Source organism: Strix aluco, chromosome 1 (assembly GCF_031877795.1).
Source record: "Strix aluco isolate bStrAlu1 chromosome 1, bStrAlu1.hap1, whole genome shotgun sequence".
Lineage (NCBI taxonomy): Eukaryota > Metazoa > Chordata > Aves > Strigiformes > Strigidae > Strix > Strix aluco.
In genome coordinates this window covers 104,112,617-104,234,512 of record NC_133931.1, presented here as the reverse complement: position 1 = coordinate 104,234,512, position 121,896 = coordinate 104,112,617, and the positions used below count along the sequence as shown (strand labels likewise).

At 45.3% G+C, this 121,896-nt stretch overlaps 1 protein-coding gene across 4 annotated transcripts; it reads right to left on the bottom strand.

The window, feature by feature from the left end:
- Nucleotides 1-1,846: 1,846 nt before the first annotated feature.
- NFATC1 (nuclear factor of activated T cells 1) lies at nt 1,847-117,558 on the bottom strand. Of its 4 annotated transcripts, none has more exons than XM_074829735.1 (10): nt 117,420-117,558; nt 106,967-108,065; nt 97,623-97,782; nt 71,808-72,010; nt 68,492-68,664; nt 65,932-66,072; nt 50,123-50,178; nt 48,692-48,824; nt 34,571-35,257; nt 1,847-4,433 (listed from the first exon to the last, which is right to left on the bottom strand). In XM_074829735.1, the coding sequence occupies exons 1-10, from the start codon at nt 117,556-117,558 to the stop codon at nt 4,384-4,386; spliced, it is 2,841 nt and encodes a 946-aa protein (XP_074685836.1). In that variant the 3' UTR covers nt 1,847-4,383. The 4 variants fall into 4 exon arrangements, with proteins under 4 accessions (XP_074685836.1, XP_074685846.1, XP_074685863.1 ...); XM_074829745.1 differs by lacking the exon at nt 117,420-117,558 and adding an exon at nt 113,040-113,118; XM_074829762.1 differs by lacking the exon at nt 117,420-117,558 and adding an exon at nt 113,040-113,118 and having other exon boundaries at nt 34,878-35,257.
- Nucleotides 117,559-121,896: the final 4,338 nt, after the last annotated feature.

The window sequence follows — 121,896 nt, the reverse complement described above, 5'->3', positions numbered from 1 at the left end:
AAATGCAGCCATTTGAATTGTTAAAGCTCCACGAGTTTGCACAGTCCAAAAATACAGTCTCTTTGGCCAAAAAAAAGCTGGTTTTGGAATCAAGAACAGCTTGTAATTAAAGCCAACAGTATGAGAATCTGTAACTGATCTGCTCTGAACAAATTATTTGGCTACCTGAAAAGAAGAGAATCAAAACCTTTTTATTTTTTTGGAAAGAGGCTCAAAGAAGAAAAACATTAACTTGCTGAGAAAGAGGAAACAATACGGGCAAATTAAAACAGGTAAACGCTTGACCTCTGTATTGGGCAAGCGTGTGCAAAGGTGAAGATGGGACTCGGTTTACTTTGATGAACAATCCAATCACTGCTTATGACATAAAATTAGACTATTTGTTTAAAAAAGAGCTACAGAAACCAAGAAGATCTTATGCCATTGACCTTAACACTCCTCTGTAATATACTTGATGAGAGGGATTTTGTTTTATTTTTACTGAGACAAATTCAATAGATTTACAGTGATGAATGCAATAAAATTACACACATGGTGAAGCAAAGACTAGCTTCAAGGCAGTACAGCTCTGTCCAAGAAACTTAACTCCTTGAAATTTGCCATTTTCAGCTGGAAAGGAAAAATCTCAAAGGCATGACTCCAGCAAGGTTATTTAGTCAAACAGTACCAGATGGATGTGTGGGATTCACCTTCTGCTTTGGTTATGAATGAAAGTAGTCAGCTAGGAGTTTGCTAAAGGCTATTTTGCCTAAAGAAGTCTGGTCAAGATGTGGTTAATGTAGCTGTGCTTGGGACTGCTGTGCTGTGAGGAGGGGCTGTGTGGAAATGAGAGGGAAAGGAAGCTTGAGGAAGCCAGGTAGCACCATGACCAAAGTATGTTGTTTGGATGAATTAAGTTTGTGACCAGATTTTGCTTTGGTACAAAATGATGCCATGGTCTCCGGGAGACATAGGGAATTTGTGACTGGGTTTTCGGTATTTTCCTTTTTCCAGGAACCTCACCAACAATATAGCTCACGCTGTCCACATGAGGAGTAAATATCAGTATTTCCACCCTTCAGACAGGGAAGCAGAGAAAGAACATTTTGACTGACCTTTAAAGAGGTGGGCCGTATCTGAGTTTTAATGGGCTTGGAGCATCTGCCTCTCCTTAAATTGCAATGGATTCAGTAGCAGCCCCAGGGAAGCCAGGTGGGACAGAGTGAGCAGGGTGTGTCACCCTGTGCTCACAGGAAGACAAACCCAAGGCAGAGAAAGGTCTTCATTCAACAATGGCTTAAATGCGTATTTGTGTCTCCTTGAGGAATTTCTGAAACATGTTTAAATGCTTACCTAAATCTGGACCGCTGTGGTAGGCATGCTGTTGTGCTTATACACTTCCTAACTTGCCTTTGGTTAGAAAAATTGAGGCCATCTCCTTCTGCCAGTCTGTGGGCAGCCCTCCCCTTGCCGGGCTATGAAAGCCTCCAGACTAGCAAAAATGTCTCTTGTATCTATCGCACTGAAGACCACCAACCTACAGCCTACCCTTACAACCCACGCATTTCAGAAATAGTGCCAGGGAGAGCAAAAGAAACTGTTGTCCAAGCAATATATACAGATGCAAGTACTTTGCTGCATGATTAATAAGGTAGTTTGTTTCACCACTTAAAATTCATCCAGAGGGCTTTTTTAAATAGTCATAATCACGCCTGGCAAAAGTCTTTTTGAACATACCTATAAGGACTGCGCTCTAAATTCAGAGCGTCGCAGCTTTTTGGTTTTGCTTTGTTTTCAAAAAGGTTTGATGAAAACCATTTTCATAAACTGACAGCAACAACCATAACACACATACAAAAACAAGATCGCAGTCTCATACGGGAAATATTTCTGCTTTCATTTTTATTTTATGAATACATATACAAGAGATGCATAATCTTCCATTATCCAGGCTTAAAAGTAACAGGATGTTTGTTTGTTTGTTTTTTCCAAAATAGCTTAAAGAGGAAAATAAAAATAAGGATGAAGGAGGTGCAACATATCCAAACCATACAGTTGAAACCCTTGCGAAAATTACTGCTGAAATGTGAACATGTGGAGGATGTATCTGTGCGTGTGTGTGTATCGTCCTGTATCGTAAAAGCCTCACCCAAGGTATTTATGTATATGAATTAAAAAATGCTTTGGCATAACCAGAGAGTCCTCCATGCACACTTTGTTGACATTTCTGAAATACTGAGAGAATAAAATCTGAGAATTATATCATATATCATTTTCTCTCCTTGGCAGCAATGTCTTTAAATGCAGGGGGGAAATGAAGAAGAGTCTGTTGACAAGAGACTTTACTTCCATACTAAGATGGTTATATTAGCAAGATGCAGCAGGATGCAAACAGTTTCAAATAGAAGAGATGGAGATATATATTTATATATATGTATATAATGTAAAAATGCTTATTTTATATGAGAAAGGAAGATTTGTCAAGATAACATAAAATGAACCACTCTAAGACTAGCTTCCAGCAAAACATTTTGCTTTATTGGATCTATTTTCTAGCTACAAGTCAAGCTGACATCTGTCAAGCTTTTTAACTTTTCATATGGCAGTCTATAAGAAATGTTTCATGCAACGTCTACAATGCTAAATACAGGGTAAATAACTGGGATTAAACAGGTGAGGAATAACAGACTATATTATAAGGACCAATAACAGCATATTATGTACATATAGCCATATTATATTCTCATGTCTTCACAGTAATGTGCAAATGTGACAAATATGGCTTTCATTTTTTTTCTAAAGAAAGTAAGACATAATTATACAGAATAATGTTTTAAAACGCTTAGGAGGATTTCACCTTTTTGTGAAACCTGTTCAATCGTCATTGCATTAGGGTTAAGGAGCCACCCCAACACGGAGGTGTAGTTCAGGTGTATTTCCAGAAGGGGGCACAGATTCCTAAGGCACAATATTAATGTTAAACATTTTTAATTTAAGTCATGCTATTTTATTCTAGTTTTGTTTTTATTTTTTGGTTATATGAAATAATAGGTTGTTGCTAGTTATATAATAAGCAGTTGATTGTAAAAAATACAATGTTAAAGGCTACACTACATGCCTACCTGTAGCTCCAGAAACATTAGCTAATCTGAAAACACACTATACAGCGCTGCATATTAAACCTTTGTGGTTTTTTGGTAATATTCTTTTTCATACATGTAGCAGAGAGTTATAAGGCTTCTGCGGAATAATAACATTATAACTGAACAAATATTTTACACTCTTCCATATTGGTATTTACAGTTACTATAACTCATATTTCGTCATTTGGTAAATAACATGTATCTTGTATGCATCCTTCTTGCCTATCTAAAGTGCTTGCTTAACTGCATGAGGAAAGAAAATGCATACCTGCTTTAGGTGCAACAAACCCTCAAAAGAAGTAGCTGAAATATTTGTTGTGGATCTGAAATGCATTCTCAGAAGTTGAAATTATTGCTAAATTCAGTGCCCTCACTAGGCAATCATCTATATTATTTGTCATATATAAATATATGCATATATACTAGTATGTATGTACATGCATACACATTCATCTATCATGTAAAAGATAGATTTCAATTTTTTGTCCATCAACCTTTTTTATTTTGTGCTATTCAACTCACTTGTGCTATGACTGAAGCCAGATTAAAATCAAAATCTTAACATGCTACTACTAACAACCCTATGATTCATTAGCACGTAATAAAGACAATATGCAAAAGAAAGCTGAGATGATGACAAATCAGGAGGCTTTTGAAATGCACTGAGAATAAGGCAATAGGCTGTACATTACAGCAGAGGAAAAGCTGAAGAAATTCTGGAATTCATAAACACATCTTACTGGAGTAGGGGTTGCTCTCCCTACTTTGCTGCAGAGTCCTACGCTTTTTTCCAATATCACTCTCCAGAATGCAAGCTCTATAGTTTCTGCACCTACCAACACTTTTAATGGTAGCAAATTCAAAGCTTATTAAAAATGCCCTGATGCCACAACCTGGTAAAATAAGGCACTTCCAGGGCTGTATTCCAGCGGTGCCATGCCAAAAAGATCAGCACTGGGAAGAAGCACTCAGATTTTGCTGAGTTTCCTAGTTTTGTCCCATGAAATGCGCCGTCTCGGAGTGTACTCCCTCCTCTTTCTTTTGAGATGATTTTCTTTAAAGAAGCTGTTTCATCAGTTGAAGTTGAGGAGCTACTTCTTTGTAAGCAAGAGGTAAATCTTCAGTTCCTGACATTCAGTAAGGTGGAAGATCAGACTGGTACCAGGCAACGTCTTCAGTTTATTCGGATCTCTCTACTCGAGCTGACACCCCAGCTAAGTCAAAAGTGTGTGTGGATTTCATAGTAGGCCCGTATTGAAAGCTATGAATGGACATTGGTACTGGAAAGGTCATTCCTTATAATTTCATTTACTGCAAAGAAAGAAGACAAGAGAAAAGGAATCGATTAGCATCCCACTCCTGCAGGTGGGTCTCTTCAGTACACAGCCCCCCCCAACTTGCATCCGCTCCTTGACAGCTTCGGTACAGCTCTGAACAGTAAGTGTAACATCACGAGATAGCTTGTACAGGCTGATCACAGTGCAAAAGAGCAGGATTAACCAAGGTTATTAACATGCTAAATACCATGTAAAAACAGGCATCACAAGAATAGTAGCATCCTGGATCCTTGATCGCATCAAACATATTTAACATTTCAAATCAGTTACAGATAAAACATTTCATTTGGTCTAGAACTGGCTTGGAAATGTAAAGCAAAGAGAATCACAGGAAATCTTAGAATAATCTACCGCTTCCATAAAAAGAGATGTTTGGAAAGTATGTTAGCCATGGTAGTTACTGATGGCAGAAAGCTGCCAGCCACTGAACCTGGGTACTTGCAGCTGCAATGCCTAGATAGAATACGACTTCACGTGCTGATTTTTTCCACTGTGGGAAGATATTAGGAAAAAAAGAAAGAAGAAACTGCCGCATGCTTGCCCATTCCCTGGAGCTGGTAACACATGTAAATACATACTCTCCTTTTGTGGTGACCAACACACATGGACATGCAGGCTTTGCTCCTATCCGCACAGACAGATGGGAGGGATGAGCAAGTTAAAACCCTTGGCAAGAGTCAGAGGAAAGAATAAACAAGGTCCGCTATCTCAGCATCAGCCAGTCAGGCTGCATCTCCACTGATAAAGTGTTGTTTTCTTTATTCACAAGCCTTCTTTCATTCTTTTCCCCCTCCCCTGCAGATCATCAAGCAATAGTTTCCCACACTCCAATTATGTCCATTTATCAGCTTGTGATTTTTGGCAGATGGACAGGAAATGACTGAACCTGGCAAAGGCCATCTACAGTGGACTACACAACATCCCTTTTATTTCCACCCCACCTCCCTGCAGCGACTGCCACCACCTGATTTACATGAAGATAGACAAAATGCCATCAGTAGGGCTATCACCACTTCTGAGTTTCCCTAACATTGCTGGGAGTGGGAAACACGTGCCCATGTCATGGAAGCACCACGGAAAAGCCCGTGTTTTCCTTTCCTTGTGGGCTGCTGTTCACAGCCATCCAGATAACTTCACATGTTTACTGGAAAAGACCAAGCCTGTCTAAAACCAACTTCCTGAAGCAAGTAGGGTTTTTGGGTTTTGGGTGTTTTTTTTTTCTGCAGACCTATTGCCCATTTAGTAATTGCAGCACATGAATCAGTCAGGATTTGTGTCACAGGTCCTGGCCACCGAAACCACTTCTACCAATGGATACACACACCATAGTTCAGAAAGGAAATATCAGTTGCATTTGTAACTACCTATTTATGGCAGCAAACTAAGAGCGGTATGGAAATGAGATGTGAAGACAAAGCAGTTCTTTCTCGAGAGTGCCACGGAGTACATCTTTAATATTGTCAAACAGCGGAAACAAATTCAAGCAGCAAGCCCTGGTCTGTGGCAAAAGACTGCCCTGCATGCATCCAAACACAGCAAGAAGTGCTACCCCACTTAGATGCTGCAAGACCCGGCACAGCTTTTGAGACCGAGTCTCTGTCTTGAATGCAAACAGCACACTTCTTCTGTGGTATGATTCTTCATGATGCTTTTGTAAAGATAGTTTCTTTGATAAACTTCTCAAAGCAACACTGGGTATGAAGCAAAAACACACAGTGATATCTTGGAGTAGAGTGTGACAATGAAAACAAATCCTCATATGGGCCAGACAGTGTCACAGTTTTGCTAACTTTCCCTCAAAATTGCTGTTACATCAAACAAAATTAAGATACTACTCAAGGCAGTCCTCGGTCTTTGTAGTTAGCTAGTGCTTAAAAACATTAAATAATGAATCTTCACACCGCTTCTGTAAAATGGTGAACATAAGCATCACTGGTGCTTCACAGATTTTGACAGGGAAGTGGAAAAGCAAAAGAGCTCCCCATCTCAGTCAGGATTAGCACTCAGGTATCGCGAATCTCAGACTACTGCTACAGCACACACTGAGGTAGTCTTGATTGATTCATTCAGTAAAACTTTCAGAAGTAACATCCTCCAGCCCACCAGCCAATGCTTTCCCCTATTAAAGCATTTAGTAAAACTATTTCAGAAGCAACTTGATGATATGAGGGTCTAAGAGCCAAAGGTCCATCTCCAAAACTGGCTTAGGCACGCAGAGGCTGCCCTTTCCAGCCATGCTAGGTACCCTCAGCTGAATCCTCTGTCAAGTGCTGTAGGACACATGGCTTACCCTAGAGATTACGTGACTTTTCCTTTCAGCTTGGAGTCCACTTGCCTTGGCTCCGCCCAAGAGACCACCACGTTCCTTCAGTCACACTCTCTCCAGCTCTCAGCAGCCAAACCAATCTGCCCCCAGCTGGAATCACTCATAATTTTGTTAGTGACTCCAACAGGATACCGATTAGACCTTTGGCTTTATTGCTCATTTTTATTATATGTTACTTTCTTAACAGAGGTAGACTTTGATGAGTAGCAGTCAAGTCTGGTATCCTCATGTAGCAACATCTGACACCTGTTCAACAACAGCCACTAGACAATGTCAGTGTGGACTCAGGAGTCAACCGAACCTCAACCAAGGTGCACCCACTGCCACTGGATCTCACAATCAAATGGGGCCAAAGGGGACGGTCAACAACTCTCTCATCCATGGTGGCCCACAGACAGCGCAGCTCAGACACAGATCTCTTTATTTCACTGTTGCTTGTTCCGTTTTAGCCACCGCAGTATCAAAAATGCAAAAATTCCCAATAACGCAGTGGAAAAAACCTACAGAGAGGGACAAGAGAGCATGCAGAAGGCCCAGGTGGGGCAATACATGATCTGGCAAAGCAGCCGATCTTGTAGAGGCAGATTGCTAGCAAAAAGCACTAAACACGAGAGCTGAAAGGGGAAGTGTGCTGAGAGCGGGCTTTCCCACACTGCCCGCCGAGGCACCTGAGGCTGGAAGGAAAACCCTCTGGCGGGTGCGAACGGGGGGAAACCAGGTGGCAAGCGCATGAGAAGTGCACTGGGTGATGCTTGCTGGGTTCGGTTAGAAGGATGCTCCCCGTCACCTCCAGCTGCATGGTCTAGCACTACCATGAAGACAATCCTCTTTCCCTCCAGGTCCAAGAAGCTTAGGGAAAACTTGTTGTGGGGAAATGCAGTTTTAGGTCAGCCAAAATAACATGAAAATACAGATTACATTTCTCCAATAGTTTTAAATGTCTTTAGCATCAACATTTTTTATTTCAAATTTCTGGAAAATTTGCTTCTTTTAATACTCCAAAATATATTCACATTTTTGTTGCATGTTAGGAAATGTTTTATTTTGGATCAAACGGAATGTTTTGGAATGTTTTGTTTGGCCCAGAACTGATTTTTTATTTATTTTGGCAAGAAAACATCAAATATTCTTGTTGTAGGCTGACCCAAGATTGACCTTCCCAACAGCAAATCAAAAATTCTGTTACTTAAGTATGGGCCTGCTGAAGCCTCCTATATGTCCATCCGTACCAGTGTCGCATCTACCATGATGGACAGTAGCCAATTCTTTGGGAAAGAGCATAGGAACCAAGCACACCTCCAGTGATGTTTTCTCTAGTACACCTTTACTCTGATGGATGGCTTCATGAGCAAGAGGAGGTCTGCATCCTTGTTTCTAGTGAACTTTGATGAACTTTCTTCCACGACATTTTCTAATAACCTTCTGAACCTGTTTTGGCCTTCATGGTTTCCTGCAGCAACTGGTTCCACAGTTTAAGGATGTGCTGGTGAAAAAAGTACTTCCTTTCTGTTTTAAATTTGTTTCTCGATAATGTCATTCATGTGTTGTGTGAACGAGCTGATTGTTCCCTGTTCACCATCTTCTTTACCATCCACCACACTCCTTCCCCTTAGTATCCTCAGGGCTCCACTCGGTCCTGTAGGACCATTGCAGAACTCTCCAGAGAGGTAGGATATATTGCTTGTGCAGAGAAAATTGGTATTTTTCTCTTAGTTCCCACCTTTCTAACAAAATATTTATTATATACTTGAGGAGAGTCAGCTGGTTCCTGTCTTGAATGCTCAAGTTTTGGCTTACAAATCTATTACTACAAGAAGATTGTGTGTGCTCCACAGAACAGCAGTATTCAGCGCAAGCAGTATTTTGGCCTGCGTTTGAGTTTCGTTCCTAAAGCAAATGCTCGTCTTTGATTCCACTGCTGCTTGGATACGTGTCCATTCACGTCTGTAGTACCATTCCAGGAGCAGTTGTGTTTTGAATGAGAACAACATTTTTCAAAGAAAGGTTGCAAAGGCTTTACACTAATTTTTAAAACAAAATAACCTGAGTACTCAAAAAGATCCATTTCATAGACAGAACAGATGAGACCCAAAGCATCACCTGGCTTGCTGGAGGCCCTACATACAGTTTAGCAGCAGATCTGGAATGGCATGCAAGATGTTTAATTTTCAATGCCTAGATTAGCACAATACTTCCCTTAAAGCAACAGGTTGATCCCTATCAGATCAAACAGCTGAGTACAATGATTTACGGCACCTTTGTCATCAGATTTTTTTCACTTTCTGCTGGCTTTGAGGTGGGGGGCCACTGTATAGCTAACACCTACAGTTCCCCACAATGCCTTCCCTCAACTGGTATTTTCCATTGTCACGTTCAGCTTTTCCACTGACAGAAAGTAAAAAAAATAATAGTGCTGAGAAATGCAGGTAACACGTGACCTCTCTACCTGTCAAGGCGTCTGAAAGAGGAACCTTTCCTTTGCTAAACAGCAGATGCCACGGTAGCAGGATGTGGTAAACTGTTACACCACATTTTAGTTTAATAAGGAGTTTTTTCTTCTTGTATTTAATTTTGCTTTAAAATGCCCTTGCAATGGAAATTTTTGCTTTACTAATTAGCAAAATCAGTGTCTTACCGATGCAACAGTTTGGGTTCCTCTACAGAACAGGACAACCAGATATATCTGAACAAATGCGGGTTCCATATATAGATGTGAACTTCATAGGAAATGGAATATTTTTAACATTTGGTGGCTGTACATGGATTCCATCAACTGGCAAAACTTTAAATTTCTGCAGATTTCTGCCTTCCTTGGATCTGACTACTAATATGAATAACATTGCGGCCTTTTGTTTTAATAAAATACCTGTTCTTCTAAGACAAAGTTCTGCCTTCCAGCTTAGATATTGATCCCACTCAGATCAAAGAAGTTACAAGGTCAGTGGTGCAGGGGAGAAGGCACATGCAGGGCATTTCCACAACTGGGGAGCATTTTGGGGCTACAAATATGAGAGACTGGAAGACTTCATACTCCTAAAGACACATGTTTCCAAGAGTCTGAAAAAATAGAAGGTGAACTGAGAGCCATGGTCAAACCCACAATCATAAAGAGCTGAGTGTAGACTTTGGGAGTGTTAGTTTTGGGAGGGATTGATGGCACTCTGAAAACATCTCTGTTCACTTTGTTAGTGGTAACATAAAGGTTCCAGTTTCTGGCTGTGTTATGCCGCTGTCTCTCCACACATCGAACACCGAAGGCTGTGGAAGTCAACAACCGCCTTTCCACTGACTCTAATTCACTTCAGCAGTGGCCCAGAAAGGCTTGTACAAGGAAACCGAGTAGCAGAGCCACAGGTTGTACTTATTGTTGCACCCTTTTCCAGCTGCACGCTTCTCTTCCACAAATGAGCTTCGCAGCTCTCTGCCCTACCCTTTTATAAGAGGTGTGATAGAATTGAAGAAAAAGAGCACTGAGAGCTTTTGCACTGAGCTGATGCCTTGCGATTCACTGGATGTGTAAGTGTCCCTGCTCCTGCGTAAACAGTGACAGCATCAGCTTGGTTCCTTCAGGACAGTTTTTGGTTTCATTATCAATAGGAAGAGTTGCATGGCATGTCCCAAGACATCTAGGCCTTCAGGGTCACATCAAGCTTTTTTCCACAGCTGACTAACCAACCTTTGCTTGTTACTTCATGTCCACCTGTGACCGCTGGGGACCATCATCTCTACCATGGAGCAGAATTGAAGCAGGAGGTTCAGATGCCGTAATGCTCTCTTGCCGAAAAGGAACAAAAGCAACTGGTGCATGTGTCATGGAAAATACAAGTAATACCAGCTGCATCTTTTGAGCTACATGTGTGAAAAGCCTGTGTGAAACTGCGCCCGGATTCTGCCATGTCTGGACAGTAATGCTTCATGCAGTGCCATGTTTGGATACCACATTTGGACCATGTTTGACACTGGTCAAACTGCATAGCTACGTGTCACATTTGAGCAATCTCCATAAAAGAGTAGCAGTCCTGAAAGCAAAACTGTGTCAGTTTGGCTTATCATTTTTGCCTTCCAGCAGAATTCACGAGCTCAGGTCAAGCTTTACGTCAGTATGAGTACATCGACACCCTGGTCAGGGATCTCTCCACATACCTCATTACACAGCGTGGACGTACCCCTAAGTGCTCTGAATGTCCACTGTTGGCAACAGCTCACTGCTCACGGGCATTGTGGAGAGGAGACTGTGTTTTCCTCTCCACTGGGTACAGCTCTGACCACGCTGACACTATTCAGCATATGAAGAGGGACAGGGAAACGTAACGCTGGAGTGAGTCTACGAGTTTGACACTCACACCATGCTACCTGTAGTAATGCTTCGTGGTATTACGTTCACTTTGCTGCCTGTAATTACTGCCCTCGGATTTTTCCACCAGTGATGCCACATCTTGCTCCATCAGGCTCCTGTGCTCTCATATGCCCTTCAGTTTAGATGAAATGCCACATATTAGCATCACTGAAGAGGAATTCAAAGTTGCAAATGAATGCAGAGGAAGCAGAAATACAGGAGGAAAAAATATTCTCCCTTATCTCCCTGTACAGGTTTTATTTAAAAAAAAAGGCTAAATATAGACAGTGACTAAAGAAATGAAGCTCCTGGTATTATCTCCATTACATGAGTAAAATCCTACAGGTTTTATCAGGGTACCTACTTCCTCAGTACTAATAAGCAGCACTCCTTTCTGACATTATGAAAACTGCATCAAACAGCATAGAATTATTACTTAAATCACTGAAAAAAATAGGGCTGTCTTAAAGAAATTATTTTTTCAAAACTAGTAAGTATTGTCCTGTGAATAAGAAAAAAAAAATCAGAAAATAGTGATACAAATTCCTGAGGTGCCAGCCTGTAATGTGAAACTATAGATCACATTAAAGCTTACTGAATTAAAAACCAAACAAAACAAGTCTTGTGAAGCAATGGAAAATATAACTTCATATGTTCCATAAAGAAGTCAGATCTTGTATTACCTCAGGTGTCCTGGATGTGTTTAAACCTTAAACTTATTTTTATCTGTTTAATCATAATAAACTATCACCACAGGGCACACTATTTTTGGAGACAGCGAATAGGACAGTGGAGCAAGTGAGTGACAACAAGTAGCAGGTTTTAATAAAACATGATCCTCCCATACGAACGTCGGCTTGGCATGATGTATGGTATTGTTGTGCATGACAGACATTAACATGGAGTCATTTTCCTACCTGCTCTACCCTCTGCCTTGTTCAGCTCAACAACTCCAAATAATGTGAAATCTCCCACAGCGGCTGTGGAGGGCTAATGGGAAAGGTTCCTCACTGTAGTGTGATGACAGCCCTGTGTGGCAGTAATTTAACTGGGGTTCTTGACTAGGTGCCCAGACTAAATGAGTCCCATCCAATCGCACCAAAACTCCTGGTTTTGGATTTTTTTCATCCCTCCCATATGCAATCCTGGGAACACCCTGCATCCCTTGCTCTGCAAATGCTCAGGGATGAATTACCCATCTGCTGGGAATTAGCTCAGGAATCAGCAGAGCCGCAGTGATTCCCAACACACTGGGGTCTAAACTTTAGCTCACTTATACTCTCAGTCTGAGGGTGGCTGCACTCAACCTGGTTTAGTTTTTATACCAAAGAATCAGAGAAGTCAACGGGAATTTTCAGTAGCTCTCACTGAGGCCAACCTTGCCTGGAGCAGCTGGAGTTTGGGGTGCAGGATCTGCCCCAGTTCAATGCAAGCCACGTTTGACACACGCATACACACACACACACACACGTGAGGGTAGGGCTGGGCAATGGACAAATAAACCACATTTTAACCAAAATTATGTGTTTACGTTCCTAAGAGCATCTGTAAGGGAAACAAAACGGACATATTTTATGTTTTAGACAAAATTTCCACATGACAGAAGAACTACGCAAATGCTACCTAAGGCAGCCAAAACCCGAGGTCGGTACTGCTGAAAGCTTTGTGGGTACCAGTCAGGAAGGAATAAGGAAGAGCATTGCACTGCTTTGCTAGAGACAACAGAAATTTGTCCCCACCATAAGAAATACAGCAATACAAACCGATCCTGGTGATCAGTTTTACTTTCCAGTTTAGCACTAAAGAGTAAAATAGTGCTGTCAGACCCTGGCATTCAAAACTCATGAATCATGCCCTGAAGCATGATGACAGTGGATTCAAAATCGAAACAAATTTAAAGCAATTCTGCATTTGCCTGTTTTTCAGCCTCCAGACATCTCTGATGGTATTTATTAACCCCCAAATGTAACAGGAATGAAACTTCCTTTCTTCCTTTTGACTCTCATATTTCTGATCCCATCCCACAAGGTTTGCTGTACCTCACAACTAGCAGTCAACTGCAGCGTGGGCAACACTTGAGGCACGAGGCTCTCGAAGCATCCCACTGCTAGAAGAGGAAGGTTAAAGCCCACCTGATGGCCCCAAGGGCTGGCAGCTCCCAAAGCTTAGAGGCAGTGAATGGGAGAGGGGGAGTGGGTCTGGACCACGCTGCAAAGCTCTGAGCCTGATGCTGGAGGCTGCTACTTGGGGACCTCCTGCCCTGCCAGAGGAGCATCCCACGTGCACGCATCCAGCCCTGCACCAGGGATTTCTGCTGGCAGCTGGCACCATCAGCCTTTGGACCTCACATGGCAATCCCTATCAGGCCAGACCTTTCCATGTAACACAAGAAGGGATTTCTTCACATGCTGGAAAAGTGACAGATTAGCCTCAGAAAAAAATATCTGTGGGGGTACAGGAGGAAAAAGGGGAGCAAGAGAGGATCCATACTCTCTATGACTTACTGATTTCAGAGTTTAAAAAAAGCCAATAAGACTAAATTTCTCTATCGATTATACAATTATTAATCTTTTTAGAAGCTTTTCCAACACTACACATAATGAGCAATTTATCAAAGCATATTAGGTGCCACAGAAGTTGCATTCAATATAAAGGGGTCATTAAGTTTCTTGTAATTGCACATTACTGAAGCTTTTGTTAGTTCTAAATCAAATCAATGGGATGTGCACGTATGCTCTTTAATTGACTTTATGTAATAACAGTGTGGCCCCTAGTGATCATCTGGAATCTTCCAAAATGAGCCACTTTGCACTGCTGTTTGTGAGAAAAAAACGGCTCATGTGCAGCTGCGCATATCAAATAAAGCAAAGAAATAATGAATGGAAGAAAGAAAGAAGCACCTTGGGTCACACAGGAGTATTTGCTGAGTGCCCTTTTCTTTCCACAGCAGAGAACGGCCAAGAGGTCAGCTCTTCTTCCACTCAACCAGCCTCAAAGTCTGATGGACTTCAGTATGAGTAACGTTGGGCCTCAACACTAAAAGTGTCCTGGAAATCGGTTAAAACAGGGTTTATCTGATTTTTTTCTACTCAAAGAGGGTTTTTTGTTTTTTTAAATGGACCCTACTTGCCCTATTAACATCACCATCATCATCACCTCTTTATAGCCCTTTTCATCAGCAAACCTCAAGGTGTGTGCTAAACAGAAAAGATCAATGCTATTATTCACATCATCTGGCACTAAGGCAAGGACATCTGGCACTGAGGGCACTGAGGCAGGGACAACACTCGCATGCTGCTGTGTATATAATACATGATGTGTTCACGTGCTGCTTTGGGGGGTGACCACTGTTTGGGCCACACTCCCATCTAGGCTGTGGTGAAGGCTCAGCTTTGTTTGCTAACCCCTAATGTACAGGGGTTTTGCTCAGGCACATAAAATGGCCATGAGATGACTCAGTGAGTGGCCACATGCTGCTCAATGGAAGAGAAGGCTGGGCAGGGTTAATAAAATTTTTAATGCGTTTGATAAGGGAAAAGAAATCCACCTATGAGCCTTTTCGGGGCTAGCCTAGGAAAGGTCATGCTAGCTGGGGGAAATCCCTAGGTGATGGAACACGGCTGCTAATCTACAGCAGCGAGCACAGAAGCAGGGCTAGCTCTGGCAATCTGCACTGGTAGCTTCAAACAGCCTGCAAAAAAAATGATGCAGGCAAATCGTCATGCAATAAATTTGCTTGTGACATGATGACCTGGCCACCACCATAACATGAGCTGTACGTAATGCCACAGGATTTTATTTTAACCACGGCAGAATCTGTTACCAAGGAACCCTGCAGTTCAAAGAGGAATGCACGTCCTCTCTGTCTCTGCTCCTTGGAGAAGAGCACCGGCAGTGGTTAATGATACTCTTGTGTTGGTTTTGCACCACACTAACTACACTAGGTAAAGACCTTTTCATGACAAAACTCCCATCCAGTTTGGCTGGAAAGGTTTGATCCAAAGGCTGATTCAGTGGAGCCACACTGGAGACATATCAATGCAAGCTGGGCCACGGTGGGGAAACTACCAGCTGGGTGTTATTAGGTGTGCTCTTCCCGGCACAGAAGACGTAGCTGTGAAAACCACCCTGTCCAGACAGTTCTTGGACTCCAGTACTCCTCGGATGCTAAAACTGCCTATAGCAAGCATCTCAGATTAGAGCAGCTGGAAGAATACTCTTATTTGTACATGGTCCCAGTGTGACAGAGCTGCAAACACGGCAAAATGTCTTTTCCTCTTTTCTCCTCTCCCACATGCTGTGTTAAGCTGCAGAATGGCTCCTTAGGCTGGACTGACAGAGCAATGTCAACAAAAACCCCACCAGATATGGCTGCAAAAATTCAGTAAGAATCACAGCTGGGCTCCCAGGGAAGAAGAAACCTTCCCCCTTGCAGCTCAGTGCTTGACACAAGAACCGTGCTGAAGATCAGTGCTCTCTACTAGAGAGTAAATTTGTTCTCCCCCAAGAATGAAGCACAGCAAACCTGTGCCCAGCACTAGAGAACTAGGAAAAAGGCACTTGAGAAACACAAGCATACAGCACTCATCTCTCAAACACACTTAAGGACCTGAAATTTTATTCAAAATGTTTGCATTACACTTTCCAACAACCAGTTGCAATATGCAACAGACATCTTTTCTGCCTCCTTTTGAGTACTTGGACTCCAAAACCCTTGCTTCTCGATAACTGAGAAGCGACAGGGTGCTACCATGGCCCGGGCTGTGATCTGGCAGCACATCCAAACTCCAGTAGGAATTTGGCCTGCACTTTCAGAGGTACTCCAGGCACCAAAATGAGTGGAAGAACTTTAACAGTAATTGAAGAGTAGCTTTAAAAAATTTATTAATGCTACAATGAAGAAAACTGGCTGCCTACGTGAGATTCAATCAGGTCAAGTCAGCCAATTCGGATTCAGGAGGTGAACGCATGGAGCCTAACACAGCAGCTTTGGAAAATCCACACAACTACACACGCAGGCCCTGGGACCTAGCTGTGGGCATGCAGATGTGCAACATCTGGCTCAATCTTCAAGAAGCATCCTTGTGACAGGAGCAACTCAACAACAGTCAGCTCTTGCTGAAGACTCTGGGAAAGCAACACTTTTTAGGCTGGGGCCTTAGGGACATAAAGGACATTTTACTGATGTGATGAAAGAAAAAAAAATTTAAGTGCAACAAAGGCTTTGGTGAAAGGCTGCACAAGCTGATTGTTGTCTGCTCCACACAACAGCCTTTCTCGTGTACCACACCTTTTGTAAAACAGTTACATGAAACAAATTATTATCTCCAGTAGCTGCCGTCTACACACATTTCTGAAATACTTTCATTCCAAACTGTTTTGAGAGGAAACATTATAAAGAATGGAAACCTGGCAATTAATCGGATGGAAACCTCTGTTTCCATTTTACAGAATAGGAAAAAAAAGAGAATTAAAAAAAGAATACCCAACACTAACTGCTAAGTAGGGAGATGAAAGATAAGCAGAGGCCAGCAACTGGGAGCATTCATGTGCTGCATGCATTTACCTGCATTTGGACATGGCTCTGAAGGGTGGGTCAGACCCGTATTTGCTGTTCTTGTTCAAAACCACATAAACACCTAGTTAGGAACCGGGTTTTGGCAGATGAAAATTCTATTTTCTTAAAAACTCACAAAATAAATACCTTGAAATTTTTTTTCAAAGCATGGACGAAAGGCTCTTCTGGTCAAGACACAGAGCAAATATTTACAGGTGCTGGGGAGACACCATTTCCTCCCTTTAGGCTTCAACCTAGTGTCTGCCACATAATTTTATCCATTCAATGAATTTTTTTTTCCAGACATCTGCCAAGAGGAAATAACTTTGCTGTATTGGGAGTCTGGGAATCCTAGAAAACAATCTTAAATCCATAAAATAATTGAAGTGCAGTTTTACTGAGCTGTTCAGTTCGATTCTGATTTTTATTACAATGTCAACAAGAGTTTAATTTGTTTTAAAGTTTAGGTTCTTAAATCTGAGTGATATACGGTAGTTTACAGCTTGCTGGCAACAGCTACTGTGGAAAAAAAAATGGAAAGTGCATATAAAGGCGGTTCTAAGTTTGACATTGTGAAAGCAGGGAGCAGTGCCAAGAGCAGCAAACAGCATGGCTTTCCCAATCCTGGCTGGCTTTAGGGACTGCTTGCTATTGACATCAGTCGCTATGGGATACATTTCCCTGCTCTAACAAATCTCATCTGGAGCCTGTAATTAAAAAAGAAATGTCTCAAAGTGTAATTTCTTTCCCTAAAACATTTACAGATGTTAACTAGATTGCTAATGGTGTGAGATGTCTGTGGGCGGACATCTTCCTCCTTATCTGCTGTGTCAAAGAGGAAGATTTCTTTATTAAAACCAGTTCTAAAGGTAGTATCTTTTCTGTGTATGTCTTTGTGTATGGGGGTGGTGGTGTCTTTTTTTCTAAACCGCTTGCCGAACTGAAAGGTTTGGAGGTGTTTTTCTTTATCATTTCTTCTTTTTTTCTTTTCTTTTAGAAGTCATCTCCAGAGTGAGCCTGATTTAAAAGGCATTCAAAGTGGCTAAAAATGTCTTTGCTTAGCAGATTAAGAAGTATCCTGTCTAAGCTGTAAAATGATAATAATAATAATAGCAGTAATAATAATAATAATAATAATAATAGTAGTAGTGATGTAAGTTTCTTGCTCTAGTGACTTTCGACCAGTGCCTTTGGCTGGCGCCCTTTGCTAAGTGCTGCTAAAAGCATTTATGGGAGCCGGACGGCTGGTCGACTGGGTAAGCTGATCTGCTTTAGGCGCACACTGGACACGAGAAGGGAGAGTGTAAGAAAGGGGTGGATGAGCTTTGAGAAATGCATGTCCCCGGGGAGGCGGGAGGGGGTTTTCTCGGCTGGCGAGGGAGGGTGCCCGCCGCAGGGCCTGCTGGCGTGGGGCTGCCCACATGCCGGCCCCAGCTCTGCCGTGCCGGCCGCATGGAACGCTGCTCCCAGCCAAGCGCTCCTCGGCTCGCACGGCCGTGCCGAGCATCTCCCCAGTACCCGGCAGGAGGGGATGGCTGAAACTCTCCTTCCTGACACACGCAGCCCAGACACAGTTGTCTGCTTGGGCCTTTTCCCCTGCCAACAGCCCCCCTCTCACTTTTTTTTTTTTTGCAACTGGCTTTGATTGGAGCCAGAGCCTGGGGTAAATCAGAGGAATTTCTAGATTTTTCTGAGCACTGTGAGCTCTCACTGTTTTCCGGTACCTACTTCCTGCCATATCTAAAATAACAGCAGCTGCAGGGGCCTGATAGCGAAGAGCTCCAGGGGACAAATTCTCACAAATGGGGTGGGAAAGAAGAAAAAAAAAAAAAAAAAAGACAGTTATTAGGGAGCCGATAACACACAGAGCCAGCATCAGATTCATTGTTGGAGTTGATAGCACGGTAGGCTGTGGATGTTGTTGTCAGAAGAAAACAAATCCTGTAAAATGGTCATGGGAATGATAACTCTCCATGTTCACTGGGATAACAGAGGTAGCTTTACAGGACTTGTCCTATTGTATGGAGTATCGTGCCTCGATTAGCTAATGTCTCCGAGGCCAGATAAGCGAGGATGAATGTTCTGCCCTAGAAGCTTTCATGCTTTCTCTTTGTCATGGATACCTATGGAGAGCTGCAACAGAAAGCTTTGCACACATAAAGAAGGCCCCCCACTTCAGTGAAAAACTTTGCAGAAAATGGAAGATTGTTGAAATGATTCAATTTGCCATGGAGATGCATGGTGCAGTGTTGTCATTGTCTTGTTACAGACCACAAGAAAGAGTACAGCAACTCAAGAGACCTGCAAAATGGCACAAAGAGACCTTACCTACCTGTACAACAACTACTCCAGGAGAGAAATTTCTCTTTTGTACTGACATAAAGGGGGACAGAAACAGTCACAGTGCATTCACCCAGAATATACTTATTCACTATTCAAGGTGCAAGAAGGTAGGGCTCCTTCAGATCCCTTTGGCCAAAGCCTTGTAACCAACACAAACTTTGCTTTAAACATCAGCAAACCCGACCAACCAAAGTAAGGATTCTTAAAACCCTGCAAGTCAGTCACACTACATGTAGAATACAGACCGTATTTCAGTTTATTATATGTGCTGTTAACCTTTACATATTAATGTAATATAATCTTTTACAGTTACTTTGGGAACTATAACTTGTGTCTGCATCAACTTTTGGGCCCTTAAATTTTCACCCAGTATTAGAGATTTTCAGGCTTTCTTTTTTTTAACATAGGACTTCTTTTAAGAGCATTAAGTGATAGGTTCTATTGATTGTAAGTTGGAGCCTGATCCAAAGAGCACAGAAGACAACAGAAGAATTCCTATTCACTTCAATGGTCTTTGCATCAACTCCTTATTAAACACAGGCAGATAGGTAAAGGTGGTCTACAAATGCACAAAGTACACCTGCTGGCATGGTAGGAAAGAAATCAGTCACCACATTGTAAATACCCTATTCTGCTCACTATTCCCTAAAGATTATTTGAAATATTTTAATATTGATATGCAAAAAAGGCAAGTAAATCTGTTCTCTTATTTTGCCTGAATTTTGAAGCATATACAACTTCTCTGATGTCCACAGACTTACTTCTGATTTCTACCACTCAAAGAGGACAACCACATTTCTGTGTTGGCTTTAATGCACATGTGTGCGGGTACAGTTTGATCCTAGAGCCCTACCCTCTTTCTAGGGAACAGCAGAAAACCATAGACAGGGTTTTAGTAGCATGGGGTTTTTCTTTTCTAGATTCTAAACAATTTCTCTAGGGCAAAAAATCCTTGGTTTGTTTGAGTACACAGCTGCCAATTTTTAATTGTTAAAACAAGATGATGTTAAGCTACTTGGTTCTTCCCATCCCTGAAAGAGGCTCCTTAAAACACGTATCATCTTTGGTTCACGTTCAGGTAATAACAACTAGAATTACACAAAGTGGCCAAGTTTAGACAGACTAGACAATATTCTAGCCTGAACTCATAAAACCTAAACTAGTTAAAGTAATTATTTTTTACAAAAAAAATCACCCTCAACATTATAAAAAAAGTTAATTTGTATTTCTGTAAAAGTAGAAGTAGTTAGAAAATATGAGGTATTGCCTAATCCTGTTTTAAGCACTGTTATGGCTGTGCTGTATTACATATGCTTATAGAGCAGTACATTTATGGTAAACTGGTTAAGGAATTTGGGAGTAGGATTAATGAACTTTCCTTTCACACTAGACTAGATCAGATCACAGAAGGAGATCAAACTGTCACAATTCTCAGGTTTTGCTCAAGAAAGGCGAGCACAGTGAAGGTCAGAGACAGACTAAAGAGCAGCACTGCAATTATTTACTGACATGAGACTGGAAAGAATATCACATAGCTACATGGAGCACAACTTGGACTTCAGACATATAGGAAAGAATGGTTCATTTTATGCCACTAATCATAGCCAAGGATTAAGATATTTTGGAAAAGCCCTATTATTTCTCATTCTGCAAACCAGGATTTCATTACTGGTAAATCATTAGATTTATGAAGTCCATTCATACAAATTAATTTCCTTTCCTGATTTCCATTGGCATGTGAGACACAGATACATAATATAAATACAAGTCTGTAAAGGAAAAGAAAAAGATACACAGAAATGTCTGTACTTAAAAGTGGGGTAATCTCAAGTAAGGAGGTAGCTAGAAGAATCATCCCTGCAACTTGTACACTCATTCTTAAATAAATGGGTTTGGGAACGGGTAGAAATCAGTGCATCTGCACTACATCTAGATGGATCTATGCTGATTTTCTCTAGTTGCCTCTATCAAGAATAACCAAAGGTAAGTTCTCCCACAAGATTATCATTTTGCAGCAGAAATGTAAAATCTATATGTCTTTTCCATGTTGTGAGAAATATTTCTACTTAGACATCTTAAAGAAGAATTCTTGTAATCATTTTAATGTGTCAAGGGGTGGGGTTTTCCCCCTGTAGTGGTGCTTCCCCTCAATGAAAGTTTTTCATATGAAATTTAAATCTGTCTTCAGACAACTTTCTGAACACCGACATTTTTCAGAAAAACAGGCACAGGGAGGCAGTGGTCTGCATTGCTCAGGGGACCATGCACAACAGAAAGCATGATACAGCCTCATCTGGCGTCACAGGCATCTGCCAGCTCCTCTCTGAAACAAGGTCTTAACTGACAGCAGAGAAATTACGTTGGTTGTTGCAGAAATCTAGATTTCATCATCACAGAAGCCATAAATATAGCCACTGAAACATCAGGTATACGGCTGGCTGATCTCTAGCTGGCTGACCAAACGTTTTTAGGGTCACAACTCACACGATCAGACATAGGCAGTCCTGTCTCCTACTACCTTCCTGACTAAAATAAAAAAAGACAGTAAGTTTGCTTCAAAGTTCAAAAGCAGATTTTTCTTCTGAATATTCACCTAACAATGAAAGAAATGGTCCATCCATTTGCAGATTTCTTGGAAGGAAATCTGGCATCTCTACCAAAAGTCTGCTCACTTTTCATACTCTCCTCTGTGCTGAGTGCTTGAATCCAAAATATTCTTTATAATAATAAAGTCTACCCCTCTGTTAGCTAATTGTACTCTTATACAAGGGTCGGCCCTGTTCCAGCAAACTAGTTCACTGGGGCAGGAGGTGCAGCTTGTGTGCAGCAGCCAGCAGGGCACAGACTCTGGTACTAGATCTTTTATCAACAAAAAACTGGATCATACAGAAACATTTGCATTTTGTTGCTTCTCTGGTTTAAGATGGTGATATTCCCCATACCAAAATTCAGCAGTAGGGAACGGTTTAGAGACGAGTTTTCTCTTTTAGTTGAGCAGATGATTTTTTTTTAAAGTATCTGAGTGATTTTGGTCTGGAAACACTTACAAATTTTTGATGAGACACCATTCAGTCCAGGTGCTTTTCCCAAGTTAATATTAAATATAGCTTTGGAAACTTCAGCAGATGTTCTAATTTTTTCTAGTTCAAATTTTTTTTTGCTACTACTCTGCCTTTATTTAAATAGCTGACTCTAATTGATTCTTTAATACAGTGATTCATAAAGTGTTGTGAATCTTCTGTTAATTTACTTGCGACTCTGTTATTATTTCCCCTGATTTAACACATCCTGTTTTAGAACATCCATCGAAGTTGATGGAAAAATTTTTCATGACATTTGGATCATATCCTAAATTAATTTGAATGCCATCTTTCAAAAGTTGCAAAGTAAAGGGATTTCCTGTTTTATTCTTCAATCGTATAACCTTGAAAACGAGCTTTTACAAATCCTCCTCTGCCTTGTCAAAGGCTGATCACTCCTACTCCTTCTAGCAGTATTTTTTCTGGGTAATTTCTAATTGGGGAAGAGCCAATGGATCATGTTTTCTGATTTCTCTCGTTTTTATTGAATGCCTTGTTACACTGCAAGAGGTCTTAAAACTGATATGAAAATTTCTCACTAAGTTCAGGCGATGTGACTGCATCTACTCAAAGTGCACTTCCCACCCCCTTCTTTTCCACCATATTTCCAAGGTTTTTTTGGGCTCCCTACAGGAGCTCTCTCCACCCAGTGGTAGCACGGAAGCCTTTCCTTGCTCAGAAAACCTGGCAATAGAACATGGAAATAACTCCCAGGGTTATTTGAGGGTCCTGCCTCGGTGGAGCTGGGCCACCGAAACCTCCTACCTCCACGCAGTGCAGCCACCTCAGATCAGCACAGACAGACAGGCTCCTCTGACTTGAGCTTACTGCTCAGATACACTCTCTCCACAGATATATCTAAGTTTAATGAGCACATTGCTCATTTCATCATCTCCTCTCATTTTTCTCTATACTTAAATTATTTTGGGGCAAAGTGAGGTATTCTTTAGGTACACTTTTCCATGGCAGTCAAATCCTGGGCTATTACTACTCATTTGTACCATTTCAGTTTTAGACAAACTCCTCTCTCTCACACCCACACTCACCCTTTCCCCTTTTTTTACAAAATTCATCTCTGCTCATCTTTTTTTTTATGGGCTGTTATATTTAACCTTCCTCTCATTTCTCTTTTTCTCAAGTCTTCTTTCACTCTAATTACACCACCAGGTAGTTTCACAGCCATACTCTAAGTGTGAAACTTTAAAATGCTTGCTAACTGTCCTACAGCATTATGAGAAAGCTTCTATTTTTTTAGTATGTTTCTCAAATAGAGTAAAAGTGTATACATACATGCACTTGCTTGCACTTGTCACAAAGGGCTCTGATCCCCCAATTGTGCTGAATCCTTGCCAGGAAGCAGCCCCATGCAGAGCCCCAGCTCCGACTCAGGGTCCTGGAGTGCCGTCACACAGATCTGACTCTGCCAGCAAGTATGCATCAACTCAGCTAAAGGGTGCAGCTACCTCTGGACTTGTAAAGTAGCTACTAAAGTAGCGCCAGAAGATGCTTTCACGTTAGCATATTCTTCCTGCAAACATTTCCTTGACTTCAGCACTGCTGGTTCCTCTTTAGGACTTTTGTTTACCACTGAAATAGTGTGAAATATTTGGGATATTGCATTTCAAAAAGGTAAATCTAAACCCTCTGCAAAGGAGACGGTCGCCTTTATCTCTACAATTCTGGCTATATGCGGAATAGGGCACAAACCAGCAGTTTGTCTGGCAACAATGGAGGTTTGCAGGTTCTTACCGAGTGGTGATCTGACACAGTACGTCCAATTGTGAGTCTACAGTTTAAACAGACTGTAGTGGTCATTTGTGTGGCCTGCAGAAGTCCAGCCTGGGTTTCTGAAAACAGTGGGAGAATTCCTGGAAAGTTCTCTGAAGCAGCCATTACTGCCATGTTTGTCCACTGATGCAAAAAGTGTAGTCTTCCTGTGGTTGATGGCATTTTCTGCCCTGGAATCAGTTTTGCTTCCTTTTCTTTTGCAATAAGATCTTTCCTCACCCTAACATACTCTCTATGTGGAAGAAATATAAGCAAAAATCCCTGAGAACTCTTCCAAAGTTACCTAGGAACTGCAGTAGAGCAGCCATCTCGATTGCTGGCGGCCCTTCCAGGGCCACCTTTCAAAGAGAGCTTGTGCAGTGCCTGCGTGAGGTACATCTAGCCAGAGCTTGGACTCATTATATCTTTCTGCAAAACCTGAATTTGCATTGCATCAATTCTAGCAACTTCAGGAAGTTCTAGCCTTTGACTGCTAGGGCCCAAGGGACAGCTCTGTATTGTCTTGCACAACGGTTAACAGTTAATGAGTCAGGGAAACTTCTCAGAAGAAAGAAAACAAACAAGACTGTGCACAATTGAAAAAATCAGGCCCAGTTTCTCTACTAACCTCTTTCTATATGACAATTTCACACATAGTCATTTTAGACTGAGAAGAACATTTGAACCTCCCAGTACTACTGACCCAGAGACATATTACTATAAGATGCCTGGAGAAGTTGTTAATGGTTCATGCAGATGCTCTGACATGAAAGCCCTCGAGTGAATAGTTGAGTCCAAGTGCAGTGTGGACCATGGTGGAACGTAGAGTTATCACAGGGGAACAAAAGTCAACTAATAGTGAAGAGATCACCTTTACCAGTTGCTTCAGTCTTCCAAAAGAATAGCTGGATAGCAAAAGCTCCGATGCCTGAGAAACATTCAGCAGCAGTGACAACTGCAGCTCTGAGACATGCAGCAGCATGGAGCCAGATTTCAGAGCTGCAATGGGCATTTCAGAAAGTCCACAGGATGGGCTTCTCCACCTGACCTCATGTTTCTAAAAGGTTTTACTCAACAGGCACCTGCAGGATTTTCAGAGAAGTCAGTCATGAGTAGAAGAGACTTACATCACTCTCAGCCACCACAACTTCAAAGAAGCAAAAGAATTAGTATACCAAGTCTTACAGCTCATTAAATATATGTCTGCTTATGTGCACACACATATATATGCACACACATACTTTATGTGTGTATGAATTTGCATATACAGGATAGAAATAAAAGCTAAAACAAATATTCTTCAGTTTTGTATTTTTGGAAGCTTCTCTTGTGACCCAAAATAGGATTTTTTCTACTTCTTAAGTAATTCGAAGAAGATTTTGATTATGAGGTGGCAATGAAACAGATTTTTTTCCCTGAAGCACTAGAAAAAGAACGGACTGCTGCTCCCAGGGTATCAAAATTGATTAGTAATATTTACTGCAATACCTATTCTGCAACCCCAAAGATATCACAAGAGTTATGAAATGGAACAAATCTTCAGCCCTAGCTCCCACAGAAATTTTACATGAAGAGCATCTGGACAGCACAGACATGAAGAGTCAAATCTTGTCTTTTGCACTGTCATATGGCTGCAGAAGAGCCAAAATGAAGTAGAAAAGTCATGCTTTAGTTGTGCCAAGGCAAGGCAAGTGAGGAATGTTCTTGTGCATACATGATGGTTGGATAACATTACCTATAACTACGTAAGGACCAGAGAATTTTATACACAAATTATGGACTTTGATAGCCCGTAGCATTGCTTTTCAAGACTGTCCAAGTGCTCATATTGCCATTCATGTGCTCAGGGACAATACAGTTTGGGAATTTCAACACACTTGCAGCACCATCTCACTTTGCTTTCCAATATTTGTCTTGCAGTAGTCTTCAAAATGTGCAATATGTAGAAGACCTACCGACAAAACAAAGCCCTCAGAGCAGGCAGAGGGCTGGTCCAGCTCCCTGGTTTGCAGACAAGCCCAGCCAGGCCAGCCAATGAGGAACAGGACCATGGTTTTCCTACTGCATTTCTTACTCACCAGTTGTTTCCAGGTATTTTCAATGTCCAGGCTTTGCAGGCTTCCTCAGTGACAAAGGAGGAGGGGAACTTTCTGAGGGTCTGCTTTTTTTCATAAGCTTCCTCCCAGCCTGGAGATAAGCCTGTTCTGGAAAGCCTATGCCCCCTTTGGTTGCAATCAGCATTAGCTCCTTGGAGAGGAGGAAAGACCAGGAGCCAGGTTATCAAGCAGCCCGCTCTCGACAGCGATGGTCAAGCCGCTATCAGGCCCATGACCGAGTGCCGCAGTGGTCCGGCAGATAGAGATGAAACAATTAACTCTGCCGCACAGAAATCGGCTAGAAAAGACTCCCTCTCTGCCTGTCTATCAGCGACCAGATTTCAATGAATGCAGCTATTATGCGTTTTAACTACCAGCCATACGCTTGGTCCTGTTCCCAATGAACCCAAAGGGAACTGTGTTATTGACTTAAGTGGGAGCAGAGGCAGGCCCTTCGCTGCTCTGCGATCTAGCAACACTACAGCTTGCTAGCGCTTAGCCAAGAGCGCTGTACGTGAAGTCAGAGAGTTTACTCATGAGAGTGCTTCCTCTGACACGTATGTGTTCCCTGGGCTGAGCTGACAGCTTGCCTCAGCCCAGCTCTGCTAAGATACATAAGGGGTCTGTGGGATACTCTGCTCCCTGGAGAAGAGGGGTCTTCTACACCAACTTCCCTAGAAGCGTTTTGCCAGGACGGGTTCAGGACACGACGGCACGGAGGCTGTACATGAGCCACGAGCCCACACCTGACCAGCTAACGCTGCACAGCTCAGCAGAAATGTTTCAAACAAACAACATATTCCTAAAATGAATTGCATCGGAACAAAGCTTTCTCATGAAGCTTGTGCTTCTGCAAGCCACATATTTTCCTTGGCATTCCTCCAGGCTTAAAAGCAGATGTAAATGTTACCAAGGCTCAGATACAGCGACTTCTTCTTCCCTGATTTCCAAAGAAAATTTACAGAAAATAACCCACAAAACCTTTACCATTTGAAACTGCAATGCCAACAGCCATTACAATGGAAATAGGAGAATGAATCAGGCATGGGAGTGAGAAGCGGCTTCTTCCCCAGCTAACTGCACAGTCACTAGCAGAGCTGCAGCATGAAGCTGGCTCTTAGCTGAAAAAGGGGGGGGGGTGTGTGTGCAATGTGGCTTCAGCTGAATACTTAATGACTCAAAATGTTTAATGCGAAGGTGCGCATGCAGATGCACATCAAGCGAATGCTAGGTTTTCAACAATGAAAATATTTTTGAGTACCAAGACATTGCAAAGCACTGCCTGCTGATTTCTGCAGCTTTCCCATCACTTGGCCAGCCTCCTGCTCCCTTTGCCAGTGTCTGCCAACACTGAATGAGGATGGAGGCTCTCAGGAGTTCTCTGAAGGGACCTGACATTTCCTTGAAAGCCTAAGACTCAAAGACCTCCCTGGAAATCTAAGCGCTGATATTAGAAGAAAACAAAGTTCACTGCTAGATTTCACAGCATATTCCAGCTAAGGGGTAGGCAGGTCTGCTCTGTGGGCAACCGCACACTTGGGACTGGAGAAAACCAGAAGTGACACCTAGTCTGGTCAGCTGCTCTTCTGGAGGCTTTCTTCTGGTGGCCCTCCAGGGAGACCAAATTCAGCAAACCTGCTAGAAACAGCAAAACCTGATCCCGCGGGTGTGCGGTTTCGTGTAACAGGATACCCCTCAAACCCAGACGTGCAAGTCCACCGAAGGTCTGACTCGAACGCATTACTTCAGTCCTCCCTTACTCATCATGTACAACCCAAGCCCCAAATGTTAACGACTCAGCATGTTTTATCACGGTAGCATGTACACTTTCAATCATCATTAGAGACGAGGAGGGTCTAGGCTCAGGCACCTTGCCAGATTAAGTAAAACTTTCCATGAGGAAAGCTATTTGTTTTCTCCTAGAGCTGTGAGACTTGGCCAAGAGGGAGGGAGTGAAAAGCTCGCCCAAGCCAGACCAAAGTGTAGACAGTGTTACTGGACTTTGCAGACTACCTGCGTGTTGTTCTAATGACATCTGGACTACTGGAAATCACCGAGTGCACTCAGGAGTTTTCAAAGGCATAATTGTGGCAGCAGCAGACTAAACTTAATGCCTCGAGAGCCAATCGCTTTAATCATGAAGCTGAGATGTATGAAAAAGGATACATTTCAGCAAAAGAATAATTCTGTCTGCTATGGTTCCTGTTCAAATAAACTATATCACCAAACCACGTGTATTTGAAGAATATAGAGGAGTGAAAAAAGAACATATGTTTTAGAGGCAAAAAACTTTCATATATATACTGTATAGGAGATATATGGACTTGTCAGACATCTAACAGTTCAACACTGTAAGCAATTCATGGGAATGACATTAGCAATAGCTCATATTACATCCAGGAGTTACAGCTTTTACTGCAAAAGTTATTTTTAAAAGAGCCATGTTTAAAATGAAATGGCTGGCAAGGCTGTAGCTTTCAGTAACACTTTACCTGTGGTTTTGCCACTTTTACATACTTATTGGGGGCTTAATGCTCCCAATTTACCTTTTCAGAGTAAAATAAAAGTCGCAATGAGTGCATTCATTGGCACAGTGCTATAAAACTCACAGCTGTGCAAAGACAATCACAAGAACAAAAGCCTCCTTGTTTAAAAAAAGATGATGATGTGGTTCTGATACTTTCTGTTAGCCACGTATCTAAACATCAGATACCTTCATTTATGGCCTATGTATTTTCATCTTACTACACAAAGATTTATATATCTGAACAAGTCAAGATCAGGATAGAGACCTTTATGAAAGTATATGCATGGAGAGGAGGAAACTGAATGAATACACAAAACTTCAGACAAGAGATCTGTCTTTCAGGTATTGTTATTCCATTTCTGGCTCCTACACAGGACTTGGGGCATTCTGGAAAACAGTTTTTTCAATGACGGGTGGAACCCTGGCCCCACTGCTGGCAATGGGAGCGTGCTGCTGATTTCAACATGACTGGGACTTCATTCCAAAAGTTCAGATTAGAACCCAGGTAAAGCTCAAAGAAGCCAAGATCTTCAGCTTCAGTACTCAACCATACCTTGATTAAGAATCCTCCAGGATGGTGCTTCACTTTCAATTAAAAAGTGCTTTTGTAAATTTCTGCACATTAATATAACAAATGGGATCACAGTGTGTACAATACACCTTGAAATCTGCTGAGAACATGTCATACATTTTTTCCTGTTGAAACCAATGTGTTGCCCTCTTGCTTTTTCAAAATAGCTTCATTTTAAGCTGTAATGAAAACTACTTTCTTTGATGCTTCTAATGGCAGGAAATAATTTCACAACTGAGTGTCATTCTGCTGCAGGTAAAAAACGTAATAGCTTGTGGGAGTGCCAGTTACAACCTGAAAAATGTTTCTTGGCATTAGTATGCCTAATTGAACTCTCTCCATCCTGGTGAAATAAAAGATTTGGAGCTCAGTTCTGTGTTCCACCCCAGCTACACTAGGTCCAGGAAAGGGAAATGGGGATAAGGAAGGTGATTTCAAGTCACCTTTAGCATCTCCTGTTGTGAGCCTGGCCAGTTCCCAGCTGCCTGAACATCCTGAAAGCTGTGTGAACTTACACTCCACCGCCTCTGGCTTGGGGTTTCTTCTACCACTAAGAAAAGCAGTTAAAATTTGGAAAAATTATTTGAGCTGCCCTGGTCAACAGAAAAGAAGAAGGATTAGTTCAAGAGCAGACTAGCACAGCTTTTGACCCAAGTACTAGTTAGAGGGCTGGAGAGAGGAGCACGTTCAAAAGTGAGATATAAATTAGGTGAATGTTCTCATCCCCTTGTGAGAACAACTGGTTCAAGGGACCAGGAAGAGTTCTCATCAGCTTGTAGCTTCCCCAGACTGGTCACCTCTTCAGGTAATGCCAATTCCACTTCATGCCTCAAAGGGCTGTACAGCACATTAGACTCACCATAACATGAAATGTTTTCTCTTAAAACATTAGTGCATGGACTTATAATGAAGAGGTCCATCAAGACTGTCTAAGGATTTTCCATGAGCTCCACCACCCTAGCACCCCACACCACTCCCAGGTTAGATCTGAAACGGGAATGTCATGTAACCTTCGCTGCCTAGGGCAGGGGTGGCACATGCCCAGGGAGCCACTGCTAGCCCTGGCGTCCTCTGCCAGGGTGTTCCAGCACCCTGCAGGTTGTTGCAAGAGCTTCTGTTGGTGAGGACAGGAGGCACCCCATCTCCTGCTGCAAAGGAGCATGGGCTCCCGTAGAGGACCAAAACCAGGCATAAATGTCGCATTTCAACTGCTTTAAATCAAATCTTGCTGTGAAAGCAGCAAAGGGAGTCAGTCATGATCTTTGTTAGGAGGTTGAACTCAGAATTATTTGAAATGAGTGCTGGTACACAAGCCAGATACCTTTCAATATCAAAAGCATAGCCATAATATATCAGGTATCACTTTACGGGGTGAATTTTAAATACGTTCTATATGTTGAATCATATATTCACATACTGAACTGGACAGCACATTTAATGAGTAGCCCAGGTGGCTACTGTAGATTTTGATTTAAAACAAGATTGCCAAGACCAAAACTTATTTGTCACATTGAAGTCTCTTTGGGTGCTCCCTTTATATCACTTCAGCTGCCCACCATTACCGAAGCAGAAAAATGTTATATACAGGATATATATTTATATAAACTCACTGACTGTTTTTTTCCATCTATACTCTGCAGTATAGATGGTCTATATTTGGAGATACTCCAAACCAAAAGGAATGAATATTGCTTTGATCCCATAAGCTGAAACCAAAAAATTTCTGTTTATACCTGGTCCAAGATTGCTCTACATATATTAGATACATAACTCAAACCTCCTCAAAGTGGTAAACAAGCAACCAGAATTTTACCAAATATTATCTGGCATAACAAGTTAGGTATTTTATTTGTCTGGTAGTCCCATAAGTATGCTAGATGTCTATACCTCACACTTCATAAGTACTTCCAGGTAAAACTTATATTATTAAATAGCTACAAAACACTGTGAAGATACACTTTTTTAACGGAGTGATGCTTTGTGAATTTAATTTTTAATGTCATTAAAATATTTAATTACTCTAAAATTACTTTAGGGATGAGGGAAAGATTTGGTATACTTAAAGAGTAGCAGTCAAGGAAGGAAGTCAAGTACATCCAATTTCTCTGGCTTTCATATTGTTCACAGGTGCAAAGATTGAAAAAATACTGAAAAGAAGTTTAAATCAGGCTGTATGAAGGGATCTGAACTGAATCAGTGAGACAACAAATTATAAAGAGGTAGAGCAGCAATCTATTTAAAAAAAAAAGAGTAACTGTCCTTACTCATGTGTATGATTTAATATTCTGGTTTTGAGAATATGGTCATAAAGCACAGATATCCCACCCACTCCTCCAACAAGGAAAACACTTAAAGATGGATATGATATTAACAAGAAACAATGGCAATGGCGTAGAAGCTCCTATTCCCCAAAAAATCAAGCACATGAAAAATGACTTGCTTCTGTTTGGTATGAGCCACTCTGCAAAACCCATTCTCCCTTATTCCACAGTTATGGCCAAGGGTCTGAATGAAACGGCACCAGGCACAAAGGCACTGTATATGTGGGGTGCTTTGCCTTTTCAGTGCAGATCTCAGTGAACAGCACCTACTGGGGCACCAGGAGTAATTACTGGTGGTTTCCAGGCAGTCACCATAGTGGCCAAACTGCCCTTTGAGACTGTGCGAGGCAGCCCAGATGTCATCCTTCCATAACTAATAGGTGAGCACGAGAAGGGGATTTTTTGCTGAGACAGGATGAGTTCATTAGATAGTTGCTGGGGAGGGTAAGTTGACATCAGATGTGGCTTCAAGTCCTTACTCTGGCCTATGGGTGGGCTGCTGCCGCTCAGAGCGGTCCCGCTGCACTCCTTGACCTGCAGCAACAGACTTTCTGCCCCTCTTGTGGGCTGGGCCGAGCTATTGGATGTGGTTCCATGAGCTGGCCCAGCGGAAAACTATGTGGGTTTTGCTATTTTTGGCAGGTTTATTTTCAATCAGCCTGCTCTGCTGTTCCATAATCAATTGATATGACACAAAGGAAGGAGCAAGAACGTGTGGCTAAGGGCAAGACAGATCAAGGCCACCCTTTCTATGGGAGCCTGCTGTTACATCAAACTAAACGTAATGTGAAACCAATGTCTGCACTGGTGGTGGTAAAGTTGCCTCCATGAAATGCATTTAGCATAGACCTAAATGGGCTTCCGGCCTGACTCACAGCTTTGTGCTCCTGTGTTGTGTGTCTGAGGCATGCTGGGGCTCTGCGTGGTCTGAACAAGGGTCTTGGCCAACACAAGTCCCACAAGACACGCTTCCTGCCTTTAGCACCTCTGCCTCATATTTCTCTCTCACCTGTCCAAATATTGAAACAAGTAAGAAGACAGTAGTAGTCTACTCCTGATTTCTACAAGGGCTTCATTTTGTCAACACAAACCATAGAGTGGATGACCTTTTCTTCAGGTGGTGAGATAAGGCATAGACAGGAAAGGGCAGCTCATGTGGGTTATACTCCACCAGTGTGACCCCTGAGACAAACCTAAATATCAGTTTAGACATAGAAAAGGGATTTCCTCTGGTTACCATTTCTGATTACCACCCTTGGAGTGAACTGGTGGTGTTTAATTTTTGGAACTACGAGTGTTAATTTTTTTCTATTATATATTGTTATCATGACTGTTATATCTATGAATTCTTTCTTGGTCTGTAATTCTTGTGGTCAGACACAGAATGATTTTGATAGCCTGATGGATGCCAAAGGGAAGTATATCTGGATTTGGCTATCTGAAGAGATCTTCAAAGTCAACTTTAAGTATCAGTGCAGATGTACATGAAGGCTTCTACAATTACTTCTGATTATCCATGAGAGGACTGGTGTGTGTGTGTGTCCAGAAGAGGAGATGGAAGAGAGATGGGGGTAAACACTAAACCATTTATGCTTTGTCAGAGAGAATGAGATTGACTGAAAAAAACTAAAATCTCTCTCTCAGACCATATGGTAGCAAGGTTCCTCTGTTCCTCCAGTAGAAACCTGAAGTAGACGTGGCACCCTTTGTCCCTGAGCCACAGTCCCATCTCTCCAGCAGAGATCAGCCGAAGAAAGCTTTCACAGTGCTGTCAGAGGAGCGGTTGATGGATTTTGGAGAGGTAAGGCAGAAAGACTGCCCATTTCTTGTGCTTTTCTAGAAAGATAGCTATGGACTAGGGTTTAGATTTATCTGTATTCTCTTCCTTCCATAGATAACTTCTGGTTTCTCTCAAAACCAAAATTTGGGCATGGCTTTTTGTTTCTGTTTGTGTAATTTCTTGTTTGGTTTGTTGAAATCTTGCTTCTTACAGCATAGGTATGTGGTAAAAAATGTATGCTATATGAAGAAAACCTCATCACAAAAGATGTCTTGTGCAAAACTTCAGTGAACTGAACTCCTAATGAGGAAAAATTCCTTAGACCTGTCTATCATGTAACCAATAATAACTTCTGTTAAGAAAAATCATTTTCTTAGAGTTGAAAAGCAAAAGGCTGCTACTCAAGCTCCAAAACATTCATTTGTAATCCTAATTCAGTGGAGTATCATGCTGTTTAAAATAGAATGACTAAATGTCCTTTTCTTAAAAACAGTGCAGTGAATTGTCTTTAAATTCTCCATGAAAGACAATCACATTCAGATGTTCCTTGGCACCAATTAGTTTCAATGCAGCCATTTCAAAGGCATTTCTTCTTCAAATAGCGTGGTATATTATATAAAGTTATGTGGCTATTGGAAGGGAACTCACGTACTGCATTAAGGTGAGGGTCCAGAATACTACTGGGATACTTAGCAGCAAGTGCTAAATCACAGTTCAGTCAGGTCACATAATCAAATTCCAGATTATCCCTTTTATTATGTTCGACTAATAAATCTTTGGAAACTAGAGTCTGACAAGTTCATCACAGCATTTTAACTTTTCAGTGGTGCGTGTAGAATACATATACATATAGAAACTCACAAAAGAAGAAAAAAAAAAAGCAGCACCAAGTCCACAATAAGAATGGAAAAAAATGTAGTCTTATGTCAGATGCCACCAGACTGAAAAGTTACACTGAAAGACGTGCCTCCATTTTTAATTTGAACCTTCTCAACTGAAGTAGAGCAGTTTATCATTTAGTTCCAGTGAACGGATTTGCACATCAGACGTTTCACTGCATTATGGATGGGACAATGTTAAATATGTTTTCACTGCAGTTCCACAGGTCACTGGCATGGGCGTAAGCCAAGACCATATGGTTAAGATTATTACAACATAGCTATCGGTCATGCAGCTAGCTCTATGGCAACTAACAGCATTTAATGCTTAGATAATATGGTTTCATTATTGCAAACGAAATTAAAGAGCCCTTTCCCATATAGAGACAATCCAAGCAAAAGTCCGCACCAATCCACCAGGCTGTTAATTGAACTTTTTTCCACCAGGATTCAAGAGAAGGAGGAGGTTAAGGGAACTCACTGATATAGCAACATGGTTGAACACAAACCTATGCTGCAGAAGACTTACCATCATCCAGGTACATCTGGTCCAATTCCTCAGGTTCTCGCTTGATCGTTACAGGAATAGGGGCCAAATTATGATTACTTTCCTCATGCAACTCTGGCAATGACAGTGGTTGGGTTGTTGGAGACTCATTTCTGTGAACCTTCGGCAGTTGCTGCTGCTGTTGACCCATTATGGATGAATGAGTTGGACTGCAGGACTGCAAATAGGTTGGCTCTTGGGTAACAGATGGAACTGGAGAAGAGGGACTGTTGGGATAGAGTGTTTGTTGATAACCAAGGGGACAGCTACTGCTCAGATGTTGACTCACCTGCGGCTGTAGCATGATGTGAGATGATTGCTCGGGGGAGCTTGGGTGCACAACTATAGACCTTGGCACTTCCTGTATGGTGGGGACACCTCCAGCAGGCTGCTGAAGTCCGAGGTGACTGTGGCCCGGGTTGGGGATGCACTTGTAAGGAGAGGACGAAAGGTCGTGCAGCTTGGGGCTTGCGTTGGGAGAGGGTGACATCACGGTGTTTCTCTGCTGACAGGAGGCAAAGCCAGCCACGAGGCATGAACCAGGATCAGGGGGCATCATGATCTGCTGGCTGTAGTATGGTTTAGAGAGAGGGCTTAAGCCTTGGTTCATTGGTCCACAGGTTTGAGCAGGCTCATAGTCATCTGTGGGTTCTGTTTTTATAATTGGAACTGTTAAAAGAAAAAAGTTTTAAATAAACATAAGTTGCGTATTGGTATGATCAAGTTGGCTTGTGGCTAGGATACCCTTTGCAAAACAAACAACGTCTTGAATAAGACTCTGTGTGTCTTTTGCCTAGTTCTCCCACCCTATAAAAAAAAATGAATGAGTCATCAGCACAAGAAAGTCACAGCTGGTTCTAATATTGAAAAGGACTATTTTCTTTGGACTCTCCTCCAGCACTAATGTGCTATAAAAATCTATTTGCAAATAGCTGTGCTTCAGTGGAAGCTTTGGACCCAAGGGCTCCATGGATTTGTAGTAATCAAAGCAAGAATTTTAACTTGGATATACTACTGCATTTCTACGGCTACTGATGGCCCATTTGATAAATGTCTGCACATTCGGTAAACTGGTGCATAATAAGGTAGAGATGGGGCTTTCAGAGTTCAGCAAAAGTAAAATTGCAAAGATACATGACAAACTAGTATGTACAAGAAGTTTTCAATTATGAGAGTATTTTTTAAAGAGTAGGATTTGATTTATTTAGTTTTTACATGATTGTGTTTAATCTTACTGACCAGCCAATGGGTATAAAATATTCAATAAGTTGCATCCAACTCAGTCATTCTGAGTTGGACCCAAACTGCTAATGCCAGCTCCTAACAAATGTTAACTCAGTCTCTGGCTACTAAGAAAAGCTGACTCCTATTCTACACCTCTGCTTGCTCTACCCATTGTCCCAGAACAGTCTCTATTTGAGGTGTCAAGTCATGTCTCTAAATACCACCAGCACATGGACAGAATGTGTCTGTGAGCATCAACCTAGTCATGACAAATGTAGAGCTGCCTTCTCAAATCAGAGAAGAGATGCTTCCTCAAATCAAAGTGTCTTTCTCACATCGGTTTTCTCTCTCAAATCAAAGAGAGGTGCCTTTGCTGCTTCTCCTACAACATATGCAGTGCATAGGTAAAAGACACCCACCTTCTCTATCAGGAAAATTATAAATAATAGGGCCAAGCTAGTCTGTAGATGTAATTTTTCTAGCCAGATGCAACTCTAATGCATACAACAATTGAGTATGGATGCACAGTGGTATTTATCTTCTTTCCCAAAAAGAGATCCACAGGAACAGCCTCGCTTAAAGGTACTGTTGGAAATTTACGGTGACACCAGACAATATCTGTCAGAATATTAGAACAACCAACCTGTTGTGACACAAAGTTATTAATGAAACATCTTTGCACAACTCAGCTCAGAGCACATATGTGTCGCATGAGTGTCTCTGACTGTATTTTTATTTGCATGTGTTTTACAAATACCCTTATACATTCCCCAGTCATTTAGTATGTTCTCGTACAAGTCTTTTGAACCCCTAAAAATGCACGTGTGTGCATGTGTACATATAAAACCTCTTTTAACACTCACAAATTTTGCTGCTGGTGAATGCACTTCACTACCCTTGTTTTACAGCCCCCTAGCCTCTTGTTAACTTCACTCCTTTTATGTTCTTTTACATATAGATGCCTGCATCACTTGATTCAAGATTTCTAGCACCCCTGGTAAAAACATGTCTATATATGTAACAGATGCACAGGTGCTGCTCAAGACGAATGTGGTAAGGATAATGGACTGTCATTGGATTCCTCATAATCTTATTTTCACCTGCTTGTATGCTGCACACTGGCTAGCAGGGCTACTAATGCACTTGGTTGCAGAGAAGCAGATTCCAAGTTCAGTGACAGCTTTATAAAACCAATATCACACCCTTTATGAAAGTGCAAGACCAAAGAAACACACCTAGATAAACACAGCAGCTCAGATATTGTAAGAAAATACCTTTAACAAGTTCCTGAGCTAGCAAATATTCTCACATGTTTTATATTAGGTTCACTGTACTAGCACTAACCACAGCACAGCTGGAAATATGATGGTTGTTGAACACTGAATTTTCCCAATATATCACTGTTATAGAAACACCTGTGCTAAATAATTCCAAGATCAACCACTGGCAATTCAACTCCAATAAACCCTGGAGTTGTCTGACTTCTTATAACCTAGGAAAGGCTTATAGACCTGGTGGCAGGCAGGCTGGAGGCTTTAAAGAAGGCAGGTTCCTGATCTCAGGCTGATTTTTCATTGTAGCTCTTCCACGGCACATCTTTGCTACTTGATTTACCACGCACTTTTCTGTCACTTCACTTTTAATTTTTTCTTTATAAAAGCAATTGCCATGGGGTCTATTTGCAGGTGTGATTAGTGGCCATGAACAACAGAAATCTGTTTTCATATGTTGCTACACTGAAATACACTTGCCGCAACCAACAGAGGATAACCAGTAAGTCCTACTCTGCACTGGGCAGAAGACTGATGGGTGGAAGGGACTCTATTCCAGACCTGTTAGTCCAAAAACTCTCTTGAAGATGGTGACAGCAACCAAGGACACTCCTGGCTGCCCATAGATTTGGAGTTCAGAGGGTTTTAATTACAGGACCAGTCAGGGTAAGTCACAGTAGCTTGTTTGCTCATGTCAGGTTGGTAGCCAGAGAGGAAAACAAGAAGGAGTGATATGAGATTTAGTGGGACCTCCATTTTATTTGACATATGTTTACATTGTCCCCTTGTATTGCTCTGAACTGATATTGTCACCATTACCTTTTTTAATGTGTTTTTTCAACACAGTAAAAAAGTCTCCCCTTGCTAAGTATCATGTATTTTGTTTGTATGCTAATCTCATCACCAGAATATGTATCACACTGAAAGACAGAAAAAGTATTAATGCTGAAATGGTGATGGGATTTGTATCTGACTTTTCAGTGCTTTGCCATTTGTACAGCCATTTAACACTGTGCAGAGTGAATGTACAGATCCTACCAAGCTGGGATGGCAGCCACTCACTCCCCTTTAAAAAAGCGTAAATGTCTTCACAGCATACCAGTTTGGAGAAGGAAGCTCTGTAGGATTTTTTTTTTCCTGGAGAACCCATTACTAATGATCCAGATGATCTGGAATCGGACCTGCAAAGCTGAGCATGTCAGCAGAAACATAAGACATTAACACTTCCCTTTCTGCCTTGACCTCAACTTTTGTATTTAACATGTATATTAATTGACTTGTGGACGACAGATATACCATGAATTGCTACATTACAACAGTTAACAGTGTATTTATGACACTCTATCTTATATCTGCTTCTCCCCAGTCTACATAACTTCACCGAGTGGAATTAATAAAGGCCAAAAATCTTTGCCAATGTTTGTATTTCCAAACTCAACTCAAATGGGTCTGGGTCTGACCTCCTGGTCATTCTGACAATACACTGAATGTGTCAAAAATTGGTGTAAATCACCTTAGATTCTTTCTTTAAAAGGGCAATAGTTTACTTCCACTTTGCAAATGACTGCAGAGGGCCCAAGGAAGGAGCTGTATTTCAAGGCACACCTTCCAAAACCAATCCAGGAACAGCCTGTACCTGTACTCACTGGCTACCCACTTACCATCACAGTGTCTATGGCATTACACAAACAATACTTGCATGTAATAAGGCTACCAGTTCCTAACACACCCTATCCACTGTCTCACTGACTTTTGCGGGGCCGAGACCCTTGGCTGGGGTGAGCAGCTGCAGCTGACTTAGCGCAGCTGAGGACATAAACCCTACGTGCCCACCTTCACCATTTTCTCCTAGGCAGGAACCCAGTGGGTTCCTCCAGAGCAGCCAGGGCTGATCACCAGCAAGCCGTGGACTAGCATTACCGCTTACCTATTGACTCATGTTTGATTAACTGCAAATCTTTACAGACCCGAGCTAGAAAAAGGGGTTTCATGGGGTTTCATTCTCAAATACATCCCTGTGGAGGCATGGTAAGCTACCTGCCCTAGCACATATCCATTCCCACCATCACTTACTTGCACAAGTGAGTATTTCACACAGGGAGATGCGACATGATACAGACGGTACACTTAATATTCTCAGGATTAATATTTAACAGAGAACAGTATTAGCCTGACTAACTTCTAGCTCAAATATTTAAAATCTTAAATGATTTGGTAAAAACCTGCCAGCCAAAAGAGACACTCCTAGTCAAACAGCAGGCCTGGACTGGCAATTAACTGGAAAGCCCTACAGCTGTTCAGAATCTGCAAGCACTTTTAGCAGAATCAGGACTACTTCTTAAATTCAGCAGAGCCATATCAAATGGCAACAAGCATTCTATCTCAAAGCTGCTCAGTGGTACTGAGATAACACCCAGTCTTGCAGACTCTCAGCTGGCTAGAATGAAAAATTGTGACTGAATGCGCCATACATTGAGATTTGCCAATAATAAATTGCAGCAATGAAGCTAGAATTTGTGAAATTGTAAACAGAAAAGATGATGCAGTTTTTATGTAACACTCAGATTCAAAAGTAATGTTACTCATTTAAGAGACCCTTACCCTGCTGAAGGATCAGGCCCTTGTCATAAAAAGGAAAAAATGAATGCAAGTTCGGTTTGTATGGTGAATTTTTAAATGCTTGTTACCTCACAAAGCATAAGGTTGTCCAACAGATGTTTTTAAATAGTCCCCGATTCTGAATATTAAAATGTGACACAGCTCACAGTTCTCAATTAGTCTGATAAGCAACTTAATCTGTGCTAATTGCTTTTCAGTGGTTCGACGATGCCTTCTTAGACTCTGGACTCATGTCATTATGTCATCTAATTTAATACGAAGTTCTGAGAACCGTGCGTTGGCAGCAGCCCTGGCTATAAATCAAAGCTTCTTACTCAGAGAGACCAGGGTTATGACATCATACCGAAGCACTGAGTGGAAGACAATGGTCCTTCTGTGTGGGTCTGAATCTGGGAGAAATATTTCAGTCAGTTCTACAAGCCCACATTTAAATGAAAGGCCTTTCTAGCAGGTAAAAAGTTAATATATCAAACCTTGAAGAAAAATAATAAATCATGCACATTCAGTAAAGGGAGTCAGAAAGTGCTTAAATATAAATTATGTGTATTTTTTGACAATTCTAAAAAGTCTGTTTGCTTTTACACTTTAGCAATCCAGATGGGTTTTTAAACTTTTTTTTGGGGGGTGCTATTAAAATATGTGAACTGAGAAAATATAATCATATAAATTAAACAGATGTTTATCCTGATTAAGATTAAACTAACAAATTCCCATTTCCACGTAGTATTATCAATGCAGACATTTATGGCACTATAATATATTTATTTTACCCTTAAGTTTGATTGAACCTATCAAACAAAATAGCCACCTTTCACGGTGCAGACTATGATGTAGTTCCCTGGCACCGGCACACAGATTTTGCTTAGCATATGAAAATCAAAACACTACTTTCTTCATCATGTGCGCACACACATTTCTTCAACTTCTGGACTAAACGGTAAGAATTTGGGATGAGACTTTCAAAGAGTCTGAGGAGTTAGGTGGCTAAATCACCATTACTGAGCTGAGCTGTGAAATGCTGTTTGTGCCTTCAAAATCCTCCCCCGTCAGTCAGTTCTGAGCCAGGCAGCACACCCTCTTCACCATGAACCAGACGTTCCTTCAGAAGACGCTGCACAGGTCATCCCAGCTGTTGCCACTGCTCCACTGCTGGCTGACTGGAGACACAGTGAGGGATGTGGACACATCCCCACGTACAGCTTAGTTGCTTTGGATTCATGCAAAGACAAAATCCTGGCTGCTGCGGCTTGAATCCAGCAGGCCTGAGCAGAGCGAGGACCTCACCCCTTGTTCCGAATCTGAAGCAGTCTGGTGCTGGGGAGAGGCAATGGGCTGGCTGCCCTCAGAATCTATAATCCCCATGTTTTATAACACCAGAGCAGCAGTGGATGAGCAAAACTTTTTGAAACACCCTGCCAATGTATCTGCAGCAGTGGCAATCTCAGTGACAAGGGACAGGCACTCAACCCCAGGGATCTCCTGAGACAGTCACTACAGGGACCTTTGCAGATGCTGTCCATGAACTGGATACTTTTTCCTAGGCACCAGTTCAACCAAAACATATTTTAAAGGTCAAGCTACTATCAAGCCTTTGCTTTTTAGTTCATAAAACCAGAGCACAGTGACTCAGAAATAAATGGAGCCTCATGTTATGAAGAAGCTGTAGGCAGCACACGTGTGCTATCGCAGCTTTTATCTACGCAAGTATCTGAACTCACTCACCCTCTCTCGGTAGTACATTGCTACTGGTACTGCTCATTGGGAGGGCTACCTCTCACTCATGCCTGCCTGCCCTCTTTCAGTTTATGTGTATATATTTTTATGGGATCAGATGCATATGTACAGTTTTATACAAGAATAGCCTCCAGGTAGATGGAAGCCTTGTGCATACATCTCAGCCTATAATCTCAGACAGCGCCATTATCTGATTAGAAAGTGCTTTCCAGCTAACTCATTTACTAAATGCTTTTCAACAGCTGTTAAAATATTAGGTTATTCAATGCATATTTATGAGACAGAAGATTATATATGGTAGCTTGGTGCATACACTGTTAAACTGGGTAGGGAGGAGTGGAAGGTAGGTGGAGGGCATTTGGGTTGCATTAGTTTTCTTTCAAAAGAAAATGGGAAAATTCTTAAAAGGCACAATTCATTTTCCATCCTAACACCTTACTGAATCCTACAATGTTGAAAAGGATAAATCAAGTCCTGTGGTATGCCCGTTTGGGCTGCTTTACTGCTGCTCCCATGGCACAGCATCCGGCTCTGCCACTGCCATGAGCTGGAGGTTTAACTGTGCACAACACCCAGGCTGCACTGGCCAAGGCCTTCTATGTCATTTCTGACAGACACGGTAAAATTCGCTGGGGTGAGGTCTTTTTCGACACTGCAGCACAACATTACACCCCTCGTGCTGACATTACTCCTGTTCTCCTGAGGAGGGGAGGAGAATGGGAAAGCGGGGGCTGTGGGCAGGGGTCCTGCAAGGCAGCAGCACGGGGGCAGCCCGATGCTTCTCATCCCTGGCAGTCCTGTGGAAAGCTCTCTCCCCTCCACTCTCTCTAGAGAGGGGTTTGGACCCAGCTGACCTCAGCCATCTCGGCTCTGACATGGTCTTCATCTTCAGAGATGGATGCAGTCCCTCCCACAGCCAGCAAAACACATCCTCACCGGTGCCTTTCACCTCCAGCAGCCACCACCACCACATCCACTCTAGGATCAATCACTGGACTAGATTAATTATGGTGATCAGCCACTCGAGGAGAACAAAAATAAGCATTTCCTGTAATCCAGCCCATGTAATTCTAAACCCCGTTTTCCTTCACACAAGTTTTACCTTTTGGCTTTTAAGCTAATTGGAAGATCCTAAATCCCCACACTTGCTAACATATGCATGTGAAATCACGGGGAAATAAGGGAGGGAGTCCTGAAGACCTCATGCAAAGGGGTTTGGTGACTGAAACTACAGGCTCAGTACTGTCATCTGAAGGGGAATATTTGAAAAGGGAGGTACTGCCAAAAGACAACTTTATGCACTGGGAGTTAACTATTATGAGTGATCACTGCTGCTGCGACAGAGCCTGATGGTCAGATACAGTCAGGGACTTCTATATAGTGCCGCTCCACCCCTGCCTGTCGCAGGGACATCACACAGGTAATGCTTCTTCTTGGCCTTCCAGATGAAGATGGAGCACTGCGCAGTGAGGCAGAGTTTTGTCTCTAAAGATCAAGACGGCTGCATCTGCAGGTTGGATGTGGCTGGCTAGGCTCAGGCCAACAGCCAAAAAGGGACGTCACCTGGATGAAGCATGGGCAGCTCCAGTGGGGACCCAGCAACTGGGAGCAAAAGCACCCGAGGGCGTAATGCTGGTGAGTGTAATGTGTGTCTCTTCTGCTCTGTCACAGACCTTGCTGGCTACTGGAGGGGAGCAGAGGAGCTGATGCACCCGGCGAGGATGAATTCTGTGATCCTCTTAAATGGAAACAGGACTCCACAAAATCTTGCCTTTTTTTGTTACTCTGTTAAATGTCAAAAGTAACAATCATCTACCTAGAAGCCAAAATGTAATAAACTGCAACAGCGCATAGTGTAAAAATGAGCAACCATGATTCATATTTTCACCTAAGATAAAATCCCCTGGGGCCAACCGTTCCGCACCCTCCCCAGTCCCTCCTGTTGCCCTGCCCTGACCTGTGCAGGCTCTGTGGCAGCCCGGCTGCTCCCTGGGCTGGACGGACACACTTGCAGCAGCTCCGAGGCTTCGGGCCTGGCTCGGCCGCGCTCTGTCACCTCGCACACAGCTCTGGGAGGGTGGCACTGACCGAAGGTGGGCCTAGGTGTAACGCACTCCTACTGACCTCCACGGCCCTTCCTCCGGCTCCCCAGGCCAGCTGCAAGGCACTGCCGAGGCGCTGCCTGCCATGACACTTGCCGCGGCCATGTTGCATGTGCCACTGGTGAGGATCCTTTCACAACCCAGGCACTGAATTTGGCCCCACTTCTCCAACCGCCCCCAAATTACCACCATTTTGCAGACATAATTTTGCCAGCCTCGAGCATGAAAATTCAACGAATACTCAAGAGGTGAGAGGTGGCAGGAGAAGATCAGCAAAAGTCGTGCTCTGTCTCCCCTTAGAGTGGCAACTCATTTCATCCTCATTTTATTGTTTGCTGCTAAGGTGGCCGATGTCGCCTTTTAACTTAGAAAGTGAGCTGTGGGCGGAAGAGCTGAGGTGAAACAGAGGCACGGCTGCTCAATGCAATCACTAGAAAACTGCTGATTGTTCTCATCTGTAGGGCAGGCAGGAGATAATTTTAGAGCAGAGGCAGGAAGTCAGGAGGATGCTGACAGCAATGCGCAGTGGGCACCGCTCACCCTTTTCAGAAGCACACCAAGAGCTTCACTTTCATGCTGCCAGGTTGTAAACAATACTAAGGCACATCTAGTCACCACAGGCAGGCTCTCAGCTCAGTTCCATACCCGCACATTCAAAGGACCTCCATCCCCACCAAGTCACTTGTCTGCATGGTCAGCTTTTCAGAGGAGCTCAGCACCCTGGGGGCTTCTGCAGGTGCCTGCAGGGAGGCAAAGAAACTGCAGAAAAGCTGGCTGAGTGAAGGCTTGGAAAATTTGGCCCTATGGATGCCAAAATGTGTCTCAAAATAAAAGTTGCCCAGCATATCCACACCATTTTAATAAATACTAGAAGTAGTGAAACGATTTTTTAATAATGCTTTGACAATTAAGAAGCCTGACAGAAACAGAAACCGGAAATACTTTATCATCAACTCTTGCAAAAGCGTATTTTTCATTCCAGTAAAAGAAACACATCAACTTTCCTTTTTCCAGCTTAGTAAATATTTCCTAGACAAACTGGCCTGTCTTTGCTATCACTACTTGTCTAAATAAAATTCAAAGAAAAGCTTTTATATGTTCACTGTTCTTGATATCAATATTCATTAGATGACAGAAATCATAGAGAGCATTCACTACTATCTGCGAAAAATAAGTTCTTGAATACATTTCCTCTATTTTGATGTACCTACTTAAAAGAAATCTGAATAAATGGAGATCTAACCCTTATCATTCAGTGTGTTGTTTAAAGTCTTCTGAGCTGGAGAACTCCTTCAGCTTTCTTAGCAGATGAAAGCACAAGATTTGGAACCACAGCATACATGTCTGGTTGCTTGTGTGCTTCTTCAGCCTCTCCAGATTAGTTTATACCTTAAATGCTTCTGCTTACACCTAGTGATTTCAGAAGACGACTACTCCTGTTTGAAATGCATATATGGGCCAATGGTGTAATAAATTCATAGAAGCAAAATGATACGCAGTCATAAACAGAAATGAAAACAAAGCGTTTTTCTAGAGGGTAGGGTTCACAAACGCAAGGTTCACCAATGGTTTTCCGAAATGTTCTGCTGTACATAATGGAGCCGCAGAGCACGTCTGCACAGAGCTGCAGTAGTGGAGGAACTTTAAAAGCCGAATATCCAAGTGTCTGCTCATTGTGCTTTGCTCAGACTCCTGACTGCAGCGTCCAGTCCCACGCCTTCCTCCTCACATTCTGATGGGATGTGGCAATGCAAAACATATTAGTACTTACCATATGAGCTGCAGGAATTCACCTGTGCCAGAATGGTAGGGAAACTACCTATATTTCTGTGCCAGGCATGTCTGGGGAGGAGTCTCAAGAGCCTACACTCTGCAGGCTCCAGGGCAAAACTGATATGCAACTGCTCAGCGATGTGTAATATTGAAGCAATACTAAAAAAAATGACATTACAGTCATTTCTGTACAATATAGGCTAATACAGGATTCGGGGATTGCTCAAATTCAGCAGAACAGTAAATCAAAATTTCAATTAAAAGAGGATTATGAGTACTTATGTTTACGGTCTGTCCCAAGCCAAAGACTTAAGCAAGCCCTTGTTCCAGACCTTGGCTCTCATTTGTGAAGTCTCTACTTTCTGTTTTGTTTTGTTATTTAAACTTTTCATTTACAGAGCAATAAGATTTTAATTTTTACAGCATTTTTTTTTTCTTTCTGAGGCAGGAACTCATCTTCACCAAGTAAGTCCCTGCCCTACAAAACACTTTGAGCTAACACAGAGGAAAAGTACAATCCTGCCATATCTCTGCAACATGGGAGCAGCTTTATGGTGGTGAAACTGTAACACTCTGCTGGAGAGGGCAGCTTGTGCTGGCTGCGTGTCACAGAGCTGTACTCCATGGAGACGCTATAGGACCATCCACAGGAGGTGGGATGAATGAGGCCACGTGTCCCTGGATCCACTGGCTGTTTTCCCCTAGGGAATGAGGAGAAACAGGAGCTACAGGAAAAAAACCCCTATTGCTCTGCAGTCCGGGTGGGAGCCGCACAGTGAGCCCATGGCTCTCCCGCTGGTTGCATTGTCTGCATGTGCCCACACCCACCCCAGGAGCACAACCAGCGGGCTCACAGAATATTTAGGCTTTAGTCCATACATGGTATTTTGCTTTGGTACAGTCCAATTGATCTCTAAAATGTATGTCTAATATGTGTCATGCAGCTTTTAAAAGATCCCTCACACAGAAATACCTGCAAAATCATGGTGGGCACTGAAATGTTAGTAGTGGACTAGTTCTAAAGCACAGAGGAGAAGCAGCAGCTTATCATCTGATTTGTGTAAAACCACATCTTACACTTGATGATCACTCTGACATTTGCTTGTCAAAAACCTACACACCTCCTATGTTCGTGGGATTTGTTTAAAAAAGAGACAAAGTGTTACCTGGACCAAAACAGTGCTTCTCTCCTTTACATTTTTTTATGCTGTTCACACAGTGGTTGTTGACTCAAATATTTTTTCCTTCATGAGCTAAACTTTGGTTTTCTACAACGTCTTGAAACATTAAAAGAATGTTGTGACTGAAATCAAATAAAGCAGAACACCCTAAAATGACTCCTAGAAATACAGCAGCGTAAATTACTTGTTTCAGTCATTGTGTATGGTTTCTGAATACCTAGTAAAGGTGATCATATCTATCTTTGAAAGGCACGATGGAAAAAACCACCAGCAACATAAGGGCAAAATCTTACAGCTACAACACAGACGTAAGAAAAACATACTATACTACTAATTCTGATGATTGCAGAAGCATGTTCCCTCTTACCACTGTTATGAGAGAGTTTGCAAAGAACGTAAGACATTTTTCAATTACCTATATGCACATATATATATATACATAAAGACAATGTGAATAGAGAACCAAACAGGAATGGGGAGAAGGCATATTCACTATGAATACCTGCTACCCTTTACCCTACTCTGGTGTTAAATTTTTTCTTTCAGGATTCCCTACACTGAAACAAAAAGATTTCACATGAATTTAGATCAGTACAGAAGACTAAACAAGATTATCAATGTTTTCAACAATTACCATAATTAAAGATGTCTTTGCAGAATAAAGCCTATGCTGGTTCTCTGTTGCCTGCCACTAGGTAGACATTCCGATCTCTTCACATCAAATAAAACGTCGAATGTTTCAAACTCAGAATGGTGGTAGCATAAACCAACTTTGCAGCAGTGAATACTATTCTCATGGTTTGGAATAAAATGGTAAAAAATGGCCTATCTAAATGCTGGAGAGGAAAGATGCTGCTTAATAAACAGAAGTTAACAACAGGCATGTATCTGAAATACTTTTGAGGGTAACTTGGGTGGCAAGGCAATACCTGTTGACCTCCACAACAGATTTTTGTTGCTGAAAAGTGTTGTGCAAGAGAATAACAACTCTTTTACTTTCCAATTTAAGAAATGAACAGTCTTTAAATATACACAGACATACCCACTGGGGATAAAGTTTGCATAGGCAGGCTGATGCAGTGAAGCATAGCTACGCAGTACATACACAATAAGCAGTCAGTTGCCCATGTCAGGTTTCCTGTACTTTTATTTTAAATTAAAGTCCTGATAAAAGTCTGAAGTGCATGCAAGCTAACTGGGTGAAATTCCAAATGTGTATTTTATGGGATTTCACCTGCAAAAAGTTGGCAGGTCTCTTCAAGCCATGTGACATGACTCAAGTAGTGCTTTGTGGGAATTTCCCTCAGAAGGACTATTTTCACTTGGAAAGTCTACAAAAAAGCATGAACCTAATCATCCTTCTAACTCTTCTTCTTTCCAAAAAAACAACAACAAAACAACCACCCTTTTTTCCTGCTTTGCCCAAAAAAGTGTTCTCAGAAATAGAGCCATTTAAAAAAAAAAAAAAAATCTAAATTTACTTGCTATTAAAATCTTCATACAAGTCTGCTTGGAATTCAGCTAGCATGAGTGACTTTATTGTCACTTCACAGTCACCAATATAAGCTTCCAAAAAAACCTGACACACGTGTTCCTGAACATTTCCTATACATGAAGCATTTTGTATGAAGCACTCTGATCTTCATCCACATTGTGCTCTTCATGGCTACCCAAGAGTGGCATCAGCCTGGAGTGCTATTTTGACCCCACACAAGACAGCAAAGTACAGGATGAGTGGAAGGAGAATCCCCACACCACCTCCAGCTCAGAGCCCAGCATGCTTACAATGCTGTGGTGCGAATTCAGAAGTATTATTCAAATACAGTGTACCCTCTGGGGCCACAAAGTCAGACCGAGGGTTGACAGAAACTGAGCAGAGAGCTCAGCACATTCACAGTTTGTGGCTACACATGTGAGCTTGTGCTGGGGCTCTTCAGCTCTCAAAAGCAGAAAAAGTCCTTGTTCCAACAGGCCTCTGCCACCAATACAGAAGAAAATAATCTGCAGAGAAGGTCTCTTGTGTGGGCAGCAGAGAGAAAGGCAGCTCTCAAGGTTTGATTCTCACTCTCATTTTATTAGCAGCAGGTATACCTCCGAATTACTCAGGTTACTAAAGAATTACCAGAGCCATATATCTTTCTAAGTAATCATCATTATCTCTCATTTTTACTAGCAGAGATAAGGAATATATTTTGTTACCATTAGCAGGAAGATAGGTGAAAAGCTGGTACTGGCTTCTCTTTCTTTTTCCGTTGCAGACATAGAAGTTGACCTGAACAGGGCTGGTAATTCTCTGATTGCGGAAAGGTGGTATCTCAACCACCAACGAATTCTGCAAAAGCAAGAAATCAGAAAGTCAAGGCACAACTAAGGCAGTCGAGCTGTAAAATAGTATTAAGACGTTAACCCTAAGAAGGATGTGCCTGGGCTCACAAGGAGGAACACGTTCTCTGCAGGGGAACTGGTGGGCTTCATGGGCAGGGATGGGCTCCTGTCACCCACAGTGTCTGTGCTAAGAACTCCAGATGCAGGAAAATAAGACTTTAGCATGGCTCAGGTCTTTACAAAATCACTAGCCTTTCACCTCTTCCCTTTGGACAGCAAATACGATGCTGTGTATGGACAAGGCTCTATCCCTCCTTCCTCTGACAAGAAGCTGGGACCACAATCAAATTGTGGTCTTTAACTCAGCAGGAGAAAGCACAACTGCTTGGCTGGAAGGTCATCCCCAGTATATCTCAACCTAACACAACTTCCTTTCAAAGGAGAATTAGGACAGGCATATGATTATTCAAACATTTCAATTTTCCACAGTGAAATGTTTTTTCATATAACAACTCGGGAAGTTTTAAGCATGCTATTTTCTGTGGATGGGAGATCTTGCAAGAACATCTAGTGCTACAGGAATAAGGGCTGGAGAGCGTATAGATAATCTTCCACTGTCAGAAACCAAATGCTGCAACACGGGTCTAAGGAATGACTTAACTGCTAGGGCATCAGCTTACAGAAATGCACAGTGAAATCTGCTATGACCATCAAAACCTCCCTTGGCACTTTTTGAACGAATAAAAGGGAACGCTCGTCTTAGCATTTGGCCTGCATTCAGCTGAGGTCTTTAAATTGTTTGCCTGCATGTCTCCAGCAGGTTTGCAGCTTACAAACTGTTGCATATTCCTGCAGAGATGGAATAGTGGCCGTATTTCCCACTAACAGTCATGGCTGAGGAAGCCACACTTCTCCAACGAGGGGGCTGATCTCCTGTGAGGGGAGTCACATTTCTTCTGCCGAGGGTAGACGAAAGCCAAGGAAAATGATCAGAAATTGCTTTGGGAGCAGAGGGAAGAACTGACCCAGCAAGACAGAAGATGAGCAGACAGGGCTGGCCCATCCTGGACAATGAAAAAATATTTTCCAAATGGTCTCCCCTACTTTTGGGACAACTTCCAACAAAGGCTTTTTACCCCACGCTCCCATTAAAGAAAGATTTCCAGGAGGGGAGGCCCAAGTAGTTGTTCTGTTTCAGTGGGGAGACACAGTGCCAAAGCCTTGGAAATCCCTCTTTAGTAACAGTGCTAGAGAAGGCAATATATATTTTTCATCTTGATGTTAAAATATTTAAGGCAGACTTACTGGCTTGCACATTTCTTTGTCGGTTTTGGCTTCCATTTCCCACACATGGTGACCATCTAAAAGACAAAAGAAAGAGCTATCTAGTTCCGTCCTTTTTTCCTCTCCCAAGCCTACAAAAGAATCACTTTTGCAAAAAAATCTCTTTGAACGGGCACTGCATATATGAAAACCAGCTCTCAAAACCCATTGCCCCAGTGCTGCCCAACCAGGAGACCACCTGGGTAACCTGCAACAGGAGTCCACTTAAGCTTTTTTGAAGAGGGGAACCACAAACAAGAGCGCATGATACTGAGACAGGGGAAAGCCACCAGGAGTTTATTCTGCCACTAGTTTGGACAAAATATGCAACTGTTCTACAGCTTAGTTTCCCAAACTTTCAGACAGATATACTGCTACCTATAAGGCCTTTTGATCACTACCTATGCAGTAAGTCATATTCAACATTAATATTAAACAAAACAAAAAGTAATATTAAAGAAGCTCCTCAACCATGCAGCAGTTCATTTTAATATGCTCCTAGTCTGGTTTGTCATAATTCTGATGCTTGGATCAAAAGGCAAGGCCATAGGCTGGGAAACATACTTTTGACTCCATTTTAAAGTTGGTTTAGCTCAGCTACAGTGGTTCCACCTACAGTTTTCTAGAGCTACTTCTAGTGGTGTGTTGGATCTTCCTAATGTACTGTATTTCAGTTTTCAAGCAAACATAGGTTTAAGCCACAGCTATCATTTTTTCTGGGGACCCGTCTTTTGGAAGAAACTGGTTTTGTCTGGTCATTTTTCCTGCACCTCACTGATACAGAAGTCACTGGTCAATAACAGGGTTTTTCTTCTTCCTTGTGGCTTCAAAACTCAACAGCAAAGAAATTAGAAAAATAATGCAAAACGTAAGGTTTCCATTCTGCAGGCCTAGAAAAACACAAATGTGTACGAAAGGCCACAGGCAGACTGCTGTCTAAGTTGGGCAGTGGGGACACATGCAGCTTCATGACTCCCACCATTGTCAGATGTCACCAGAATGAAAGGGAAAATGAGACTTTATGTCATCTCTTTTGTATATTTATTGCAGCATTGGGACATGCAAATGCAAATATTAGTTATTTTGAACTTCATCACATAGACATGGGCCTGCCTTAGAAAAACAGCTCTCGGCAAGGTAAAAGAGTGAATGCACTTTTTCTTCTCTCTTTGCTTTCATGGCCAGGATGGAGGTGACGCATTTAGAACGGCCTGATTTATTACAAATGTCTGTAAATAGTATTTTTGTGTACAGCTGTCCTACTGTGAAAGGAATGCTGCTGAGGGACTAGCCCTGGCGATTGTTTTAACGTCCATAACGTATGGAAAGAAGCGTAACGTGAAAGCTGCTGCACAAATAGCACAGTGGATTTGGCAGGTCTTTCTGTAGGAAACAATTAGCAGATCTACCCTTAGCTTCTTCCTACATTTTAAACTATGACACTGGAAGAGGAATCCCTTTAATTGGTACTGCCACGTTCGGCTGGGGGTAGAGAAGGAGCAGCCAGACCGTGCTCTAGTCTCTTCAGCGATGCCTTTTGAGAGTGCCAGAATTGAAGCAGGCTTCTCAGGACGACTGGCGATCGCTTCACAATTTATCCAACAGATGCTTCCCCCAAGCCGTCAGTAGAAAAAAACCTGACCGAAATTCGGCAAGCCGGGACACATCCCTTGTCTGGGAGCAGCCAACTTTATCTCCCGCCCCCTCCCCATAGAGCCTCTGTAGCCCTCCCTTCCCTGCCTGCCCCCCCCCCCCATTAATTCATTCAGTTGTAAAAGTAACACAACTGACGCTATCACATATTTTGCAAAGTCTAGGAACTTCTGCTCTGTAAGAGGCTTGTTGGTGGGTTTTTTTAAAAATCTACAGACATCCAGACTAGTAGTTAACATGTGTTCAATTTGCCTTTGTAAACGGATTACCAGAAGTTCAGGTTTTTTGCTATGTTTAATTTCTGCTTTGCAAGACGAATGATCTGATTCAGGTTTCTGTTTTTTATTTCCTGCCGATACTTCAGTAAAATTCAAAACGACTCCATCTCTAGCTAATCTTTCAATTACTTCACGCAGCACTGCCTTTATGCACTTTTGAAATTTTTGTGATGACAAAGAGAGTTTGTTCAGAAATATTTTAAATGCTGTAATCTAAACTATTAGGAAAATAAAAATCCAGAGCTGTAGCTCGTCTTTGGAAGCTAATAAGAACAATACGGGTTTCGCTCCAAGAAATTCCCTTGAGACTGTCCAGACCATTACTGCTCCGCGACTGAGGAGAAGGGGAAGAGAGGGAAGAAGTAGGGAACAGACAACTCATTAACAGCTAGTGACATTTCTTTTAACAAAAACACAGGGAGGAAAAGTTGTTATGAAGCAAGAGACAAAAAAAAGAAAAAAAAAAAAGACAATTCCTCATATTACGTCTGGTGAACCAAGAGGGAAATCTCAACGCCCACGGACTGGGACCAGCTCCAGGAGGGAAACCTTAGACCACTACGTCAACCTCTTACAGTAAACATGTTTTGCAGGTTTATACAGTTCAGTTGAAATTAAAAAAAAAAAAAAAGAGAAAGGAATAATGGCTCTGGAATGGTTTGTGGGAGCCCAAAGCATCAAGACAATCTGCCTACGCTGGAGAAAACGGTTTTGCCCCCAGTGCCCATACGCCAGGGACCCTGGTGAGCAGGCGGGATGCCGCCTCCCATCAGCGTGTGCTGGAGGAGCGAGGGCTGCTCGACCACAAAAGTTTCCATTGTACGCCTGCCACATCTGCAGCAGCCCGCCTGGTTCGGGGCCCAAGGCAACTCCCTCCTGGCTGCCAGCCAACCAAAGTACACCAGAGCAATTTATACCTTTCCAAAATGCAAATAATTCAAATTACAGACATAACACAAAGCTGAAGCAGACACATTTCAGGCATTCCCGTTAAAGTTTACTCTCTGGAATTACCGTACCCAAATGGGCAGTTGTTATACTGGGAGGGGGGGAGACAGAGGCAGGAGAGGAAGGAGAGGAGGAGGCAGAGAGGAAAAGGGAGAAGGGAGAAAATGGCTTTTCCAAAGGTCTTATTTCATTCCTTCTCATTTTGCTATTTACTTTTACCAAGTCATAAGTGTCTTCTCCAAACCAAATGCCTGGCTTTGTCTTGGCGTTTTTAAGATTTATACTGCAATATTTTGAACAGAAAGACATCTCTTTATATAGCTAAAAAGTTGTCTTAAGGTGTTATACTGGGTTTATTTTGTGTTTTTTTTTTACAAAAGTGAAATAAAATCAAAACATCCACACACAGAACCGCAGGGCAAAAGCCCTGTGGAGTCCCTGGAGGAGTACCCCGCTCCCCTAGTGCCAGCGGCAGCAGCAGTTGACCCAACAAAGCTAAGGCTTCACCTGGGGACCCGTGCCAAGGGCTGGAGGAGCGACCCTCAAATCCCTCTGAAGAGGCAGTGCAGGAGTGCAGCAGCGCTGGGGGAGTGAGGAACCCTCTGTTCCGCACAGGCTCCCCAACTGCGCCTGGGCTGGGCGCTGCACTGACAGGTGGCCATCAGCGCTGCCACCAGCTGAAGACACCGGGTTTTGTCAGGAAGCCTGATATTTACAGATGGATCGCTGTTATTTATATCCATCCCTGCTTTGGGTGCACTTCACCACCAGCAGCTTCAGCCTTTTTTTTTTTTTTTTTTCCGGCGCTGTGACACTCGGAGCACCTGGGATTGCTAATGACGAAAATACCGCGAACCTACCATGTTACGTGGGGTAGGATTTTCAGCTTTGCAAAGCATAAACACCCTGTTTTAACATGCAGCGGCTCAATGCTGAATGGGTCTTTGTAGTCTGCTCTTATCAGCCACTGCTCCAGCGTTAAAGGAAACTGCGCACAAGTCCAGAAGTAAAAATACTCTAATTCATCAGGGAATTCCCTGCAGTATGAGTCACTAAGCGGCTTCCCCACCACACCCAGCTACAAGATTTCCACATAAAAAGGCACTGTAGAGGCCTGTTTTAACACAGAAGCAGCGCTAAAAAGAAGTTGTGTAAATCCAGCGGCATCAGTTATTCACACATAAAGCCTAGTAGACCACAACATATGGATTTTCTTCATGGAAGAGCAACACAAAGACCTGTAATGACTTTCCAAAGAAATTTTTCTACTGTCTTCCCCTCCTTGCTGCCCATCAGGGCAGATCCCCCAGGGCTTCCAGGGCTGGGTTTACCTTTGTACCCCAGGGAACTGCAAGCATAGTGCCAGGGGTTCACAGGCTCACAACAGTCAAACCACCAACATAACTTTCATTACAGACCGATGGATGCCAGAAAGGGGAAAGAATATACAGTACCAAAAAAACCCCCAAGCCTTGAAACTCAGGAGGGTATAACATCTGGCAACCACTTAAACCTTGCCTCTATGAAATGGGCATAATGGGAGCATTCAGATATATTTAAGTGATTTCACTCCACTGTAGGAGGTTAAAACAGTCTATATTCTTTAGTAGTCCTGTGTTCACTTGTGATATGAGAAGAATAGACATTATCTAGGATTTCACTGCCTGTACACAGCATACGTTTTATACTCTTGCAGCCTGCGGCTCAACAGTTTGCACTGGCTGGACTGTAAATCTGTATTTACATTCATATATTGCAAGTAAGATGGTGAAACTAGCTCTACCCTCCCAAAGGAACCCACTACTTGATTAATGTGTTGTGAGATTACCCTGAACAATAATGCCTGTATTACATCCCAGATTCATTTAACATGTGCACAACAGGCAGGGCACAGATGCAATGCAGAATGATCATACAGTGTAATTTTCAGGTACTCTGCAAAGGTTGTCTACCTTCCTATTCTGCCTTGTTAATGTATATTCAAATCCCTCAGGAGTGAAGGATTTACAAGTTTTCAATTTGCACCCTAACCCCTTTTCCCTGGGAAGTACACTCACGGTGCTGAGAGGACTGATCTGTGAACACGTCTGGAAGGAAAGGATGGATTTCCAGCGAGAGAAGAGATGAAGACTAAGGCAAAGTCTTGTCACTCAGACTTAAGAGTCATCCAGTTTTGGGCAGAGATGCTATCAGCTTCCAGGCAAAGGGCAGATCAGGCCAGGTCTACACCTTGGCTGGCAATGAAAGAGGTGAAGAGGCAGCTCTGTTGCTTGGAGGAGAGCACTCCCCATGCCAGTCCTGGGCACGATCCACTGGCGGTGTCTCACCTGCCGGTGGATATGCACTGGCACGGGTGTACTAGTGATGGATTTCACTTCAGAGCCTTTCAGATCTGGGGATGCCACAAGGAGCTGGGGCACTTTTCTAGGCTGGTCTTGCAGGTGTCTTGCTGTGAATCACTTTTCCTCAGCTGGACACCAGCGAGCCCAATAATCTGTGCGTGGGAGTCTATGCCCATGTTTACACACCGGTGCACATTTTAAAAACATTTACAAGGGCCAGGCTATAAGGATGAACCAACACCAGCCAAGCAGTCTGCCATGGGATGTACAGGGAAGATGGGGCAGGAAGAGAGCAAGAAAACATTCAGAAATGGAGAGGCAGTGGAAAGTAAGTATTTGCAGGACCTTTCTTTCTAATCAGCTCAGCCGTACTTCACTCTCCTGAGATCTGCCTTCTCTCAGGGCTCTGTGAGGAGCAAGATGCCTCCTGGGCGTGTGTGTGCCCAGAGCCACCTGCAGAGGAGCTCCACCTCCTGCTGCTGCTCCTGCTGGTGCCATGACCTGCCTGCTGCCCAGCACCTTGTCCGGATCTGCCTCCCCAGTCACCTTCATCTCCCCTTTGGTCTTCCACTACTTTTGCTATGAGACCACACGGCTGGTCTGATTTTAACCTACTTTATTCCCCTCTTCCTTGGCAGGAAGACCCCCAGCCGTTCTTCCCTGCTCTCCTCACAGCCTACTGTCCTGCTACAGAGACTTCCTCCATAGCTTTATTCCCCACCCCTGGCATGTGTTCTGGCATGCACCAGTCCATGTGCAGCAGGGTTCATGCATAACTGACCTATTTGTATTTCCACATCAAAGCTGCTATATTTGTTTGTGTCTTCTCATAAGCATTTTTGCAGCATATGGAATTTGTCCATTCCTTCAGCTATACATTTTTGCAGTATTGAGCTGAATATTAGGTCTGTCTGTCATGCATATGATCCTCTCAAGTTACTTTTTCTCTCTTTTTTACCTTAAATTAGCAATTAAAAAGTCATGCAACAACCAGGTGATAAAAATCCAGTACTGTATCTTACAGTACTGTGGCACCTGTGTCAGACATGCTCTTCCTCTTCGGTTGCTGAGCTGGGCAAGCCAAAAGCTGAGGGACTCACTTTGTCTAAATGGTGAGCCTTTTTAGCTGCTTTTACCACAGTATGTCTAACAGACTTAATTATTCTGAGTTCAAGTGTTTGCAAATGAACTGTAATTTTAGTCCAGGTAATTAAAAGGAGGCACTGTGCTGACAACTGACTGATCAGGGTTCATTTTGAGCCAAAACCATTAGAATGACCTGCCAGATCCTATTTGCAGCAGAATGGAAGCTGGTTATGCAATTTGTGCTCTCTGGCACCTCCCTCTATTCAAATCACCGTTGGTCTGAGGGTTTTATTTAATAACTCTCAGTAATGCCAGGTCTAAGACACTCAAGTTCCAAGTAAAACTGCAGCTTGACATCCCTGTAAAATCTCTCTAGAGTAGGCAGGTTGAACCAAGCACACCCAGCATAGTCACCCAACAGCACTCATGACAATACTTCACTCTGTCTTTCATTACATTCGTGTCATCTCCTTGTCTTCACAATTTTACTTTCCTCTGGGAACCTCTAGTAGGCTGAACTTGTGACTTCGCAGCTGAAACTGAGTAAAATATTCCTGGTCCAGCTTCTTCAGTCTAATCTGTCTCATATTTTCTCAGAGACTACTGGAGTAACAAACCTCACAGCCAGTTTAAACCAAGTTCCAAATTTTCCTTCCATGAACAATTCTTTTCCTCTACTTCTTCTGTGCTTGATGTCGCCACCACCACCACCTGTACTATAGCTACTCCTACTTTCTCGTCTTAAGATGTAAGTTTGATCCAAATGCTTTCAATTTTTCCTTCTTGATTATTTTTTAAGACACAAACTCTTCATTTTATCTATATGGCCACAACTTCTCATCTTCCAGAGACATCCCATTATGGCAATCCCTCATGACTTTTTAGCAGAGACTAAACAGTAAGCTTTTGAACTGCTTTTTTTTTTTTACCATATCATTGTGCCCTTCATGTCCCTTTTCTTGTTTCTCTTGTACAGGAACGTCAGGCTCAGTCTTAAAAGGTCCCTCCCTTCCCTGCAACAAGACATATCTTGGAAATGTCTTATCCCTCTATTCCTCTCTTAAATGCTATTGTACTTTCTTCCACGTTGAAGGTGTATTCTTACTCCCTCAACAGTCCTAAAAGGAACATGATCCTCTTCCCTCAGCTCTCCCCATTTCTCCTGTGATGCCCACCTAAGACATGAACCAACTCTTAATGATGTCAGGGAAGTAATAGGAGACAATGAGTTGTGCTTTTCCAAATTATGTAGATGATCCCTCCAAAAACTTAAGTACTTTGGAGGCATCCCCTTGTGTAGGCTTATGTGGCAAGGTTTTGGTAGTGGTGTGGTTGCAGGGGTGGCTTCTGTGAGAAGATACTGGAAGCTGCCCCCATGTCTGACAGAGACAGCTCCAGCCAGCTCCAAGATGGACTCGCTGCTGGCCAAACCTGAGCCCATCAGCGAAGCTGGTGACACCTCTCTGACAACGTATTTAAGAAGGGGTAAAAAATGCTGTGCAGCAGCTGTGAGAGAGAGGATTGAGAATATGTGAAAGAGAAATGCTGCAGACACTAAGGTCAGTGAAGAAGGAGAGGGAGAAGGTGCTCCAGGTGCAGAAGCAGATTCCCCTGCAGCTCATGGAGAAGACCATGGTGAAGAAGGTTGTCCCCCCTGCAGCCCATGGAGACAACCACACTGGAGAAGATATCCACCCTGCAGCCCATGCAGAACTCACACTCCTGGAGCAGACTCCTGGCAGGAGCTGTGGCCTGTGAAGAGGAGCCCACATAGAAGTAGGTTTTCTGGCAGAAACTGTGGTCATGGGGGATTCACGCTGGAACAGTCTTGTTCCTGAAGGACTGAACCTTGTGGAGAGGACCCACACAGAAGCAGTTCATGAAGGACTGTCTCCTGGGGGAGCAACCCATGTTGGAGCAGGGGAATAGTGTGGGGAGGCAGGAGCGGCAGAGAGGAGCTGCTAAGGACCGACTGCAGCTCCCATTCCCCGTCCCCCTGTGAAACTCCAGGGGAGGAGGTAGAAGTCAGGAATGAAGGAGTGAAGTTGAGCTTGGGAAGGGAGGAGGGGGTAAAGGTGGTTTTTAGTTTTGCTTTTGTTTCTCACTATCCTACTCTATTTTTAATTGGCAATAAATTATTTTCCCCAAGCAGAGTCTGGTTTGCCTGCAACAGTAACTGGTAAGATATCTCCCTGTCTTTATCTTGACCCATGAGCTTTTTCATCTTATTTCTTCCCCCTTGTCCTGTTGAGGAGGGAGAGTGAGAGAACGGCTGGGTGTGTACCTGGCAGCCAGCCGAGGTCAACCCACCACACTCTGTTCATCTACTGTCTTTAGGCACTGATTGCTTCATTACACTCTCAGATTTCTGGTAAGGGCTGTGAATTCCTGTGTGTTTGGACAGAGGGTCCTACTGGAACACTAACAGTAAAAAGTATCTGAAAGCTTGTGCTAGTTATAAAAGTCCAGAGACAAAGCTTTGATTGCACAGATACAGCTGCTTAAAGCCACTTAGTTTGGAAAAGACATGAAAGAATAATCTTCAAGCATTCAGTCATAGTTTCTATAGTAATTAAAAATTTACAGGATTACTCATACAAGTGACTTTTAGCTAGAGATCATATGGGTATTCCTTATTCCTCTGTTGTCCACAGTAAGTATCCGTGATTGATTGATCTCATTCTTCACTGTGAGAGCAACACCCTGGATGAGGTTTGCTGCTGCTGATACCATCTCATGTGTATGGCTGCTGTCCCGCTCTGTCTTTGCCATTCCCTAGACTAAACAGCCAGGAAAAACTGAAACGTGCTGACATTTCCTACAAGCTACATCACTGCTCCTGCGTGCGCATGAAAGGGTTCCACCATCAAATGACTCCACCATTTGATGACACTATTTGCCCAAGGAGATCTGTTTCTGGGCAGTGGCCAAAACCCCCTTCAGCTATCAATACATCTCTAGGAAATAGGTTCAAGTGACCTTCACATGAACTCTGTGCTCCCAACTTGTATGCCTTTGAAGTTTCCAGTTTATCTAGTTTCCAGAATTTTTAACCTCACTGCGCATGAGTCAGTGTGCAACCACTCACTGCCAACTGGAACGTGTGTCCTGAACTTGGATAAACAGACAGATAAAGACAAAATTATGTAGTATCTGTCCATCCGACTAGAGGGGGAAAGGGAGTTTTGCCACTTGCTTATTTATTATGTGAGCTACAGTATGATTACCCGTGTGAAACATGACCCCTTTTTGGCCAGTTGCCCCCCAAACTGTGACTGCTACTGGCAATGGAAAGAGCAATGGAAAGATCTCCGAGAATGTAAGATCTTTTACCAAATGGAGCTCTGCCAAGACTCAGGTCACCCGTCTCCCCAACACATCACATCACATCACGTCAAAACAGACTCCAAACCCTGAGCTCCCAAGTGTACCTGAGTCAAACCAAAAAGCCCACATGCTTCCCCAACACATACGTTTCATCCACATGCCACTCAAATGTTTTTATAAGTTCTCCTGAAGCTAAAATACTGCACTTGAGTTACCTGACATACAACAAGGTAACTTTTGCTCATACAACATATGGGAAACAGAACTGATTTTCTCAGACTGACATCTGTAGCAACTAATTGAGTCTAATCTTTGCCAGAGACAGTGAAATTTGAGAGGAACAAAAAACCTGTGAAATGCTTGAGTGGACACTTAAATTCATCCAGCTTCCTTCTTTTCCATATTGCATTTACTTTGTGCAAACATTCAGCTGACCAAGTTTGACCACACGTCTAACAGGAGGCAAACTGTAAGTTTTCCCATCTGAAATACTTACAGAAAAGCGTGATTTCCTTTGGCATATACACCAAAAAATTCGGTGATTTCACCCAGCTATCTTTCATCTGCTCTAGTATAACTATTACCATGCCACGTCAGCACCTTCATCTTCTAAGAGCAAAACCTGTTCCAGCAGGGAAGAGGAACAGTTTTGACAGAAAAATCCATTTAACAAAATGAAAACAACAGCAGAATGAACACTTTGAAGCAGTAACTAAATCTGAAAAACTCTTTAATTGTTTGAAACTATTCAAAAAAAGAAAAATCCCCGGAGGAAATGATGCTTAGGTCCTGTTTATTTCTCTGTCTTTGGGGAACTTGAGTTTCAGAGGTTTGGGGCACAATAGCTGAGCATATTATGCAATTAGGTTACAGAGTGTGTAGGTGCTAGGTTCACTGTTGATGTGAAGGCTGAGTAATTAACAACACGTTCAAAACCACTGAAGTCCCTAAGCCTGGAGTTACTCAGAGATACAGCATTACAAACTCTGAGCTCTATTAACGTCCATCAAAGAGAGTGATGCATCTTCAGGGAGGGGCATTTGCCACAAGGAAGCTCAAATTCAGGCCTTTGACTGGGACAAAATGGCCCTCAACATTAACAGCCCAGAATCAGAATTTCAAAGTCAGTGTTATTTGAGAAACTAATCCTGTAGTGAAGTTGGGTGTTACATTTCTGCCTTTTCGCTCTTTAACTCTTGCCTTGAGCTCTGGTCACTAAGCACAAAATCAAAGAAATGGGTTTAGAGCGCTAACTAGTAGAAACTCAACTGAACGATAATTAATAATAATACACCAAAGATCTACTTCTTCCTATAGATCGCAACTTGCTAATAATGATTTCAGTCAGTTTAACCTGATCTCTTAGGTATGTCTAGACTTGGCCAAATCCATGAAGTCCATAAATACTTGAGCTAGTTCCAGTGCCAAAACCATTCTAGCTACGGGAGCATGGAGCAATTTTTGAGCAAGGAGCGATTTTTGGGACAGATTAACTCTTTCAGATCTTAGTGCAAGACACTTTCTAAATCCCAAAATATCTTGGGGAACTCTACAACATCCTAGAGCATGCCAGGAAAACGTACCTATAACTTTCCTGTGCTTTGGTGCTTGGGATATTGGCTTTGTGTCTCATCAGTGAGCTTTTACTCATCAGTTACCGGAATCATTTTATGAACGGAGTGAAGAGAAACTAGGAGTTTTTCCACTGCATTCAGTTTTATAGATCACTAATCATAATCTGATATACTAGGAGCCAGCAGTCTGGTCGTTTCTGCTAGGCTTTTGTGCCGCTTTGTGTTCAGTAACTCAGATTACCCTCCAAAAACTAGCATTGAAAACAAATACACAGTATTTGTAGAAGCTGTTACCCAAAAAGGTAGCTGACAGATACACAGACCTTAAAACATACTCTCCAAACACCTCTGCATTTTCTGAACCTCCCTCAAGATTTTTGTTGCCTGGTACATTTATGATCTAGAAATGAAATAACAAGTTTTAAAAAGATAAGTAATTAAAGCAGTGTCTTTTATTATAATTCCAGATCACTATCTGTGCTCTTGCATATGAGTGTGTTAGACAGGAAATATTTTGTGCCTCCTAGCCAAACACCTCCTCCCATAGCTAACAAACATCAACTTAATTTCATCGACATTTGTAACTAAATCACACACCTTGCCTCCACAGTGCATACCAGCATACAGACACTAAGGGCCCTTGCCGGCATGAAGTTGCAGACTTTTTTGTATTTTAGAAAGTACTAATTCTTCTGATGAAAAGCAGATTGGTATTGGACGTCCTAAACCTAGCACCCAACAACCACGACACACAGACTCACCAGACCCTTTTGAAACTCAGGGAGAAAAAAGCATGACTACAAAGAGAGACAGAAAGTGAAAGAAGGTAAGAAAAAAAATTATTAGTGTAATTTGTAAGAGACAAAGTCATCATGGGACTCCACAGTCTAAGGAAATCCTAAATTTAAAAGAGTGAACCTCTCAAAGCAAAGTCAGCATTCACATTTTTACTACCTCTAGGTTTCTTGGACGGTCATTTTATACCATCGTTCATCACTGGAAAATATGGTCTGATGTGCAAGCAATAAAACATTGACCAAAATCCCATAAAATAAGGACTCATTTCAACATATGAGAACCTTTTTATAGTACTGTAAAAGGCTTGAGCAAATTTTAGTCCACTTCTGAACAGACTCATTATTTATCCAAAGGGGTGCCTTCTGCCTGAGCACTGGACCACACCATGAGGGGTTCTCCTTTCAGAGGAGGTCCTCACAGCGCTCCTCCCATGCTCCTTTCAGTGCGCCTTGTCTTCATTCCTCAGCTGCCTCGTTCCTCCTCTGTGAGACACAGAGTTACAGGGCTGCAAAGCATGTTTTGCTGGTTCATACGCTTCTCAGCTGAAAAGCAGCCACTAAAGGGTTAAGCTGAAAGCACCAAGCTGCTGCCTCCTTGGCTGAAGGATTGATTTGATCATTCTTCAGGGATTCCCTCTTGTATGAGTCACTGCTCAGGCAGACTCCCCACGCAAGGAGGCCAGGATAATGCCATTCCTCCAGAGACTACAACAGCTGAGGGTTAGCCCTGAAGACGGAGAGCTTGGGACTCATGCTTGGAAAAACATTCAGCGGACCACAATGCACTCGGCAGACTTAAAGAAATTATTCAGACAGAAGGGAAGAAAAAACAAAAAGCAAACAAAAAGTGTTCTCAAACTCTTTGCATTAACCAATTAAGTATGCAGACTAGCATGAATTAGACGAGCTTCTGGAGACTGCCTCCTGGCTTGGGGACTCTGCCTGAGTGAGGACTGAAGACATGAGCTCATGTAGTATAATATTTAAATTTTATATAAAAGATACGTTCTCTTTATGAGTGCAATGATTCCTGTGACCTATTACTTTGTAATAGCTGTGTTTGGCTGCTACCCACTAGAAACGTGATTAACATTTCTAATTCAAAAACAAAAGCAGCAAACTAATGAGTGTCTCCAGCTAATCACAGAAGTTCATAACCAGCTTTCTAAGAGAAAGAGAAACTATGCTGGTGTTCCCTCTCTTGACCTACTTCCACAGACATGCAAGAGCCGAAAGGGAAAGAAACACCGTGTGCTGATTTAACGAACTGAAGGCTGGTAATGTTTGTTCATTTGACATTACATACAGTGACTCTGCTCAAAAATTGAGCCAGAGCAGTCTGCCACTGAGACAACGATGCATCGTGCTTCTTGCTTCCAATGGATGGAGCTGTGTTAGGCAATGGAGCACACAACTCATCACAGATACCCTAGAAATTGCTCAGCCCAGATCAGCTGGCAGCTTTGCTTTTTGTGTGCTATTCCTACTGACATAATTGCAGCTCTTGCAGATGCTGAACACTCTTAGTTTTAAAGGCTCAGCCCCTGCAGTGTACCTCCATGAGGCAGGACTGCCCTGCAACTGCCACAAATCTACTGTGAGACTACTAAAACCAGGCAGGACAGTTTCAGATCAGATCTTTCAATACTGACTTAATGATCTTGGTTACTCTTCAATCATAGCAGCTCACTGACTCCTGCAGTGTTGCCCCTGACTCCATGCCAGGGCAAAGAGTGTAGGGAGATCTCTGGTGGTGTTTTCACTTAGAAGAGACACTCCTGCACTGGTCCATCCTGCCAACCCATGCACTCAAGGAGTTCACCTCAGGAGTTTTTCAGGGTGACAGGCAAGGACTTTTGATCATTTTCTTTCTCATCAGCACACCCAGTGTGCAGAAGTACACTCCTTCATCTCTCACAATGTTTAGAAAATGTCACTTACATAAATTATTTTCTATCTATATGCTGTCTTTGTGCAGCCTCAAATTCCTTTTGCTCGAGGCAGGTATCTATCTGGTTAAGAAGTACAAGGGTGGCCCCATTTTGCATTTTTGTAATTTAAGGCTATACAGTGACCATCCTACTTTTGGTGCATTTAATGCTAAGGGAGACAGTGTTCAACTTCACACTGTGGTACCTGCTGGTGGGTGAGTAGCATCACCATCATAATCCTTTGGGACATGATACTATAAGATTTGTCCAACTCAATAAAGGAAGAGGAGAGAAAATAAGTATAAAGGAAAGCACCCTTTAACATGGTTTCCTTCCTGTAATGAGACAGATCGAGGACTTTGCTCCTGACATGTCACACTAACTCACTTCTGTGCAGCAAAGGAAGTTTAAATATAAAGTAGACAGTCACATTCTTCCCTCCCCTCATGCTACACAAAGAGCAGAGTTCAGGTTTTTTTTAATTGCAATACCACCTTTTCTTCCTTCTCTTTTTAACTTTCTTAAGAAACAAAAAGGGTGTTCTGCTCATCTCACAGCCACAGCCCAACTGTGCGCAGCGGGGTGCTTGGGGGTCACAGGAACAGTGCTGACTAGCTCTCACTGAGGAGTCGGGGCGTTACCTCTGTCCCACGCGCACTTTTGGTGACTTAAACCTCACCAACCCAGGACTCTGACGGGGAACTTCAGGGAAGTCTTCTGCTCTTTCCCTGAGCCCTCTGAGCCCGAAGATGCGGATGTGTTTGTCTCCAGAGCCTCCCCTGCTCGCCCTGCCACCCCTTCTTGCGGCCCGGCTTTCTGCACCATTGGCAGGGGTCACGGGCAGGAGAACAGTGCGGGAACCTCACGGACATGGAGAGTTAAACAGGAACAGTGTCAAAGCCAGCGCTGGCGGCCTGAGGAGCGCCCAAGACTGTTTAAAGTTCAGGGGGGGGGGTTCAGCCGGCAGCTGAGGAATCTGTGGCTTGTGCCAGCGCCACGGAAACCCTTTCCAAAACAAGACTCAAAACTACCCTTAACGATCTCGTTTCAGAGCCTGACTTTGACTCACAGCTCTGCTCCCACTGCCTTTTCCCGTGGGGGCATTCACGCGTGTTATGCATTGCCACCTTGTGACCCACCGCTCCTGCAATCACCCCACCATTCCTGCAGACACTCCACCACTCCTGCAGACACCTCCTGCTCCAGCCCCAGCTCCCGCCCCATGCTGCTTGCCCTGCATCAGCCCGGCCCGGGATCCCTTCCCAGGAGGACCAGTCCCACCACCAATGCACCACAGGAGAAGTACTGGGTGAGGGGGCAGCCGTGTTCAGTCCTCCCCCAGTCCTCAAGGCAAACCAGAAACATGTCCTTCAAATGAACGTGTGTGTGCTGCAAGTCCTTCTGAGCCAGCAGCTTGTAAATGCCACCAGTCTTGACTGCCACAGAAGAAGACACAGATGCGCACACATACCACCAGCAGCACCACTCCCTCTTCCGCAAATCACAGAAAGGTTTAACACAATGCATCATCTTGCAGGTATTACGGGGACATGCCACCAGAGGCTTTGAACACCCTTCACAGGTCCTACCCAGTACAGTCATGGTTTGCTACAAAAACAAATGCCAAACGTTTACTTTCAATGTCGCTATTGTCTACCTGTAACTACACCTGCCATAGCGTGAAACCTCAGCATTAAGCACGGCTCAGATCACTTTCACAGCTTTGCCCAGTGACATGGAAAACATATTACGTACAGAAGAAAATGTCATTACTGTATTTACGCTTTCATCATTTGGCAGAGATTTTAAAATGAGGGAAAAAAGGCAGACCGGAGTCTAGATTGAAAAGACATACCTGGTGCTTTCTCCACAAAGATGACTTTGGAGTCTTGCAGAAAGTTATGGCCAGTCAGTATCATTTTTTTCCCTCCAATAACAGGAAAGCTGTCAGTACTTTGCTTCTCCACCAGAGGCAGTTCTTGGGCAGATCTCTGAGCTGAAGAGTTATAAAGAAGACAAAAAAAAAAAAAAGGCAACCACAAACACACACACACACACACACACACACACAAATAAGTAAGTACTGCATTAGTAAGTAACTTAATGCTTACCCTCGTAAGATAAGCTGAGTTTGATATAGAAACAAAGAAAGGTCAGAAGGTTTGCAGGAAACATGGTTGGTTTTCAAGTGCCTTGATTGTAAACAATAGGGTTATCAAACATAGCAGTACAGGCTCACAAAGAACAAGCTGTTTTAAAACTCAACTTCATCTGTACTATATCAAAAAGTATATTTTTATTGAAATGATTTTAAATAATTTTCTCTTATGTTATCTATAACACATATGCTGTTTATAACGCACATGTGACAAGATGACCATCCATGTCCAAAATGTGCCACTATAGTCACTACAACTATGTGCTAGTCACTATAACTGTATTGTCAATTCTGCAAACTGTCTTGCAGCAGCAGCAGCAGCCAGGGGCCTCATGATCCAGCAGAAGCTCACAGTTTAGAGAGCGTATTTCCACCAGAACTTGAGTGCCAAAGCACACGTGGATCCATGCAAACAGAATCCGGTATTCTCGTGGCACATATTTTATTCCCCCCAGCTGGGACACAGAGCAAGCGTGGCTGTGCTTCAAGGATGACGTGACATTTTATCCAGATTACATGGTTCCTCCTGGTGTCACATGCACTAAGAGATGCATGAAATTTTTGGCACCAGCTTATTCCACATTCTGCACTGAAAATAACGCTAGCACTTATTTTTTCTCCTGTTTTCCGCTCCTTTCAGGAGGCACGTACTACGCTTTTGCTCATTACACAACCATCAAAAGTGCAGTTCGCTGATATAAATCCAATCAGCTTCATATTTAGTGGCTTCCTCATCTTGGCACCTTTGCACAGAGCAGTTCAGGATGTATTCAAATTGTGCTTTAGCCTGCTATATAGCAACTGAAAAGCTCTCATCAACTTCAACAGGAGCAGGACGAAACCATGACTCCTCACACTTTTTGTTTTGCCTGTCAGTCTAGAACTTGCCCTTGAATAAGAAACAGGGGAAATTACTCATCTCATACATATCCTGGATAGAAGACAGGGCTTTATGCCAGTCTACCTGCTATAGGTAAGAAGGCTCTGCTATGCTTCATAAATAACATAGGCTTATTTTAATGTAACTCCCTTCCAAATGCAATGCTCATTTGTTTATTTAAATGAATGACAGTGAAGGAGAGAAGCTATCACTGCTGGTCTAACAGCACTACCCTTTCCTACAACTTCTGCCTCTCCTGCAGACTCAGACTACCAGAGAGGTAGTGGTGCTACCCTAGGCGAAAGGATGGTGTCACTGCTCTGAAAGTCTGTCACCAATGCCACTGCTTTTGCAAGAGGAAAGCAGGGATGCTCTTTCCTGCAGTCTCTTTATTGACAATCCCTGAAAAAGCACCATGCCTCCAAAAGATCAAATGCTGACACACTCCAGGACCTGCCAGACACATTGTGTGGGACTTCAGTTTGGCAATGACACAGGGACAAGCACAGACACAACCCTCCAGCATGCATGGAGCTAGGGATGGTCAAGCCTGCCTCCCCATCCCCTTTGCTCCATGCCCCCAGCACTTACCCCGCCCCCACACCCTCCAGTTGTTAAGTTACTCGCTCTCCTCTCAGGATCAGAGAGAGTCACTTTGTGGAATCCAACAAAACCTTAAAAAACTGTTTCAGTCCATCCAGCCGACCAAATTAGTATTGGGAGTTAGACTGAAATTCAGTTTCTACCACTTATGCTGGAGTGTTAAAGCTACCCAAAGCAAATAGGTTTTGTTTTGTGTGTGGGAGGCTGACAAGGCTTACGAAGCAAGAGGGTGCCCCAGTGTATCTGATAAAAAGCAGTGTGTTCAATCAAAGAGACCCCAGTGCGGAAAGCTGGTTTCTGGAGGTTTTCTGAAGCCACAGGCATCTTCTGCAAGTGTGTCAGCTCTAGCATACTGCTAGCTCCTCATCAAAGGGGCTGGGGTTTTGTTTGCAGGTTTTTGCTTTATGATGGGGAGACAAGAGCGTGAAGAGGACATGATAGCTGCTTTCCAAAACTCCTACAGCAGTTACCTGTATGATAGGGAGTCACCAAAAGAAACAGGCTTGTCACTCCCAGGTCTACTATTAGTTTAAGTGCACCCTACTTTTGTTTTGAGTGCGTTCTTTCCTATAGAAATCAATGTACAAAGCTACACATTTTTTTCTAAGACATGGGTATTTTGTCTTCAGTATAAATCACATGCTTTTAGAAAGCAGATTAAGGTTCACCAACTAGACAGGTAAAGCAACACCAATGTATAGCACGTCGCTGGACAAAGAGCGCCTGTGGGGTGGCACAATACCCAGCAAAAGAAGGATGTTTGTTGCTACTTACAGCACTCAATGGGGTTGGAGGCTACTTGCAAGGAAAGGGTCCTGCCATTGGCCTGCGGGATATGAACCCTGAAGACCAGTCGCACACGCGTGTTCTTCCGACCGATGTCCGTCTCTCCCTTGCGGAGCTCGATGTCAGAGTTTCGGAGCTTTAATATCCCAGCACAGTCAATGCTATCCAAAAGGAAACAGAGCAATTCAATTCATTTCAAGCACACTTCAGGAAGACTCATGAGCTTGCATATTTTCCCTCTCTCCTGTACATCCTTCTTAAAAACCTGAGTCAGACACAACCCAATGATCAGGCTGAACACAGGAGACTTTGTTAAGCCTAGTACTTGCATTCACATGTAGCTAAGTTGGGGCTATCTGTAGTAACAGGTAGTAGCTGCTGTGGAGCACACAAATTTAGGATGTTACTTCATTTCCCAGAGGAAGAAAATCTAAAAGATCCTTCCTCCACAACACATCCTGTAAGGATGGCACTTACAGATTAACCAAAGCCCAAAGAAACAGCTAGACTAGAAAACTCAATGGGATGAGAGGGTAGCACATGAAGCGCTACTAACCTAGAACATGGGGTTACTTACAATTTCACTTGTTACAGCTAATTTGGAGAAAAGTCTGACATGATTTTTATTCTAGGGCAAAGTCCTGAAAATGCTTATTAATGAGCACAGCTCTCCCTGAGATCAGTTCTACTGTCAATGTGTTTGTATTTGAATGAGTTGTAAATACTCCCAAGCTGAGCGCTGAGCTGAAGCTCTGCATGAAAAAACCTAACCTCAGAGTCCTCCCTCCATGTTAGGGAAAAACATGCTTTTTTTCAGATAGATCTATTACTATGTCTGACCTCTCTCTACTTTTTTTTTTAAGTTCGGTTTTCTCCTGGATGAGTTTACAAGTCAGGATTTTTGTCAAAGCAAATTTCAATAGAGGAAGTTCCCAGAACAAAAGATATATAAACATACACACTCAAAAATCCACTGCAAAAATACCTCTGCTTTGGCCATGACTACAAAGCCTACATGGCAATTTTTTCTGGGTACTGGTCTCTGGCATGCATTTTATTACACTGAAAATGTGTAGTTTAATTCTATTTTGTATTCAAAGAGTTTAATTCCCCCTCCAGATCTTTGAAGCTCTGTTCTGAAGCAAACTGCAAACAAGAACTATGGCAGCAAGGTTTTGATCTGCATTTTTTCTAAAGTATGGATTTCAGAATAACAAAAAGGACCTTGCTGATACGATCCAAGAAACTAATGAAAGTATTAAAGCTTCTCAACAGCACTTGTTAGCAGGTGAAGCCATAAGAATCATGAAATATTTGTACCCATGTCAAAATTCTACGTGAAGATCCGTAAGATACAAAGAAAGTTCTCAATATTGTCTCTCTTATAGCAACACTTGTAAAATAAATAAAGAAGTACTTAATGACTATTAATTCAGAGCCAATAAAGTTCAGAGGAGAAAAAGCATTTAAATTCAGGCTTGTAAAGTCACGGACGTTAAAATCTGGAGTCAATAGGAGTAGCTAAACGTGCAAAAGTTTAAACGTGCAGATGAGCTTCAATGTTTCATTGAATCAAGGCCTGAATACACAAAGTATGTGTGAGAAAAGTCCTTGGCTCCAAATTTCAATTCATTGTTAGTGCTACATGAGGTTTTAGACGACTGACGTGTAAGGCTCATATATGCCAAAGCATTGTTTGTGGTTCTTGAGAGAGCTCTACTACAATCTGGCACACATGTCACAAAAATATTCAGCTTGGCTCCTAAACTGTGTAACTACCTTTATTCTAGGGAGAAAGATGATTGAAATGGTAATAGTGTTCCTAGGTGGCCAAAAATGTGATTCAAACTGGATGAATAAAGGGCTAAATAAATATTGTGTGGGTACAAATTGGTGAAATTTCAATAACCTCAATGGAGTCATGCCAGCTTATGATGACAGCAAATGGAGCCAATAATTTTGCAGGCTTGTCATGACTTTTAACACAATGCACTGACAAGAGGTCCTCAGGTCTTGAGTGATCACCCTAAGCCCAGCTGGCAATGCAGCTAAACACATTCTAGCTCTTCTATTTACATGAGGCACTCCGGGGCATGTTGTACATGACACTGCAAAACAACTTCTAATAACCACCACATGCAGAAGGACTTCACCTGTCTGATACCATTTTTCACTTCATTAAGGCACGGAAAACTGTATGAATAAAAAGGAGTGAAATTGCAATTTTAGTAAGCTCCCCAGGGTTTTCCCATGGTATTTGGTTTAGTGGGGCCAGGATTTCTTGCTTGCTTTCTGTCTATCTACCTACTTATCTATCTCCCTATACATACACACAAAGGTGCACTCATCTATATATAAATATGAATACATTCAAATTTATAGACACACCGAGAGTTGTACATGTATGCAAGCACGAACAAATTCCTCTCAAGGCAGACACCTCAGATAAGGGTTAGGATCATTTGAACGAGGCAGGAGACAACTCAGATAAGGGCTAGGATCACTTGAACAAGAAGGGCAGAGAGGACAAAATTAAATAATGTGGAGGGTCTCACATATGTCACATACACAGAGGGATATTTGAACCTTTATATACAATCCTATTATGAAATTCACCTGTGTGTAATGGACCTACAGGGCATTTAATTATCACTTAGACTTCTACTAATTCAAAGATCCTAAGACATCCATGCCTGCATTTCTGCACAGGACTAAACCCCAGTTTAATAACTCCAATTTGTAAATTGTATCACCTTTACTCCTCTTAGTTCTAGAAGCTTTGCTTCTAAACAAATGCCATGAAAAATGCAGATTTTTATTATGTAAGAAATAAGAGTGGTTTTATTCGTCTCAAAGAAACACTAGGGTACTTGGAAATGCTCTCTAAGAGTTTCCTTTGACATCCAAAGATAAATTTTAATAGGCCCTGTTCCTTGTGCTAGTGCGTATAGGAGCAAGAGGTGTCATATTTAGAAACTAAATGCAGGAGCTGAGGTAGGAGATATTTACAGCTTGGTAACTGAGTACTTATTTTAAATGGCAAATAAGCACATTGGCTGAAACTCTAGAATGAAAGCAATCAGTTGTCATAAATATTTGTGAAGTCCATTTTGTTGTTAAGCTGATTAGGGGCAATTTGTCCTGGTAAAATTGTGAAAACCTACTATAACAGAGGACTTAAAAAAAAAAAAAAAGATATGAAAAGGAAAATTGTGTACAAAACCCCGCAAAAAACACAGAAGAAATCAAGGAAAGCAACCAAGAGGGAACTGCTAAGAAGTCAGATACAGTGCCTGGGTCTTACATTGCTCTCATGTTGTTCTCTGGAAGAAGTGGAATTTCCAGGACTTTGGTGTTGGAAAGTATTGTTTCGTGGCTGGTGGTGGAAACGGTCTTCCCAGTGATTCGATGAACCTGGTAGAAAGCATGGGGTCGCAGCAGGCGGTCGTCTGCAGTCCCAATGAACAGCTGTAGCGTGAGCGGCTCGCTTTCTAAGTAACCATGTAGCTGGCAAGAGAACAGAAAACACCCACTGAGCACCATGCACATAAACTGCTAGGAATCAATTAAATTTTTATAAGCAGGAGAGCCTAATTCAAGGAGAGAACTTGTGACAGGTGCTATGCGTTAAGTTCCCCCCTTCCATTTTTCCTGTAACGTAATATTGGTACAATAAAAAGGTGCACTCAGAAAATGTCTCATTATCGTTAAGGACCTGAGGCACTTTAGATGGGGTGAGCTTTTGAGACTCCTGCTATGCTCACAGAAAACTTTGCATAAATTCTGCTGTGGCTTTCAGCAAAAAAACCTCAATGAAGTCAATGTTCCCTCCCAGTACTGAGGATGGCAAAATCGACAGAGTTTGCAAGTGGAAAGGACAGAGCTCATCCATCCCTGAGCTCCCCAGGTCATCCCTCATGCAGCAGCAGGCTGCTGCTTGTGACACGTCCCCTCATTAACTGATTTTTATGCTGGTAAATACCTCCTGGGACAGCGTGGAGACAGATCACATATACACAACTAGTAGCTCACCATGTCTGTCAAATTCTTGTTATAATCGCATAAAAATCTCATTGAAACTACTGGGTCTGACTTGAACCTCATCCACATTACAGTGACTGCTCTGATAACAACAAGAGTTATTTCTGCCACGGGCTGGGAATGGAGCAGGAGCAAAGTCTGCCCTCATACCCACTACCTCCTGAAGAAACTACTCCAGGTTCACCCTGGTGCAAAGGAGACCATGGGTAGAGCTGTACCGAGACAGCTCCAACCTCCGCTAAATGCAGGAAATAAGTCTCACAAAAATAGTTATCTTGCAGTAATTAGCTGTGAAGCCTTGTCCCAAGGGAAGGGAGGATGCAGCAAGTATAGGAGAGAAGGGTGGGCAAGGTGAGCTGTCCCAGGAGATGTACCATCACAGAGCAAACCTGCTCGCTTTGTTGCGGGTTTAGCTTCCTCTGTGAATGGCGTGTTTGGGCACGAGTTATCCACTGTCACTGCATCTGATAGATCAAAATTGGGCCACTGATCACAATTTGGTGAGGAGCAACATTTTTAATATATGGTGCATGTAAGTTCAAAACTAAATAAAGCTGAAAGCAAGTGGTGAAACCTGTATCAGATGTTGTTGACATTTGTGTTCTGCTTGCTTTCACTCACCTTAAATCTTAAAAGTAATTTGTGGCTCAATGATAACATAAGACCTATCTCTCCAGGGAATTTTACCATCTGACAGCAGGAATGCTATTAAGGACAAAAATCTTAAGTCACTTTTGCTCCTAGAGCACTGAAAAATTCTGGTGACTGCAAACACAGGCACAAAGTTATCAAACACACTGATGGCAACAGGAATGGATAATGGCAGTGTTTCAGGTATCATGGTGGCCAGTGCATGAGCAAGGAAGAATGTTGTGCCTAGGCATGTCTTCCATCACTAATCTGTCATAGTGCAGATTTTTCACCCCACACCTTGGTCAGAAGAGCCAAGAGGAAAACAGAAGCACTTTAATTTGTTTTATTTGGTGTAGCAATTTTTACATCCTTACCTAAACCACATGGATGCTGGATGCAGGGACAGGAGGAGGAGGCTCATTTCCAGCACTACAGTATTTTATCAGCTCTGCATTGCTGAGACACCACATGAAGGCAGGTCAGAGCCAGGGGGCTGTGATATGATGGGGGGGGGTGTTCTATATCAGTGTTGTCAAATGGAAAACACATTAGCGGTAGTTTGAAAATCTGCGGTATCGGTAAAACGACGGAGAGAGAAAAGCAGAGCCAAGCCTGCATGCTGCCCTCCGTTCAGCCCCACACGAACACCCGCCTCCCACCACCCTTGACACCCACACTTATGCTATGCTGCAAAAAGAGGCCTTTCTGGCTTTAACCCCCGTGGGTGGACACACAGCCTGAGCTGCCAGCAGGGATCACAGGCGAACTCCCGGCATAGCCGGCGGCCACAGGGAAGCCGCTGTCCTACTCATCACTACCCCATCCCCGCCATCTCGCAGCCCGGGCTGTTCACTGCTGCCACCGGCACGTGTGAGCGGGGCTGGCAGAGTGACCTGGATTCGGCCTGGGCTGATCTCACCCTGCCTCGGCATCTCCAGAGCTTCAGCGGCAAAGCTGAGGTGACGGAGAAGACACAAGGCATCACAGGGTATTTTTAATTGAGAGCGGCACGCAGGTTTGCAGGGGGGAAAAGTAAGACAGTGTGACACACCAGCTGATTAAATTTCTATGCATTACCAGCGGTCACTTCTCCAACTCGTCATGGACGGTGCTTTTTATGGAGAGTGTAAAATTAAAACAAACACATATTGAATTACAAGGCCGCTTAAAAGGTAAAAATAGACTAGTGAGTAACTCAAACCTCAATTCAGCAAAAGCAAAATCACACACCAAGGTACCCATATGTTTTACTGAATCTGGGCAAAGAGGTCAAAAAATGTTGGTCTTGCACTGGGTTCTGCTATTTCAGGCTTTATCTTTAAATCTGAACTTGGCTGCTGCCATATCTCATAACCTACTGCTGTGTCTCAGCTTGTGCTTTTCCCACAGGTTTCCTACCAGGAGGCAATCGAACACCCTAAGCCCTCAGCTTTGCTCACCTTCCCTCCCCTGAGAAGTGTTCACTTGCTGAAAAATAAATAATAAGATCTCAGATGCATGTTTCGCATTATTTTTTAAGGTTTGTGAACTTGAAACTAAATTTATATTTGTGGGTTTTTAAAGGCTCTGTCATACAGCTGTCCTGGGCTTTGCTCTGGATCCATTACCCACAGTCACTTACTCCCCAACAGCTACTTCTGTGCCTGAAGACAAGTAGTGGCTACAGCACTGAACAAACATGAGTTTTCAAGAGCTGGGAAGTGTCAAAAACATCCAGAAAACCTAATGTAATCACTACATGGTTGATTTTGCCGCACTCAAGCAGGCAAAATCTGTACTCACGTCACTGTAAGTTTTACGTCATATTCTGCAGTAGAAGGCATCTGACCTCTGATACATATTTCCCTTTGAGTTTTAACCATTGCATCACATTATTTACTTTTATATTATGTCACATAACTGTGTATGCCAACAGAAGCAATAAAAGAAAACGATGCAAGGATTAACATTTAAAGGGGCACATACTGTGGATGACTAATTTTAGACTATGCACCCGGTGCACGATTTCTGTGACAGACAGTGTTGTGCTTTGGGAGTTTCTGGTGTGCTGCAGATGTCTGGGGAATGGGCAAGATTTTGCTTACGCTCAGCTGGGTGCAGTGAGAATATTCTGTAGCTCCCTCAAAATACAGGAGAGTGATATTACTGTCACATCGTTCAGCAAATGACAAGAGGAGCGGTAGCAGTAAAGGCAGAGCTGCAGTACTCTAGGTTGTTAAGATTTGTCAAGAGGTAAAGGGAATGTGGAACAGGACAGATCTAAAATGGGACGGGGGAAAAGGGGGACTGAGTATTTTTCTTAGTGAGGAAAGATCTCGCGTGTTCACATCCATGCATATTTTCCACGCATGCTCTGGAATACTGTACTTGGTGGTATAATGATTCTGTTTCCTGGCGTGCGACATGGGATGCATGCGTCAGACACCCTATTTTTATCTTTTTCTCTGTGTAACACAGTCTGAAGCTCTTCTCTTAATAACTCAGCAGCTGAGTACGGGTGGCAAAGGCTGCTCTCGGCTGCAGCATTCATAATAAAGGATGTGCCTTTCCTACCAAGCATGCTTTGCTTGGCAATACGTATATGCAAGTGGAAAGAGCTGTACTTTCCCCTGCTGTGAAAGTGTAAAGGGACTTAGCTGCAAATAAGGATCAGGTGCACAATGTTTTTGAATGAGTTTTCCTTCCCAAATAAAGGTGAGGATATAGCAGTTGCCTGGTTTAGAACAAAGGAAAGATGCAGGCAAAACTTAAGTATGCAGGTAAGACCTCTGTGGTCAGTGTTTTTGGTTTTGAAATGAAAGTATGTCAAATTATCTTGTTCTGACCGACCACTGACTACTCTGCTCTTTTCCTTTTTGAGCAACACTGTTAAAAATATTTGAACTGGTCTCAAATGATATTTGCATTTATATCGTCTGAAGCTGCCAAGATCAAAATCAGACTTAATTGTGGACTTGTTTTACACTCCTCTAATTCTATCAAAAGCAATGCAGTCACTGGTAATTAACACCAGAACAGGACTGATCACAGTTAAGCTCTTTGTCACCTTACATCATCTTACGCAAGACGCACAGAGAAACGCTGCACCGGCTGGGCGACTGCTCCAGTGCACCAAGCTTTCCCTGGGATTCCTACACCTCTCCGTCACCGCTTTCACAATGCCCTCTCCCACCAACACGTCTTCATTCTCACCCATAGATTGCTGCTCATCTTGGTGTGGGTGCCAAAGCAAACCCCAGCCTTTCCTGGGAGACACGCTGTGCACCATGCATCAGGGCCAAATGTTTTCACATGTCCAGGCGCTGCGATGCTGAACACTGGGCGTCTTCCTCCGTCAGCCAGCAAATTGCGAGGGAAACAGTGTTGTTTCACCCCTTGCAGACAACATCTGACTGCAAGGTACTCTCTGATTCAGTCCTACAGCAATGATAACCTGAGGTTTATCACAGACATGAGCGTACCCAGACTGCCTGGATTCTAACTGTGTGCCTGGTGCATATCCATGAAATGTGGCGATCATAATTAAACAGACTTGAAAAATAATGCGCAGAAGGAGGTGAGGTGCTTTTAATACGAGCATTAGGAAAAAAAGCAAAACCTTCCCAAACCTCGCTACAGTTACCAAATGTTGAGGAACTTTTGCAAACGTTGTGTCTAATAACTGAAACACTATTTCAGCATTGGTGGTTATTCTAGAGTCTGTGAGGAAAACTTCTATTATTTAAGCCACAACATCTATTTTAAGAAACAAGGCTGAAATATTCTGTGTGCTCCCTTCCAAGCGCTTTGTGCTTTTGACATGCTGAAGCATCTGTTGAAATGCTCAGAAAGCTACCTGTCATAACAAGAAGCCCTCTGTGCCTGGAGAGGCTCCTGGAGACCACTGAAATAATGGTCTCATTCTGATGGGACACACCAGCCAGGTACACCATCCGCACCCACCCACACCATCAGGAAAAAAGGGACCTACATTACATAATAGTTTTTAAGTGTACTTATTGAGAGTTCCGGGAAAAGACTGCAAAAGTGGTGCATTCCTCCAGGCTCTGACTCCAGAAATACATTAAATGACCATAGTGGCTGATTTAGGGCTTAGCCCATCCCAATGCATTCAGGGCAGAGCTCCCACTAATAACAAAGTGAGGCATGACCAGGGACTTAGCATTCACCCTCTAAACTAGTCAGCAGCTTGCACTTGAGACTCTCCAGGCTACTAGGGGCTGCATCCTTAATGATAATGATGTGTCTGTGCCAAAAACAATCCATAGGTAACATCAGCAATGCATCTACATGTGTGCTTGTTCTTTCTAAGTTTGGCACATAATAAAGACAACAAGTAAATACACCCATTTATGCCTCTAAAAATAGTAAGAACAGTATCTACATTTTCTTATCCGACCATGTAACTGATGGGCATGCTGCTTGCAGCAGGTACCACAGTGCTTACACTGAGCAATGTCTTACATGTCTGTCTGTCCCACCTGCATTTCTAGAACTGTTCAAGGAATAACCTGAGTCAGCCTGGAGAGAATCATTAGTGAGACTAAATGCCCAGTCTGAGGAAAGGGGACTTCTTTCCCTTTTTCTCCCATCAATGTTTTGGAATGTAATTCCAATGCTTTAAAAAAGGTCAAACAGGACAAAATCTATAAAATAGTTACATTTTTAAAGTAAGTGCTGCTTGTCTCTTCAAGGCAGAGCTTCAGGAGCTACACACCAAACAGCTTTAGTGCTAACTTTCTCAAGCAGTAGGTCTTTTTTTTTGTTACAGTAACTGCACATGATGAATGATAAAATGAAACAAATAGTCATGTTTTAAAAATGTATATACAACCTCAAATAAATAACAACAGCAAGTGCTCAGTGTCCTGATTTTTTAAAACCAAACTGAAGATCAAAGTGTTTAAACTACAAAGAAAGTGCACAAACATTTTGGGTATTGATTTCAGCTGTGAGCACCAAGCATGCATAAAAATAGGGTCATCAATCTGACTTTTAAGAAAAATAATTTACTTTTAGCTACCACGTAGAAGCACTAGAAGACGTAAACTGTTGCATCACGGGATTAAACGGGAAGAAGGAAAAGTTGGACTGGCAGGCAATGACCGTCATGTGAAGCGAAGGCACCGAGGGTGAGGTCAGGAGACCCGGGCATCTGTTCTCATCTGCAGAAATCCGGCCTGACCTTTGCCCAACCAGTCACAGAACTGCCCTGCCTCCATGCCCCTGGGTTGAGAACACTCAGGGACCTGCTGCTAAAGGGTGAGGGAGCCAGCAACTTATGTCTCTGGGGAAAAAAAGACACAAAAAGACTGCCCTCCTCAGCCCAAAATCCCCTCTGCCTATACTGATCCATTTTGGCATCAAATTTCTTTGCTAGGGGAGGCCTGAGGAAAAAACACACCTCAGGTGCCCTGAGGCAGGAGATGGTAGAGGCTCTCCACTGAGCCTCCTCTCCCAAACCAAAGAGCTTGACACCACGTGCCATGGGAGATGGCTTATTGACTAAGCAGGACTCAAACCACCCCGGACTCCTCTGCTTGGGAGGGAAGCCGGGCAGCCCTCTGACAGATGAGGGGGTACACCGCGCACCCCAGGGCAGAGGCAGGGAACAGGCAGGCAGCTGTACTCTGTGCTACAAAGCGAGCTCCAGGCAGGGGCTGGCAGCTCCCAGCTGAGAGATGCGGGACCCCACGGGGCGAGGAGCGACCCTGGCAATGCCGATACGGCCAGAGGCGCAGCAGCCACAGGGCACCAACAAACTCCTGCAGCACCTGTCTTGCTGGAGGGTCTCGCAGCACCCCTGTCTCTTGCCAGCTGTTTTCCTCCACCTTCAGTATCATGCTCTGCAGGTGTACATGCGTCAGCCACTGCCGTACCACCCGCACACCCTTTGTGCTTTTTAGGTCTGTGGTCCAAAACGACGCAGGCTGCTGCAGCCCACAGTGTACCCAGGACTGAGAGAGGCACATCGTCCTGACTGGGTACCTCTTCCCTTCACCAGCAACCAGGCATGCAGTAGGGGTGCCAGTTTTCAGATGAGGTGCAAAGCACAGCTCCAGACCACTTGTCAGTGTGGATTCAAAATGGAGGTGCTAAACTTGGGCCACTCAGATGCTCCTGTACACTCTGTTCTCTGGTGAGAGCACAAGCCAAAAAAAAAGAGGAGCGTCTTATTCAAAACAGCAGAGCAGACAGACTTCAGAATAAAAAAAAGGAAAAAAAAGAAAATAAAACACCTCCTTAGAAGCTGAGGTGACTCTCCGGCTGTGATAGCTTCTGCTGAATTTTGTCTGACAGTTAACCAAAAAAAGTGTGTAATTTATGCCCTGTGCAACTTAACATACATGCCACTAACCTTTAGTCCTTCACTTATTTCAAATAAAAACGTAACAGGAATTCCTACAGTTTTTTGTGCTACTTTCAAGATTTATTTTTCCTTTCTAAAACTAATTTTCCTTGGATTCACTCAAACTCTGTTTTAAGATCCAAATGTATTCAGAGCTGGTCCACAAATAAAAATAAGATGGCTTGCTCTTGCAAAGGACTCTGCCTGGGCAGAGGGCGAGAGCTGGACAGGAGAAGGAGTGAATGGAAAACAGCAGGAGTGTGTTTTATGTGGCACTTTCTAGTGCTGCCACTTGGACTTGTAATTCAACAGTGCAGCAAAAGAGCAGCTGTTCACATCATGATGAATAAAGATCTATATAAAACTTCCAGCTGCAAATACGCTGTGAGGAATTATTAATCTTAATGTAATAGAGATGCTGTACACTCAGTCACTGGCTCACAAGTAATTTCCGTCTCTATCCAGGGAAAAACAGCCTTCGTGGCTGCTGGCTCTCAGCACAGCCATGAAATCTCCTTGTCTAAACAGCCGCAAGATGCTGCTCCCTATTTCTAGGAAGGATTTTCCTCCTCAAAAATACACGTACCTAGAAATCAATCAACTCACACTCCTCCTAAAACTGTTAGACTCACATGAGGGATGCCCATCAGAAAAGGAGTTACTAACAGAATGAATTTATAGCTTCTGGGTACCTTATTCATTGGGACACCGGGAAATCATTACTGCTCTTCTGCCATCTTCTACCATGAGTCCAAGGAGACGTCCTTCCCCTAATCCTTGTTGTCTCACCACACTCCCCAGTGCCACTTCCAGGTGACTGGAGGCAGTCAGCCCTCTCCACACCATGGCCCATCTCTAAGGGTGCAGCAGGACAGGGTCAGGAAGAGTCATTCTCCCGTGGAGGGATGGAGGTGGCACTCATGCTAGGCAGTCCACTTGAATGAAGAAGTTTTCCTCTCTGTGAACAGTCCCACACTTACCCGAGGCGGAGCGCTGCTATCCCTTGGATAGCTTGTCCTGTGGCACGGCCACCACCTGTGACCTTCTGGGGCTCTCCACCCTAGCAGCCTGCATGCGTTCGCATTTGGGTGGGATCCTTAGCAGTACGAAGCTGAAGTGCAGGAATCTTTCAAACTGCAATTAAGTAAATGCATGCTGACAACAGAGAGAGGGGCTCTGGAAACCGCAAATTAAAAATCTGGGTCTGGGGGAAAGTCCAATGCAATGGACTACATTTCAGGGAGTGCTCTCCTTGAAACTACCCAACCCCTCAGTCTACTCAGTTTCCACTCAAACATTTGTCCTCAGCATCCATAACAGCTTTTCAGTTTGGACAGTCATACCCATGGCCATGTAAGAGTTAAAAAAAAAATAAATTCACAGGAGCACTGCAACAGGAATTTATTACCTATTCTTAGGCAGATACCCTGGGCAAGCTTATACCTGTGAACCTGCCTTTCGTCATGCCGCTGACGCATCACTCGCATCCAGCAAGATCCCATTTGTGGGTAAGCACAGGCTGGCCCGGGATCCTCGGGCATGTGTCAGGTGCCATCAGCACAAGTGGGATGGGTGTGATGCCATCACCAATGCCCATCCCAGTCACTGCACAGCACCACTGCCAATATCCATCGACGACTTCTCCAAATCCAAGACACCCCACGCTCCCCGAATGCCACGTTATCACTCAATGGCTCACTAGTGCGGCAGTAACTGCATGACTTTGAATTCCCACCCCTGCAAATTCAAGGGCAACGGGGTGCCCAGCAACCCCCAGGGGTTATCCGCTTACGGGTCAATGCTTTTGAGGTGCTTTTCCAGCACATCAAGATGAACACTGGCTCACACAGGATAGGGACAACACAGTTCCAGGCAAAATAGGCACCGGTGAGACAGTATTAGACCAGAAATGGTTGCTTTCCCCCTAAATTTTAACTCCTATCCCAATGACATTTATTTAAACTGCTACTGAAGACAGAAAGCTGGGGCTATGTTTAAAGGCTTTATCTCAGTAAATATTTGGAGAGCTATAAATACCAAGCCATATTCATAATATGAATATTGGACTTACTGTTCTGTTGCCATGAAAATTACTATAAATACACTTCCAATTCTTAATTTCTCTGATTTGCCAAGAACTCCTTTAAAAAGACAAAAAAATTCTTATGTAAGACGTCTTGAGATTTAATTAGCCATTGGAGTCAAAGGCCACAGCACAGAGCAGGAACTGAAAATTCAATGATAGAGGCAGACAAAGCACGTAGTGCACTAGCACGCTATATAGCTGTACGTCCCAAGTGGGACTTATTATAATCAGACAGTCCATGAGTCAAGCCCTGACTGCTTTCTGGTTTTGGGGAAAGGAGGGAGCGGGAAGGGAGGCTGTCTGAAAGTCTGAAATAAACCTCCTTGCTTCTTCTGCAAGTCACATGAATATCGATGGCTTCCAAATTTCACAGTACCTCTGTCCATTATTTTTTTTAATGTAGAAATGAATTAAAAGAAGGAAAGCATTTCACGGCATTTTATAAAAGCGCAGAGCGAGTAGCAAGCTGGGCATAGGGTGATCGAGCTCCCATCTCCAGCTCTGCCAGATAGTTTTTGCTTCATCACAGATACATGACTTGATTAGAGCAGAGAAAATTTCATAACAAGTTTTTACATATTTCCAGCCTGCTCTATGTTTAATCAATTTGTGCTTCAGCCTTCTTATAAAATAAAAGCCAGTAACCATGCCATGTGGCTGGGTAACCCTTTCTTCACTATGGAAAATGTAACGCTTCCCAGACCTCTGGTTCCAATCCTTGTGCAATTTACACCTGCATTCCTTGGGGAATAAAGCACATTAATACAACCCTCTTGCTCTTCAGAGTCATAAAAGTGCTGTCTGCACGTGTATGTTCCTCAAGACAGGTTCTGCTTCCATTGTTTCAACCCTCAAAAAGTGCTATCACATGCACAAGATTCATAAACATGTTATTTGTGACTCCTGTCCCAGAGCAGAAAAGGGCAGTGTGTTTTGCCAGGTCACTACACACTTCTGGTGCTACCCTCCTTCCACAAACTACCTTTGATCCACCTGGTCCTACAGCTCTGATTATGCTGCAGTTTTCTCTGCGAGTGCGCCTTCCATGGAAAGCATCTTAATGCAGCAACAAAAATAGGTCAGGTATATCTTATAGCTCAGCTTCAAGGTTTTGATCTCCAAGACAGTCTGATTAAACTGTGAAAAAAACAGAGAGATTGGATTCCACACAGTGAGTTTTTTGAGAGCAACAATGATGCCATTGGTTGATGTCACTTGTTTTACCAAAAAAAAAAAAAAAAGGATACAACAGACCAGACTCTCTGACCAACAAGCATAACATGAGTGGCTCTGCCCAACAGGCCACAAGGGCTAAAATGAACTGAAAGGCCTGTGATCTCCAACAGCAAGTAAATAAAATAAGCACGAAAGACTCTTAGATAAACTTTCTCAACATATATGGACTATTTTCAATCAATCATTCTAAATATTGTCACATTGAGTAACATTATTTAGCAACAGCTGTTGCACTAGAATTTCATCCAAATACTGACAAGCTAATACCACAACCCCATTTAAAGCTAGTAAGGCAGCCAAATAAAATGTTGCAAATATTAATGGCAGAACTTGCCAATAAAAGCTTTACAGAGTAGCTTATCTGCTGCTGCAAATGGATGACACCTTGCTGTCATCAGTGTAGCAGGATGTCAGTGCATGACTGGGATTTGAGGAGGACGCTGAGGGTACCACTTTCTCCTTTGAAGGGAGGTACAGTAGGTACTGGTGATCAGGACCTGTGTTTTTACACCCAAGTCACGACAACATCTATATCAACCTGTTGACTTCAAACACGAAGCTCTGGCATGGATCAAGTCCCAGGTCAGAGATAGAAACGCCAGAGTCTTAAAAGGCACCTCTCCTCCTCACCATACTCAAGCCTTACTTGGGAATCTAACCTAAGAAGTAAACCTCACTCCTGGCGAACTATAAGACATTAAAGCCTGCTGGCCCCAGTTACACATAATTATACACAACACAGCAAGTCAAAAAGAAACAGGGAAAAACCAGGTGAGTCATGTCACCTAACTTTAACACATATGGGCTGGACAACAACAGGGTCTAGTCACTTTGGCTGCTTCACTGCCAGCAAAATGAGACACGCACTCTGAAGGTGTGACTTACCTGAGCTGCTTCAGATGTTCACATCAGAATAAAATTAATAGCTCCCTAAACTCTATACCGACAAGCCTTCTTGTGATTACAGAGAGAAACTATGACAATTAGCTCAGTTGCAGACATCTACGGTTAGCTAAATAAACCCAAAACGTAGACTTGCCCCTGTAACCAAGCCCGGGCCACAGTTCAAAGCATGAGCATCCCACAAACCCAGGGCAGTGCTGCAAGAAAGGCACACTGCACTTAGCCCAAAGAGACGCAGAGCAGAGCTGCTGTGAGAAGACCCCTGCAGTGGCAGCGCCTGCTACAGACACAATGCTTTGCACTACACCATCACGCGTTTTGGGCAGTTGCCCACAGCCTTTCACAGCCGGGGTACAAGACCATGAACTTGAACGGTGGTGCTTTGCAGCCTTTTTCTTTCCCAGAGGGAAAGGTCAAAGTCAGCTCCACCACAGCTTAACTTCAGCGCATCGCCTTCTCCACCCTGATTTTGGGGACCTGCTGCACCCTGGACCTAGAGGCAGCCACAACCCAAGGTGGGCAGCAGGTGGTCATGGCTGACAGATAGACACTTAGCCAGCTCCACTCCAGCCTCCCTCCCTGTGCCTGAGATGGAACCAATAACCCTTCCCTCTCTCAGAGAAGAGGTGCTGCAAGGATTGAGTCATTTGCGTGAAAAGGCTGCAGCAACCTCCCCAGTCCCAGCAGCGCTCACCATCTCAGCTCTGGAGCACAAGGGAAACTCTTGAGCAGCATCAGGTACGTTTTGGATGGCCTTGCTGTTGCTGTTGTTTCAAAACTGAAGTGCACGTTAAAGTTGTAATAAAAAGGCAGTACTCTTGCTAATGTTCATTTTTATACTAAATTCAAACTTACTTACATTACATACCTTTCTATTAGAAAAAGTGAAAAGAGCATTCATTAATAACTGGAGAATCCAGACGCTAGAAGACAATGGTTTTTTTTATTTCTGTTACTTTACTCAAGACTGGAGGAACAAAAGAATGCTTTTACTCATTAGATGATTTTCCTAAAAACATCTTGCTATTACAGCTAGGCTTCTAGGTTAACGCTGCCCTGTGAACTACCCATGTAAATTCTATTTGGATTGAGAGTTTCAGGGGCTTCATTTACACTACCAAAGCTGCAGAGGCATAGCCCAGCGCCAGCATTGCCACTGCACTGTCTTGCTCTTTGCAAAACCTCTCTAACCTGCCTCCACTTCACACAGGGCTCTTGCAGCCAGCAGTGGGGCTATGTCAGTTCACATATTTTAAGGTTTTCCTCACAACCGGGAGGGATTAGAAAATGAGGCTTTGATGTGTTCAGGACATGTGCTTGAGATTACTTGTGTACCTAGATGCTAGCACATGTGCCTGCAAGTTGTGGTCTAAATTTGTTTGTCCCTGGCAGCTCATGTTTGCAGCCATGGGTGGAGTTTGTGTAAAATTCTATTACTGTATGACATTTTGTAGTCAGTAATATTCTATAACCTATATTCAGTAACAATATTTGAGTCTATATTGAGGAATATTATATTATTGCCGAATAAGAGCTACGACACGTAAGGTCCACGTAATGAAAACAACATCATTGCTAGAGAAGTGGTTGAAAATTAATTTGAAAGCCATTTGGAACATTATTGCAGGATTATTAAGGATTATTGATGAATAAATGCCATCTATATATTTTTTTTAAAAAGATGCACTTTCCAAGCCATTTTATGAATTCCTGTATACATGGGGAGAGATTTATATCTTTTATGTTGCTTTTTTTTATTCTGACAGGCACTAGCTAAATATTGTTATACTGTTCCAACGCTGTATTGTATTTCAACCAGATCAAATACTCTCTGCAACACAAGAGGTGTTACAAGATCTTAATACAGAGTTCTGCAAAGAGCAGCAGGATTTCTATGTTTTTTGCCTTTTTTTCAACAAGTGTTATCTTCTATGAACTTCTCCAAGCTGAAAAACCAAACCCATACCAGTACACTTCTTCAGCGCCTCACAACTTTTAGACGTGCTATTTCTCTTCAAGTCAATGAGAGTTTTACAGCTAACTCTAACCCTGCATGCTTTGCCAATTTTCTCTGGTGTTTTTCTCCTAGAAATGCAGGCACTTGGTACATATATAGCAGTGAGACTGTATTAAAAGCCACAGCAGGTGGAAAATAATACAGCACAGGGAAGTCGTTGTTTTTGACTCTGCTCACAAGCAAAGCTATGTACAAAGCACAATGAGGCACAGTAAATAAAGATGTTTCACACAGACAAGCACGAAAATCTTCCAAAACAAAGAAAATTAAATTATCTTTCAACTAAAGAACACACTGCAGTGAAAGACTAAATGAGCGATTCTAATTAAAACCATGCTGCGAATCTCCTACTTTCCACCACGAAAAAAAAACCAGCTAGTGTTTGTGCATGTACAGCCACCCTCTAAAACCAGTCAAGCAGCTTTCCAGCCAAACAATGCAAGACACAGCATCTCAGAACTACAAAACACATTGAAATTATTTCCATAGCAATCATAACAATGACATGCCAGGCCAGGATCGGGGGGGGGGGGGGGGGGAAAGGGTGTAGGGGGTTGGCGGCGGGACCTCAGCCCCCCGCTGGCCCTGGTGCTGCCCACTGCGTCAGGCACCCGCCAGCAGCACCCACGCAGCGCCTGTCCCCTTGCCCCATGGCCGCATCCAGCACCCCACCGCCGTGTGCCATGCCGCTTGCCGGTGCTCGCTTTGGGGATGGTTGGTCTCATCCAAAATAGTCACTCGTTTCCCTTCTTTGCCCCACACTCATAAGCAAAGCATGAGGTCCCCGCACACACGCAGGAGAGCCACGGTGCTGGTAAATCCTGGCCCCAGGCAAGCACAGGTAACGCCCTGCTCGAGCTTCTTAATCCTGATATGCCGCAACCATCTTGGGCTCAGGTCTCTCTCCTTGCGGTGCTAAATCAGGCAGTGGTCTCAGGTGAAGACGTTAGGAGGGGGATGAAAACTCAGGACTAACCCTTTGTGCCTGAACTGCGCCCAGGCTTCACGCACGGCTCGGCTCTGAGCAGCTCTCCAGAAACGAAATGTGATCTCTTTTCCGACCCACTCCCTTCTCGCTATTTATCTACTTGCACAGCCACGATATGCTGCGGGCTTCCCGAACACTAGCCACTGTCCTTTCACGGGCAGAGAGCCGAGGGGACGGGAACGTGCAGCTTATTAAGTACAGTGAATATGGGCATCCATGTCCTGCGCAGAACACACATGATATGCTGATATTGCTATTTTGATGCAGGCGCAGGGACAGGAATCAGCTAAATATAGCAGACTTCAGCGACTGGTCTAAATTACAGACTTAAATGACATGAAGAAAGATACAGTTTGCCCAAAGACAGAGGAAAGTAATGGGAAGATTGTGGATGGTGATGGGAAGCTTGGCTCTAGCATCCATTATGCCTGACTTGCTATCAAGACATACAGTAAAAGCTTCAGAGACATGGGGCCTTCATGCCCATTAGACGTGGGTAGGCATAATGGTGGTGGAGCAAAGAAAAGATGCAATCATCCTAAGAGATCCCAAAATCAAAGGGACTGAAGGCAGAGGCAAAGGAGGATCCAGTTAATAGCATACACCTGAAAACCATCAGAAGGAAGCAGCAACACAGGGGGAACCTGCAACCGATGCCCAAAGTGCATCAGATTTTTAAGAGGGAAAACTTAACGGATGTCCTCAAAAGCAGCAAAGAGGTCTGCAAGAACGAAGTGCAGATTCCGCAACTTGCTCCCCTTTTTCATGCTATTTTTGGGCAGTTGGCAGCCCCACATGCTCATGTGTAACATCCAATCTCTTGGATGTCACACCCACGTAAGGCAGTGAAATTGTCTTAATCCAGATTTTGCACCTGAGTCACCTGAGTGACAATAAATGACACAATTAAGTGCCAGTTGATCAATGTATCCTTGCTTCGTAGAAAACTTAAGCACATGTTCAACATTTTGAAAATTTAAGGATGTACATAAGTGCTCTGTTGCACTGTAATAGAAAGATCATTTTGCTCAATCTCTTTTACATTTTTCCCCTTACGTTACACTGAACTGGACCAGCAATATTTTTACACAAGTATCATTGCAAGTGGCGAGGGAGGAGCTCCCTTTCTGATCAGGATGATGGGTTTTCTCCAGGATTCACATTTGGCAGTAACACCACGTTACCAGTGCCCCAAAGAGCAAAAGTCATTGAAGGCGACTTCGGTGTCTGTAACTGAAGTGCCAAGGGACTCCCAAAAAAGTACCCATGCTGTGCCTGCAAGTGTTGTTTACTGCTTTGAACAGGGCTGCATTTGAAACCTAGGCAGTAGACTTTTAAATCCCAGTGTACATAATGTCTGTATGCAAACCAAAAGCAGGAGTTCCTCCGCTTTATTGGGTACTGAAACATTAAAAACAGGTGTTTAAAAACTGTATTACAAATCTGTCTGCAACCTGTATTATTTTTACCATGTGCAAGTAAATTGATCACTAGCATGTTTCAACTGTTTCAGTGAAAATACGCAACTCCTGCTAAATTATTTCTTAAACATGTGGAGTGAGGAGAAAGTTTATTTGATTTCGCTGCACTGACAGCATGCAACATATTTTACTTATGTGTATGTATATAACGGATGCTGTAATGGATCATCTCCCTTTCACGCCATGTATCAAAGAAGATCTCGAGCTATTCTTCACAAGGAAAGAAATGATAAACCCCTGCTCATAATGAAAGCTGCAACGTACTTCAAGAGAGCAACTGAGTAATTTGACACCGTATTTTCCACTGATTCAGCCTGTTAGTTGGAACAATGACTGATTAAAATGGAAAATCTATATTATAAACACATATACTGACATTCCAGATTACAAGGTATGTTACAGATGTGATTTTTTTCTCTTCTTACATATAAATATTAGAAAGTGTAAAACCAGAAATTATTCCAGTAGAGTTACATTGGTGTGAAAGTGATCTGAAATACAAACTGGCACCCAGTACATCTTCATACAGAATGCACACAATATTAATTTTCATTATATATATGTTTTATGTAATTTGGAGTACCAAGAAGAAAAAAAAAATCATTTGCCCTGAGATATTACTTTTAGGAATAGAGGACAGATGTCTAGTTGCCAAAGCAGACTTGTAAAAAATTAATCACCTGCCTCATGCAGGTTAGCAGTGTTTGGCAGGTAGGTTAGCTCAGCTCATAATGAAGCATCTGGCTTTTGGTAAAGCTGCATTTTAATTTTAACTGTGTTTCATTTTAGTGTTTGGGCTCATGTCAATGTACAATAATCTGACAAGTCTGGAGCAGATTTGCCAATTGGTAACTTTGGTGTAGGTCTTCTCAACTGCAACCAAAACTAAGTCAAGTAACAACTGTGGTTCACGCCCAGAACACAGCCTCACATATCATCTGAGACTCTCTGTAAAGCCATTTTAAACCCAGTACTCAATGTCTTACTCATCCACTGTCTTATTTTCTTAAAAACAGCTAAATTGACTAAGAGTCAGCAAACTCCTAAGCATGTGTTTGAATTAAGCAGGATAAGTGGACTGACTTCAGGAGTGCCCCAATACTGCTTTGAATGTGGTTCAGGTTTCTGGGGTTTTTTTTGTAACTGAGGTCTGGTAATTTGAGGCAAGCAAAGGTCTACCCGTGTTGCATTTTTCCTTAGAAAAGCAGGTACCCATTTGTAGCACTATTGCTAGCTTCTTTTGGCTAACCAGAAGCATCTGCAGCTCCTTCTCGGACGCTGGGAAAGCAGAAGAAGAGCTGCTGCAGCTCAGAGAGGTCTGCAGAACTGTGGCCTTCTGATTCTGTCGTTCTCGTCACTTCCAGGTGTCCCCCTGATGCATGCATTTTCAGTGAAAGGGTGCTTCTACCACAGATTTACCGGGACACCCCCCCACACACACCCTCCCCAATTGTCCTTGTGAGAGAGCAACCACTATGCAGATGCAGGGACCATTTTTTAAGGTGAATAGCTCAGGCATTCGAATAATGTTCCCAAAAGACAAAGATCTATTAGAGCATGGATTAAGCAATTGCCAGTTTTTGGTTTTACATTAGGACCGTTTTTTAAGCTTTCAAATGTGCCAAAACCCTCAGAAATCTCACTGGCTGTTGTTCTCTTATTCACTTAAGCTGAAACATTTCTTTCTAATACTTTTTTAAAAAAGAAATGTAAGAGAGAACAGATCACACTACAGTCTCCTGAGCTCTAGCAGGTCTTGACAGAGAGTACAAAGGAAGGAACTGGGAACATTAAGCTCCGTAAGCACATTTGCAACAGCCTCACTAGGAGTACCACAAATGCCTTTGCTGGGCTGCTGCAGCTTGTGCAGGGATTTTCCTAGCACACCACTGCAAAGAAATCACCTGTTTCAACTGTATTAATTTCTTTGTTTCCATCTTCACCGAACACCACCCACTGACAGGGCCCACAGGCACACTTTCACTTTATTTAGTTATGTACTAAAAAAAAAGCATGGGGGATTTTTCTTTTCTTGCCTGGGACCTGACCGCTTGAAGTAAAGGGGAATGGCAACTTCTAGAAAGCAAATTCGGAGACAGAGCAAGTGACAAGGCAACTTTCTGCAACTTTCAGCAGAAGAGATGCAGTATTAAGCAGGGGGCAAAAGGGATGGAAAGGACAAAAAAAGCATAGCACTCAAACAGTCAAGGATGAGTCCTGATTCCTCCCTGGAGAGCAGTGATACACGTTTTTGAGGTATGCTTCCAAAATAATGATGAATTGCCCTTTCAAACAATGTGCAGAAAAAACTCAATCCACACTGCAAACAATTCACCGAGTGAAAAGATGCAGCATGAGACCTGAGGACAAAGTAAATGACGAATAGGAGACGAAAGACCACTACATTTATGTTCTGTCTTTCTTGCTCTTGCAGAGACTTCCATCACATTATTTCTAGACACTCAGGGTGTGTGTGCTGCTGGCCACCAAAACCAGCCTGACAAGGGAAGCAGAAAGGATGGCTCTGTGAGCAGTGGTGGAGATAAAGAGGACTCCTTTGCTTCCTTCCTACATCTAACCTAGAAGGTCTTTGCCTTATCAATCACCACCAGAGGACAGCTAGAAGATACCTCACACAGTGAGAGCAATGCCACTGACTCCCTTGTCACAAAGGACGAGACAGAAAGGAAACTGGGAGAGGCCAAAGGAGAGGAAAGCCGAGAGCTGATATCACCATCACTTTTCCCAAGGGAACAGAGACAGCAACAGCAGAAGAGCGGGAATGCTTTCCATCCCCTCCTCCCTCAAGGCCACCACTAACTTCTGCTTTGCCAGCAGCCAGAGAGTCCAAACTCAAGGCAAACCTAGCATGCTGGGCTAAATCCTTTGGGCTGGAAAGCCAGATTGAATATCCCAGAGTCATAACAGCCGGGATATGTACTGCAGCATCCGTCAGGCCAAGCGTGGGTGAGGTATCATTTTTAAAGGAGAGCAGAGTGCATCCCCCAAGCACTGGCTGGTGGAAATTTCATTTTTCATTTGGAAAGGGCTGTTGCGCCAAACAACAGAGGCCTGTCCCCAGGACTGCTCATAAATCAGAGCTGAATTTGCATTTTCAGGGTCTTCACCGGCTGACAGCAGCACACTTTCCAGAACGGCTCCCTTCTGGACTTGGCCCTCCTCAGGGAGGCCATAAGTTACCTATACGGCTGTGCCTGTGGAGCTACCCTGTGGGACCAACTTCATGTGAAATACCAAAAAAAGAGAAACTTCCCCCTTCCCAAAATACAACCTTCTAACAATGAAAAACCATGATAAAAAGCCTTCAATGGGCTTTCTTCCATTTGTTGGATTTATAGAAACAATAGCAGCCTTAAAACATCTGCCAAATCATTCTACTTTTCAGTTTTGATTATCTGTCTGCTAGTTTGAGGTTAGCTTTAACTATACAGATGCAAGAAGTGAGAAAGCCATTCAGCTTGGATTTATTCTTAAGAAGTACCGGCTGTCTAATACAAGGCTATAAAATGTAGGCTCCCTGTCTGGTTTGTTGTATGGTTGCATGGCTTTGTGCTATTAATTGCAACCTGGCTAACAGGTGCTTGCCAATGTCTTTATATCCTCAGCATAAGAAAGGATTGTATTTCCATCTGGATAAAAGGGTGACGCTGTCTTCTGAAAAGAATTTAAGAGCAGCAGAGAGAGGAAGTCCACTGTGGCATGACAAGTTGAATCACTGCTTACTAACGAGAATATGCCCACTTCTCTGCTCTGAGAGACCCAGAGAGGGAAGAGGAAAGCAGCTAACACATTTTTTTTCCACATCTACTCCTCTTGGTCAGGTGTCAGCTGGCCATGAGCTGGACCCACCAGGGACTGTTTTCCTTCCAATTCCCTTGATTTATCCAGCAATAGTGGCAGCTCTGTTGTTTTAAAACAAACTCGCAGCACTGGGGGACCTCTACCAAGAAAAACACTTACGCACGCACTGCAGGTATATGAGAAGTCCCATACTACGTATTTTAAAATTAACCACGGGCTCACCTCGCTGTGCAGCATCACAGCATTGCTGCGAAGGACTTGCCCCGCTCTGTCTGGAAAAGCCTTCCTCTTGGCTTCCTTATCACTTAATCTCCTTCCTGTCATCAGTGGTGAACACCTCTTTCCAGTCTTTTCCTTTAGCTCTTCGTTTCTCTCTTCTTCCTATCTTGCCTTCTGTATAACTGCACAACCCTATTACCTCACACTGTTAACTATTTGTGAAGCCAGGTGCATGAGAAGTGCTACATGAGACTCTGACGTTAAAACATGAAGTCTCAACCGCAATGCATTTGGAGCTCGCTGGACTGAGTGCCGTCCCCTGAAGTTACAACGCTTTGATCGACAAGGCTTTCTATTCCCTGAGGGCTTTGCAAAAGGTATTCATAGCTCTTTGGTCTGGAAGATGAAAGGACTCTCATAGATACCTGCAGTGGCCAGCACCTGGACCTGGACTACTTGAGCTTGTTATCCAAAAGCAGCAAAACCAACTGATCCATGGGAAGCAAACGATAACACGCTCCACGTGTTACCAGGGCGCACAAATAGCTCAGGGGCATGTTGGTGCCTAATTATGCGATGTGGAGATGTACAAAAATACCAAAGCAGCAATTGCTTTGGAGAAGAGTTTGACACTTGTTAGTCATAAGGAGATTTAAAAATCCCAACATATGCCTCAAGGCCTTTGAAAATTGGGCCCGAAGTGCCTACTTGAGATCTTGTTGAGAAACAACACAGTCAACTTCTGTGAGCAAGTCTCCTGGCACAGACAACACTTTGACTATGCAAATCAGCAGACAAATCATTGTGTTTTGCCTGTAAAATGAGGGAGTTCAGACTATTCATCTGTTCACAGGCTCAGATCAAATTCTGTATTAGAGCGCACACGCCATACACAACCTCTACCATCTCACTGCAAAGTGATACCATGAAAGGCAAGGCAGCATTCACTGTATCTTCAATATTAACTTATTTTTCCAAGAGGAAAACAAACCCTGGCTAGTATCAGTTACCTAGATAAAAAAGGAAAACCCCTACAACTCCCTTTCTTCCCTTTTTCTAACCAATTCATCTACCCCACGTCAAGAGTGATCTTGAAGAAAATTCCTGGCATATTTCGTGTCAAAAAAATGAACAATAACCATGACTTTTGAAAGTGCTTACTAGACTACTCTGTGCATTTGAGTATTTTCTTTCACCATTTAGTCCAGTCTTCTATGGGAGTACATCATACCCTTTAATTAAACATTCTTGAGTATTGGGATTTTATCTCACAGATACACCGCACCCTGCTTGTAAAAATTCCATCTCAGGCAGCCAAAGTGCTTGACTTATTCCAAAGATGAGTTATTAATTAGAATATCTGTAGACCCTATATTTATAAGCTGGTGCCATCCCTCTCCAGGGAGCCCAAACTTTTATCTGCCCGATTACTTACCTGCAGCTGAAACAGAGCCATCGCTGGCTGGAATGTAATCCCCATCTTGTGCAACTCCTCACCAACACTCTTAAAATGAAGACTGGGAGATAGGTCCAAATGAAGGACGCTTTTAAGACGTTCTGGATGTAAACCCCTTGAATTAAATTCACCTCACTTAAAATTCGGCTGTAGCTATCTAACTCTGTGGGTTTCCTAAAGTCCCCATTCACTTCATCTTGCTTCATTCAGAGAAGCCCTCACCCTAGTCATGAACCCCTGCAAACAGTGAGGTGCCAGCAGGATGCTAACAGGCATGATTTCACTCCCCAAAGTGGTCCCAGGTTTCACCCTCACCTGGCACAGCATGCAGCTTCGTAATGCCCGGTGCCAGCTGGGTCACCGGGTCCCGTTCTGCCTTGGAGAGGGGAGTACCCCAGTCTGAAATCACCGAAGGCAATGACAACTCACAAAATACTTTCCCAAGCCAAGGGGTAAAAGCCGGTGCCAGCCATGAGCTCACCAACACCGCTCCCTGGCACTGCTCACTTGCCAATCTTCTGCAGCATTTTTAGCTCACTAGGTGCGCCAGCTCATCCCACTCTCAAAACGTTTAGCAATCGAGAACAGCAATAGCTTGGGGCTGCCACGGCAGCCAAACACCCAAACAGGCAAAGCAGAAATCTGTGAGAGAGGAATATTGCGTCACTGGGCTCATTAGCCCTCACAGGCAACTTGAAGCGCTCAAAACCATATCGTTCCTAAGTGCAGAAAGGAGGGTGCAGCCATCCCACAGAAGGAAATCCATAGGAAATCCTGCTGGCATGAAATATGCCTGGGCGACAGCCCACGGGAGCCTCCAGTGAGAAAGCCCCATGCAGATGATGGAGAGATGATAAAGAGCGAGTGGTGGCTTCCAGCACCAGATCGGGGCAAGACTTTGCTGTCGCAGGCAGCCACCAGCACCCGCCAGGCCTCCCCCTTCCACGGGTCAGTATAAACCCCCCTCGCAGCCTGCCATGCTCAGGACTGCCTGCCCTTTCCCAGGCTCAGGTTTGGGAGAGAATAATCCCATACATCAATGGGCATTCAGCATGCTGCCAGGTCCCAGTGCAAAGCTCTTCAGCTTTACATGTGGCCCTCTCCAGCTCCAGAGAAAAGTCACCAGCCTGGAGGAGCCACTCGAGCCAAGGAAAAAACTGGTCTCCAACCCTGGATTTCATGTCACACCCATGAGAGACTCCTGCCCTCCTACACCACCACTCTCCTCGTCCAGCACGCTTGCCTTGGAAACCTTTGATTGTTGGACCTTCCACCTCTTACAAGAAAAGATGGAGCAGCAGCAAGGAAGCTAACATTTCCTGGGAAAAAAAAAAAAGATAAACACTCTGCCTACAGAGAAAGCAACCTCCTGGCAATGTTGCTGGGGAACTGTGCCATGAGCATTGGATGCTTTTTGGACTTCTCCTCTGCCTTAGCATGCCCTACAGATATGTGGAGGTACTAGTGTAGAAAATCTCCTGGTTTGGGAAGCAAGATGCTAGTGAGAGGGGGTTTGAAATGGGTAGGAAGAAACCTCCTCCGCATTCTCCTCTTGTCAAAGGTAAAGGGGAAGAGCTTTAACAAAAGCAGAATTTAAGCAAGCTCCCCCAAAGCAGTGACCTAAGAAAGGCCTGACTGCCCACACAGGGCAAAAAAATAACACAAAAGAGTAAAGCAAGAGGTCAGAGGAGTTTTATGAGGGGTTTTCCTGAGTCAACACAATTGAAAACACCAGGAAATATTAGAGGGAGAAGCTTGATCCAAATTCTCTAACCTGAAGACGCTCAGATACTGTTTGTGCTTACGTCTGGGTGTGAACTTTGAAGATTGGACTCCTTTCTGTGTAACACAATGGACTGAATCAAACCTGACCCAAACACCTGCAATGTCATGATTCAGAGATGCATTTTACAGCTTTTGCCAGTCACCAATTTATCAAAAGTTACTCCCTAGATCTCCTCCTCCTCATTTATTTATAAGTACTCCTGTTTTTAAAGTACTTCTTTATATATAAGTACTTACTATTTCTCTTATTAAAAAGTATTTATAAGTATGTACTTTCTTTTTGAAAGTACTTTTCATCTATCCATCCAACTCTGGTCTAAGTCAGAAGCTTTTAAATATTTCCTCAAACAGATAACTGGCTGGGATGGCAATGTCAGCATGGAGAAGCTTTTTCTGTGTCTCTTTATGTTTCTGTTCTTTTTGGAGAAAAGTGTGTTCAGGTTGTAATAAAAGGACTGAAAAATACATTAATCCTTATTAAACCGGTAGAGCCAAATGACAGGGCTAGGACTGGCTGCTTCCTCTCCTCTCCCTTCATGCCCTTCCGCAGTTTCCTCTCCTCTCCTCTTTTCTGACACTTGTTTGTGTTTGGGAGCAGCACGCTCACTCCTGACAGACCAGGACGGGGGATGAGAGGGGAAATGTCTGGACGCGTTTAGTCCAATTAAATGTTGGCATCACATTCAGTCTTTCCAAAAAGCACGTAGGAAACTTTAAACGTCAGCCTGGCTGCTGCGAATTGATGCCTCCACATTTACATTTCCTTGCATCAAGCCACAAACAGAGTAGGTATTAATTGTCATCAGACGTGTCTGCCACAAACCCCTCTTTAATATCATTCACAAATGTTCTGCTAAAACCTTTCGTCTTTCAGCAGATGACTTCCATAATCCCGTGTCACTGGTGAGTTTTGGCAGAGCTAAAGAGCGAACTGTGTTTGCTGCTGACAACTCCCCTCACTTTCCTTTTTCAGCTGCTGCAGCAGCACATAAATGCTGCGGCAGCATTCCCTGCCAGTGTCATCTCACTCACATCGTTCCTCCGAACGACGTGTTTGCTAACAGGGTTTTACAGCAAATAAACAAATGCGCACAAGACCTGCACGTGTGGTCTGTACATCATCTTGAGCCACCCGGTCTTTCAACGAGCCGCTGCTCCGGCAGGAAGAGTCAGCTGTGGCATGAACCCAAGCAGCGTCTGCCTCCCTCCCACAGGCAGTGCCCTGACACCCGTGGGTCCTGTGGTGTCCGGGCAGCGATAAAACCTGGGCTCTGCTGCACAGGGGGTCACAACCCTGACAGAATGCACTGAAAGTTTAACCTCTGGGTGAGAAAGAAGCCGCTGAAGAGGGACAGGGAGCTGGCTCTCCCCCGCCGCTTTTTGTTTTGTTTTGTTTTAAACAACTAAATCTTGTTCTTCCCACTGCTGAGAAAAGTCCTTTAGAAATGAATGAGACTAGTCATATAAATGAATTAAGGGTCAGTTTACAGTGTTATTACATTAAATGCCTTATATACAGTAACTGTAGAGTTTGGTAGAATTAATGAAACTAGATTCAGACCTCAGATGCTTTCCAGAGTGGCTAGAAGGGTTTAAGGAGCTAAACAGAAGAAACTCAAAAAGCCTCACTTTGCTCAGCATTCACTGCAACATCCAAACCAGCAACATACTTCCACATTACTGCTACAGCTCTGCCCTCCAACATGTGTTCACAGCTCTCATTAGATCCAACCGCAAGTTAAGGACTAAATGTACTGAGGCACGTCCCCAGCTGATTTCAGAATAAACTTCATGTCTGGAATCTGACTGCACAGATAGGTCCACGGTCACCGCTTGCCAGCTGAACACTTGCTAAGTCATACACGGACAGACCAGCAATCCGCTTGCGCCATATTCACATTGCTAAGAGCAAGTGGATGCTCTTGGCTTGTTAATAAAGGCTTGGTCTGTCTAGCTTAAAATATGCTCTAATGTGTGCTCACACACAGTAATCTTTGAAGACAGGAAAAATCTCCCGTGACTTTTTGGTTTTGGAGAAGAAAGGGTGCTCACCACAGAGCGTCAAGATAAACAACCTGCGTTGATCGTTACGTGTTTTGGTACCTGCACAATAGGGTGGCCCCCCGCAGATGCCTTCACAGCCCCTCGACTGCCTTCCGTCTCGTAATGAGCTCGGTGGTGGGATTTCGGCTGCACTTCAATACGCAGTTCATAAGGTCCTGAGTGAGATGGCAGCTGCCAATCAAGGGCAGGCAGGGATGGGCTATAATGGAAAGGAAAACGTATTAAAAATTAACAAGTACACTATCATAAACCACAAGCATCCAGCACTATTACTTTAGAGACCGTGTTTCGCAGTTCATTCTTCACCATCTTACATTTAAAATTTCATCAATATGGATAATGCCACGACAGAAGTAATTTAGAAGGTAATGGTTATTTTATGAAGATTTATGGGTTGAGCATATCTGATGGCCCAGATGCTATCCGATTTGTAAACAAAATGGAAAAATGTTAAGACACAGCTTACAAATATCTTAACATATTGATTCTTGAACCAAAAGGAGAAAGGTAGGCAGAAAGACACAGAGGAATTTAAGGAAGAGGATATCTGCTGTGAAAGTGAATGCCAAGCCAGCTCTGAAGGAGTTCTGCATTTAATGAATCTAATGGATTTCAACAAATCTGCTCAGTTTACAGGGGGCGGAAAGAAGAAAAAAAAGCCATTTCCCAGCTTCCTTCCCAACACAAAACACGCCAGAGAGTCTCAAAGCAAAGCCAATCTCTTTCTCATTCACGTGCTTCAAGGGAGCAAGCTCTGAAGTCAGAAATTGCTTTCAAATCCTACTAACGATGATGCACAAGCCCAAAGAAAATCCAGCTCATTCTTCTGGACATGTATTGACTCTGCAATTAACTAAAATATTAAGGACTCATTAACATCAGACAAGCAAGCAGTCCTGACAGTATGCAATGGTAGAGAAGTGTCATTCTTAGAAACCTACTTCCAGTGTAAAACCACACTTGAAAATAGTCAGGAGAGCTTGGCTGTAAGAAATGACAAGTTGACACTTTGGTTTGAAAAAAAAAAGAAAAAGAAACAAACAAGCACTGCAGAAACAGTAGGCCTGAGACAAATTTATTGATCTTAAAATCGAAGCAAAGAGCTTCACGATGAAAACACTAATTTTATGTCTAGTGTATATTCTTCCCTTTGGTGAATTCTCCTCACCAGGTGAACTTCAAAAGCCTTTAGAAGTAGTTAAACGGCACAACCACAACATACTACCCTGCCCTCTTACATCAAACTTTATTATCTCTCCCATCAGCCTGGAGAAGACGATAAGCAAGCAGAAAATCATGGTCCTCAACCCTTTGCTGTCACCACGGATCGGGGCTACCTGCCATAGTGAGAGGGCTTGTCTCACCACAGCATGCAGACGAGGAAGATGAAGGGCTAATTAGCTCTCGCCCCAGCCTGCAAGGAGGCTGGCTGCTGGGGATTTACCGGTTCCCCGCCTCGCTGCTGCAGCCCTGATGCAAGGACAGTCTGAGCAACGTGAATCACGGCTGAGATGAGCTGGCTGGGAAGGAAAGGATGCAGAAGACCTTCCCCACTGGATGCATATATAACAAGCACATATCCAGCTGGAGGCTGAATACTCCATTTTACCATTCCAGTGATCCACGCGCTAGCCCAGCACGCTTGCGGCTCCTCAGGCATTACAGCTCTTACACCCTTCAAAGCATCCCTGCTGTCTCCTGCTGCAGGACAGAGACTTTAACCACTTGTAACAGTGGGGTTGTTTTGCTTTGCCTGTATTTTTTTTTTAAGTGCTTATCCAGTCCTTTATCACCCATGTATTTAACTTGTGTCTGCTAGTGCATTTGTGCATATACACTGATAGGACTTCAGGTGGTGCTAAGTTTCTCTACATTATCTTTCTTCACTGCTTATAAATTTGAGCCCTGTGATTTGAATGCCTATAGACATGCACTACAGGGGTCAGGTGGAGCCACGAAGTCCCAGCCCTGGGTGAAGACCAAGACGACCCTAACTCCCTGGGCATCCTCTGCTACCCCAGCATGGCTTGCTGGTGAGTCGAAGGCTCCAAACTTCCAGTTACTCTGCTCCCTGGTCCTCGAGACATGGAGCATCCTCAAAAACAACAGAGGGGGATAGAAGAAAGTAGCCACACAGCTCCCAGCTCAGCCCAAACGGGAGCTGATCCAAAAGAAAGATGCCTCTGTGAGGGTTCCCAGCTCACATGAACATTTGGATCCAGCAGGAGCTAGTGGGAAACTCTCTGCAAAGGCAAGACCCAGCTAGGGCCAAATCCTGAATTTGGCTACTGCACACCCCCGCCCAGCCCCAGCATGGGAGCCCCTGCCTTGGCTAAAGGCAGGACGCTACATCTTCTGAGCTCCTGGGCAAACCTTCCCCCCAAAATGGCCAGGGACCACCTTGGGGGTGAGGAGAAGCTCTTCTGCTGCTAGACACTCACACAAAGAGTGAAGAGATGGCAAAAAATTACAGGCAATTGGCCGTTGTATATAGCCACTACTCTTTGCCTAGCACATTAGGTACACATACTTTAGTCTGAAAAATCAAAAAAAAAAAAAAAAATTCTGGATAAACCATATTTGACTAATGATAAATGACAAAAAGCAGAGCAAAACAGCTGTGTCTCTCCTGGTGATGATCAGCACACATTTTTAAACAGATGTTTCTGGTTTTAAGTAAATTCTCACTTGATGGATCTTTTTTTTTTTTTCTGAGAACACAACATCCATCAGATTAGAAATTTTTAACACTTAATTAAAAAGGACAACTCTGACCAGCAGCATGTAACCCTCAAGTGAAGAGGGACTTTTTTTTAAGATGCATGGAAGTAAGTAATACTTCCATAACTAATTACATCTCTTTTAAAAAACAAAGAAAAAACCCTTTCAAATCAGTATCCGAAAATGTCAGTATAATTAAATTGTAAAATTCATGTTCTCACATAAAACCTGAAAATAAAAATACAGTTTGCTGTTAGCCTGCAATCTATCATCGAAATTCCAAAATACCACCTGCCCAATTATAAATTGACAATTAATGGCACTCTTCCTGATAAAGGAAGCAGAATGATGCATTTAACAGTGTCACGGGCTGGGGCTGTCAGAGCTATTTCCTATGTTAGGTTATCTTCATCATGCACTTAATTTCCTGCAGCTAAACGTGGTTAAAGGAAAAAGTCACCAAGCAAATGGTGTAGTGGCAAAATCAAATCTGGTTGCTGCAAATAAACCTTATCCATTTGAAAAGACGCAAACTATCTCATCTAGCCGGCATCACGTGGAGGGGAGAAGAGCCCCTCCACAGGGGTCAAAAAGAGAAATAAAAGGTCTTCATGCAGTCTTCCTACCAAATATACATTGGTGGATTTCCCTCAGACCGAATTTTCCATGAACCGAAAACTTATTCCATTCCTTTCTATGCCATAATAAATCTAACTGTAGCCTTCCTAAATGCTGTAATGAGACATGGTTGTTTCAAGGCGGGTTCACAAAACCTGGTGTTAGGCTGTAGAAAACTTGCTCAATGTAACTCCGTCCTACATAAATCAGATTACAAAACAGATGAATAGTGATTTATTTTGCATACACCAGATACACAATATGATTAAATCAAAAACAGATTATCCAGTCTGGCTGACTTCTGCCTTTAGCAGAAAGATTTATCAAGTTACAAAAAAAAAAAAAAAAGATACTAAGCAGCACACTGGAATATAGACAGGGAGGAAACAAAGCCAAAAACTTCTACTAAACTTTGCAAAGGTGTTTAAGCCCCAGTTTCATGACTGCTATGCATTTGGGAATTAAATTACCATTACTTTCTAAGCTACTAGATGCACAAGGCCACTTGAAAAAAAGAGATTTGCAAGCATTTTTGACCTTAACTAGGCTGCTGTGCAAAAGGTGTCAGAACAACTGCCAGTCCTGCTCGTTGGCCAAGTACCACAGCATGGAGTCATCTACCCCAGATAGCTGCCTGACAGCAGCACAAGCCACTGCCTGGAAGATCAGGCTGGAAAGTGTGTTTCAGCACCCAAAGTGACTTAGAAGGAGTGTGGCTGAGACTGGGTGCCCTGCACTAAACTTATTTTTTCTAGCAGGGAATGTTCCTTTAGAAACAAAAACACAAACCAGAGAAACCACAGGGCTGCTGAAACTTTTACCAGGCTGCTAGCTTGCCCCCGCTCCAACTGTGCACCAAATGCAAATATGGTTCCAATTTATTATTTATTACCAGAGTCTCACATCGAAGCGGATGCCTGTTAAAGATCCTCGTGTGTTTTTTGGAAGAGTAAGAAAATAACGATGATGCCTACGTGTCCACCAACTTGACTGTGGTCAGAAAAATATACCTGCTTTATATTTCACCTATGAGTTAACACGGGTAGATTTTGCTCCTATTTTTTTCTTTTTTTTTTTAATTTCCTGTCTGACAATTGAGCAATCTGGCTGCGAGCTGTTAAAATAGATGCTGCGTCCCACCCCAGACTTGGCTGTATTTTGCTGGCATGCGGAGCAAGTAGCTCCTCCATGGAGTGCATGCGGCGCACTGGAATTCCTCACGCTGAAGTCTGAAAATGCGAGTCGTCATCATACTCCCAGATAATACTTAACACTACTGCCCTAAAATGTCACATTCAGAAATCGATTTGCATGGGAAATTTTGCATTTGTTGGCTTAGCGAAAGAACAAGAAAGCACTGCCACAGGAATGGACGTAACAAGTGGCTGGCATCGCATCTCTGCTCATTCTGAATTTAGAACCACACGGTGCTAAAACAAGCTGGTGAAGGAAGGCCATTAGTAAGATGCTCACAGGGGCGTTTGAATGAAGTGAAAAACAGTCAGGAGAAAGCGTGAGGAGGATTAAATCGAACAAACAAAAATCAGTTTACTGAGACAGTCTTCCAAGCAGTCTTCAGCCTTATGGTACAAGCAACCTAATGTAATCAAAAGCCGCTGCTACCTGGTGGCAAACTGAACTTGTTGAAGCATCTAAATATCCCCATCCAGCATGAATATAGCAGGAGAGGGAAAATGGTTAGAGGCATTGTGGGTTCCTCCCTGTTCACTGCTTCTGCCCCTCAATCAACACTAAGAAGTCCCAGGAGATGGTCACCGACACTCAGCCACAAGTCCCCATTTCACTGGTTCTTGCCCAGACAGCCCTGCCTTTGCTTTGTCTGAGGAACTTCCTCTCTCGCTTGCCATAAACACACAAGTTCGCCATGAACACACAGGTCAGCAAATCCGGTGCTGCTGCACCGGTGACTATCTCAAGATATCTGGTGCCCTTTTCCACCTTCAGAAACCCCCAATTTCTTGAGAAACTCAACTTCTCCCAAGTAAGGTTGTCCTCTATCTCATGATCTGGACCAAAACATCTATTTAAAATAAAAAAAAAAGCATCAAGAGCAAAATCCACAAATCGAAAGAAAGAAGGAAAAAATACACAACATTCTAAAAATCACGATTTTTAAGGAAATCATGTGGTTTGGGGCCTCAATGAATGATTTTTGCATGCTTGAGTTTAATACTGTCAGAGTCACAAAAGTGGTATCCAAACAATCCACAAAAAATAAACAAGCCCATTGATGCAGATAAAAGCCAAACATGCTTTTGCAACTGGTAGACAGGTATCCAGCCATACATTCTCTGGGTGCAAACTACAGCCTCCATATGTAAAACTACATGACCCTGTGTCTGTCAGGTCAAGAACATACATGTATATTTTGAGGCTGAGACTGCAGCTGAAGAAAATGTGGCTTTCAACGGTTAAAAAAAATAAACTGCACAAGAAAATACAGTAGGGAGCTTTTATAAGCCACCTGGAACTGCGTGTCTATTCCTGGAAGCTCCTTTTGGTGTGGTAGACCTCATACATGCCATATGCCCAACCAATAAGCCCAACCATTTCTCTTCCCCCTCCCCTGAAAAAACACTACTTTTAATGAAAACTCAAGTGTTACAGGCCAACACACTTGGATTAAACTGATGACACTTGAAGGAACTACAATGCATTACTTTCCAATGAGTAAGAAACTGTCTCTAGGAAATTTCAGGTTGTGTTTAGTCAAATACAGCAGCTAAAGAGGAAGTCGTAAAAAATGTGTAAGATACTCAGAAATCCGGCACTTTCGTGAGTGCCTATACTTTTTGTTGTAATATAGGGTTCGGGACATGCTAATGAGCGGGTGAAAAATAAAAATGGGATTTTAGTTTTGGAAATAGTCAGTAGCACTGCCCCCATACCCGATGGCAGAAGTCCAGTCCTGTACTTCCATTTTGGCTTTGCCATTTTTGCCTATAAGAGACTCTGCATTACACAGTACTGATGAGCGATGGAGAAACATCACAGAAAGGGACACAACTGAGACAGCAAGTGCTTGAGAAACAGAGCACCACCTGCTCATACAGTAACTGCCTGGTAGAGTGCTTCTTTCTAAACTGTTTGCTACATTAACTATAAAAGAAGGACGACAGACAGAAACTTCTTGCATTTGAGTGAGACAGCACAATGCATAAATACCGAAATAAAAAAAAGACCTTGAAACTAAAAGCTAAAGCAGAATTTCACAAAGACCATCTCTTGACTCTCTGTGTAACAATTTACCTCCAGTAGCTTTTGAGGCAGATTGGCACATTTAGGTAACCCATTTTGGTCTGGAAAAAGTACGATTCCCATCGCTACCTCACGGTTTGTTCCAAAGCTTCCCCTGAAAATCTCTGCTTGATCTCTAAATATTTTCTACATCCAAAGATTTGGCACGAGGCCCTGGGCTGCAACTGAAGCACCACAGACAAATGCCCAGCAGAGCTGGGTTGCCCTGTGCAGCTTCAGCCTCTACTGCTGGGTCAGGCTCTGCCCTCCCACCCCATCTTGCGATTCTCCCATGCAGGAATAGAGTCACATGTTCATAGCCCTCGAGGGGGACGTGCGAGCCCAAACCTGCTCTGAAGAGTCCACAACCTGGGGACCGGGCTGAGCCTCTGAGTTCACAGTCCTCATAAGCAACCAAGAGAAGCATGAGGCACAGAAGGACCATGTTTCTGTTGAGGCAGGCTTTATTACACTCTTATCATACACTCTTATTATTCCCTTGCTCCGGGATTTGAAAAGGCTAAAGCGGATTGAGCTTTAATTACAACAAATGAAAAACATCGTCAATTTTTAGAATACAAAAAAGCAGTTTCCCTTTTAGACTGATGCCCGCTATAAAACCCCGGGGAAAGGAGGCATCACCCAGCTGACGGTCTGCCTGAGCCTGCTCCCTCCTGCCCCCAAAGAGATGGGAATGCAAGAGAAGGAGGGAAAGGCGTCAGTGATTTTCCAAGGCACGCTGGCTTTTTATGAAAATTGTACCACGTATTCAGGAAGAGACAGAGGAGGTAATCAAATCTGGTTATCTCGAAATCATTATGACCGGGTAGATTTTGGAGCCCGAGTTGTTTGTTGGAACCCACCCCTCCAGCCCTCGCATTTGAAATAGAACAGATGTGTAACATAACAGGAAAAAAATCCAGCTCTGTTGTGACAAATTCTTCACCAATTTTTTTTTTAAAGATTTAAAATAACATAGTTTCTGTTGCGTAGGCTGTGATCCTGTTGACGTCCGTGCTCAGTTGCCCAGCACTTTCATATACATAAAACGAGAGGTATTTTTGGTGGAAGGAAGCACGGTCAGTGTATCTGATTGGTAAAATAACTTAAAATCACATTTCGACAGTAACTTCCAACTGCCCTAGAGCACGAGTTAATGAGATCACATGGAAACATATTGCAAACCAGGAAACATATTTTATACAAGACCAAAACAGTGGAAAAAAATGTTAAAATACACAACGTAGTGGGGCTCCGTTTTGTACGCTTCACCTTTCTTGTTTGTGTTAGCACACAGGCATGCCGGGTGCCTCCTGACGGACTGCAGCAAAAGCACCTATGGGCCGCCTGCTGCAAGGGAAAGATAAAAGCCTGTTTGGTCAAACTGTCCTATTATTGCCCTTGAAGTCTTTGGCAAAAAGCAGCCCTCCAACGCAAAAGCCAAGGGCCGGCCTCTCTGATGAACATGGGCTACTTGGCACTTCAGTGGGAGGACATAAAAGGCTTTTTTTTAAATACACGGGAAGGCTCTGAAGGGTTTTCTTGGTGTCTCTATCCCAGCTCCAAAAGGTAGCAACCGCCTAGCTCTTGATGGCTCAGCGAGACTCAAAGGAATTGCTGTATTTCCCAGAGCTGAATTGAGCCAGGGTCCTGCGAGAAACTTGGGCAACACAGAAAGGAAGAGGAGAACGATGAGGAAGGGGACTGCAGCACTACATGCTGTAATACAAAGGGCCATGGATCACTCAATCTCAGCTTCGGTAGGCAGAGAGGTACTGGCTGGAGAAAAGTGAGATGGGCAAGGTTGAAAGCCAAGGAATGTATCGCTAATCAAAATACTACAGCTACAAGCCCACTTCTTTCATTTTGAGAAAGACAGCTTTGCTATCAAAAGCAAGAAGGCAGGTGTGCTTTGGGAAGAAGAGGAGAGGGGGTGGTCATCACAACCAGGGACTGGGAACAGCCTACAAACTTTTGGAAAGCCAAACTCTTCTCCTGCGCCACATGCTTCTGTGTATACAGCCTTTAGAAGACTTCAAAATAAAGACCGAGACTGAAAGAGAAAGTAATGGATGTAACTCAAATTCTGGCTATTCTGTGGTGCTTCCTATCCAGAGTCCTCTTGTGATAAATATATGTGACCAGTACATTTCAGTATTATCAGCTGACAAATAAGGTTTTCTTCTTTAAACATAAAAATGGTGGGGAAGTGGGGGGAAAAAAAAAAAAAAATCACTGTCCAACATAGATAGGAAGAGAAGATTGATAAGCAGCTTGCAGATAAAGTGAAGTAAAAGCTGAAATAATGCACAAAACACCCATATCCCTATTCTGTTTGTATTCACTGCCTATAATGCGTAAATGTAAAAGGCCCTGTAACAGCCACAATAGTGAGACCATGTCTTTGTCCTGCAATAAAAACATACTAAGACATGATGAATTATTTAACTAAAGCCACAGGTTTGATGGCACCAAATTGTCCTGCTGCCTGACAAGCTTCTGAATACCCCATTTCCAGTCTGCCCGGGCTAAGGCTTATCCCCTGGGAGGAAGATAACCAGCTACAGCCCACACAGGGCTAGCTCCTACGACAGCCTCTTTGAACCTTCAAGGCTTTATTCGCAGTCACACCACACCAACAACAGAGGCAGTGTCACAAGATACCACTAAGTGGAATGAGTGGATGGGCAGATTTGGCAGGAAGCAGAGACAGGAAGGGGAAGGAGGAAAAAAAAGCATGCAATAAAGATATTATCAGGATTGCCCTCTAAGTTGGGTTTCCTTACCTCATGTAGGATGTCGGAGACAGAGACTTTGGTTTGGCCCACTGGTAGGGATGCTGTGGCACGGACAGGTACTGCTCACAGAAGTTTCCTTTCCTGATGTGCTGAAAGCTGGAGAAGTCTTCTGGTGACAAATCGGCAGTTGGCGATATGGTCCCGTGATCCTCGCCAGCCGGTTCAGTTTTGAGAGTCATGGACGGGGTGTGGTCGATGGCAGTCTTCCTCGACTTGATGGGAATCCCGTCGTTCATATCTATGGTGCTGTCGGTGGTGAGGGCGTTGATGGCGGCAACGATGGCAGAGCTGGTGTACTGGTTGGTGTTCCCCAGCCACGTCTCATCCGTGACGCTCACTCGCGGCGAGTTTTGCGGAGAAGGCGTGGGGGAGTGATGCGGGGAGTAGGAGGTCTGCCGGCCATTGATGCTGTACTTTCTCTTGTTGCAGGGAGATGGAGGCCTGGAGTTGCGAGCCCCCAGCCAGTTCTCCTCCGTGATGCTCGTCCTGGGAGATGTTGACGGAGAGTGCCTCGGGGAACTGAGCAAAGTGCAGGCCACCATGCTGCGCTGATAGCCCTCCTCTGTGTCGGTGGTCTTCGGAGAGACACACGGGGACTGCCACGGAGAGGTCTGGGGTGAAGTGTATGGATACGAGTAGTTGGACTCGTAGGAAGACGCTTCGGAGTTGCAGCTTCTGGAAGATAAGCTACTTGCTGGACTCAGGCAGGACGGGTCTCTGTACGCCTCGATGTTCGGTAAGTTCAAAGTGGCAGTGGAAGGCGACCGCTTGGCATTTGGGATGGCCTCCTCAACCTCATCATGGAAAAACTGGTTATTGTTATGATGAAGTCCCATGTAGGAAGTGATCTCAATTCTAGGGCTCTCCAGCGCTGGAGCTCCATTAGGTCTGATGTTTGGCGGCAGGTAATACTCGGAGGCCCCACTGTCAATGTGTCCTCCGTATCCAGAAGGATGATTTGTCGATGGGACAACTGAAATGACGGGATTTGATGTCTGAAGGCCATGACATGGAGTTGACAATGAGGAATGTGCCACATTTAGAGGCAAGCCAGCATTTACATTTGAAGATGTATAATTATAGTGTTCTGGAAAAAACAAACAAACAAAAAAGAATGATATGAGGTGCTGCACAAATATACTCACTTAGTAACATACCCAGCTGGAGTAGAGGGATATGGCACAACACACAAAAGCACAGCTCTCCTTAACAACCCAGCCTGCAGGCATGCCATGCTAGGGGAGAAACTGCAGACTAGTGTCCTTGAAAATGCCACTAACTGAACAGCACAAGACAAGCTATCTTGGGAGGGGGACATACACAGACTGAGTTTGTCTTGAGGACACTCTTCTTATGTGAACCTTCAGAGCAAAAAAATCTGAGTCTTCAAACAATGTTGCTTCAGCATTCAGCGACTGCAGTGCTGCTCAAGAGATATGCTCTTATGTAAGTGAGCCTAATCCCTCCCTGAAAAGTTGGAACACACAAAAACACAGGACAAAAACAAAAGTGGAGGCAGACTAAAGCGAAGAACATGATCAACTGCATTCTGTTAAAAAAATTATACACAACCGAAATTTCCATTACAGCAAGTTTCCAACTGGTTCCAGTTAACTCAGATTTTGGAACAAGATGGATCTATTGACCTGCTCTGGTTTCTGGGACCACTTATCCTCCAGCCCAACTGGCAGAGGCCAGGTGAAGGATAAACATGGATGTCTCACTGCTCTGCGACAGCTTAAATTCCAGTGAAATTGCTGGTTACTGCATGCACCACGTCAAGCGCTGCCAGCAGTGTGCTCTCGGCCAACGGTCTAACCGTTTAACAGCTCCAGGTGTATAAAAGCAATAGCAATAGTTGCACAGTCGGTGTGGAACACCTGCAAGGTGACAGATCACACCACAGACTTGCACTGATAGGCTCTCTGATCCAGCTCAGGGGAACAACCCGCCCTTCGTGTGCCTCCATCCCTGCTGCGCTATGGGGACTGGCATCTCAAAGCTGGTCTGGAGGAGAGACCATCCCTGCCTCACCTCACTGTTGACCTGCTGAAGGGACTCCTTCAGCTTCCCTCCCCTGTCCCGGGGCTGTACACATGTCTCTCTTTGCCATCCGGAGACACCGGTAGGCCACATGTGGGGAGCTGGGCAGCCCTCAACCAAGGGCAATGTCCCGATCCCGTGGTGGGATCAGGAGTCATCAATCTTGTGCTTTGTGATATAGGGAGGGTCTGCATCACCAGCACACGTGGGCCTGAGTCCCCAGTGCCAGCACCTCTTGCCATACTGGGAAAAGGCAGCAAAACCTTTCTATCAGGGACAACAGTCGCTGAACGGTGAGTTTGGATGATGTTGTTTTGCAGGTTCCTCTCAGCAGGCTGGAAATGCACCCAGCCCCAACTCCAGCCCCAAGCCGTGCTTGCAGAGCATCAGCCTTCACTGGGGTTTATTACAGCAGTGGCACTTTCCTGCAGGACAGAGGGAAACTCTGTGTCCCCCCCTGGCCACAGCTCGTCCACACAGGGAGCTAGTCCCCTTCCCTCCCAGGAGGCAAGCTCCCTTGGCCATCACCCTTGCCCACCTTCCCTGGGGAGACAGGGAAAAGCTGGGTTAGTTACTGCAGCTGTCAGTCCCAACGCGACCCGCTCCCCGCAAGCGCTGCGGATGCAAACGAGCCTCCGAGCTGGTAACACCAGCACAGCCAGCTATTCTCTTTCTTTTGTTTATCAGCTCAGCCCTCTCTGGTGTCATCCTCCGGCGATCCTGTGCTCGCCTTTCTCGCTGGCAACGACTCCAAGGTAAACGGTACTTAGGAAAAATTAATGTGCTGTCGCAGTTTCACAGCAACTCTGCGATGTTCCAGCTGATGTATGTCATGTCAAGTAACAGTCAGGAACGATGAGCAACAACACCTTTTGAACTCACTCTCTAGTCTGCCTTCAGAGACTGGCCATTTACTGAGGAAGGGTCATTAAATTACACCAGAGCGTGCCACAAATAAAACTGGATTATTCAAAGCATGCTGGAGCTTCGCACTCTATTCAAACAACAAGGCAGGCAGGAACTATGGAGAAAGAGGTGCTAGTTTGACAAGGATAATCTGACTGCAGTGGTCACAGTGAGGTGCAGATCTGCCTGGGGGATTAGAGACCCCTCCTTCCAAAATTAGTCCCCTTTTGTTGCTGCCCTGCCACGCAGCTGTGCCACTCAGCGTCACCATAACCACCATCACAACCCTCTCACTCTTCACGGAAAAAAACCCCAAAGTGGTACAACAGTGGTAAGACCTTCTCTGTTTCAGGAATTAGCTCAGAGAACGGGTCTCAGCAGCACTTTCAAGGCAGCTTCAACCCCTCCACTTCTCCCTCCAGCTCCAGAGGAAGGCACTGCTGCCGGGACGCTGGCTAGGCTCTTCTTCCACGCACGCCCCACGGGCCTTTCCACAGCCTCCTGGCCCAGCGGGTAGGTGGATCACACTGGTGACATGGCACAGACGGGCACTGCCACCAGCGGGTCCCCACGGGGCAGCCAGACGCCCTGGGCAGTGGACTGCGAGCTCCACTGCTGCCCTGGCTCTGCGTCCACCAGGTGGGCTTTGTGAATGCAGTTCACAGCATCTGCTGACTGCAGAATTGGCACCTTTAGATCTTTTATTAAAAATAAACAGGCAAACAAACAAAATAGCAGGAATAATTATTACCTGCGTGAAAAGTACTGTGAACTCAACAGTTCTCTTAAAATACATGATCAGGGTGAAATTCAAACACCAAAGTTTGCTGGAGATCTGCAGCCCAGGCCATATATATATAACAGGCAATATAAAGGCTAAGACCAGCCTTTGGAATCCCATTTTATTTGAAAATTAAAAGACAGCCTTGAGCGCTCCAAGCAACAAGTTCCCCTAATGCACATGGCAAGGAATAGCCTCTTTTAGAAATATTATGCGTATTTTTAAAACGTCATCTTTTAAAAGGCCAAGAACAATAATGTGTCATACAACTTCTCACACAATAGTACTCAAAATGGAAAGAAGATCCAAAGCCTTCCAAATATATTTAGGTATCTTAAGTTTTCAGACAGCATGTAGAAAGTATGCCCACCAAATATAAAATCCCAAAGGCAGAACTAGGAACAGGAACGAGTCCTTGGTTTGTGAGTTAAAAACCATCAGCTACAACTTCTCAAAAAGCACATTCTTCTCCCCAACTTCCATATTTATAAAATTCATCACATGCACATACATAGTCAGCATCCGTAACATGCTGATGGTTTCCCCACCAGGGTGAATTAGACATGCAGAAATAAAACGCCAGTCTTCAGGGGCAGGAGATGGAGGTGGCTACAAAAGCATGAAACTGCATTACATAATGCAGCTGTGTAGGGTATTTTGACAGTGCTGATAGGGACAAAAGGAAGGTAACGCTTTAACATGGAGTCATTGTCACAACTGTGATCCATAGAGGCCCCCAGGACCAGTGCACGTACTTCCAAGACACTTTCAGTAGTGTATTTTAGTATCTTGAGCCACACCTCAGTATCAGATAGACCAGGGCAGGTTTGCAACAGTTCTGTTCCAACAAATCCACACTTATGTCAAGTATAACTGGGACAAGAAATTGGACCCCTTGATTTGTGAGCACATCTTCACATATTACATTTCACTTCGTGACAACGTAAAAAAAAAATCATTTTTTTTAATCTAGTTAACTTCACAGAGCAAAGGTTTTATTCCTTTCTATCATTAATGGGCTGATCCTGCAAGGCACTGGGCACCACCAGCTTTTATTTACATTCTTTAAATAGGAATGCTGAACACCTGCAGCTCAGAGGCGCTTCAGAGAAGGTGAGGGCTATTTTACATTGCTAAAGATGAAGCCACATCCAGCTCGGTGTTTAAATTCCTGCTTTCAAAACTGCCTGATGGAGTTAGGTACTTTTCTCACTAGGACTTTGACACTTAATTTGCTTACGCCCCTCCACTTTCCAGGTGTCTAATTACTAGGACACTCACCTGAAAAGCTTGGTGTGAAACTCTTAAAATGGCATTTTTCCTAAAAACTGAAAGTCTCCTAACAACCATTTGGACACTGACAACGTGGCGGAAAGCCGGGCAATCGGGGAGTGTTAGGAAGGGGAGCACTATGCCTTCACCTGCGTCCTGGCAAGCTGCGATATGCAGGCAAGGACTTGGGAACCTGCTTCAATTTAAAGGCGAAAGATGAAGCACAGACACAGAGACAGCCTTACTCTGAGGCTGCGTTAAACCACCTACTTGTACGAGAGCTTTTTATGGTGGCCAGCTATCGCCGCCGCTGTAGCACTCAACCTCATACCAGGAAACAACAACTTTCTCCCTCTCCCCGTCAATTCCTGACTTGTTCGCCTCATTTCCACCTCAAGTATTGTTAAAAGCCATTAAAAAAAAAAAAAAAAGAGACAGCCGGATGGAGACACCAGAGCTGGGAACGGTGTGACCCATGATGAATTCAGGCCCGTTATTTTTACTGATGGGTGACCTTCAAGCTAAACCCTGAGCCTAAGTAGCTCCAGCTCACGGGGGGAAGAGGAGGGGGGACAGAACTGGTTTTTGAACTGGCCCATCTCTGTCATGGGCAAGCCCCAGATGCCCACTTCTACCCGCCGGGGGCGTGGGGAGCGGTGGGGGCTGTGCGCGGGGGTCGCCCCGGCGGGGGGCGAGGGGGCAGCCGTGCGAGCGGGCAGCGCGGGCCTTTGGAGACCTCAAACGACCCCGAAGTTCCAAACCTGAGGCACCGGCTGCCTCCCGAGCCACCTCCCTTTGCGGGCTCCTCCGGGTGCTGTAAGGGCACCGCCAGGGAGAGCGCCGGGCGCCGGGGCAGCATCTCCCTCTCGGCCGCCGCGGCATCGCTCGCCGCTTCCCGGCGCGGCCGGGACCGCCGGTTCCCCCGCCCCGGCCGCGCTCCCCCCGGGGCGAGGGGGATAACCTTCCCCCCCCCGCCCTCCCCCCCGAACCGGGCTGTGCAGGGGAGGGCTCCCCGCAGCATCCCTCCGGCGCTGCCCCGGCCGCCCCGCCGCGACCCACCTCCACCGCCCTCATCGCTGTGCTTGAACTCGAAGAGGAAATCGAAGTCAAACTCCTGCTCGGCCTCCACGCCCGTCATGGCTCCCGCCGCGACCCCCGCCCGCTCCGGCACCCAGGCGACGGCGGCGCAGCCCCCGGCCCGCCCCGTCGGGTCCGCCCCGTCACGCCCGGACACCTGCTGCCGCGGACCGGGCCGAGCTCCCCCTCGGCGGCGGCGGCGGGGGGCTGCGCGCTGCGCAAGCCCCGACAAGGCGGAGGACGGCGGCCGCTGCGGGCGGTAACGTGACCCCGGCCCCGACGGGCGGCCTATCTCGCCGCCGCCGCCGCCTCCGATCCGCCCTCCCTCCGGCTGTTGATGTTTCCGGGTCGATGCAAACAACCGCGGTGCCCGGCCCCCCCCGCACCCCCCCGCCGGGACTCTGCCCCTGCAGCGCAGCCTGCGCGCCGCCGGGAGCCCCTCCGGCCCCCCGCGCGGAGTTGGGGGGGGGGGCGCCGGCACCGGGAGGGGCCCCGGACCCCCGGCTCGCTGGGGGCGGGATGGGGAGGCCGGGGGCAGCCGGGCAGCGGGACTTCACCTGCTCCCGCCCGGCGGGAACTAAGTGCCGCAGGTACCGGGTCCCGCCGAAGGCAGCGGGGCAGGAGCGGCGCTTTCCGCCCTCGGCCGAGGGGCTTCGGGGGGCAGGGGGTCGGCTGTCCCCGCCCGGCCGGGACACCGGCGTGTCCCTCTCTTCGCTGAGGGCCGCTAAGGCTTCCTCCGGGGGTCCCCACCGCGCCGCGTCTGCGAGCCAGGAGGCTTCGCTTTCATTTATTATTTATTTTACTTAGTTGCAGCACCCACTAGTGCCAACTGCTATAAAAAGCGCATTAAAGCGGGACTCCTAAAGTTACCGGCTGCCTCCGTGCGCCGGGGAGGGAAAGGTCCCCGCGCCGGGAAAGGTCCCCGGGCCGCGGTGGCCACCAGCGGGCCCCGGGGACGGTGCGAGGTGGCGGGGCGCAGGGCAGGCACGGTGCTGCCCCGGCCTGCCGCCTCTCCCTCCTCTACGGGTGAAAAATCAGCTAGGGAAAAAGAAATGAGACTTTTTCTGCTTAAAAGTGCACTTCTGTCGGATGACACCGTCCCGTTTGAAAGCCTCCGCCAGGCAAAGGAGCTCCCGGCCCTCGGCTCGCCTCGACTCTCGAGCTCCCCGAGCGAGCTTCAGGCCGGATTTCAAAAGGAATAGTTTTTTAAAGCGGTTATGGAAATGGTATTCCCTTATAAACTCAGGGAATACCATTTTCCAGGCTTATGGCTGAAACCTCCGTTACGAAGTGCCAGGAAAACACAATTTTTTTCCATCAGAGCCCGTTACGCTTTTTCCCCTCCGCGCCGGGACGAGCCGCGCTGCCGCCTCGTCTCTCGCAGAAGCCGTCGGGCGGCGGCAGCTCCCGGGGTCCCCGGGGCCACCCCAGAGCGCGCGGGACCCCTCGGCCCCGGGGTGCTGCCAGCGGGCGGCCCCGCCGCGGGGCTGGGCTGGTCTTGGCCCCGCCGGGGACGGGGTCTGCGCTGGGCCGGGGGTGAGGCAGCCTCCGGGGGGATGCCCTCGGTTCCCCGCTCGCAGCCGCTTCCCCCGACGGGCCGGGGCTGAGTCACCCGGGTGTGCAAAAGGCCTTGGCAGGCGCAGATCCCCGCTGCCGGCCCACCGGGGCCGCGCTCGCCCCGTGGTGCCGAAGCGGGCCAGGGGCGGCCCCCCAGACCCTGGCAGCGGGGCCGCGCCGCACGGACGCGCGTCCCGCTCCACCCGCCGGCTCTGCCCCGCCGGCGGGGACCGCCGCGCCTCCCGCCTCCCGGCCAGGGCCTACCGGCGGGACGGCCGCCTGGCCTCGCCCCGGCCCCCAGCCCCGGCGGCGCAGCTCCCCCCGCCTTCACCGGGCTCACCCCGCTGCCGCCCCCCCCCCCCCCGCGCCTGCTCCCCATCGCCCGCCGGGGGGAGCGAGGAGGAGCTCCCTAGGACCCACCGCCCTCGCTCCTCTGCCGCGCCCACACCTGGTACCCGCGGGATGGGTGAATTGTCCCGGACCGTTGAGGGGCGGCTTGACTTGCCAGCGCCATAAATCTGGGTGCCGTCCACGAAATATTTCGCCTGGCACCCCTTCCCCTGGGGAAAGAGGGAAGATGGACCACGGAAAGGTAAAACCGAAGTGATGCCACATGTGGGGACGGAATAACAGCCTCGCGCCGGTTAATAATCCGGTTTAAAACGGTGCCATTAAACTGGGGACAGAGAAACGGGGCGGGGGGGGAAATGTGCCCCGGCGAGGCCCATCCCCGTGCCGCCAGGCGCCTTTGCGCTGCCCACCGAGGGACCCAGCAGCCCAACCGCTGCCGGCCGAGCCTCTCCCCGGAGCCAGGCGGAGCTGTCCCGGTCGCCGCGCAGGGCCGACAAGGGACACAGCAGTCGCGCTGCTCCTGCTCCAGCCCCGCAGCCTAAAGGAGAATTTAACTTCTACATGGCCTTGACCCACACGCGTTCTCTGAGGCAAAGGACTCCGCACCTCGCTACGTCCCGAAGAAAAAAGCGGGGTCCTCCCACCGGGACACTGCGAGTTTCTTCCCAGGCTAAGCAAGAAAGAGAGGATTTTCTTTGATTGTCGTAGGTCGGCAATCAAGGGGCACCTTCTTTTGCAGGCAGCGATCCTGAGTTTCCCCGACAGGTTTCCTGGATTGGGTCACACTTTCTGGCTGGCCTCATTTTTTCAGTCCCTGACAAAATACATCAACAGGGAAGAGAACTATCGACAAGACCTGGCGACGTTTGAACACAGGCATCAGAAATGCCACAGAAATAAAGAAGGGGGATTTTTAATTTTTTTTTTTTTTTTTTTTTTTTGACAAGAGGCCCCAGCGCGCTTTTTGTGTCGGCTGCCTCTGGGTGTAATTTTTACGAGTTAGTGCATTCAGTGCCCTCGAAGCCCAGAGCGCTGGAAATGCCGTGCGTGCAGCCCTCGGAGGTCCGGGCGCGTGCAAGGCACGCAAGCCCGCGCTATTAAATAAGACGTAATTAACTTTCATCCAAAAAGGCGCTCGCATGCTTCAGAAGCGGAGCCGCAGTCACAGCCGCGCTCGTAGCTTTTGCATTGGCAGGATCCTGTCAACTGAAATGAACCCCTGGAGTGAAAACATCTGTGTTAAAAAAAAAAAAAAAAGAAAGAAAAGGAAAGCTGGGTCCTGAGCGCCCGTCCAGCTTCCCGGGGAAGGGAGCCCCGCTGTGGAATAAACACCGCGGCCCCCCCTCCCCGTCTTCACAACTTTCTCTTTCCCCGACGTGCGGGCTCGCTGCGCCCTGCCCGAGCCCCGCCGGGCGCTGCAACCCCGGCAGCAAAGCGGCGGCGGCACCAGGTCGGAGGGAGACTTGGGAGCCCGGGAGCACCGTGGGGGGGCGGAGGGGGGGGCACGGCAGAAGGGGGCAGCCGGGAGCTGCCCCGCACCTGCCGCGGCGGGGAGGTGATGCCCGGCTCCCGCCTGCGGGGTCCCGCTCCCGGGGCCAGGCGGCGCGGTGGTGCCACAAGGCGCGGGCACGGAAAAGCGAGGTGCGAGAGTTTCGCCGGTGGGCAGAGGGGCGCTGGGTGACGATGCTGCGGCGGGAGAAAAACTGTCCCGACTGGCGCAGGAGAGGCTCCAGCCAAACGCTGCCCCTGGCAGGACCGAGCTCAGCCCGGACGAGCCGCCTCCCCGCAAAGCGCTTCCCACGCCCCGCGCCCACGATCTTTCTCTCCAGAAACTTTGCCGCCGTGTTTTCAGCGCGCTTCTTGGCAGCAGGGTTACAACGGGGCACAGAGAGAAGTCGCGACAGAGAGCCGGGGTGGCGGGGAAAGCGCTCCCCCGGGGAGCCCACAGCCCCCGGGGCGCGGCAGGGCCCCGCAACCGGCCGCCCGCCCGCCTGTTTCGGTGCGCCGGGGGGGGGGGGGGGGGGGGCTGCCGCCGGTACGGCGCCTGGCACTGCCCGGGACCCGCTTTTTGGGGAGACTCCCTCGTTTTCCCAAGGCCGAGGGCCGGCTGCGATGACGGGGTGTATTCTGACCTGCCCCTCAAATCAACCCGGGGTCTGGGGAGGGAATCCCCGAGCTGCTTTCTCCCCGACCGGCCCCACGGCGCCCCCGCAGCCCCGCGCTGGCGGCGAGGAGCGATGCAGCCCCGCCGCGCTGCCCCGCCGGGCCGGGCCGGGCCGGGAGCGGCCCCGGGAGCGGGCCCGGGCCCGGGAGGGGCGGCCGTAGCGGCGGCGCCGTGCGAGAGGCGCAGGAGACACCTATTGGCAACCGGCCGCCGGCCAACCCCCGGGCCGCCGCCGGGGAACACCGGGGGACACCGCCGCCCGCCCGCCCGCCCGCAGCGCCGCCCTTTACCTTCCTCCGCCGCCTTCATGGTGCTGCCGAGCGGGCGGGCGCCGCGCTGCGGGGCCGCCGCCGGCCTCTCTCCCCCGCTGGCTGGGTCCCGCGACGGCGGCGCGGCGGCGGCGGCGGCCGGCGGGGCAGCGCTTGGCATCCACCCGGCGGGGCGGCGGAGCCCCGGCGCCGCGCCCCGGGGCCGCTGCCGGCCCCTCGCCGCCTGCCCCGCGGCCGCGCCCCCCCCGCCCGCCTTCACGCCCCGGGGGCCGGGGCCGCGCCGCCCCCGGCGTGGTAGCCGCGCCCGCGGAGGCACCGGAGCTCGCCGCCGCCGCCCCCCCGGGGCCGGGGCATGGAGAGGAGGGCGGGTGTGCGTGGGGACTTCGGAGGCACTGCCCGCGCCGCGGCGGCGGGACGGGGCGGCGGGCGCTGCCCGCCCGCCGGGTGCCGCAGGCGGGGGACGGGGGCCAGTGAGTGTGCGGAGCGGGGAAGTCTCGCTCTGACGCAGGGCTGCGCGCCCGGCGCCGCCTTTTTAAAGCTGGAAAACACCCCCCCACCTCCCTGCCCCTCCCGGCCCCTCTCCCCGCCCCGGCCCCGTGATGTCAGCCGGGCCCCGGCCCCGCCGCCGGCGGGCGGCCAGCGGGAGGCGGGCACCGGCGGGCACCGACGGGCCCCGGCCGCCCCGCCGCGCCGCCCGCCCCTGCGCGGGGCACCGGCGGCCGCCCGGCCCCCGGCCCGCCCAGCCCCGGCCCCGCCGCCGCCCGCGGGGGTCCCCGCGGCCTGCGGGAGCCGGGTGCCCCCCTCGGGGGAGCGGGCGGCGCGCCGGGGTCGCGAAGCGAAGGAGGAGGGAAGGAGGGGGGAGACGGGGGAGAGGGGGAGGCAGGCGGGGAGGGGGGGGGGCAAAGCAAAGCGAGGCAGCCTCGCATGCTGAAATCATTATGTAAAAAATCGCAGGCTTCCCCCGCTGTGGAAATTTGGAAAAGAGCATCAACTGGCAGGCGAGAGAAAGGAAAATCCCATTCTGCTAAATTACTAACAGACCCGGTGGACTCGGTTTCAGTCGCTCCAGATTTATTACTATTATTTTATTTATTATTATTCTGTAAATATCTCAGCAACACGGTTGTATCTCATCACTTTCTCGCGGGGGCAAGGAGAGGTTTCCAACCCACGGCGAACTCCTCCTCCCACCTCCGGGATGCCCCGTCCCGGCCCCCGACGCGGCCGCGACACCCCGGCAGGGGCTGGAGCCCCCCCGCGGGGGCTGCCGAGAGGGGCCGCGCCGAGCCCCGTTCCCCGCGGCCCGCGCTCCCCCTTCGGTCGCCTCTGCCCCACCGCGGGCGGGAGGGGACCCGACTTTCCTGTTAGGATCGGACGGCGGCGTGCGGAGAGGTGGGGCGGGGGGGGGACCGTATCTGGTGTATGAAGACGAAAAAAAACCCGTAAATCTTGGGCCTGACACCCATATGTGGTTGAAAATAAACCCAATATAAACGAAATCCTGTCTGCTCCCGGGGCGAGCTCCGCCACTAAATCACGGCGGGAGGCGGTCCCCACCGAGGAGCGCGCCCGGCGAGGGGCGCAAGTCCCCGGCCCCCGCCCCGGCCCCAGCCGCCCCCTCGGGTGGGGAAAAACCCAAACCCAGACCAAAAGGGCGACGCTTCTCTTTCAAGGAAAGCTGAATGGGAAAAAAGAGGGGAAAACCCTCAACCCCCGGCGGCGCCGTCCCCGGCCCCGAGGCCGCCCCTCCGGCCCCCGCGGGGGGTCGCCTGGCCGTGACGACCGCGGGGCTCGCCGCCCGACGCCCGCGCAGAAGCCGCGGGACGGCCGCGGGCGCGGAGCGGGGCCGGGCCGGCGGGGCGCCGCCAGGGGGCGCTGCGGGGCGGGGCGGGCACGGGGCGGCGCGCGGCGATACCGGCAGGCGGGGGCGGCACCCCCCCGGTCCCCCGCGCGCCTGGGCGGCTGCCGGAGCTGCGCGGGGAGAAGAGGGGGGCGCTGGGGGGGATCCCGGCGCCTTCCCGGGAGGCCGGAGCGGGGGTGAGGCGCGGGACGGGGGGGCGGGCGCCGCGCTCCCCTCGGCGGGACTCTCCTTTCCTGCCCGCCCCCCCGCTCCCCGCTGAAATGACGGAATCCCCCGTCTGTTTCCTCCTGTTTAATGCCGTTGCCCGGACCACCGTGGCTCCGCTCCAAGGCCCCGCCAGCCGGCGCAGGCAGCCGGCGGCGCAGCGCGGGGCCCGCGGCCGCCCCCCGCCCCCGGCCCCGGCCCCGGCCCCGGCCCCGCCGCTCCGGCCCTGGCCCCGGCCCCGCCGCCCCGGCCCCGCCGCCCCGGGGCCGCCCCGCCTCCGCCCGCTGCTCCTCTTCCCTTTCCCCTGCGCCTCCCGCCCGCCTCCCCGGGTTTGTTTACAGCCGCTACTAGGAGAGACTGTTACACGGAGCTTATTTTGGGAGCTGGCGATGACTAACGAAGTTAAAAGGAGCTTAGTACAGAAAACAACCTTATTTTTAGACGGCTGTTGTTTCAGTGGATTATTGTAGCAAAGGCACCCTGGCCGGTTTGAAAAGCCACTTCCCAGATGCCAAGTCCTTTCTTCTGCACTGCCGCCGAGGCGCGCACGCCTGGCCGGCCCTGCGTTGTTTGCCTCGCTTTCCTACATCTACTGGTTAAACCCTACCCGTAATTGCTATGGCTACAATTGGTCTTAATTAATTTGGACTTTCCGACGCACAAACCTACAACTCTTTCCACAGAAGAAAAAAGAAAAAAAAAAAAAAAAAGAAAGAAAAATGTCTAGAGCATTTGCAGCAATTTACAGTGACGTCCAGCGCTGGGTCAGCAGGGACCTGGAATGGGATCCCCCTTGCCTTTTGAGGCAGGGCTAGCTCTCCTGTGGGACTTCTTTGCCTGCCAGGTGCAAGATGAATGAGGCAGGTCTCCCTGTTGAGCTTCATCTCGAGCGGTGCCCTGGGCTGCTGGGTGACGGCGCTGCCCACTACAGCCAGTGTGCGGGGAGAGGTTGGCAATGCGCAACGGGGAGATGCGGCTGCTCCTGCTGCTTCACTCCCCATCACCCCTCTTCTCGCCGCGTGGCAGCTCGGGCACTCAGACCAGACATGGGTCTCCCTGTGTCCAAGGCTGCTCCCCCGACCAGCCCTAATCCCTTGTGGGTAAATCACAGCAAAGCTGGTGGGAGCTCAGAATCACAGAATCACAGAATCATCTAGGTTGGAAAAGACCTTGAAGATCATCCAGTCCAACCATTAACCTAACACTGACAGTTCCCAACTACACCATATCCCTCAGCGCTATGTCAGCCCGACTCTTAAACACCTCCAGGGATGGGGACTCCACCACTGCCCTGGGCAGCCCATTCCAACGCCTAACAACCCGTTCTGTAAAGAAATACTTCCTAATATCTAGTCTAAACCTTCCCTGGTGCAATTTGAGGCCATTACCTCTTGTCCTATCGCTTACTACTTGGTTAAAGAGACTCAGCAGGCTCTGCTCCGCAGGATGCACAGGGCTGAGCAGACGTGTGCCCCAGCAAGAAACTCTCCCTTGCCACTGGTGCTGGGCCAGGCCATATCTCACCCCCCTTCACCACAGTGCAGCCAGCCTTCTCCAGCTTTCCACACGAGCACTTCCGCTGGCCCCTCTGTTATCACGGTCCATCTCTGCCTCGGAGCATTGTACGGGCTCCCTGGGCAGTCCCTCTCCATCCACGGGTCCCACAGCAAGGAGGAGGGGGCGAGCCGGTGCTCCCCTTCCCTCCTGCTGCAGCAGAGGCAGCTGTTCTTGAAAACAAAGCACTTGATGCTTTTAGCCAGTAATTAGGTTAATTGCCAGGGAGAGTTTGGCTGCCCCTCTCTACCTTTCCGCCTTGGCTGAGACCGAGCGTGCAGCAGCTTGCGTGGCCCAGGTCAGGCTGAGAAACTTGTCCGTGTGGCTGGGTGCTGTGGTGATGCTCACAGGAGGCCGTGCGGCGTGACTCGCCCTCACGGGATGCAGCTGGACTGGGGCGAGAGTTTGGGAAGAAGGGGATGTAGTGCAGTGGGGAGCAGTGCAGGCCGCAGGGCCTCCATCTTAGGGCATAACATTTTTGGGTTCCTGCTGATTTTCAACTGCCCTGACAGCAATCAGTTTGTACTGGAATAATCACCAGAAGAAAAAAATCTGTATATCGTAGAAGGAAGGAGAGCAGGAGCAGGAAAGGAGCTTCCCTCCCTCTTCCCACCCAGCTGCGGGCTGGGTGAGGAGCGCTGCCAGAGCACCACAGTGCTTCACATCGCTGGCGCTTGCTGGGCTGCGCCCCTCCAATGCTGGAGCCGCCCGTGGCCCCTGGAGCTGGTGTTGGCTTGGCCATCTGACACATGCTTGCTTTGCTGCGGGAAGGAGCCAAGTGCTGCAGGCTTGAATGGGCACTTTTTGATCACTTTTTATCCCTTCTGTTCATCTGTGCAATCAAAGCTGTAAATCTGCCCTCTGTCCCCAGCTCTTGCA

Excerpts from the sequence above, each read along its gene's own strand:
- NFATC1 (XM_074829735.1), bottom strand. The coding sequence starts at position 117,558 with ATGCCAAGCGCTGCCCCGCCGGCCGCCGCCGCCGCCGCGCCGCCGTCG. Across the intron at positions 68,665-71,807 it reads GAGAACAACATGAGAGCAAT|CATTGACTGTGCTGGGATAT; the intron begins GTAAGACCCAGG and ends CCTTTTGGATAG. Across the intron at positions 4,434-34,570 it reads CCAGATGTACCTGGATGATG|TAAATGAAATTATAAGGAAT; the intron begins GTAAGTCTTCTG and ends CTTTCTTTGCAG.